At 42.4% G+C, this 133711-nt stretch overlaps 1 protein-coding gene across 1 annotated transcript; it reads right to left on the reverse strand.

The window, feature by feature from the left end:
* Positions 1-26088: 26088 nt before the first annotated feature.
* LOC124556104 (uncharacterized MFS-type transporter C09D4.1-like) lies at positions 26089-121135 on the reverse strand. The gene is made up of 7 exons (XM_047130128.1): positions 120833-121135; positions 106443-106673; positions 102803-102944; positions 86997-87199; positions 84777-84880; positions 53131-53241; positions 26089-26377 (listed from the first exon to the last, which is right to left on the reverse strand). Exons 1-7 carry the CDS (start codon positions 121133-121135, stop codon positions 26089-26091), a joined length of 1383 nt encoding a protein of 460 aa, XP_046986084.1.
* Positions 121136-133711: the final 12576 nt, after the last annotated feature.

Genomic DNA, 133711 nt, shown 5'->3' on the forward strand with positions numbered 1-133711 from the left:
TGCATTCATGGAAATGTCCCTTTTTTTCTGGAGGACTAATTAGTCGTCGTAACTGCCGTCTGCTTCACGTCTGCTGTGCAGCGAGCTACCTTAATTTAAGTATTAACTGTATTTTTCTTACTTGTTACTTCTTCCGTGTGTTTTTGCTTTTAGGAAGCTTTAATTGTCGAGTGCTAGTAATAGTGTTCCATAGATTTCGTGTTTGTTTTGAACATAGTCAGAGAGAGTCCCTTTAGTCAACTATAGTGCCAGTAGTGCTAGTGTTTGTTTTCAATACAGTCCAGAGACAGGTAGCGCTATTTTCATTGTTTTATACAAGAAGTGGCTAGCAACCACAGTTTAGTCAACAATCAGCCGCCTTCAGTGAATTAGCAGCCTAGTTAAAAGTTGATTAACTCTCTACAGTAAATTGATGTCTTATGATGGATAGGATGTGTGACTGCTGTGTATGGACGCAGGAGGAGCTGGCCACTGTTCGCGAACAGCTGAACGTGTTGATGGCTGCGGTCAGCCGTCTTCATGCTGCTGCCTCGGAGTGTAGCGGCAGTAGGGAGTCTGGTGCGTCGCATGGTACACCCCAGGTGTTACATGATTCACCCACTGTCCCTGCTGTCGAGACATCTTCGCGGGTACCGGGTGCGGTTGGGCCACCCTCTCCCCAAGGGGAGTGGCGGGTTCAGCGGCGTTCACGGCGCACGAGGCGGAGGGTCAATGTGGAGGCTGGCCGTGTGGCATCGCCCGCTCTGCCTGTGAGTGGACATGTGGCCGCTCCTTCAGCAAAGTCCGAGCTGGCACACGGGGGGAGGGGTTAATTAGTTATTGGGAGCTCCAACGTTAGGCGGGTGATGCAGCCCCTTAGGGAAATAGTGGAAAGGTCGGGGAAGAAGGCCAGTTTTCACTCTGTCTGCTTGCCGGGGGGTCTCATCCGAGATGTGGAGGAGGCCCTGCCGGCGGCGATAGAGAGCACTGGGTGCACCCGACTGCAAATTGTTGCTCATGTCGGCACCAATGACTCCTGCCGTCTGGGTTCAGAGGTCATCCTCAGTTCGTACAGGCGGTTGGCGGAATGGTGAAGGCGGAAAGCCTCGCTCGCGGGGTGGAATCAGAGTTAACTATTTGTAGTATCGTTCCCAGAACCGATCGCGGTCCTCTGGTTTGGAGCCGAGTGGAAGGCTTAAACCAGAGGCTCAGACGATTCTGCGGAGATCTGGGGTGCAAATTTCTCGACCTCCGCTATCGGATGGAGAAATGTAGGGTCCCCCTGAATAGGTCAGGCATGCACTACACACCGGAAGCGGCTACAAGGGTAGCGGAGTACGTGTGGAGTGCACATGTGGGTTTTTTAGGTTAGAGAATTCCCTCCCTAGGACCGACAAGACGCCTCCTGAGACGCGGCAAGGTAGGTTTAGGCAAAATGCAACAGGGAATAACAATATTAATGTGCTAATAGTAAACTGCAGGAGCGTCTATAGAAAGGTCCCAGAACTGCTCTCATTAATAAACGGTCACAATGCCCATATAATACTAGGGACAGAAAGTTGGCTGAAAACAGACGTAAACAGTAATGAAATCCTAAATTCAGATTGGAATGTATACCGCAGAGACAGGCTGGACAGTGAAGGGGGAGGCGTGTTTATAGCGATAAGAAGTGCAATAGTATCGAAGGAAATTGACGGAGATCCGAAATGTGAAACAATTTGGGTGAAGGTCACGGTTAAAGCAGGCTCAGACATGGTAATTGGATGTCTCTATAGGCCCCCTGGCTCAGCAGCTGTTGTGGCTGAGCATCTGAAGGATAATTTGGATAATATTTCGAGTAGATTTCCCCACCATGTTATAGTTCCGGGTGGAGATTTTAATTTGCCGGATATAGACTGGGAGACTCAGAGGTTCATAACGGGTGGCAGGGACAAAGAATCCAGTGAAATTTTTTAAAGTGCTTTATCTGAAAACTACCTTGAGCAGTTAAACAGAGATCCGACTCGTGGCGATAACATATTAGACCTTCTGGTGACAAACAGACCCGAACTATTTGAAACAGTTAACGCAGAACAGGGAATTAGCGATCATAAAGCGGTCACTGCATCGATGATTTCAGCCATAAATATAAATATTAAAAAAGGTAGGAAGATTTTTCTGTTTATCAAAAGTGACAAAAAGCAGATTACAGAGTACCTGACGGCTCAACACAAAAGTTTTGTCTCAAGTACAGATAGTGTTGAGGATCATTGGACAAAGTTCAAAACCATCGTACAACATGCGTTAGATGAGTGTGTGCCAAGCAAGATCGTAAGAGATGGAAAAGAGCCACCGTAGCAGTCCCGCGGTTCCGGACTGAGCGCCTAGAACCGCTAGACCACCGCGGCCGGCCGAGTTAGGAAACTGCTGCGGAAGCAAAGGCAACTTCACAGCAAACATAAACATAGTCAAAGCCTTTCAAACAAACAAAAATTACGCGAAGCGAAATGTAGTGTGAGGAGGGCTATGCGAGAGGCGTTCAATGAATTCGAAAGTAAAGTTCTATGTACTGACTTGGCAGAAAATCCTAAGAAATTTTGGTCTTATGTCAAAGCGGTAGGTGGATCAAAACAAAATGTCCAGACAATCTGTGACCAAAATGGTACTGGAACAGAGGATGACAGGCTAAAGGCCGAAATACTAAATGTCTTTTTCCTAAACTGTTTCACAGAGGAAGACTGCACTGTAGTTCCTTCTCTAGATTGTCGCACAGATGACAAAATGGTAGATATCGAAATAGACGACAGAGGGATAGAGACACAATTAAAATCGCTCAAAAGAGGAAAGGCCGCTGGACCTGATGGGATATCAGTTAGATTTTACACAGAGTACGCGATGGAGCTTGCCCCCCATCTTGCAGCGGTGTACCGGAGGTCTCTAGAAGAGCGTAGCGTTCCAAAGGATTGGAAAAGGTCACAGGCCACCCCGTTTTCAAGAAGAAACGTCAAACAGATGTGCAGAACTATAGACCTATATCTCTAACGTCTATCAGTTGTAGAATTTTGGAACACGTATTATGTTCGAGTATAATGACTTTTCTGGAGACTAGAAATCTACTCTGTAGGAATCAGCATGGGTTTCGAAAAAGACGGTCGTGTGAAACCCAGCTCGCGCTATTCGTCCACGAGACTCAGACAGCCATAGACACGGGTTCCCAGGTAGATGCCGTGTTTCTTGACTTCCGCAAGGCGTTCGATACAGTTCCCCAGAGTCGCTTAATGAACAAAGTAAGAACATATGGACTATCAGACCAATTTTGTGATTGGATTGAAGAGTTCCTAGGTAACAGAACGCAGCATGTCATTCTCAATGGAGAGAAGTCTTCCGAAGTAAGAGTGATTTCAGGTGTGCCGCAGGGGAGTGTCATAGGACCGTTGCTACTCACAATATACATAAATGACCTTGTGGATGACGTCGGAAGTTCACTGAGGCTTTTTGCAGATGATGCTGTGGTGTATCGAGAGGTTGTAACAACGGAAAATTGTACTGAAATGCAGGAGGATCTGCAGCGAATTGACGCATGGTGTAGGGAATGGCAATTGAATCTCAATGTAGACAAATGTAATGTGCTGCGAATACATAGAATGATAGTTCCCTTATCATTTAGCTACAAAATAGCAGGTCAACAGCTGGAAGCAGTTAATTCCATAAATTATCTAGGAGTACGCATTGGGAGTGATTTAAAATGGAATGATCATATAAAGTTGATCGTCGATAAAGCAGATGCCAGACTGAGATTCATTGGAAGAATTCTAAGGAAATGCAATCCGAAAACAAAGGAAGTAGGTTACAGTACGCTTGTTCGCCCACTGCTTGAATACTGCTCAACAGTGTGGGATCCGTACCAGATAGGGTTGATAGAAGAGATAGAGAAGATCCAACGGAGAGCAGCGCGCTTCGTTACAGGATCATTTAGTAATCGCGAAAGCGTTACGGAGATGATAGAGAAACTCCAGTGGAAGACTCTGCAGGAGAGACGCTCAGTAGCTCGGTACGGGCTTTTGTTAAAGTTTCGAGAATATACCTTCACCGAAGAGTCAAGGAGTATATTGCTCCCTCCTACATATATCTCGCGAAGAGACCAGGAGGATAAAATTAGAGAAATTAGAGCCCACACAGAAGCATACCGACAATCCTTCTTTCCACGAACAATACGAGACTGGAATAGAAGGGAGAACCGATAGAAGTACTCGGGGTACCCTCCGCCACACACCGTCAGGTGGCTTGCGGAGTGTGGATGTAGATGTAGATGTAGATGATAGTGGTGACATGTAGTGGCAAGGAGCAGTGTACCATGTGCTATTCCATCCAGTACCATTGTTTTGTCATGACTTGAGCAAGCACTTTGTGGTATGTGTAGAACATTTAGCATTAATTTTCGTGTTAGTTTAGATGTGGTGAGGTTATTTAATTACTAGAATGTTCTTTATGCATGGCATAAAGAAAACACGACGAGTACTGCCATGATAAGCAACAGAGATAGTTTTCTGAGCTAAGAAGAGTCCAAAGCAGAAACTGTGGCCCAAAATAGCATTTATACAACTGATGCCAGTTACCAGGTTAGGCTGTGGCCTGAGCATGTGGTGTGGGACAAAGAGAATTTACTAGGAACAAGACAAAGGTTTCTTCTCGTCTCTCCACCCTCTTATTTTCACACAACTATGGTCTTTACTTATAACCAATAACAATGCCCACACATCACTACAAACAAAATGCTGGCTGAAACCAGAGGTGAACGGCTAAGAAACTTTAAATTCCGATTGAAATGTGTGTTTATCACAAAGACTGTCTACACATCTGTGGCGGATGCCCTTTTCTAGCTATACATAATATGATGATATTTGGTGAAGTTGGTATAGATTCTAAATGCGAAATCATTTTTGTGAAATAAAGTGTTCAAAGTCAAATGTTCTGCCTCAAAAGTTGTAGCGGTGGAATATTTCAAGGAAAACTTGAAGAATGTCATTTGTGAATTTTCTGATCATATTAGAGTACTGCGGGAGATTTCAGTGTAATAGCTATAGATTCGAAGACTCAGCTGAATAGGGCAAGTTGTAGAGATAAGAATTCGTGGAATATCGTCATAGATTTACAAAATTTTCTTTCTGCTTCATCAAGGGGTTAACTATTCACCAGCTATCAAATAAGTACTCCTTGGCAATTGTCAAATAGTGACTGTCATGTGATTGCTGTCTCCATCCTGCCATACCTGCGGTATTACCTGAGGCGTTGCTGGTGCACAGTCGAGCATTAGTAAAGCTGCTGTTGTCATTATGTGCTCGTTGTGCCCACTCCAGCCTTCCAATGGGTGACTCCCAAGCTGTGCTTACTAACAAACCACCTGTAGCATTTTCCTTCTTAAAATGAGAGTTTCTCCCATGACACATTGCTGTCTCAGACAAACTTACTGCGCAAGTTGTAGTTTTAGGTTACATATGGATGCCCTATGAGGAAATTCTAGCAATCTGCACTGATTCTTTCCTAGCTAATCAAGTACAGCCTATCTAGCTTACCTCATCTCTCCTAAATCTGTCTTGATATCCTCATCGAATTTCTTCTCCTTAGGCCATGGCTCCTAAAATGCGATAAAAGATAATGAATTTTGGAGTGGCTTTAATGGATACTATTAGAACACTACAAGGAAGTCTTGATACATGGGTTGTCATCTTATCTATTAATTTAAACCAAAATGAGTAAATACATTGTCACAGTTAGCCCTAAATGTGAGCCAGATTCAACCCATTAACCACAGAAGCGATTGTGTAATCTTATTACAAGCCTTCGAGCACATTAATATTCGACTGTCACAATTTTATCAGTAAACTGTCGAAGTACTCTTAATAAAGTTCCCGAATTTTCGGCCTTCCAGGAGAGTTCTTGCGTTCAAATTATTCTTGGGACCGAGAGCTGACTGAAACCCGAAGTGCAAAGCTCTGAGATATCTAGCAAGTCTTGGGATGTATATTGGAAACACAGATTAGAGGCCATAAGAGGGGGAGTGTTCATTGCAGTTGACAAAAATATTGTGTCTATTGAGGTCATAGTTGACTGTGACAGTGAAATCATCTGGTCGCTTATAACAGGTGTAGGTGAAACCAAGTTAAGTTTTTACTGGCCACCCGATTCTGCTGTGACAGTTCTGGAGTCATTCAAAGAAAGTCTACAGATCATGCGATGCTGGTTGGAGGCGACTTTAACCTGTCGAGTATAGACTGGTATGTCTATGGATTCATTGCGGGGATACAGACAGACAGTCATGCGAAATACTTTGAGAGATTGCAGGGCACTCTCACTTCAGATTCGGTGTTATGCCACTTCATGTTCCTAGGGAAGATGATCTTTATTACTCTTTGACTTCATATATCATGATGAAATGGTGGGCAGTAGTTAATGTTCTTGCTTGTGTGCTCTATGGAAGGAATAACAGTAAGCTTTACCTGTGTTCAAATGGATAGGGTGCCGATTTAAACGACTGCAGTAAAAGCATGGCGACGGTGGGCCGAGGGAATCGTGTTTCCTCTGCGGACGCTGGGTGGAAACATTTCTGGACAGCTGAGTTCTGCGGTCTCATTGTGTAGACACGTTGGTTGGCGCTGGTCGGTCGGCATCCGCCTCCAGGTAGACTGACTAGTGCCGAGAAGTCGTAGCTGCAATGGCCAGTGTATTGTAGACTGGCAATAAAGCAGAGGATGGGCCCTTGTTAGGCAGGAAGCCGACAAGGCAACTGTGAGCGTTCTGCGAATTTCCGTGGGACAGGTCACTGGCGCCCAATCATACAGACTCTGTTACAAAACATATTTGTGAAAGCATGAGGTTTTTAGCGAGTTTATGGCCATTCTTTGAAAACTTCGAAATGGACGCAACAGGGGAGATAACAAGCTTTTTATCGAGGGGTGTGGTTCCATCCTGGTCATGTTGTTAGCAAAAGATATGGTGCAAACGCGTGGGAAAGAGGCTGCGAAGCTGAATCTTTTTTCCTTTTCTCTCAATTAACTTTAAAGTCTCCGATTGGTCAAATGGGTGTATGCAGAGCAAGGGCGCTCTCCCAGCTTCGAATGCCATGCTCCAGCTCGTGATTGGCTTGTGCTAAAGTGGGGAAAGTCTAAGATGTAAATGGGCTTTTGCTACTGAGCTGAGGAGGAAAGTGGACAGAAAGAGAAGATAACTCTTGTACTGGTGCTTCGCTAGTAAAGAACTTCAGGTCTCTACCTACACAGTGAGACTGGTGTCCTTTGCTAGTGTGCCACTTGGAGCCTGTGCCAGTCACCTCCTGGACCGTCAGAGGTACTGCTTCCAGCATCACGCACACAACGAGTGATGTGTGGGTGTCCTTATTTGTCTTCATTCGGCCGTCTAAACATTTGACATATTTCGTCACGCATAATCGTGGCACGGAGTCGAATTGGTATCGAACGCGAGACCGTGTACTTGCATTTTTCGGACGCTGGCCATTAATAATAGATTGCGACCGTCCATGACTTCAATCGCCGAATGCATCGTGTTGTGCTGTCTTGACCAGTAGGAAGGTAAAGTATTCGCTGCTACGGCGTATGGCTCCAATATATGTTTCTCAGCACCCTGTTCTTACGAACCATATTTTCCTTTTTTTTTTAATAGCAGAGTACAGATGCTTGATGGTGCCGTAGTTTTTGTGCCAAAACCTGGATTCACGTGTATGAAGTCAGATAAAGCGATTAGTGTTCTGGTTAGTGTCGTCTGTCGATCCACAGTTAATCACTTTGTCCTCCATAGACCCCATGTTAGTGAAAGCGTTTGTCAAATGAAAATGTTTGTGTGACGTTTCTTTAGTCATTTTTTTTTTGCCTTAAAGTCCAGATTATAAAAGAAAGTAGTAAGCTTGCAACTTTTGAACACGTTTTCTGAAAATTGTCTTGAGCAGCTTGTTCGGCAGCCCACACGCAATGGAAATATCTTGGACCTTGTGGCTAGAAATAGGCCGGACTTTATCGATAGTGTCGGTATAGAAACGAGGATTCGCGATCGCGATGTCATTATACCAACTACGGTTGTAAAGGCTACTAAATCAGTCAAAGAGGCAAGGAGAGTGTTTCTGCTAGATAGAGCATATAAGCAGACATTAACATCTCACTTAGGAAGTGAACTGGCATCACCTAGTTACAGTAAGATGGATGTAGAAGAATTATGGACAAAATTTAAGCAGATTGCAATTCATGGTCTGGAGACCTATGTGGCTAGTAAGTGGATAAATGATGGAAAAGACCCACCACGGTTTAATAACGAAATTCGGCAGATGCTGAGAAAGCAGAGGCTGTTGCACTCTCGGTTCAAAAGCGAAAATTCGTGCGCCTGTGAGATCTATGTGCGAAGCATGCAGCTACCACCGTCACACCTTAGCAAAAGATCTGGCAGCGAACCTGAGAAAATTCTGGTCTATGTAAAATGGCTAAGCGGGAGTAAGGCTTCCATTCACTCTCATGTTGACCAGTCTGGCGTGGCAGTTGAAAATAGCAGAACGAATTCCGAAGTTTTCAATTTCACTTTCAAGAAATCTTTCACACATGAGAACCGTACAAACATACCGTCATTTGACCATCGGACAGACTCACGTATGGACGACATAGTAATAAGCATACCTGGCGTAGAGAAACAACTGAAGGATTGGAATGCAAATAAATCACCAGGTGCTGATGGAATTCCAGTTCGAATTTAAAAAGTGTGCTGTACGGTATTGACCCCTTACCTAGCTTTAATTTATCGTGAATCTCCCGACCACCCAAAGACGCAAGCTGGAAAAAAACGCAGGTGACTCCAATATATACGAAAGGTAAAAGAACAGAACCGCAAAATTACAGACCAATATCCTTAACTTCTGTTTGCTCCAGAATCCTTGAACACATTCTCAGTTCGAATATAATAAACTTTCTTGTGACTGAGAAGCTTATGTTCACGAATCAGCATGGTTTTAGAAAGCATCGCTCGTGCGAAACTCAGCTTGCCCGTTTCTCATATGATATACTGAGAACGATGGATGACGGGCAACAGGCAGATTCCATATTTCTAGATTTCTGGAAAGCATTTGACACGGTGACCCACTGCAGGCTGTTAACGAAGGTGTGAGCATATTGTATAAGTTCACAGGTATGTAAGTGGCTCGAAGACTTCTTAAGTAATAGAAACCATTATGTTGTGCTCGACGGCGAGTGTTCATCAGAGGCAAGGGAATCGTCATGAGTATCCCAGGGAAGTGTGATAGGACGGCTGTTGTTCTCTATAAATGATTTGGAGGACATGGTGGGCAGCTATCTGCGGTTGTTTGCTGATAATGGCGTGGTGTACGGTAAGGTGTCGAAGTTGAGGGACTGTAGGAAGATATAAGACGACTTAGACAAAAGTCCAGTCGGTATGATGAATGGCAGCTAGCCCTAAATGTGGAAAAGCGGATGAGTAGGAAGATCAAACCTGAAATGTTTGGATACAGTATTACTAGTGTCCTGCTTGACACAATCAAGCCCATTAAATATCTGGGCATAACGTTGCAAAGCGATATGAGGAGGAACGAGCACTATTGAACTGTGCTAGGGAAGACGAATGGTCGACTTAGGTTTATTGGGAGAATTTTAGGAAAGAATGGTTCACCTGTAAAGGAGACCGCATATAGGACGCTAGTGCGACTTATTCTTGAGTACTGCTCGAGTATTTGGGATCCGTGCAGCTCGGTCCGAAGGAAGACATCGAAGCAATACAACGGTGGGCTGCTAGATTTGTTACTGATAGGTTCGAACAACACGTGTGACGGCGGTGCTTCGGAAACTCAAATGGGAATCCCTGGAGGGAAGGCGACGTTCTTTTCGAGAAACACTACTGATAAAATTTAGAGAATCGGCATTTGAAGCTGATTGCCGGACGATTCTACTGCCGCCAACGTATGTTGTGCGCAAGGACCATGAAGATAAGGTACGAGAAATTAGGGCTCATACGATGGGATACAGATAATCGTTTTTTGCTCTCCATCTCCGTGTGGAACAGGAAAGGAAATGACAAGTAGTGGTACAGGACACATTCCGCCGTGCACCGTGTGGTGGCTTGCGGAATATGTATGTACATGTAGATGTACGTGGTGTTCTGGCATCCTGAGGATGACAAAGATAACAACAGTAATATGTCTCGAATCCTGTGGTCTGAAATCGCTACTTTACTGGAAACTACAAGTTTAGAAAAACTTAAAAAATAATTGTTATTAATTCAGTATTACCTTACAATATGAGGGAGTGCTGAAGAGTATAGCTTCTGAATTTTCTTTGTGAAAACTATTAAACCTTTTTAAATAACACAAAAGTTACTAATATTCTACATCTTTATTCTCACGTCTACATATCTGCATACCGAGCGAGGTGGCTCAGTGGTTAGCACACTGGACTCCCATTCGGGAGGACGACTATTCAAACTCACGTCCGGCTATCCTGATTTAGGTTTTCCGTGATTTCCCTAAAGCGCTTCAGGCAAATGGCGAGATGGTTGCCTTGAAAGGACATGGCCGATTTCCTCCCCCACCCTTCCCTCTTCCTATGGGAGCGATGACCTCGCTGTTTGGATCCTCTCACAAAGCAACCAACCAACCTACATATTTGCAGACTTCTACCGCTAGAGGTCTCCAAATTATAGTGCGTAACATGGCAGTGTGTAACATAACCATGTCGGCACGAGAGAAATAGCGTGCTGAAATCGAGTTTCAAATTCGAAGAGTTCGTCCGTACATGGGGCACCCTTCCCTTCATCATGACAATACCAGACCACACAAGTGAGCTGCGACAATTGCAACAGTATGACGCCTTGCGTTCACTATCATCGATCATCCTCCATAAACTCCCGACTTGGCCCATGCGATGTTCATCTTTTCCAAAACTTAAAAAATACCTTCGAAGACGTCACTTTCATAGTGTTGAAGCAGTGGAAGCAGAGGTTATAGCTTCGTCAACAAAGTCAAACATTCTACAGCGACGGCACCAACAAACAGGTTTCTCGTTGAAAGAAATGTGTTCGTCGCCAGGGTGACTATGTTGAGAAAGAAGTATGTAGGAATGAAGAATAAAGACGTAGAATATTAATAACGTTGTTTTATTTAAAACTCTTCCAGAGTCTTCACAAAAAGAATTCGGAAGCATTACTTTTCAGCTCGCTTCGTATATTATGCATGTTCTATGACTGTCGAGATATATCATCCCCATGTTTATATTTATTGTAGCATATCATCTGCAGTGTAGGTAAAATCTGCATCAGAAATTTTGCGCCTACATTATATCCTGAAAATCTTGTGCGTGGCGTATTTTAATTTTGATGCTTAAAGTTACTGTGTGGATCTCTTTTGGGTTGTGGTAGGTAGGTATTAGCGGTATACTATTTATTTACTAGTGTTTCTATGTCATTACAGTGGTGATTCTGTTATAAGAGGTGATTTGCAAATGTGGCAGGCGTGTTTCTCTTCAGTTTTTTTGGTGTTCAGAGTATCTTATTCTAAAATTTATGTTTGTCTTTCATTATTATGCAGACTGACAGCCATTGAAGGTTAAATGACATTTGTTTTCCTGAATTTATGTGAAGATGTGCAGATTTTTTCTAATCTTGCTTTTCCATGTCATCACGAATCATCTCCGGCACGTAATACCACTTTTCTTTCTCCATCTCATGCAGTGGTAAAACTTGTCTCGTTATTCTAATAACTGGAGAAAGAGTGTACAGTACTACCTACGTTATTCTCGAGATGGGTATAGGTTAGAATAAATTATAACCTCCTTGATAGCGCCAAAAACTGACAAAGTAGCCGGAGCCACTGTGAGCAAACCGGCAGCCGATATTATCGGGCGACCTCTGCGACGGTGTCTGCGACTGTTGTCGATGCCACTGTGGACACAACTTTAGATGTCTAGTGGTAGCGGAACTGCGGGCATTGACATAAGGTACAGTGTTTCACAATTACAAACACTACCTTCCTGTCGTACTTCAAGCTGTTTATGACACCCACCGCTGCTTCACTGTTGTAGAAAATGTATGGCTCTGGATTCTCGCTTCATAAACTTGGCTTTCGGGAAAAAATTCTAAACGCAACAAAAAAATGACTCTGAGCACTATGGGACTTAACATCTATGGTCATCAGTCCCCAAGAACTTAGAACTACTTAAACCTAACTAACCTAAGGACAACACACAACACTCAGTCAGCACGAGGCAGAGAAAATCCCTGACCCCGCCGGGAGTCTGAACCCGGGAACCCGGACGCGGGAAGCGAGAACGCTACCCCACGACCACGAGCGGCGGACTTAAACGCAACATTTTATGTATCTAGCCCATGCTGTTTTCCATAGACCAAAAAGCCAGACATGTCATCTGTTTTTGTTGTTGATGAGGCAGTCGCTTTGCGCAAGAACTAGATGCGTGCTTTCGCTGAAAGAGCTTTGGTTTTGGGAAACAGAGTGTTTAAAGTGTATAATTACCGCCTGTCTAGAAGAAGACATTTTACTGAATGTATATTTGGAGCATTTTCCAATAAGTGCCATGCCGGCCGCGGTGGTCTCGCGGTTCTAGGCACGCAGTCCGGAACCGTGCGACTGCTACGGTCGCAGGTTCGAATCCTGCCTCGGGCATGGCTGTGTGTGATGTCCTTAGGTTAGTTAGGTTTAAGTAGTTCTAAGTTCTAGGGGACTAATGACCACAGCAGTTGAGTCCCATAGTGCTCAGAGCCATTTGAACCATTTGAATAAGTGCCATATTTTTCACTGAACCTTCATTCTCCCTGTTGCGTTTTCATATTCCCAGTGCTTTAGTATACTTTTTTGTAACTATACTAGAGAATGCGAATAGCTGTATTCTTATATTTAATCCTTAAAAATCGTACAGATCAATAACGACAATTTGTAACTTTTGTCCTAAATTAGCATGGGAAGATCTGCAGTTGTACATGTATGAACGGTAAACATCTTTCTACAATTAATAAAATACTTTCTTATAATTTTCTACCCATGTGGTGACAATGTATGAAATTTTCTGTTTTATGTTTAACATATTTAAAAGATTTTTAGTTTATTTAATTAATCAGATATGTAATTGTCCCACAGTACTGGCCTACTTGGTGTTTCTACAAAGAGCCTCACTACGTAGAATACAGTGATAATACGGGTAGCTGCTGGCAGACACTGCGTGCGAAGGACGCTAAGCAGTGACGTAACCGACTGGTGGCAAGCGACTCACTGCATTCCGTATGGAGGCTCGTATTTGAATAGATGGAAAGCGAGTAGGGGCGATTCAATTTTCAAGCTAGACACCTACAGCTGTACTCTACAAACCACCATCAAGTGCATGGCAGAGAGCAGTTCACATTATACCAGTTATCAGGGCTAGTTGCCGTTGCGTGAATGACTGTGTAAATTCCTCTGTATGAGCTGTAAGAAATAAAATCTCGCCCTCACTATCCCTACCGGAGCGATGCGTAGGTAGCTGTTGTATATTCCTAGACTCATCTTGGTACTTGAGAAAGTTTGTAAGCTGGCTTCCACAATATAGTTTGCGTCCATCTTCAATGGTCTGGCACATCAGGTTTTTCAGCTTCCCTGTGACACTCTGCCACGGGTAAAAAAAAAACTGTTTCCATTCCTGCTTCCCTTGTTTGTATAAGTTTAATATCCCTTGTCAGACTATTTGGCAACATTCTAGAATGAATCACATGAGTGTTTTGTAAGGAATCTGCTTTGTAAACTAATCGCATTTTCCTAGCATCTTACCAGAGAATCGAAGACTTCATCCCTCTTTATCATCAGAGCTTACTTGATTGTTGAATTTACAATCAGGTGTTTGTATGAGTTACTCCATCTGTGAAACACTGACTTTGTGCTCAAAAGATATTATGTCTTTTTCGTTTCGTGAGCTCACGAGTTTATATTTCCGAACAATTAAAGCAAGGGTCCCAGAAAATGTCATGAGGAATTCTGAAGATACTTCTACATTTATCTCCAGCCAAGAGAACATGCTATCTCCTCCCTACCACAAAATCCTGAATCCAGTCACAATTTTCTCTTTAAACCACATATGATCATACTTTCGATAATATGTTGCTTGGCATGGTAGAAGTTATTATGATCCAGAGGTACGCGTTCGAACTAACAGTATGTTCAAAGTTTCTGCAACAGGCGGATGTCAAAGATACTGGACGGTAGTTTTGTGGATAATTTCCACAACTTCTGCTAACGTCTTTTAGATGGGTGTGACTTGTGTTTTCTTCCAACTGCTGGGCACAGTTCTTTATTCGTGGGATCTACGGTATAATTAAAATAGGAGCAAATTCTGCACAAATTATTATAGGGTTCAGACTCTGTAGCTTTGTTCAGTTTTAGCGACATCAGCTGTTTCCCAACGCCACTCAAATTTCTCTCTCAGTCATCCTTGTAGTGGTGCGAGAATTATAATGGGGCAGTACCCCAGAGACAGTACCCCTGGATTTTACTTCGTAGAGGAACATTTAAAATGGCGTTCAACATTTCTGATTTTGGTTTGTTATCTTCAGTTTCAATTCCTGTGTCAGTCATGAATGTCTTGACACTAATTTGGTGTCACTGACAGCCTTTATATATGATCAGAATTTCTTTGGATTTTGTAAGAGGTCTTTCAATAGGATTCAGCTAGAGCAGTCATTGAAGGCTTCACGCATAATGCTTTTGACAGCCAAGCGCGTTTCATGTTACGTTTCTCTATCTACAGCCAAATGCTGTATTTTACCATATTTTTCAGCAGCCACTACGTCTTTGGAAATTTCCATACAGAAACTGTATACCATGGAGGGTCTCTCCCACAATGAACTATTCTGCTAGGTACAACAACAATAACAATGGCTCTGAGCACTATGGGACTCAACTGCTGAGGTCACTAGTCCCCTAGAACTTAGAACTAGTTAAACCTAACTAACCTAAGGACAACACAAACATCCATGCCCGAGGCAGGATTCGAACCTGCGACCGTAGCGGTCTTGCGGTTCCGGACTGCAGCGCCTTTAACCGCACGGCCACTTCGGCCGGCTGCTAGGTACACATACACTATGTGATCAAAAGTATCCGGACACCTGGCTTAAAATGACTTACAAGTTCGTGGTGCCCTCTGTCGGTAATGCTGGAATTCAATAAGGTGTCGGCCCACCCTTAGCCTTGATGACAGCTTTCACTCTCGCAAGCATACGTTCAGTCAGGTGCAGGCAGGTTTCTTGGGGAATGGCAGCTCATTTTTCACGGAATGCTGCACTCAGGAGAGATATCGGTGTCGGTCGGTGAGGCCTGGCACGAAGTCGGTCTTCCAAAACATCCCAAAGGTGTTCTATAGGATTCACGTCAGGACTCCGTGCGGGCCAGTCCATTAAAGGGATGTTATTGTCGTGTAACCACTCCACCACAAGCTGTGCATTACGAACAAGTACTCGATCGTGTTGAAAGATGCAATCGCCATCCCCGAATTGCTCTTCAACAGTGGAAAGCAAGAAGGTGCTCAAAACATCAATGTAGGCCTGCGCTGTGATAGTGCCACGTAAAACAACAAGGGGTGCAAGCCCCCTCCATGAAATGCACGACCACGCTATAACACCATCGCCTCCGAATTTTACTGTTGGCACTACACACGCTGGCAGATGACGTTCACCGGGCGTTCGCCATACCCACACCCTGCCATCGGATCGCCACACTGTTTACCTTGAGTCGTCACTCCACACAAAGTTTTTCCACTGTTCAATCGCCCAATGTTTACGCTCCTTACACCAAGCAGGGCGTCGTTTGGCATTTACCGGTGTGATATGTGGCATATCAACAGCCGCTCGACCATGAAATCCAAGTTTTCTCACCTCACTCCTAACTGTCATAATACTTGCAGTGGATCCTGATGCAGTTTGGAATTACTGTGTGATGATCTGGATAGATGTCTGCCTACTACACATTACGACTCTCTTCAACAGTCGGCTGTCTCTGCCAGTCAACAGACGCGGTCGGCCTTTACGCATTTGTGCTGTACGTGTCCCTTCACGTTTCCACTTCGCTATCACATCGGAAACAGTGGACCGAGGGATGCTTGGGAGTGTGAAAATCTCGCGTACAGACGTATGACACAAGTGACACCCAATCACCTGAGCACGTTCAAAGTCCGTGAGTTCCGCTGAACACCCCATTTTGCTCTCTCACGATGTCTAATGACTACTGAGATCACTGATATGGAGTACCTGGCAGTAGGTGGCAGCACAATTCACCTAATATGAAAAATGTATGTCTTGGGGGTGTCCGGATACTTTTGATCACATAGTGTAAAAACTTCGAAACAGTTCCTCTACATTCTCCTGCCCAGATCTGAACGTCAATGAATGTCACTGTAGGACCTCTTCATTTCCCATGTGACGGCCAAACGCGTTTTATGTAGCATCTCTGTATCCATAAAATCATTCTTTGTTTTACATTTATTGAGCAATAGCCACTGTTTCTTTAGCAGTTTCCTTACAGACACTGTATACCACAGAGGGTCACTCCCATCATGAACTAGCCGGCTGGTGTGGTTGTGCGGCTTTAGGCGCTTCAGTCTGGAACCGCGTGACCGCTACGGTCGCAGGTTCGAATCCTGCCTCGGGCATGGATGTGTGTGACGTCCTTAGGTTAGTTAGGTTTAAGTAGTTCTAAGTTCTAGGGGACTGATGACCACAGATGTTAAGTCCCATAGTGCTCAGAGCCATTTGAACCATTTTTGAACCCATCATGAACTGTTCCTCTAAATGGTCGTACCAGAGGTTCCTCAATGAGATATGATCCTACTGTCTCTTTATCTAGTTTACTCAGTATATAAATCTTTCTGCTTGTTTTAGTTGTCCTTTGTACAATAACAATCATTGTTGCTACAACCGCCCCATGGGCACTGATACCATATTCAACGTACATTTTGTCAAACAGGTAAGCACTATTTTTTGCGGTTGGATCCAGTATATTTCAATTATGAATCTGCTTCCGAATCATTTGTTCTAAGTGGTTTTCGGAGAAATCGTTCGCGTGATGTCTTCTCTTCCACTTACAAAACTGTAATAATCCCAATCGATTTTCAGTTGACTGAAGTCTCCTTTAAGGATGATAGCATGACTGGGAACATAGGTAGGCCCACTAGCGGTCTGAAATGTTCTCTAAAGTTGCCGTTTAGAACTTGGGGTGAGGGAGGTGGACGACAGAAACATACAATTATAAATTTATTCCCAACATCGATATTGAGTCTTGCCCACTCTTTTATGTAGCTCCTATTTCTATCTCCGTAGATCGGAGTTTCTTGTCTACTGCGACAAACACACCACCTTCATTTTCTCCTAGGCTATCCCTCCTATATAAAGTTACACAGAAAACGCACTGCTGTCAATTTCGGGTTTTAACCACTATTTGTACATCTTATTGTGTGAGCGCAGCTGTTTTTAGGAGCGCTTCAAACTCGATACTTGGCGTGTTATTCCGTATGCTATTGCAGTTGATTTTAATGATTTTAGTACTATCGTCTGTGGGAAATGATACTAATACTTTGGGGTCTCCTACAGCTATCATTATCTGTAATGGATAGAGTCGCCTAATATAAAAAATCCTAGCGTTCACCCCGCACACAGTCAACTACTTGAGTAGCAGCCTCTGATGTACAGTGCACATCTGACCCATTTAATGGATAATCCAAACTATCATTTGCTGCCATTTCTCTAAGGGTATAATTATTTGCCTTATGGCTGGGCTTTCAATGATCAATATACTCCTACACTTTGTTCACTCGTTTCACCCTGATATGGGTTACAGCTAGCTTCGCAACAGGTGAAATGTGTGTCACTCCTCAACGTCAGTTTCAGAAAAAAGCCAACACCTCAAATTAGTTTGTTACGGGGTGGATGTAATACCTTCAGTTCTGCCTTGTACCTGTTTTCCCTGCGTCCGCAGCTCGTGGTCGTGCAGGTAGCGTTCTCGCTTCCCACGCCCGGGTTCCCGGGTTCGATTCCCGGTGGGGTCAGGAATTTTCTCTGCCTCGTGATGACTGGGTGTTGTGTGATGCCCTTAGGTTAGTTAGGTTTAAGTAGTTCTAAGTTCTATGGGACTGATGACCATAGATGTTAAGTCCCATAGTGCTCAGAGCCATTTGAGCCATTTTTTTTGTTTCCCCTGCATACCACTGACAAGCCACACACTGTCAGATGGATGCGTGGTGATCGATTCTGTACTTCCTGTTGAGGAGGTAGTGCCTACAGGGAAGAGAAGACCAAGCTCTGTGCCTCTCGTGTGAAATAATACAAAAGTCAATGTAGAATGAATTCCTACAGCTCTCTGCATTAACATTGAGGTACGCCATTACTTTTTGACGGAAGTTATTGCGGTACCCTCCTCGTATGTTCTAACAGTCACCGCTGTTATAAAACAGTGAGCCATTAGTAACATGCACTAACAGATATATATGAAGACCTGTGTCAGCGAGACGGAAATATTGCATTTATGCCTATAAAGGCAATTCCTTAACGGGACCTAAAGTGAGCGTGTTCAGTTTCCAGATTTACAAAAGTTAGGTGAGAAATGGACACCCTCGGTGCTCAGAGAAATTTTCATCCCAATGAAACAGTCCATAGTAAGTATGAATTAATATTTTTTCTTTCTGTGGCCTAAAATTTCTACTAATGAAGCAACTGTGATAATAATATTTATTGTGTGATATTCAGAGCCACAACACAAATTGTCGCACAGTCCAGTACACATTCACGTTTAGAAATCTAATTCTGACCCTTTCGTTATGTTTGCAGGTGTATAAAATAAATTTTCCGTCACATGCTGTAGATAATTTCCATGTTTCACTTGAGCGAAACTGGAGAAGTTTACGATGCTCCCTTAGATCGTCAATGTGTAAATAAAAGTTAGTTTCTTAAAGAATGAGGTGATGTGAGCTTGTGATTTGCTTGTTCAAACTGGCTCTGAGCACTATGGGACTTAACTTCTAAGGTCATCAGTCCCCTAGAACATAGAACTACTTAAACCTAACTAACCTAAGGACATCACACACATCCGTGCCCGAGGCAGGATTCGAACCTGCGACCGTAGCGGTCACGCGGTTCCAGACTGTAGCGCCTAGAACCGCACGGCCACCCCGGCCGGAGATTTGCTTGTGTTACGACTTCCCTATCCGCCCCCCCCGCCCCCCCTCCCCCCCCCCAACTCACCCTCTTTCAACAGCTTTCATTCGTGGAAAGATTCGCAGTTGTATACTGAAAAAAAAAAAAATAGCAGCCTTGGTCCTATGCCAATGCATACATTATCGACGGATATGTGGCCTGGTATCGTGTATAAAGTGCGTGAATAACGTCAAATGTTATGTGATCACTGTGAAGGTCATGGAGATGTCATGTACTTGTATGAGACAGCGTTATAAGCCCCTGACACAGTTGGAAAGGAGGCTCGTTGTGAGTGGCAGGCTGGTAGAATCGTGAAACAGAGTTGGAAAGGAGGCTCGTTGTGAGTGGCTGGCTGGTAGAATCGTGAAATATATCCAAATTTTTGAGACATTCGGATGTGACAGTGGCCCGATATTGGACTACAGAGACAATTGGGGGCGGGAATACCCGTCGTCAGCATTGCAGTCGACAAAGCCTGGCCACCAGGGGAGGTTTGCTATGTCGTCCACCAAGCACACAGTAACCTCTTCACATCTGCGCCTGCCATCCGAGAATAAGAAACGGACTGTCTGCAACATTCTGTATCATTCCGCACCATTGGTCGGATGCTATCAGAAACCAGTCTAGGAAATTTGCAATCGCATGCGTAGGATCCCGTTAACATCACAACAGAAACGGCTGTGAGTGGAATGGTACCGTAACCAGGAAGCAAGGACTGATAATAAATGGGGCACATCTGGGTGTCTAACATTCCTTGTCAGGTAGCGTAGTTTTAACGTCAGTACTTCACGAAACACGCAAAACGTTTATCTGTGTACATGGTTGTAGCACTGAAGAAAATATCTGTCTTGTGAAACGATAATGTTGTGTTTGTTGATTCATCAAGGTTCAACTGATGAAAACCGCAACAGCTGCATCAAAATGATGGGCCACTATCATGACATTATAGTCACCTTCAGGTGGCAAACTGTTGGTCTTCCAATACATAATTTTATTACGGTCCCGTAAGGGTAAGCAGTAGAAATTCGCTATCTTCCTGCACAAAATTGGCGTCATGAAGTTCGCAACTGTTGTGAATAAAACAACCAGAAAAACAAGAGCAGAACCCAACCCGGACATAGGCAGTACGTCTTCTCAGGAACAGCGATCAGCCAACTAGTGCAAGACATTCATCTAAGCCGTGTGTCCGAGGCCATCACTCAGTGTTTACCTTTGTGTGGAATATATGTTACCTGTGTTACTTTTGAAGTTAGATGATTGCGGAAACTTCCTGATAACAAAAGATGACAACTGTAGTGGATGAAATAGTTAGTAATTGTCCTCAAAATTTAAATATATTAGTGAAAGATGTTCTTGTTGTTGATGATAATGATAACGATATTGAGAGTCGGGATCAGTGGTCGTCAAACTTTCTTGATAAAGAGCAAATACTGACATTGTAAGGAGGCACCTCGTGCCGCCTATGCACCGATTTTGTTATTAGTTGGTAGCTTAGGTAAATTAGTGTGTTACGAGCGCCCTATAGAGTAGCTATATTAAGGGCACGATAAGTCCTTCCACCTCCCCTTCCACCCCCCTCCCCCCTATAACAGATCGTTTAAAGTCGATACTATTCGGATCGCTTCGTGTCACCTGTTCTCCATTTGAGATTGCTGCGACCCTCCGCGACCAGAGAGTTGTCACACTGTAATTACCTGTTTTGTTGTCGTTGTTGTTTTTGTTGCTGCTACTGTGCTGTCTTTGGCTGAATGATTAATTGGTTAATAATAGTAATTGTACTTATATTTGAATGCAATGTGAGACCCAATCACAGATTCTTCATTTGTGTGGCCATAGAATCCTTAGTTGCTTTACAATTCTTGAAGGTATTTTTGTTCTGTCACTGCAATTTCAAAAAAGGGTGATTTTTTTTCACCAGACGCGTTTTGCATTATTGAGGTAAAGCATCATTAGTGGTCTGCAATTAAATAATTTACATTGCGATTTGCTTTTAGATCGAAAAACAGTTCGTTAAGAATATGTTGATTCATACTTACGGTGATTTTTGCTTGATTTTCTCGCTTATATAGGGAAATGCCGTCTGCTAGCACATCGTTGCTTTTCTGCGTTAGACGTTGATAATTTTGGTCTAATATTTAGTTGTTCTGTAGCACTCTGCATTTCTTATGTTTTTCACAACACACTTTTATGCACACCACTGCATAAAAGTGATCACAGAAACTAAATTGACAGAAAGAAACAGTGTTATACATCAAGTGATGGGGTTAATTTATGTTATCTAACTGTTGATGCTGTAGGCTATGTGTAGCTTACATTTAGGTTGTTTAGAATAAAATATTTGCACAAGCAGAAAAATTATTTCTGCGACAAAGAATCATTTTGCTGTTGAAGAGCGTGACAAATGATTTGTTTGTGGGTCTTCAGTTTATAAATAACCGTAGTATAATATTTACGCTGAAGCAGAGTATATATTGCTCTGTCAACATAACACTTAACAATTATATGAACTGAATGAATGATGGTTTGAAAAATAAAAATGTCATGTCTGTAATATATTAAAAATGTGATTTTCTGTAATATACAAACTGAAAGAAATAAAGTATGATTTGGATTACTGTTGTCAGTTATATACCATGCTGTCTGAATACCTTTCTTTCGAACAAAGGTATTCGTAGAACAAATTTTTTTATTTATAAAACAACAAACTTTCTTTCCCAGTTTGTATGTGTAATGGGTTAATGAGTGCTAATAGTTTCATGAAGTAATCTTTTCTTGAAAACTCGGGCCGGCCGGAGTGGCCGTGCGGTTCTGGGGGCTACAGTCTGGAACCGAGCGACCGCTACGGTCGCAGGTTCGAATCCGGCCTCGGGCATGGATGTGTGTGATGTCCTTAGGTTAGTTAGGTTTAATTAGTTCTAAGTTCTAGGCGACTGATGACCTCAGCAGTTAAGTTGCATAGTGCTCAGAGCCATTTGAACCATTTGAAAACTCGGGTAAGTGCTACGTCACCTAGTTTGGAGTTTTCGTTTTAGCACTTAAACATTGATAGCCGGAAGTACGAGACAGAGGCTATAGATACCGCTTTTATGTTGTCAACAGCCGTTTGCAGCATGAATTCCAAAGTTTTTGTAAGTACTAATTCACAATAACAGGTGGTACGTAGCGTTAACTCTTATGTAGCTGCTATCTAGACGCCGCGCGGAGTATCCTCGCTGTCTGAGGCGTCCTGTCACGGTTCGCGCGGCTCCCCCGTCGGAGGTTCGAGTCCTCCCTCGGGCATGGTTGTGTGTGTTGTCCTTAGCGAAAGTTAGTTGAAGTGTGTAAGCTTAGGGACCGATGACCTCAGCAGTTTGGTCCCGTAAGATCTTACCACAAATTTCCAAAATTGTTATCTAGACACAACTGCATAAACAACATTATAACAGTCGGAATATTATTTTTATAGTCACGATTACGTTTTAACATTCGAAATAACGTGCTGTTTCTACGGTAGTACGAATGACGTATTGTCAGTGTTTTCATTTATAGGATCATTACCGCGAGACTCAAGTATGCATTTACACCAGCGGATGGCACGTAGTGTTAATTTATATTTTACCAGTTATACCGAGACAATCATAACTGTCGGAACAACATTATAACAGTCGAAATAAAATATTATTTCAATGATAGAACTCTAGGTACGCATATTGATAAACAGATGACGCACAGCTTTGGCTAGTATTGAAATAATGCATATATCGTGTTGTTAAGAAACTGTGAAATCTCAGATACTTGTTATTTACATGATATGACAAAAGTCATAGGATACCTCCTAATAACGTGTCGGACCTCCTTTTGCCCGGCGTAGTTCAGCAACTTGAGATAGCATTGACTCAACAACCGTTGGAAATCCTGTGCAGAAATATTGAGCCACACTGTCTCTACAGCCGTCCATAATGGCGGAAGTGGTACCGGTGCAGTATTGACGTGTTCATCATATCCCATAAATGTTTGACGGAACTCAGGTCGAGCGATCTTGGTGGCCAAATCATTCGCTCGAATTGTCCAGAAAGTTCTTCAAACCAGTCGCGAGCAGCTGTGGATCGTTGACATGACATAGTTGTCTGGGAACATGAAGTCCAATGAATGGCTACGAATGGTCTCCAAGTGGCCGAACGTAACCATTTCCAGTTAATGATCGGTTCATTTGGACAAGAGGACCAAGTCCATTCCATGTAAGCACAGCCCACACCATTATGGAGCCACTATCAGAGTGGTTTCGTGGATTCTACGCCACTCTCGTACCCTACCACCAGTTCCTACCAACTGAAATTGAGACTTACCTGACCAGGCCACATTTTTCCAGTCGTCTAGGGTCCAAACGATATGGTCACGAACCCAGCAGAGGCGCTACAGGTGATATCGTGCTATTAGCAAAGGTACTCGCGTCGGTCGTCTGTTGCTATAGCCTATTGACGCCAAATTTCGCCACACTGCCCTAACGGATACGTTCATCGTACGCCTCACATTGAATTCTGCGGTTTTTTTGATGCGATGTTGTTTGTCTGTTAGCAATGACAACTCTAAACAAACGTCGCTGCACTCGGTCGTTAAGTGAAGGCCGTCGACCATTGGGTTGTCCGTGATGAGTGGTAATGTCTGAAATTTCATTGTCGGCACACTCTTGACACTATGAACATCGGAGTGATGAGTTCCATGACGTTTTTCGAAATGGAATGACCTATGTATCTAACTCATACTACACTACTGGCCATTAAAATTGCTACACCACGAAGAAGACGTGCTACAGACGAGAAATTTAACCGACAGGAAGAAGATGCTGTGATATGCAAATGATTAGCTTTTCAGAGCATTCACACAAGGTTGGCGCGGTTGGCGACACCTACAACGTGCTGACATGAGGAAAGTTTCCAACCGATTTCTCAAACACAAACAGCAGTTGACCGGCGTTGCCTGGTGAAACGTTGTTGTGATGCCTCGCGTAAAGAGGAGAAATGCGTACCATCACGTTTCCGAATTTGATGAAGATCGGATTGTAGCCTATCGCGATTGCGGTTTATCGTATCGCGACATTGCTGCTCGGGTTGGTCGAGATCCAATGACTGTTAGCAGAATATGGAATAGGTGGGTTCAGGAGGGTAATACGGAACGCCGTGCTGGATTTTTGGTTGGTTGGTTGTTGGGGGAGGAGACCAGACAGCGTGGTCATCGGTCTCATCGGAACTGGGAAGGAAGTCGGCCGTGCCCTTTCAGAGGAACCATCCCGGCATTTGCCTGGAATGATTTAGGGAAATCACGGAAAACCTAAATCAGGATGGCCGGACGCGGGATTGAACCGTCGTCCTCCCGAATGCGGGTCCAGTGTCTAACCACTGCGCCACCTCGCTCGGTGCCGTGATGGAACCCAACGGCCTCGTATCACTAGCAGTCGAGATGACAGGCATCTTATCCGCATGGCTGTAACGGATCGTGCTGCCACGTCTCGATCCCTGAATCAAAAAATGGTTTAAATGGCTCTGAGCACTATGGGACTTAACTTCTGAGGTCATCAGTGCCCTAGAACTTAGAACTACTTAAACCTAACTAACCTAAGGACATCACACACATCCATACTCGAGGCAGGATTCGAACCTGCGACCGTAGCGGTCTCGCGGATCCAGACTGTAGCCCCTACAACCGCTCGGCCACCCCGGCCGGCTGCCTGAGTCAACAGATGGGGACGTTTGCAAGACATCAACCATCTGCACAAACAGTTCGACGACGTTTGCAGCAGCATGGACTATCAGCTCGGAGACCATGGCTGCGGTTACCCTTGACGCTGCATCACAGACAGGAGCGCCTGCGATGGTGTACTCAACGACGAACCTGGCTGCACGAATGGCAAAACATCATTTTTTCGGATGAATCCAGGTTCTTTTTACAGCGTCATGATGGTCGCATCCGTGTTTGGCGACATCGCGGTGAACGCACATTGGAACCGTGTATTCGTCATCGCCATACTAGCGTATCACCCGGCGTGATGGTATGGGGTGCCATTGGTTACACGTCTCGGTCACCTATTGTTCGTATTGACGGCACTTTGAACAGTGGACGTTACGTTTCAGATGTGTTACAACCCGTGGCTCTACCCTTCATTCGATCCCTGCGAAACCCTATATTTCAGCAGGATAATGCACGACCGCATGTTGCAGGTCCTGTACGGGACTTTCTGGATACAGAAAATGTTCGACTGCTGACCTTCCAGCACATTCTCCAGATCTCCCACCAATTGAAAACGTCTGGTCAATGGTGGCCGAGCAACTGGCTCGTCATAATACGGCAGTCACTACTCTTGATGAACTGTAGTATCGTGTTGAAGCTGCATGGGCAGCTGTACCTGTACACGCCATCCAAGCTCTGTTTGACTCAATGCCCAGGAGTATCAAGGCCGTTATTACGGCCAGAGGTGGTTGTTCTGGATACTGATTTTTCAGGATCTATGGACCAAAATTGCGTGAAAATGTAATCACATGTCAGTTCTAGTATAATATATTTTTGCAATGAATATCCGTTTATCATCTGCATTTCTTCTTGGTGTAGCAATTTTAATGCCAGTAGTGTGCCATTCCGCGTCCAAAGTCTGTCAATTACCGTCGTGCGGCCATAATCACGTCAGAAACCTTTTCACGTGAATCACCTGAGAACAAAAGCCCCGCCCATGCACTGCCCTTTTGTACCTCGTGTACGTGATACTACATCCACCTATACATATGTGCTCATCACTGTCCCACGATTTTTGTCACCTCAGTGCACAGCACATAGGATATTGTTGCCAATTACTGCTCTGCATTCAGATGCACCACTGCCACGAGGGTACGAGAGGTATTTATAGCGCGAAGGAGGAGACAGTACGCTGAAGGGTGGGAGCATTTATTGAACGAGCGCGGTCGGCGGCCGGCGCTGGTAGGCGCGCGTGCGGCGCAGGTCCGGGCGGACGCAGGCGGTGAGCAGCAGCCCGGCGGCGAGCTGCGCGCAGAGGACCGCGTGCGCCCAGCCGTGGCCAGCCGCCTCCAGCAGCCAGCCGTGCAGCAGCGTGACGGGCACGCCCGCGCTCTGACCCGCCGCCGTCAGGAACGCCGCCGACACGCTCTCCGGCTCGGGGTACGTCAGCTCCGCTGCGAACTCCATCGCCACCGGGATGAACCCTCCGGACGCCAAGCTGCGCACACACTCGTCTTACATCAACGAGTTTCTATACGTACAGATTCTACACCTACATCTACATCTACACTGTTACTCTGCAATTCACACTTACTCATCGAAATAAGTGTCCAAGGAATAGAGAAGTAGCTGGAATCGCTCAACAGAGGAAAGTCCACTGCACCTGACGGGACACCAATTCGATTCTACACAGAGTACGGGAAAGAACTTGCCCCCCTTCTAACAGCCTTGTACCGCAAGTCTCTAGAGGAACGGAAGGTTCCAAATGATTGGAAAAGAGCGCAGGTAGTTCCAGTCTTCAAGAAGGGTCGTCGAGCAGATGCGCAAAACTATAGACCTATATCTCTGACAACGATATGTTGTAGAATTTTAGAACGTGTTTTTTGCTCGCGTATCATGTCGTTTCTGGAAACCCAGAATCTACAAAGTAGGAATGAACATGGATTCCGGAAACAGCGATCGTGTGAGACCCAACTCGTTTTATTTGTTCGTGAGACCCAGAAAATATTAGATACAGGCTCCCAGGTAGATGCTATTTTCCTTGACTTCCGGAAGGCGTTCGATACAGTTCCGCACTGTCGCCTGATAAACAAAGGAAGAGCCTATGGAATATCAGACCAGCTGTGTGGCTGGATTGAAGAGTTTTTAGCAAACAGAACACAGCATGTTGTTCTCAATGGAGAGACGTCTACAGACGTTAAAGTAACCTCTGGCGTGCGACAGGGGAGTGTTATGGGACCATTGCTTTTCACAATATATATATAAATGACCTAGTAGATAGTGTTGAAGTTCCATGTGGCTTTTCGCGGATGATGCTGTAGTATACAGAGAAGTTGCAGCATTAGAAAATTGTAGCGAAATGCAGGAAGATCTGCAACGTATAGGCACTTGGTGCAGGGAGTGGCAACTGACCTTTAACATTGACAAATGTAATGTATTGCGAATACATAGAAAGAAGGATCCTTTATTGTATGATTATATGATAGTGGCACAAACACTGGTAGCAGTTATTTCTGTAAAATATCTAGGAGTATGCGTGCGGAACGATTTGAAGTGGAATGATCAAATAAAATTAATTGTTGGTAAGGCGGGTACCAGGTTGAGATTCATTGGGAGAGTCCTTAGAAAATGTAGTCCATCAACAAAGGAGGTGGCTTACAAAACACTCGTTCGACCTATACTTGAGTATTGCTCATCAGTGTGGGATCCGTACCGGGTTGACGGAGGAGATAGAGAAGATCCAAAGAAGAGCGGCGCGTTTCGTCACAGGGTTATTTGGTAACCGTGATAGCGTTACGGAGATGTTTAGCAAACTCAAGTGGCAGACTCTGCAAGAGAGGCGCTCTGCATCGCGGTGTAGCTTGCTGTCCAGGTTTCGAGAGGGTGCGTTTCTGGATGAGATATCGAATATATTGCTTCTCCCTACTTATACCTCCCGAGGAGATCACGAATGTAAAATTAGAGAGATTCGAGCGCGCACGGAGGCTTTCCGGCAGTCGTTCTTCCCGCGAGCCATACGTGACTGGAACAGGAAAAGGAGGTAATGACAGTGGCACGTAAAGTGCCCTCCGCCATACACAGTTGGGTGGCTTGCGGAGTATAAATGTAGATGTAGATGTAGACGTGCCTGGCAAAGGGTTCATCGAACCATTTTCATACTACTCCTCTACGATTCCACTCTCGAATGGCTCGTGGGAAAAAGGAACACCTAAATCTTTCCGTTCGAGATCTGATTTCTCTTATTTTATTATGATGATCATTTCTCCCTACGTAGGTGGGTATCAACAAAATATTTAAGCATTCGGGAGAGGAAGTTGGTGATTGAAATTTCCTAAATAGATCTCACCGCAAAGAAAACCGCCTTTGTTACAGTGACTGCCACCCCAACTCCCGTATCGTATCAGTGACACACTCACCCCTATTGCGCCATAACACGAAACTATCTGCCCTTCTTTGCACTTTTTCGACGTCCTCCTTCAATCCTACCTGGAAAGGATTTTATACCGTGCAGCAATATTCCAGCAGAGGACGGACAAGTGTAATGTAGGCTGTCTCTTTAGTGGGTTTGTCGCATCTCATAAGCGTTCTACCAAGAAAGCGCAGTCTTTGTTTCGCCTTCCCCACAATATTACCTATGTGGTCTTTCCAATTTGAGTTGCTCGTAATTGTAGTTCCTAGGTATTTAGTCGAATTGACAGCCCTTAGATTTGTGCGATTTATCGTATACCCAAAATTTATCGGATTTCTTTTAGTACTCATGTAGATGACCTCGCACTTTTCTTTGTTTAGTGCCAATTGCCACTTTTCGCACCACACAGAAATTCTCTCTAGATCATTTTGTAATTGGAATTGATCGTCTGATGATTTTACTAGACGGTAAATTACAGCGTCATCTGCAAACAATCTAAGGGGGCTGCTCAGATTATCACCTAGATCATTTATATAAATCAGGAACACCAGAGGGCCTATGACACTACCTTGCAGAACGCCAGATATCACTTCTGTTCTACTCGACGATTTATCGTCTATCATTACCAACTGTGACCTCTGTGAGAGAAAATCACAAATCCAGTCACACAACTGAGACGATACTCCATATGCACGCAATTTGATTAGTAGTCACTTGTGAGGAACGGTATCTTCTGGAAATCTAGGAATATGGAATCGATCTGAGATCCCTTGTCGACAGCACTCATTATTTCATGGGAATAAAGAGCTATCTGTGTTGCACAAGAACGATATTTTCTGAATTCGTGTTGGTTATGTATCAGTAAGTCATTTTCTTTAAGGCGATTCATAATGCTCGAATACCGTATATTCTCCAAAATCCTACTGCAAATTGAGGTCAGTGATATGGGTCTGTAATTCAATGGGTTACTCCTATTTCCTTTCTTGAATATTGGTGTGACCTGTGCTACTTTCCAGTCTTTAGGAACAGACCTTTCGTCAAGTGCTAAGAAAGGCGCTTTTGTGTCTGCATACTCTGAGAGGAACCTGATTGGTATACCATCTGGACCGGAAGACTTGCCTTTCTTATGTGATTTGAGTTGTTTTGCAACACCTAAGATATCTACTTTTATGTCACTCATGCTAACAGCTGTTCTGGTTTCGAATTCTAGAATATTTACTTCGTCTTCTTTGGCAAAGGAATTACGGAAAACTGTATTTAGTAACTCCGCTTTAGTGGCACCATCATCGGTAACATTTCCATCGCTATCGCGCAGTGACGGTATTGACTGTTTTTTGCCACTGGTATAGTCTACTTATGACCGGAATCTCTTTGGGTTTTCTACCATATTTGAGACAATATTTCATTGTGGAAACTATTAAAAACATCTCGCATTGACGTTCGCACTAAATTTCGAGCTTCCGTAAAACTTAGCCAGTCTCAGGTATTTTGCGTTCTTCTGAATTTGGCATGCTTTATTCGTTTCTTCTGCAACAATGTTCTGACGGGTTTTGTGTACCATGGTGGATCAGTCCCGTCTCTTGTTGTCTTATGCGGTATGAATCTATCTATTGGTGTCTACATCTACATGGATACTCTGCAAATCACATTCAAGTGCCTGGCAAAGGGTTCATCGAACCACCTTCACAATTCTCTATTATTCCAATCTCGTATAGCGCGCGGAATTGATTCAGAAAGAACATAAACAATAAGTTTACTATTATCAATCACAATTTATTTATAACGATAAACCGTTTCGAAGGTTTAAACCTCCATCATCAGGTGAATTTACATATGTTAGTACGACATGTGTATGTGTTGTGTTACGATTTTGCAATAACTGTTTAGTATAGAAACAGGAACACTGTTTCAGAACATGGTTTTGGGGAAATTTTTGACTAAAATGTAAGCTTATATCGAAAGTTGAAAATAAAACAAGCAAAATAGAGTACTTCCAGCGGTAACAGACTCTTTTCTCTGCCGTAACACATCACATGTAAACTGTCAAATTTTGTTTACAAATTATTTTGCTAACAAAATATGACACTTCACATGTGGTGTGTTACGTCAGAGAAACGAGTCTGTGACCACTGGAGGTATTCTATTTTCGTCTTTAGATATAAGCTTAGAGTTTAGTCAAAAACCTCTCCAAAACCATGTTGTGAAATACTGATTCTGTTTCTTCACTAGACAGTGCTACAAGTTACCCCAAAATCGTAACAACACACTCATATATCATACTAACACAGGTAAATCCACCTAATGATGGAGGTTTAAACCTTCGGAACGCGTTGCGGATATAAATAAACAGTGACTGGTAATGGTGAAATTGTTGTTTCATTCGATGTCAGTAACAGTCACGGTAAAGCCTAACCTAAAATGTTCCCATTTAAAGAAAGAACAGATTTCAATTGTTTGTTGCAGACAAACTGTGAAAGACAGAAACACATTGCGCATGTCGCTGGATAATGGAAGGTTCAAAGTTTTATGTTCTTGCAGACACTATACCATACACTCAACGTGATCGCCGTGAGTTGCTCGAGAAACATCGAAACGGCAGTCCATTTCATTCCACACCCAAATCAACAGGTCCTGTTAATTGAATCGACAGCTTCAACAATTCGATTTCTCAGATCTTATAAAGATCATTTCTTTATGTTTTTCCTGAATATCTCTAAAGCGGCGGTTTCTATCGAAAATGTTTCCCATTACTGAATTAAAATGCATCAAACGTCCTACAGAAAAGGTCCTCTTCATTTTTCTCTAGAAGTAATAGTTCCCAGGATGCAGGTGATGGAAATATCGCAGATTATTAAAAATAGTGTTTTAATGGTATAAAATTGATGTTTAATGGTAAGTGAACCAGATTAAGAACAAATGTTAAATGTGTGTACCACATCTAAGTGTAGGATAACCGTATTAAGGGATAAATTCTGTTCTGAGTGGGTAACGGTGTGGAAAGAGAGGGGTCGAGGTTAGAGGCATGACGGCAGGGAGGTCGCCAGATAGTTTTCATGCAGTTCCCTCCTCCTTAAGTCTGCAAACTGAACAGCGACCAGGCGATTCCCCATTCTGTCTACCTCACTACATCACTAAAAGCAGCTGAGGTATTTCACACTTCCGCAGCTCGCCTTATGAATCACTAGTGACTGAATGTACAGACATGCCCAGGTCTGTGTATTTTCCACAATATGCTTCAACACGGTATGGAATACGTATATTAATTATTAATAACACTAACGTAATAAACGCATAAGAGCATAATCTACGTAAATCTCTCCACACTGTTCCACACTGCTAGAGGGGAAATTGATTCTTAGTCATGTTGTATTGCAACATTTCTTGTCTATTTTTCCCATGTAAACAAAATAACTTCACTGAACTAGTGTTTACATAGTTGAGCTATTTTCAGCTTACTAAGTGAGTATTTATTTGCCGTTGTTACATGAGCCATTGTGTTAAAAAGCTGCACAGCAGGTGCTATCAGCTGTCTGCCAGATTTAAGAACTTCTTTAATGTAATGTGTTGGCAAAATGTATTCAACAATGTTGATTTCATTGACTCCACTATCAGTGCCTGGAATACTTTCCGCAGAATGAGAGGTAGAAAATGCATCACCCCAACATCTGAGGAGGGACCATTAGGCTCTGTAACAGGAGCAGGTTGCCGTGGTGTTATGGAACTTCAGATATTTCAACATGAGTCCATCATTAGTGCAACTGCCATTCTAGATTTTAACATGATCAGTCCTATTCCATCAAACATACTAATACCCATCTTGCAAGATATTCTGTGGAAATGTGGCAAGTGACTCCACTCAGTGTAAGTGCCATCAATTCGTGAACTGATGAGATTGTTATAGTCTACTAGTAACACAGTTAATGGTGAGAGAAGTGTAGCAACTTTGTGGTCATCCATTAATTCACCAGCAAGTGACTACAACACAAGTACATGGCTTTGCAATATGCTGTCAACAACAGACAGCAGAAAGATGCCAAATTTACCAGTCCAATCGCTTTCCCACCAATACTACACAAGTCACTCACAAAATTACAGTTAAAATTAAACATTTCTCAGACAATGTTCATAGGAACGTATTTTATATAAATGTTCATTTAACAACTAAAATAATTACTTATTTAATAAACTGAAAACATCTTACTGTATAAAGATAAGCTCAGTGACGTTTTTTTGTCTACTCACATAAGAGAACTGGACAGTCTGTCTGTAAACTGAAAAGTGAACGGCACTTGTTGAAGGGGAAGTTGCCTTTCCTGAAAGGACACTATAGTTGCCGTCAGGATGACTAAGAATCAATTTTCCCTCAAGCAGTCTAGAACAGTGTGCATAGATTTACGTAGAAACTGTCCATTAGCTTCTCTTTTGTTAGTAATCTAATTCCACTTCGCAATTCATATCTGTATTCAATATAGTGTTAACACATTCGTTCAAATACACCCCACCAACGCTCCACCCCTCCCCCCCCCCCCCCCCCCTCGCCATCCGACACCTGAAGTGTCTGCACACTGCATCTCCAGTCTCCAGTGATTCATAATGCGAACTGCGGAAGGGTTGATATAACTTTGTGAAATACCCTATAGTTGTTTTTTGTGATTTAGTAACTAGAGAGAGAGGGGACTCACATGCTCGCTCTGCGGTTCACAGACCTATAAAGGAACTGCATGGCCGCAAAATCACGACCTGCCTTCCCTCGCATATCAACTCTCCACAGTCTCCGTCACCCTCTCCACCCAGTAACTTCCCAATAACACAATTTTTCTCTTAATATGCTCTTGCACTTATATGTCCTAAACACGTTTAATATATGTTCTTCACCCACTTCATTTAACAATAAACGTTAATTTTATACCATTAAAACACTATTTTTAGTAAATTGAGATTTATCCAGCCCCTGCAAAGCGGGAACTGTCAGTCCTACAGGAAAAACGAAGGGGTCATTTTTTGTAGGATATTTAAGGCAGTTTAATTTAGTTGTGGGAAATATTTTCACTAAAAGCCAAAGGTTTCGAGATATTCTAGAAAAACATAAAAAACTAAACTTGTAGCGCCATCTCCCCCTCAGCATCATGCTCACACCCCACTGTTCAGGATTTTTGGTATACTGTTCATGACACAAATGTTTTATTGAAGATGATTCTTGTAGTAGCAAGATAGATGATAGTGGAAACTAGCCGCATGGGAAGTTGCTCCCCAAACCGACATTCCGTTCTGTGCATTGTACAGGTGCATGTCTATGAAGGCATTACCTTCTGTCAGAGGTACAATATTGTTCTACGTCTACAGCTTATGTTCGCTCGCATTGCACTGCGCTTCCTGTTTCGAAGCACTTATACAGGGGTTGCAAAGAAGTATGGAAACACCAAAAGCGCAAAACGTTTCCATGACTGTTAAGGTCTAGGAAACCTGTTGGCATTGAAAACAACTTCTAGTTGTCTCGGAATGAATGTATACAGATTCTGTATGGTTTTCAAATGAATCATATACTATTCCTCCTGCAAAATAGTGGCAAGATCAGGTAATAATGATGGAGGTGGATACCTATCACGTCGCCTTTTCTCCAAAGTAGACTAAGAAGGTTCAAGATATTGGGATCTGTGACTGTCATGGTCGGAGGAGATGCGACTGTTCATCCTCCCGCTCACAAAACCAGTCCTTGACTATGCCAGCTGTGTGACCAGGAGCCCCGTCGTCTTGGAAAATAGCATCATCAATAGTGATCAAACATTTTACCTTGGAATGGACATGATCAGTCAAAATGGTCACGTGATGCTTGGTTGTAAAGTGACTGCGAAGAGTGCCGTTGGAAAACCACTGTATAGCTACTCAAATCATCACCGAATCCCCTTCACGTTTCACTTTTGGGATGTAAACTCGGCCAGAAGTTGGAAACAGTGTGAAGTAAGAGTCATTCGACCAAACTGCTTTCTTCCATTGCTCCACAGACCACGTGTTATGTCTTTATCATCATATTTTCCTGTTGCGGACATTTGTATCACTACTGAGTGATTTTGGAATTCGGTTCTCCCTTTAAATACCGTGGTTATGGAGCTCCCTTCGTATTGTTTTGGTAATCACAAGGTTCGCGAGTGCGACATTCGTCCTACAGTGACTTTTGAAATTGTCGTCCTCTTATTTTTGGTCACAATCCTCTTGAATAACCGGTCGTCACGATCATACACTTTCATCCGCGTTGTGACTTACGGTGCCTCTTGAAACCCCAAACACTTCTGCTCTCTTGTTTACGGAAGGACCCATCATGCGAACATCAAGACGTAGCCCATTTTCTAATTCACGTAGCTCCGACATAATGCACTCACAACTACGGAGAAAATTATGCTGACCACGACTGCCAGTTGGAAGGTTCTGAGACACGGCACAGGTGCTGCATTTATGTTCAAGCATGGACGTCTCGCGGTTTTCCCATATTTTTGTCTAACCATGTAGTTCCACAGAAATACAGCAGATACCCTCGTTGTGGTAAAGGAACGTAAGTCACCTAATATAAGCAAGTCTCCCAGCTAAGACTGTATACCAATTACGTATCTTTCACAGTATGGTGATGAAATCGATCGCTCTTTACCAGTCATGAACAACTGTTTGTTCGACAAAAGATCTGTACCTAAAGACTGGAACGTTGCGTCGGCCACACCGCGTTAGCACATTGTTCAAATGGCTCCAAGCACTATGGGACTTAACATCTGAGGTCATCAGTCCCCTACACTTAAAACTACTTAAACCTAACTAACCTAAGGACATCTCACACATCCATTCCCCAGACAGGATTCGAACTTGCGACCGTAGCAGCAGCGCGGTTCCGGACTCAAGCGCCTAGAACCGCTCAGACACAGTGGCCGGCTAGAACACTGTGAAATGCCTCGAAGAAAATTACCTAGTGATACATAACCAGCATGGATTCAGAAATTATCGTTCTTTTGAAATACAAATGGCTGTGTTTTCACACTATGTAATGGAAATGAGCGTTTGGCGTCATTGGCCTGGAGGCCCCTTGCGGGGCAGGTCCGACCGCCTTAGTGCAGGTCTTATTACATTCGACACCACATTGGGCGACCTGTGAGCCGGATGGGGATGAAATGATGATGAAGACAACACAACACCCAGTCCCTGAGCGGAGAAAATCTCTTACCCAGCCGGGAATCGAACCCGGGCCCGTAGGACGGCAATCCATCACGCTGACCACTCAGCTATCGGGGCGGACATACTAGGTAATAAGTGCTATCGGCAAAGGATCTCAACTTGATTCCGCATTGTGAGGGTATATACCTATAAGAATGACTGAAAACTTAAAAAGACAGACACGGCATCTTTTTGCGATGTGAGGAACAGGCGTCTGGGCTATAGTATGTTTTGACAATCACGGAGACGTGAGATCTTAGAGGCCGCGCAAGAATCGCGTAGGAATGGGAAAAACGACCGGTTAAAACCGATACCGGTATTTTAGTTCTGAATAATCGGTATTTTTCGATATTTGTTTCGTCTCTGTTATAACAGGACTTCACATTTTTTACTAAAATCCGAGTAAAAAAACCAGCATATCAATTTATCATAGCAGCAGTGTGAAAATTTTTGGTTTTAAAATAAAACCTCTATAAAAGCCACTAACATTTATTTGTAAAATTTCAATTTCTTTAAAATATTGGGTCATTCCAGAAATTGGAAAAGCCATGAACCCTATTTTAATAACAATGCCTGCAGTTAAAAACAAGCAACAGACACATAGCTTAAGAAGCGGTGCAGCATTACAGAGACAATAACGTACCTGTTGCCGTGTGGCGTGATCTGTTTAGCTTGTACGCACGTACGTGCAATGTGGAAGACTTGCCTCCCACTTGGTCTATGCGGTAGTTTCTCGCTATCGTCGTCGGCTGAGACATTAGTTGTATTGCAGAGTGATACCATTTTACGAAGTGCGGTAGCAATAGAAAAATCCACAGTCTTCCTAAGAAGTGAAGGTAAATTTGATCGATATATCTATAACTTCGTTGAAGTGCTTTAAACTTGGTGTAATAATTGATCCCTTAATTTTTTGGTTATTTCAGGGTGAAAAACTGATACCATACAAAAGTGACGCTGTAGGGAGGCAGTCATCTAGCGAGTTTTCGCTGTCGGTGTCACTAGGCTCGTCTCCTTCAGCTTCGCAATCTTTGCTGCAGATCATGAAATCTATTTCTGCTGCCCCTCAAGCTCATATCGATCGTCAGCTCCTACACCTTCACCTTCATTATAATTTTTCAATGTTTGTTTGAAATTTATGTTTATTACTGCAAGTGACAATAAGACCGAAGATCTATTATTTCGGAAACCAGTAATTTTTAGTGGTTTTAAGGGTCATGTTAAACTTCTACATCTACATCCACATCTACATGGATACTCTGCAAATCACATTTAAGTGCCTGGCAGAGGTTTCATCAAACCACCTTCACAATTCTCTATTATTACAATCTCATACAGCATGCGGAAAGAACGAACACCTATATCTTTCTGTACGAGCTCTGATTTCCCTTATTTTGTCATGGTGATCGTTTCTTTCTATGTAGGTCGGTGTCAACAAAATATTTTCGCATTCGGAGGAGAAAGTTAGTTGGAATTTTGTGAGATGATTCCGCTGCCACGAAAAAAGCCTTTAATGATGTCAGTAGCAGGGCAAGGATGGGGTCACACTACTCTCCATTGTTGCCAAATTTATTAAAGATGGTGGGCCCAATATGGCAGCGATAGATGTGGCAATGTCGCAGTGACGTAATGGCAGGAAGTTCAAATTTTGGTGGGGAAACAGGTCAATTAGGCTACCTCCACTAACCTAACCCCTCTCCTGGCCTCCCCCCTCCCCTCTCTTCCACCTCCACAAAAAATGGCAGGAAGTTCAATTTTGGTAGGAAAAAAATGTCAGTTGGGCCACATCCACTAAACTAAGAAAATTGTGGAAAAAATGTCACTTGGGCCACCTCCAATAACCTAAGTCATCCAACCACCATCTCTTCCTTGGAACTGGAGGAAAAACGACACAGCCTGTGCTGGATAGGATGGACATAATTCTTTATTTTGCATGCAGTGTTTATTTAAACAATTTTAGTTGTCACAGGCAGTAGCTCCATCCAGTATGTTTACCATTAGGCCCAGAGACTAACTGAGCTAGTACCCAGTACTGCCACAAGAGGACACTGTCCTCTCATGGCGGTCTGGGGAAAAATGGCAGGAAAAGGAATGAGTCGGTGACCAGATGATGGAGACAGGAAGAAATATACCTTATTTATTTTGGAACAATTTATTTATGGATGGATTTCACTTAGTTCATTTATTACATATATACAAAATACTCGCTCTGACATGCTTGAGGTCATACTACATAGCATACAGACCTGCAAACTACTCATGTATCAGCGAAATAATGCAGTACACTGATGAACAGGCACGAAAACAACTCGTAAATTGTCAAAATAATGCTTGTAAACCACTATACAAATACTCTTACTACTCGAAAACTGTCGAAATAATGCAGTGCACAAACACTCATTGCATGTAAAAACGCTTTTAGTGTTCTGCACTTAACCTGTTGTTCTGCTCCATGTCACCAACCCACCCACCCCATCCCCTTAACTATTGCACCACTAACACCACGTTGATACAACAAATGTATGCAAATTAATTATGCATATTAATAAAAAAGCTATCCTTCACAAGTGGGGAAGCTTCTTTATTTCCCAGCACCCTATTGGTGGGGGAAATCTATCGAATATATTTTACACAAAAGATAACTAATAAAAAACATCCCGCCACCCGACGCAGATGCTGCCAACTCCGCACACGTGCTTTGCAGGGCCAGTCAGATCCGAGTCACTGCCGTAGAGATGAACGACGAGGCATGAGCCACTGCTCTCAGTCTGCTACCGCCTGCAGCCATGTCTGTTTACAGGTCTACAGTTAGAGTTCTTCGAGTTTTACATTGATGTCTCATGTCTATGTAAATAACAGTCAAGTTCCCCTCTGGACACACTATATAAATATTTTGCAGTGCTTCCCACAGTAATACTCGGTGGATTATCCATGGTGAACCTGATGGGACTCCCAGTCCCACATGAAGGATATGTTGGACTGTGCGTTCATGTTTAACGTTGCTCCAGCGATGATGCATAGCCTTTGTACCTGCAGTCCAGCGAAGACCTAATTGCCGAGCGACTCACCATCTCAAGCACAGCTAAAAGGTTGTCAGTGTTATACTGACGTCACAGGCCTATGTAAATAAGAGCCAAGTCTCCCTCTGGATGCGCTATAGAAATCTTTTGCAGTGCTTTCAGAAACTGTTAACGAAAATAGTCCAGAATAACACCGAATGCATTCTTTCTGATGCTCCTAACGGCAGAGCCCGTTGATCACATATCGGCCTTCCATGAAAATCGTAAAGTGTCGCAGGAATAGTTATTGGTCGCTGTTGTTGTTGTTGTTGTAAGAGCTTTAGTGATGTCTCAGCTTGTCTGCATGGAAATTCTTGCCCTAATAGGAGCTGTTTAGAAAGTAGCTCAGAATAACACCGAATGCATTCTTTCTGATGGTGCTAACGAGACATCCCGTGCTAACCTTCCTGGAAATCGTGATGTCCTGCTTTCAACAAACGCATCTGAAATGGTAAACGTTCTCACCGCTATGTATAGGCTCCTATGTGCCAGCACAAAGAATGTCTTGTGAATGAATCGAGCATTCTGATTGGCTCTTGCTGAATTTACCACGCCAAATTACTGCTACTGCCAGTATGGGAGCACTGTCTCCCATTTTTTCCTGCAGACGAGACTTTCAGCAGCAAAAATATTTTTTACATATCGCCATATTGAACTGACAGTTAAACCTTGCATTAGTGGTCTACACATCGTCAAATACGGGAAAACACTTCGACAATTACACTGATTTGCCACTGAGGACAGAAGCTTGAATATTTCAGCGTGAAACCGATATCCATGTACCATACCGATGTAATTAACACACAATTCGTATCCTGCGCCATACAAAATCTCCACACCTGCATCCTGCATATAGCTATCTACCACCAGACCACTAGTACATATACCACAAAGACTGTTGTACAAAGGCTCAGTCAGTACCCCTCGGCACAAAGGCGTCACTGTTTCTGGCCCCGACTTGCTTGGTTTCTACACAAATCCCCAGACTCTGGGATTACAAGAACAAATTTATTTTCACATGGATTACCACAATATCATACCATTTTCGCGATACTTCCCGATATCAAGCTCATAGTAATATCGCTTGCATATCAGTATCGCTTACACAACGTAATTCCGAAGATATAGACTGGAAATTACTTCTCTAGAAACCCAAACCTTTAGCGATGTGCGGCGTACTGTAAACTGCTAACTAACTAGAAACGTATGCCATCTGCAAAGATCTTTACGTGAAAACTCGAAAAACTAGAGGAATCAGGTATTTCCACTTGTGGATACTGATGTCGGTAATATAACAGATTCCAAATCATCCTTATAATTTGCGAAGTCAACTTAGTTGTTTGTTACGTCTAGAGAACTAGAAAACGTGTCCTCCACCTGTCTTTCACCTGCTAGATGTGCACACCACAATCGATGTTCTCTCAACCAAATGGAGGTGATAAATGTGCAGACGCAGTCGATCGGACAATTTACATGGGAGGGAATAATGGTCCAGCGCAAACACATGTCCATATTGAATCTCCTCAGATTTCCACGGACATGATCACGAAAGCTGTCCAACACATACTGAGTATTAGTTCGCTATTCAACCGTGTAGAGGGCGACAGAGTTAGGTGAGCTACATTCCTGTACCCCAACTGAGCCTTCCATTTGGACGACTAATGCCATTAGCGGGAAACATGAGTCATTCCCACCACAGGCCACCGACGTCGCGCGCCATGCACCCATAGACAGGATCGTCCTAGGAAACCGGCTACATATGTATTCGATAACTGCATTTACAATTAAATATTACCATCGCAGTCTCAATTGGAAGACATTCGATGATGAGCGAAATACTCGAAAAATGCCCTGCTGACAGCAGCGGCTCTGGAAATAGAGATATCTGTACCATTCTTATGACTTGACATGCTTTTGCCTTTGCTACCACAGTATTGGACGTCAAATCCATGCCTTCCTTACGATTGCACACAGTCGTTTTCTTTGCATGTGTCAGAACACACACACACACACACACACACACACACACACACACACACACACACACACACATATATATATATATATTATAAGCCTGATGCTCAAGGTGAACCTACTACGCATTCCACACTACTAAGTATAATACTTCGCCAATAACTCATTGCTGGCGATACGAAACAATACTGAGCGAAAATCAGCGGTTCAAACGGTTCAAATGGCTCTGAGCACTATGGGACTTAACATCTGAGGTCATCAGTCCCCTAGAACTTAGAACTACTTAAACCTAACTAACCTATGGACATAACACACATCGATGCCCACGGCAGGATTCGAACCGTAGCAGTCGCGCGGTTCCGGACTTAAGCGTGTAGAACCGCTCGGCCACCGTGGCCGACGAAAATCAGCGATTACTGGACATGTTTCATTATTTTTTCTTGCGAGTGGTACCACAGTGTCTTGGAAAGAGAGACATAACAGTCTTACAGGGTGTCAGGTGTTAATAACAAGATTGCGACAACTATTTTACTGTCACATGCGATCTTGGTTTTATAGGTGCTTACAAGTATCGCTAACGGTATCCGTGTTAAACTCTATACAAGCCTTATAAATCGAGGAATGGCATTGCCTCTGAATGAAGTTTTTACAGAGAAATACCGCGGCACTTAATACAGACGGTAACTGCCTGCGTGTATATTATCAGATCAACAGTTCGGTTACATATCGCCAATGGATTTAAGCACGAAATAAAGTCACCGAATTTAGAAAGTGATTCGGCTAAGGCACGTGGTATGAAGCAACTCCCTCATACCGCCACTAGATATTTCTCCAATATTTTTAACGCATTCTGTTTCGGTGCCACGTCTGAGGTTCTGTGATATTTCCACTGGGTTATAGGCGATGGTTGATTAAGAAGGATCACAAACAGTAGATGGTATGCTGATTGAGGTCATAAGAAATGTATAGTAGCTTTTCAGATCTCTAGTGCTACGCTCTCCAGTAGAAATGATATCTGTAATCTGGAACACAAGTCTTTCCATTCAACCACATACCTGCGTTGGATCCTATGAAGAAGTCCTTTAATGATCACAAGCACTAGTGAATCATTCGCGGTACTCTCATATCTCGAAACGAGTCACCTTTTTCAAACCTGTCAGTTACAGTAAAATTCCAACGTGGCTTTCTAGGCAGTCACTATGCCTCTTGCAACTGCTGCCATACCTGCAGATTTGCACATGTGATCATTCCAATTTAAGTCGGAAGTGAGCAGAAGTCAGAGAGAGCTATATCTACCACCTTCTCCAACCCATGTAGAAACAGGCTACGCTGAGTTAGTTCGATAGGACCGTGTTTTGACCATTCGATGGAAATGGGAAAATGTCGTAGCTCCACCAACATTGTATGATGTGTAAGGTCAGCGCCAAAGGAAACCCGCTCCTCCAACACGGGGTACTATAAAGACAGTATGAACAGTTGCAGTGGTGTTTCTTATCGGAAAAATTAGGAAGACTCAACATCATACAGGTACTGCAGTCCGAAGCAGATCTGTGTGCCTCAGGGTCCATTCATGTCTATCATCTCAACAGTCTGTCATTGTTATACCGTCCCATCAGCCGGCCGGCGTGGCCGTGCGGTTGTAGGCGCTTCAGTCTGGAACCGCGTGAGCACTAGGTCGCAGGTTCGAATCCTGCCTCGGCGATGGATGTGTGTGGTGTCTTTAGGTTAGTTAGGTTTTAGTAGTTCTAAGTTCTAGGGGACTGATGACCACAGATGTTAAGTCCCACAGAAAATTAGACGTCGCTCAGTGTAAATAATGTTGCTGCTGCTACTACCATAATACACACACACACTGGATGATTTTAAATAAAAGACAGTTACAACATAAGGAAATTGGAATAGTTTTGTGGTGTTGAGGAGCGTTCCCAAACTGCTGTCCAAAGGTGATTAAGGCCTCTACATTTAAACTCATCTGTCACAGTGACAGGACAGCTGATGAGTCTGTGTTCCGTTTCGATTGATTCCTCATAATGAAATCACGTATGTGTTCACTGTTTCAGTGCTAGCCGCCTCCAGAAAGTGTCGCCCCTCCACCAGGATTCTTTCTCCATCTCAAACAATCGATGTCAGTCAATCATTATGTGGCAATCAACAGTGTACCAGTGGATGGAACAGATAGAAAAGACACCATCGATATATTGTAACAGTAAGCATCACAGTTGATAGTGCGAACAATTTTAGAAATTTGAAAGTAATTTCAACAGTGACCAATAATGTAACAGCATGCTTCCCAAGGCCGGTCGGGGTGGCCGTGCGGTTCTAGGCGCTACAGTCTGGAACTGCGTGACCGCTGCGGTCGCAGGTTCGAATCCTGCCTCGGGCATGGATGTGTGTGATGTCCTTAGGTTAGTTAGGTTTAAGTAGTTCTAAGTTCCAGGGGACTGATGACCTCAGATGTTAAGTCCCATAGTGCTCAGAGCCATTGCAACCATTTTTTTGTAGCACCTAGAACCGCTCGGCCACCCCGGCCGACTCGGAAAGTAAGGAACGGTCATTCGCGAAATGGAAAATACAGTGAAAATCTGATGAAGCTTTGCACAGATGCATTGGGCACCGTGTCTAGTAACCCTGTCGATCGCATCATGTCGTTCTTTTCAGTTCTGAGCTCACAGTGAGAACGTAAAGATGGCTAGAAATCAGCATCTCCCGCTAAGAATGAGGGCATGACGAAAGATTTCGCCTGAAGCTATGCAATCCACATAACGTAACTGTCATGTGGTTCGTTCTACACGACAATTGTCAGCCGCACTCTGCATGGGCAATGAAAATGCTCCTGCAGCGTTTTCGATTGGCGGTGTTTGATCACCCACAATACAGCCCATAATTAGTATCTCTGAGGAACCTCTGGCTATGATGACAATATTTTTTCACAGACAACGAGCTGCAGTCCAGAGTAGAAAATGATCGAAAAGCACTGGCGGCTTTCCTCTATAAAGACGGAAATGAAAAGTTGGTACAACGCTACGATAAATGTCTAAGTCTGAGCGGTGACTGCGTAGAGAAGGACCTGGAACTTGCAGCTAACCATTGCTAATAAAACGGTTTTGATTTTCACTGTGGTTTCCATTTCGTGAGCTATCTTTCCTTACTTTCCGAATAGCCCTCGCGCACGCAATGAGTGTTTGTGCACTGCACTACTTCGACAGTTTACAATTAGTAACCGTGCTTGCATAGCGTTTTAGAAGCAGTATTTTGACAATTTTATGAGTAGTTCGCAGTACCACAACAGCAAGGCCGTTTTGGTTAATGTTACAAGGCCAGATCAGTCAATCATCCAGACTGTTGCCCCTGCAACTACTGAAAAGGCTGCTGCCCCTCTGCAGGAACCACACGTTTGTCTGGCCTCTCAACAGATACCCTTCCGTTGTGGTTGCACCTACGGTACGGCTGAAAGCAAGGGGAAACTACAGCCGTAATTTTTCCCGAGGGCATGCAGCTTTACTGTATGGTTAAATGATGATGGCGTCCTCTTGGGTAAAATATTCCGGAGGTAAAATAGTCCCCCATTCGGATCTCCGGGCGGGGACTACTCAAGAGGATGTCGTTATCAGGAGAAAGAAAACTGGCGTTCTACGGATCGGAGCGTGGAATGTCAGATCCCTTAATCGGGCAGGTAGGTTAGAAAATTTAAAAAGGGAAATGAATAGGTTAAAGTTAGATATAGTGGGAATTAGTGAAGTTCGGTGGCAGGGGGGACAAGACTTCTGTTCAGGTGAATACAGGGTTATAAATACAAAAATCAAATAGGGATAATGCAAGAGTAGGTTTAATAATGAATAAAAAAAATAGGAGTGCGGGTAAGCTACTACAAACAGCATAGTGAACGTATTATAGTGGCCAAGATAGACACGAAGCCCATGCCTACTACAGTAGTACAAGTTTATATGCCAACTAGCTCTGCAGATGACGAAGAAATTGAAGAAATGTATGATGAGATAAAAGAAATTATTCAGGTAGTGAAGGGAGACGAAAATTTAATAGTCATGGGTGACTGGAATTCGAGAGTAGGAAAAGGGGGAGAAGGAAACATAGTAGGTGAATATGGATTGGGGCTAAGAAATGAAAGAGGAAGCCGTCTGTTAGAATTTTGCACTGAGCATAACATAATCATAGCTAACACCTGGTTCAAGAATCATAAAAGAAGGTTGTATACATGGAAGAATCCTGGAGGTACTAGAAGGTATCAGATAGATTATATAATGGTAAGACAGAGATTTAGGAACCAGGTTTTAAATTGTAGGACATTTCCAGGGGCAGATGTGGACTCTGACCACAATCTATTGGTTATGAACTGTAGATTAAAACTGAAGAAACTGCAAAAAGGTGGGAATTTAAAGAGATGGGACCTGGATAAACTGACTAAACCAGAGGTTTTACAGAGTTTCAGGGACAGCATAAGGGAACAATTGACAAGAATGGGGGAAAGAAATACAGTAGAAGAAGAATGGGTAGCTCTGAGGGATGAAGTAGTGAAGGCAGCAGAGGATCAAGTAGGTAAAAAGACGAGGGCTAGTAGAAATCCTTGGGTCACAGAAGAAATATTGAATTTAATTCATGACAGGAGAAAATATAAAAACGCAGTAAATGAAGCAGGGAAACAGGAATACAAACGTCTCAAAAATTAGATCGACAGGAAGTGCAAAATGGCTAAGCAGGGATGGCTAGAGGACAAATGTAAGGATGTAGAGGCTTATCTCACAAGGGGCAAGGTAGATACTGCCTACAGGAAAATTAAAGAGACCTTTGGAGAAAAGAGAGCCACTTGCATGAATATCAAGAGCTCAGATGGAAACCCAGTTCTTAGCAAAGAAGGGAAAGCAGAAAGGTGGAAGGAGTATATAGAGGGTCTATACAAGGGCGATGTACTTGAGGACAATATTACGGAAATGGGAGAGGGTGTAGATGAAGATTAAATGGGAGATAGGATACTGCGTGAAGAGTTTGATAGAGCACTGAAAGACCTGAGTCGAAACAAGGCCCCGGGAGTAGACAACATTCCATTAGAACTACTGACGGCCTTGGGAGAGCCAGTCCTGACAAAACTCTACCATCTGGTGAGCAAGATGTACGAGACAGGCGAAATACTCTCAGCCTTCAAGAAGAATATAATAATTCCAATCCCAAAGAAAGCAGGTGTTGACAGATGTGAAAATTACCGAACTATCAGTTCAATAAGTCACAGCTGCAAAATACTAACACGAATTATTTACAGACGAATGGAAAAACTGGTAGAAGCCGACCTCGGGGAAGATCAGTTTGGATTCCGTAGAAATGTTGGAACACGTGAGGCAATACTGACCTTACGACTTAGAAGACTTAGAAGAAAGATTAAGGAAAGGCAAACCTACGTTCCTAGCATTTGTAGACTTAGAGAAAGCTTTTGACAATGTTGATTGGAATACTCTCTTTCAAATTCTAAAGGTGGCAGGGGTAAAATACAGGGAGCGAAAGGCTATTTACAATTTGTACAGAAACCAGATGGCAGTTATAAGAGTCGAGGGACATGAAAGGGAAGCAGTGGTTGTGAAGGGAGTGAGACATGGTTGTAGCCTCTCCCGATGTTATTCAATCTGTATATTGAGCAAGCAGTAAAGGAAACAAATGAAAAATTTGGAGTAGGTATTAAAATCCAGGGAGAAGAAATAAGAACTTTGAGGTTCGTAGATGACATTGTAATTCTGTCAGAGACAGCAAAGGACTTGGAAGAGCAGTTGAACGGAATGGACAGTGTCTTGAAAGGAGGATATAAGATGAATATCAACAAAAGAAAAACGAGGATAATGGAATGTAGTCGAATTAAGTCGGGTGATGCTGAGGGAATTAGATTAGGAAATGAGACACTTAAAGTAGTAAAGGAGTTTTGCTATTTGGGGAGCAAAGTAACTGATGATGGTCGAAGTAGAGAGGATGTAAAATGTAGACTGGCAATGTCAAGAAAAGCATTTCTGAAGAAGAGAAATTTGTTAACATCGAGTATAGATTTAAGTGTCAGGAAGACGTTTCTGAAAGTATTTGTATAGAGTGTAGCCATGTATGGAAGTGAAACATGGACGATAAATAGTTTGGACAAGAAGAGAATAGAAGCTTTCGAAATGTGGTGCTACAGAAGAATGTTGAAGATTAGGTGGGTAGATCACGTAACTAATGAGGAGGTATTGAATAGGATTGGGGAGAAGAGAAGTTTGTGGCACAACTTGACTAGAAGAAGGGATCCGTTGGTAGGACATGTCCTGAGGCATCAAGGGATCACAAATTTAGCATTGGAGGGCAGCGTGAAGGGTAAAAATCGTAGAGGGAGACCAAGAAATGAATACACTAAGCAGATTCAGAAGGATGTAGGCTGCAGTCGGTACTGGGAGATGAAAAAGCTTGTACAGGATAGATTAGCATGGAGAGCTGCATCAAACCAGTCTCAGGACTGAAGACCACAACAACAACATATGAGTAGTTTGCAGGTCTGTAGGCTGTGAAATGCTTCATATCTTTCCCTACTTTCCGAATAGCCCTCGCGCACGCAATGAGTGTTTGTGCACTGCATTACTTCGACAGTTTACAATTAGTAACCATGTTTGCATAGCGTTTTAGAAGCAGTATTTTGATAATTTTATTAGTAGTTTGCAGGTCTGTAGGCTGTGAAATGCTTTATTTCGAAAGTTTGCAACTAATGAGCGTATTTGGATAGCGTTTTACAAGCATTATTTTGACAATTTACGGGTTGTTTTCGTATCTGTACAGCATTGTACTACATTATTTCGACAGTTTACAATTAATGAGTGTGTCATCAGAGCGCATTACATGCATTATTTTGACAATTTACGAGTTGTTTTTGTGTCTGCACGTCAGTGTAATGCATTATTTCGGTGATTTACGAGTAGTTTGCAGGTCTGTAGGCTATGTATCGTGACCCCAGGTACGTCAGAGGGCGTATTTTGTACCTATCTAATAAATGAACTACATAAAATCCATCCCTAAATAAAGTGTTCCAAAATAAGTAAAGTAAATTCCTTCCTCTCTCCATCAGCTGGACACAGACTGAGTCCTTTTCCTGCCGTTTTTCCCCAGACCGCCATGGGAGGACAGCGCCCTCTGGTGGCAGTTCTGTGTACTAGGTCAGTTGGACTCTGGGCCTCATGATCATCACAGGGATGGAGCTACAGCCTGTGAGAACTGAAATTGTTTAAATAGGCACTGCATGCAAAATAGTGACTTACGTCCATCTGTCCAGCACAGGCTGAGTCGTTTCCCCACCAATTCCAAGGAAGAGGTGGTGGCTGGATGACTTAGGATAGTGGAGGTAGCCCAAGTGACGTTTCTTCCCGCCCTTTTCTGAGGTTAGTGGAGGTGGCCCAATTGACCTTTTCTCCCACCAAAATTTGAACTTCCCATCATTTTCTTGGGTAGGGGTGGTGAGGGGGGAGGGGACAGGGTTAGGTTAGTGGAGATAGCCTAATTCACTTATTTTCCCGCCAAAATTTGTACTTCCCACCATGACCTTATTTCGACGTTCTCACTTCTATCGTCGCCATCTTGGATCCACCATCTTGAATAAATTTGGCAGCATTGCTCAGTGGGGCGACGCCGCCCTTATCCTGCTACTGATGTCCACCCCAAATGCTGTATCATTTCAATGACACTCTCCCCTGTTTTGTGATAATAAAAAATGTGCTGCCCTTCTTTGAACATTTTAGATGTGCTCCGTCAATCCCATCTGGTAAGGATCTGGTATTCTAAAAGAGGACGACAAGCGTATTGTAGGAAGTCTCTTCAATTGACTTGAGACGAAAAGTACCGGTGTAGCCAAAAATCGGTTGTTTCAGCCATATCCGCCATCTCTAGTAATGCAGTGTCGTCGATGGTTGGCGGGACTTACGAGTTTCAGTGACTGGTGGACACTATGCGTCTGAGAAATATCGTGTCTTCAGAACAGCGTGCAGGTGAACTCATGTTCGGCGCATGATCGGGAAAAGCCCACGCGTTTCAGCCGTTGGCGAAAAACGTGGAGGGGGAAACCGCGATGGCTGAGCTGAGTGACAAGCATAAATATTAAATCAGACCAAATTCAATAAAACTGAATCCCATTAATTATTGAGAAGCTAGTAACATAGTTATAAAGTAAAAAATAAGACGAGTGCGTGGGCGAAAACGCGCCTACGATCTGAAAAGTAATCCTTAAGTTATTTAATGTCAAAGCTTTTGTTACTGAAATGATCTTTGAAAATTAATATCTTGACAATGCCTTGTGAGACTTTCAAAAGCTGTCTACGTATGGGGTTCATCGAACACTATCAGAATATCAGAATAGGTTTCTTATAAACATTACATGTTTTAAATTACAGACTGTAATGTACATACCGTGCGCAATAACACGGATTTTTATCACAATTATTAATAAAATATTGAAAAAAGCGGCAGAATTGTGAAGTATAAATGTATTTAGTTTTATTTGCTTTTGTTAGCAAAAACACAGCGTAAAGTAGCCTCTACCATAGCAAAATCACTATTATTGAACAAAATATTTGACATACGAAAAAACTATAAAAGAGCAGTGGGAAGCTGAGAAATTTGCATGTATAACAGAATGTGTCAAAATTAATAGTTTCTAAGAATGCTCTGAAAGTGGACATGTATGGTCTTATATGATCTTGACTCACGACAGATCGAAAGCTTAAATACTCGGCAGCTAATTTATTTGCGGACAGTTGAGATCAGTCGACCTTGGGATTTAAAGGAAGCAACACGTACATATTAGCGACGTTTGGGTCGCGTCTCGATAGTGTCCGAAACTCCCTAAGTGTTTAAACGGAGATTTAGTGATATTCACGTGTGTCGGTAGCGAATACTTTGAAATATTTCGATTTGTGAACTTAGGATAGTTCAGGTTACAGGAACTAGCCTGAACTTCAAAAACTTACTGCGATTATGTGCGGGTGGTCGGAACGTGCGATTTTCGACTGTTTTGGTGATATGGACTTTAATTTAAAACATAAGATGAATGAACTTCGATTCATGACAAATGATAAATATGTTTGGTAGTCTACCAGACATTAGCGTAGCCGAAGCTTAAAAAGCCAACTATGTATTCAGAGACCCTACGAACGAAAACTTCTAGCTAACTTTCAATCTATAATTCGTTCAGTTGCAGCTGGGGGTTAGCGAGGTAAGTTCTACAGGACAGTTTCTTAGCAGAAACTATTTCTTTCCCAGCAACACGTTTGTAGTAAGGGCACCTACCCGAAAGATATTCATATGGTAGCAGTATTTCAAAATTTCTCGAAAGCTTTTGACACCGCTCCTCAGAATCGGCTTACAATAAAACTGCATGCCTATGGAGTATCGTCTGAAGTGTGCGACTGGATTCATGATTTCTTGTCAGAAAGTTCATAGTTCCTAATAATTAATGGAAAGTCGTTTATGAAACTTTTGTCAAATCGAGGGTTTCCGAGGGTAGGGTTTAGAGTCCCCTACTGTTTGCAGTCTATCCAAGCGATTTTGGAGAAAACGTGAAAAGCGCTGTTTGATTGTTTGCAGAAGATGTTGTCACTTACCGTCTAGTAAATATATATGATGACGAAAACGAATTTCAAATTGATTTATGCAAAATATCTGATCTGTGCAGAAAGTGGCAGTTGACCCTAAAAAATACGGAAGTGTAAAGTCCTCTTCATGAGCACTCAAAAGAATCGTTAAATTAAGTCACACTATAAATCACTCAAATTTAAAGGTTTTCGATTCAACTAAACACATGGCGATTGCAATTACGAGCAATATATGTTGCATTCGATCTTAGGGAGCAATCTTTCATTGATGAAGAGGGAAATCTTCTGCAGCCAAGATCGTTTGGTATTTTATTTCCAATGAGTGGAAACTGTTCTCGTTGTTTTGGTACCATGAATGTACGTTAATAAGAATTTTCCAAAGATCCGATGATGACGGCAAGATCCTGTCGAAACAGGTCATTGTGGAATAAAATAAAAATACCGAACGATCTTGGCTGCAATTACGAACAACTTAAGTTGGAACCATCAAATAGAAAATATTGTGGGGGAGACCACGTTTATTGGCATAATACTTAAACAATGAAAAAGATTTACTAAAGCGATTGCCTACACTACACTTGTCCTTCCTCTTCTGGACTGTTGCAGATTGGGATTGTTACTATATACGATTGACGAAGGACATCGAAAAACTTTAGAGAATGGCAGCTGGTTTTGTATAATCGCGAAATAGGGGAGGAGTGTCACGGGTATGACACAAGAGTTAGAGTGGCAATCATTAAATACAGGCCTTTTCCGTTGCGGCAAGATTTTTTCAAGAAAACTCAATCACCGACTTTCTCCTTCGACCAAGACAATATTTTGTTGACTTCCACCTACGTAAGGAGGAATAATCAACGTACTAGAATACGAGAAGTGAGATCTTGCAACGAAAGGTTTAGGTGTTCATTTTTTCTATATGCTACTCAAAAGCGAGACGGTCGAGAAATAGTCTGAAAGTGGTTCTATGAACCCTCTGCAAAGCACATGAGTGTGAATTGCACCGGCCGGAGTGGCCGAGCGGTTCTAGGCGCTACTGTCTGGAACCGCGCGACCGCTACGGTCACAGTTTCGAATCCTGCCTCGGACATGGATGTGTGTGATGTCCTTAGGTTAGTTAGGTTTAAGTAGTTCTAAGTTCTAGGGGACTGATGACCACAGCAGTTAAGTCCCATAGTGCTCAGAGCCATTTGAACCATTTTCGTCAGTTGCAGAATAGTCATGCAGCTGCAGATGTCGGTGCAGTCGCTTGAACAGCTTACCCGATGGTTCGATTGTCTGCAGTAGGATCATGATGGGCGATTGTGAGCCCAAAAGAAGTGCGAAAGCTAGACTACATTCCTAAGAATGTATTCTCATTGTGAAAGACGGTACTTGTAGTACTGTTTGCGAAACATTTTCAGTTGTGACAAAATAGAATGGAAATTCTGATAGTTACGTGCACTGTGACAGATGCTCTGCAGTTCTCTCATTCAGTGCCATTGCGATACAATTCGAGGCAAATATCTGCAGAGTTCGCCGAAGTGTATGTTCTAAAGCATTACGGGCTTCTGTGAAAAAAATATAAATAGAAGACGTATGGAAATGTCAGCCAAAGATTTCCGTTTGTTTCCATAAGTATCACGTGGAGAATATCGGACCCGAAATGAGTAGCTAGGACGGGTGTCATCTCCAACAATCTGCCTCATCTCACAGTACTGTCAGGCAACATGAAATGACAGGTCGATGAAATATTACTGGAAACGATGGTTAGCGTTGTTCAAGCCATAGGAGTCATTGCCAGTTCGTGTGCGGCAGATATGCACATCGATTCATTTCGAAAATGGTCATCATCCTCTATGTGTCACGAAGCCTTTTAAATGATATTTTAAAAAATTCACGATTTCTTGTTTTCCACACAGATTCGCGATCGAAGAAAATCAAATTAAACTCTTCGTATTTTTCAGTCGTTGCGTATGAGGGGATTCGCTTGATATACTCGACAAAAATACAGCTACATTCATTACGACTTCCTTTTCTTTATATTTATACTTTTACTTGTTATATTGTTATATTGCAGCTATTTTTGTAACTAGTTGAACTGAGGGAGTAGGTCTACGGAGTGAATTAATTTCTTAATGACACGAACGGATAGAATTTAACGTACAGTTGACAACGAGATTTTTGAGAAAACGGACGAGAATTCTTGTAGGTACCATTGAGGCATTCACCAGAAGTGATTTTAAGAAACCATTGGAACTGGGCTCAAGATGTCTGCACTGGAACATGAACTCTTCTCTTCCAGAATGTTTACTATGGAATGACTGAAATGGTCAAAATAGCAAATATCCCTCAGTTCGACTGCCATTGCCGATATATAATTAAGTAAAATTCATGGAGCAACACAGTAGCTGCGCTCTTTCAAAGCAGCCCTACCGGAATTTACCTGGACCAATTTAGGAAAACCAAAAAATGCTTCAAATGGCTCTGAGCACTATGGGACTTAACATCTGAGGTCATCAGTCCCCTAGAACTTAGAACTACTTAAACCTAACTAACCTAAGGACATCACACACATCCATGCCCGAGGCAGGATTCGAAACTGCGACAGCAGCGGTCGCGCGATTCCAGACTGAAGCACCTAGAACCGCTCGGCCACTCCGGCCGGCTTAGGAAAACCGCGGAAAACCTAATTCTGCTTGGCCGGATGCACAGATGGACTGTCGTCCTCCAGAAGTCACCTCACTCGGTTTTAGTACAACGATTTTTTAATTGAGAATTTGCGTTGGATCTGACACAAGTCATCTGTAGTGGAACAAATGAGGAGAGAATGATAGTGATTTGCCAAAAGACGTGGACAACTCTGCGAGTACCTCACTGAAACAAAAACTCTTAGAGTTAAATTTCAATGGTTATGAGTGCAGGGAGAATGGAGAAAGGCATGGGCCGAATGGTAAGAAATGGTAGAAGTACTTGAGGTTGTGCTCTGTTTTTAATGGTTTTGCAATGAGAAAATTGAAAACACGGATTGTTTTCAAGTTCTTACCCCATTACGGAGATGACTGCGTAGACCAAGGCGCGGTTCCCGAGGTGCACGACCACCGCGAAAGCGGCCAGCGATGCCAGGAACAGAGTGTATACCACCAGAACCGTTTCCCTGTACACAAAACACGTTCACGTCTCAAATTTAATTTATACTATTTACGACATGGATTTTTACCTATGTGAGCGGAAAGGTATGATCCAGTTATCAGAACTACGCACGGCCGCTACCGGAGGTAAAACTGTGTATTACAAGTACTAAGGACTGATGGTTTCATGGCATGACTAGAACCTGCGACACTAGATCAGTGGTGGCTTGCATGAGCACACTAATCAACAAAATTTTACAACTAAGGGATAAAAATTAAAAATAATAAACAAACAAACAAGAAGCTAGCGTAACACTCAGGACATGAGATTATAAACGAATGTGAGCCAAACGCTGAACAAATTCGCACGCCAATTTGAAGACCGTCGGGCTGTGGCAACGCTCAGTTTAGTTGTTTTTATTCCGTTCGCCGCAGTCGAGGATGTAAATGACGGGGTGACTCCCAGCTTAATATTACACACATAGTGAAGAGGGTAAAACACGAAAATACACGGCACAGAAAATACACTACATACCGATTGGTGGAGCATGTGAGACGTTTTACTCCACGGGTAATGATGGCAGACTGAGAAGGCCCAAGTCTGGAAACTGCCGCAGGGTAGTGAGACGGTTGACAGTACGATGATTGGCTACTCTTTTTTTTCATGTTGGGTGCTGTCAAACGACCAGTTTGGATGGAGAAATCTCCAACATCCTTGGCGCTGTCGTAATTGTGCCTGTCACTCTCTGGGGAAAGGGCAGCTCATTTTGAAACTCAAAGGTGATCAGGCCGTAACGCAGGCAGAATTAGATGAGCTGAGAGCTGCAGTTGGCAGCAGTAAAGTTAGGAATAGAACAGATTATTTGGCCGTGATGAAATCGGCCTGATCAGGCAACAGTTTTAGTGCTTTGGAGACTGTAGGCCAAAGTGCTATGACAACCCAAGGAGTCAAGAACACTCTGACGAAATAGGGGAAAAATTGTAAGCCAAGGTTAGTAGCAGTCAGAGGACTAAAAATGTCGTTATGATCCTTCTGCAAGGGAGCAGCCATGGGAAGGGAACGTCCAAAATCATAGGTAATTGCCTGGGCATGGAATACGAGGTACTTAGTGTTTTCAGCTAAGTGCAGGGCTCAGCAATTTCAGCTATGATTGAGGTCCTCTGAGGAAATATCTCGGTAAAGAAGATCGTATAAGGGTTATTCAGGGCGCCAGAAAAACTTTGGGTCATAAACTGAACTACGCAATTGAAGAAGACATCAGGCGCATCGCTGGGAATGCTCCTCACACCAATGCGAAGATTTTGTCACCCTCTGAGCGATATGACGAGCCCTGAATGGATGAAGCGCTCCGTCGAATGTGTAAATGCAGAGCTTCATCAGTCACTCACTAGACTACGGCAGTCGCACGTGGGTGCGATCAAAAAATCGCCCCCCATACAGACACACCAAACAGGGATTTTCTCTGCCTCATGATGTCTGGGTGTTGTGTGCTGTCCTTAGGTTAGCTAGGTTTAAGTAGTTCTAAGTCTACATCTGAAGTTTCTGGAAAGAGATTACTAGCACGACTAATTTCCAGAAGCATTCAATATAACCAGATCTGTTCAATCCTTATGATTTCCAGCTATTTTATTAGACCTTTTTTAAGCTAAATGTTTCCAAAGACAGAGCTAACGAATAACTAGATACACATTTGTAACACTAAAGGAAGAAACAAAATACTGCAGCTTGGACAGAACAATGGCTAACAATCATAATACATTTGCACTTTTCCATCAAACATAAGAAGCATGATCAATAAGAACAATGAACTTGTCGTATCACTACAGGATATTGGAAAATACGTCCGCAGCTCGTGGTGGTGGGGTAGCGTTCTCGCTTCCCGGGTTCGATTCCCGGCGGGGTCAGGGATTTTCTCTGCCTCGTGATGACTGGGTGTTGTGTGCTGTCCTTAGGTTAGCTGGGTTTAAGTAGCTCTAAGTTCTAGGGGACTGTTGACCATAGATGTTAAGTCCAATAGTGCTCAGAGCCATTTGAACCATTTTTTATTGCAAAATGTACAAGTGTTTCTATAGGTGTGCTATGCATAAAAGAACATCCTATGGAAGTTAAAGAAATATAACAGGTGCTTCTGGATGAATACAAGTTAGTATCACATTAGAGCGGGTGTAAAATAAGGATACATATAAAATGAAATAAAATCCCAGGGAACAGATCTCAGTGAATATTACACAGAACAACTATTTGAGTGCTGTACATAAGTAATAGACTGATTAACATACAAGACAATAGTTCTGAATGTATGTAGGTCCCCAACAGGAAATGTTTTAAACTTCATTAAGCAATTAGATGGAGTACGAATAAGACTTAGTATAAGTAATTGGAAAGTGACTGCACGTGGAGTGTACAATGTACATTTCACCTCTGATAATCCTGACCGAGGGTACCTAGGGTTACTGATGTCCATCTTCGATTTGACTCCCACAATAACATTCCCAACAAGAACATACGGACACAGTGCAACATGAATTGATAGTTTGAGCTAAATCCAATTATTTTTAATAAAATAGGTGTGAGAACCATAATAAATGGTTTATATGACTCTAATTACAGCAATAAAGGAAAGGAAAATTTCATATAATTGTAAGTGCTGTCTAAGTTACACTATTCAGTGAAAATTTATAGTATGAAAAAGGGATATATTTACCACGGACACACAGTAGATGAGAAATTTAAACGTTTCCTAAAAATCTTATTAAAGTTTTCCTTTGCAACGGGTCAATGATATTTACAATGAAAGCTGAAAGAAGGAACAGAGAGTTTTACATAATGCAAAGGATTAACTCTATTCAAGGCTTAAGAATACATTACAAATAATGTAAATTCTTCAACGTGTGTTCAATAAGGCAAATATAGGTACATTTCCAGAATCTGCAGCGGAGTGTGCGCTGATATGAAACTTCCTGGCAGATTAAAACTCTGTGCTCGACCGAGACTCGAACTCGGGACCTTTGCCTTGCGCGGGCAAGTGCTCTACCATCTGAGCTACCGAAGCACAACTCACGGCCGGTTTCATATCAGCGCACACTCCGCTGCAGAGTGAAAATCTCATTCTGGAAACATCTCCCAGGCTGTGGCTAAGCCATGTCTCCGCAGTATCCTTTCTGAGCTTCTGTAAAGTTTGGAAGGTAGGAGACGAGATACTGGCAGAAGTAAAGCTGTGGGGACCGGGCGTGAGTCGTCCTTCGGTAGCTCAGATGGTAGAGCACTTGCCCGCGAAAGGCAAAAGTCCCGAGTTCGAGTCTCGGTCGGGCACACAGTTTTAATCTGCCCGGAAGTTTCACAGGTACATTTCTCAAAAAATCAAAACTTCAAGGACAAGGCGAAGACAATTTGGAATATTATCAGGCACGAAACGAATAACTCGGCAACGAGAATGACCTTAAACTCCCAGATGACAGTAGCAGCGAGACACGTGGTATGACACTCAGATCATTAGCTACCGAATTCTCTGAGTTCATTCTAACTATAGCCGATAACATGAGGACGAAAAATGGTCCATCGAAACCAAATCCAATAAACTTACTTAGACAGGCAGTGCATACTCCACCAGCAGACATCGTTACAGCCGAATCGTCTACCAGATAGAACACAAAAATCATTAAGTCACTAAAAAGTAGTAAATATCTAGCTATGATGGTATCGAATCAAAATTACTAAAATTTTGCTCTGTCTTCACAGCAAGGGAAGTCAAACGGCGTTCAGAATAAAGACACTTCGACTGTCACAATTTTATTAATAAACTGTCGAAGTATTCGTAATGAAGTTCTCAAATTTACTGCGATCCAGGAAATTTCTCGCGCTGAAATTATTCTTGGTACTGGGAGCTGGCTGAAACACGACTTGGAAAGCTCTAAGATATTTAGTGGATCGTGGAGCATATATCGGTAAGGCATATTAAAGGCTATAGGAGGGGGAGTTTTCATTGCAGTTGACAAAAATATTTTCTCCATTGAGGTCGAAGTTGAGTGTGACAGTGAACTCGTCTGGTGGCATACAACAGACGTAGGTGAAACTAAGTTAATTGTTGGATGTTTTTACCGGCCACGTGAATCCTCTATGGCAGTTCTAGAGTCATTCAAAGAGTCTATGGCAGATAGCGCGTAAATACCCAGATTATGCAGTACTAGTTGGAGGCGACTTTAACCTGCCGCTTATACACTGGGATGCCCATGGATTCATTGCGGGGGGGACAGATAGATGGTCGTGCGAAATACTTTTGAACACGTTTTCTGAAAATTGTCCTCAGTAGCTAGCTCGGCAGACCACACGCAATGGAGATATCTTAGACCTTGTAGCTACAAATAGGCCGGACCTTATTGACAATGTCACTATAGGAACGGGGATTAGTGATCATGATGTCATTATAGCAACTATGATTACGAAAATTAATAGTTCAGTCAAGAAGGCCAGAAGAGTATTTCTGCTAGGTAGAGCAAATAACCAGTTATTAACATCTTACTTAGACAGTGAAATGGCGTTATTTAGTTCCAGTAAGATGAATGTAGAGGAAGTATGGGCAAAGTTCAACCAGATTGTAAATCGTGGACTGGTGACTTACGTTTCTAGTAAGTGGATAAAGGATGAAAAAGACCCACCATGGTTTAATAAGGAAATTCGGCTGATGCTGAGGAAGAGAGACTGCTGCACTCTATGTTCAAAAAGTGACACGCAAATGACGGCAAGCGAAGGTTAGTGGAGGCTCGTGCGTCTGCGAAAAGATCTATGCACGAAGCATACAAAAACTACCATTGTCGTACCTTAGCAATATATGTGGCAGAAAACCCGAAAAAATTCTGATCGTATGTAAAATCACAAAGAGAGTCTAGGGAATCTGTTCAGTCCCTTGTTGCTCAGTCTGGTGTGGCATTTGAAGATAGTAAACCGAAAGCCGAAGTGTTCAATTTCTCGTTCAAGAAATCGTTCACACGGGAGAACCGTACAAACATACCGTCATTTGACCATCGGACAGACTCCCGTACGGACGACATAGAAATAAACATAAATGGCTTAGAGAAGCAACTTAAAGAATTGACAATAAATAAATCAATAGGTCCGGATCGACTCCAGTTCGATTTTACAAAGAGTACTTTACAGCATTTGGCCCTTACCTTGCTTGCATTTATCATGAGTCTCTCGCCCAGCGCACTGTCCCAAGCGACTGGAAAAAGCGCAGGTGACTAGTGTATAAGAAAGGTAAAAGAACGGACCAGCAAAATTACAGACCAATATCCCTAACTTTTGTTTGCTGCAGAATCTTCGAACACATTCTCAGATCGAATATAATAAACTTTGTTGAGGCTAAGAAACTTATGCTAACAAATCAGCATGGTTTTAGAAAGCATCGCTCGGGAGAAACTCAGCTTGCCCTTTTCTCATATGATATACTGAGAACTACGGATGAAGGACAATAGGCAGATTCCACATTTCTAGGTTTCTGGATAGCATTTGACACGGTGCCCCATTGCAGGCTGCTAACGATGGTACGACCATATGGAATAAGTTCACAGATATGTGAGTGGCTCGAACATTTTTAAATAATAGAACACAGTATGTTGTCCCCGACGGTGAGTGTTCATCAGAGACAAGGGTTTTGTCAGGAGTGCCCAATGGAAGTGTGATAGGACCGCTGTTCTCTACATACATAAATGATTTGGCGGACCGGGTGGGCAGCAATCTGTGGTTGTTTGCTGATGATGCCGTGGTATACGGAAAGGTGGCGAAGATGAGTGACTGCAGGAAGATACAAGACGACTTAGACAAAGATTCCAATTGGTATGATGAATTGCAGCAAACCCTAAATGTGGAAGAGCGTAAGTTAATGCGGATGAGTAGGAAGAACAAACCTGTAATGTTCGGATGCAGTATTACTAGTGTCCAGCCTGAAAGAATCAAGTCGTTTAAATATCTGGACGTAACGTTGCAAAGCGATATGACGTCGAACGAGCATGTGAAAACTGTGGTACGGAAGGCAATTGGTCGACTTCGGTTTACTGGATAATTTTAGGAAAGAGTGGTTCACCTGCAAAGGAGACCGCATATAGGACGCTGCTGTGACCTATTCTCGAGTACTGCTCGAGTGTTTGGGATCCGTGCCATGTCGGATTGAAGGAAGACATCGAAGCAATTTAGAGGGCTGCTAGATTTGTTACCGGTGGGTTCGAACAAAACCTAAGTATTACGGCGGTGCTTCGGGAACTCAAGAGGGAATCCCCACAGGGAAGACGGCGTTCTTTCGGAAGAAAACTATTGAGAAAATTTAAAGAACCGGCATTTGAAGCTGACTGCCGAACGATTCTGATACTGCCAACAAATATCGCGCGTAAGGAACGAGACGGTAAGACACGAGAAATTAGGGCTTATAAGGAAGTGTACAGACAGTCATTTTTCCCTCGCGCTATTTGCAAGTGGAACAGGAGGGGAAATGAGAAGCATGGTACAAGGTACTCTGCGCCATGCATCCAAAGGTGGCTTGCGGAGTGTCTGTGAAGATGTAGATGCAGACTTGGTAGCTCCATCCTTGAGTTAATTTTGTAACCAGTCGACGAATCCAGGTATATTTCCTGGAAGACTTAAGTATGAGATAGTAATAACAGTACGCAAAACTTTGGATAAGCAACTGACCTCAAATCATCTATTGATATCCCTTCTTCCCGTATTCTCGAAAAAGACTGCCACAGAATACTGAATCGCCATTTTCAGAAGAACATCTTAACAACAGTTCAGTTTGGCTTTCGTGAAGGCTTCTCTACTGAAAGGGCAATATATGAAATTTATGATTTCACGAACTAAATTGTAGTGGAACTAAGCAAGAAATAATACCACTTTGGATTTTTTTGTGACCTGGCCAAAGCCTTTGATGATGTGGATCATTAAATTCTGTTAAGTAATCTAAAATGATATGGTATGAAAGAGCTTCCCCTTTCATGGCAGTAACCCTATCTTAACAATAGGAAATACGATGTGCCACAGGGTTCAGTGCTTCACCCACACCCGTTCTTGGACTACATAGCTGATTTACCTGGAACATTCGAGGACTCTTCAAAAACTTTAATGTTTACTGATGATGCATGTACATTGATAAAAGGCGCAATTCACATTCTTAACACACACAGCAAGAAGAACAATACACACATCAAAAAAAGTTTTGCATCACCCCAGTTCCTAGAACTCCTGAAGAAAGACGTTTACTGTGGATGTTGTATCACAGACACAGTCCCTTTCACTGTTCAGAGATGTCAGTAAACCCGCCCAAAGATGTAAACAACCATGCATGAGCAGCGTCTATTAGATGGAGGGGGTCAGACAGCCGATCAGTTCCAGTCATTCCTCCATGAAGGAGGTACATGGCTCGTGTTGTCTGTAGTTCAACCATTCCTGGACGGTCAATACCGCGGTTCGATGGCGTCCGCGTAATTACTTTGTGCCAGGAAGGGCTCTCAACAAGGGTAGTGTCCAGGTGTCTAGGAGTGAACCAAAGCAATGTTGTTCGGACATGGAGGAGATACAGTGAGACAGGAACTGTCGATAACATGCCTTGCTCAGGCCACCCTAGGGCTACTACTGCAGTGGGTGACGGCTACCTATGGATTATGGCTCGGTGGAACCCTGACAGCAACTCCACCATGTTGAATAGTGCGTTTCGTATAGCCACAGGCCGTCGCGTTACGACTCACACTGTGCGCAATAGGCTGCATGATGGGCAACTTCACTTCTGACGTCCATGTCAAGGTCCATCTTTGCTACTTCGACACCATGCAGCGTGGTACAGATGGGCACAACAACATGCCGAATGGACCACTCAGGATTCACATCACGTTCTCTTCACCGATAAGTGTCGCATATTCCTTCAACGAAACAATCGTCGGAGGCGTGTTTGGAGGCAACCCGGTCAGACTGAATGCCACAGACACACCGTCCAGCGAGTACAGCAAGATGGGCATTATGTGGGACCGACATACGCCGCTGGTGGTGGTGTAACGGCTGTACAGTACGTGAATGCCATCCTCCGACCGATAGTGCAATCATATCGGCAGCATATTGGCGAGGCAGTCGTCTTCATGGACGACAGTTCGCGCCCCCATCGTTCAGGATAACGACATCGCTCGACTAGAGTTTCCAGCATGTTCTCCACACATGAACCCTATCGAACATGCCTGGGATAGATTGAAAAGGGCTGTTTATGGACGACGTTACCCACCAACCACTCTGAGGTATCTACTCCGAATCGCCGTTGAGGAGTGGGACAATCTGGACCAACAGTACCATGATGAACTTGTGGATAGCATGCCATGACGAATACAGGCATGCATCAATGCACGAGGACGTGCTACTGGGTATTAGAGGTACCGGTGTGTACAGCAATATGGACCACCACCTCTGAAGGTCTCGCTGTACGGTAGTACAACAAGTTATGTGTGGTTTTCATGAGCAATAAAAATGATGGAAATGAGGATATGTTGATCTCTATTCCAACATTCTGTACAGGTTCCGAAACTCTCGGAACAGAGGTGATGCAAAACTTTTTTTGATGTGTGTATTACAGAAACTCGTATTACGCAATTCCAGAAAAAAGAAAATGGCTTACAGGTACCAGAAGTAGAGGTCAATGCGCATATGTACACTGGATGAGACTCCATTTTTGAAATCCTGGGCACTGACACAAACTCACATAAACTGAGGTGATACCAGCATGTGCGTAAAATAATAAAAAGTTCAATTATGCTTGCTTTGCACTCAGAAATCTGTCTCATTGTGTTGACCTGCGACAAGATTGGCTGCACACAGTTCTGTAGTATGACAGAATGTTCAGGGACATTGCAGCTAAGGTGAAAACAATAGTTATTCCACAGAAGCTTGCTATAAGAATATTCTGCAAAGCTGGTGAGCGGACATATTGCTGAGGCCTCTTCAGGAACCTGGGGCATCTTACACTTACATGCCAATTCATACACTCCCATATGTTATTTTTTGTTAAAAACAACCGTGTATTTAGGATGAACTCAATAATTCACAATCACAATACTAGGAACAGAAATAATTTTCATATAAATTAAGCATTCTTCTCTGGTATTCAGAAAGGGCTTTTGTATTCTATTGCAAAATGTTTTCATAGGATGCCAGAGGACATTAGGGAGAAAATTTAAAAACACAAATATTTAAAAACAATGTAAAAATATTTTTCATTAGCCACTCCTTCTACAATTTATCAGAACACTTGGACTCAAGAATATTATTCCACACCTAATTCTAATAGTTATATTGAAGATAGCCTAAGTTTTCCAGTATAGAGAAAGCTGAAACTGGTCTGTGTGAAGTTACATAAATGCTTTGTCTGAAGTATTAGCAGCTGAGTAGTATAGGAGGAAGAGCAGTGGCAGTTTTCAAAATATCTGTTCTGCTCTTAATATAAACATATAAAGTCATCATCAGTTTGTGCAAATTAGCGCTAGTCATAATTTGTTATTAGAATACTTTACAATAGTAGCCAGCAGATGCTGCTTCTGTCTGTTAAGGTATAACTTGACTCATTCCACATCCATGAAGACTCTCCTTCATGATAGTATTTACGGGACACGCTATGTGAGGGAATAAGAGAATGAATGAACGAATTTGGTTAAAGAAAAAAAAAAGAGAGAGACCGATTATGGAGCACGCATGTATCCATCATCTGCAGCATACACCAAGGCTTTCATAAATTAGGGAAAAATAGCCAAAAGTCATGAAAATGCGAAACCAATCCCGCCAACCTTGAGTTTGTTATTACCTTCCTAGTGCTGCAGAAGTTCCCCACAAGAAGACCAGAGTGTTGCAGTCCACTAGCATCATTTGAACATAGCAGACAACTTCATGTCTGGTGCTGTTCCGCAAATAATTTACTGGCCATGGGTGATGAAAATTCAGACACCTTCGACAGAAAACGGAAGAAGCTGTGAAAACGTATCAGTTCGTCCAGCCTAGGAGAAGTTACGTCAGGGGCTATCTGCTGACATGGCAACTGCTGCCCCCGAGGCACTGAGCAGGTACCACATAGCTCGACACAGCAGGAGGACCAAAAATGTGATATCGTCATCGCAGCAGAAAAGTAGAGCCAATGTGGCTTAGGTGATTTGATTGCTTCACAACCGATCCATGGTCCTGTTATGACTTATGTCATAGAAGCCAATGCCTTAGCAAAACAAGGATAGGTGAAGCCTATATAAATACTTCTCATTTCTAGTCAGAGGTATTGCAGTGTGACAGCCACCAGCTCCGAGGGGGGACCTACGACGGTCTGGAAGTCTTCAAGTGTACATGGATCAAACAGTCTCCACCTCCGGACTCTCCCACTGCTAGCTGCAGTCCTGCTGCTCGAGCTGGGTACAATGCAGTAGTAGACTTTACACCCTGCAATCAGTGGATCTACTTCAGCCACTGCCGGCCTGCTATCCTGGAGGCCTACCATTCGAGCGTGGAGCCATGCAGCTATCCAGCCGCCATAGACCATGCAGAAAAACTTCTTCCTGCCTGCCTCTCCTCGTCTAGGCCCACAGCTACTGCCGTGAGCCATAGCATCCACACAGGGTCCATGGCGTTACTCTGTGCACCTCTGTGTGCCTTGTCCTTTGCTGCCAGCAGTCTCTAGTCTGCACAGCGAGCCACCTCTGTGAGGCCACATCATCACGACTATTGTAGCTGATCAACAAAAAATGAATGGGTTAACAGTGATGTTCAGTACGATAGACGTCTACCAGGCATCCGCTTACCGCTCCACTGTACTTCGCCTCGCTACAAGTCACAGCCGCGACCTCTAACCTGGTAATAAATCGACAGTTGATACCATGAAAGTAAACCTCTGTGAGAGCCATCCTGATAGAATGGGATCAGTGCGATATTCACCAGACCAGTTGCGATGGAGAGTAATTAGCATATTTGAGGTAGACCGATCAAACAAAAATGGCCAGATGGTTAAATGCTTGTCGTTCCGTTTTCTTATACAATTTCAATTTATCGTCACGAATTTTGACCCGTTATCTAGACACTCTAAACAGGTCGTACATACTCAATATTCATAGTGACATGCAATGATTTATATTTTATGTACAGTAATAAATAACGTTGACAACAACCATTGTAATATTAATGTAAGAAAAAAGCAGAAAATTGAAAATAAGAATTGATTTAAAAAAATAAAAGGAATTAACTCAAGTTCCAAGTGAACAACTTCCAACTTATATTACTATACATGTTACTGGCAGCCCCAGAATAACTCGACGTTTGCCGACTAAATACAACAATACCTACTTCTAAACCTACTGCTGCTACACTATTCTAAATTGCCCACACTGGTATGTGCGTATCATATATGGGTTGTGTCAACAATCTATAAATACAAATTCGCCGTCCAGAGGTTGCAACCATGGAAAGCACTGGACTACATAGTGCGCCAATGAGTGGTACTTGCTACTATGCATTCGAGAGCTTATCAGGACACTATAACAACTACGATCTGCCCTTTCTGCAGGAATGAGAAAGGTAACATGATTGAGTACTATGCTCAGATGATTCGTTAAGAGAGTACAGAGGACAGTGAAGGAGAAATAATGTCCATAAAGGGAAAATTATATTATAAATGTAGGTGATAATAATATCATCCAACAAAGCAATCTACGCGAATGATTCTCCTGAAAGAATGGAAGAGCAAACTTGTCTTTGTCTTTTGATGACAACATTATGCCATCTGAAACTTCTGAGTACTCATCACGTACCAACATTAAACGTTATTTGCTAGTATTGTTTTCTTACTTTTATCAAACTTCACGTATAACCCCTGAAAAAGTTTACAGTCTAAATGCTTTTAAACTAGTTTCTCGTAAAAGTTACATGGCTTCAGCGATATATGAATTCTCTCTCTCCGAGAGATAAGTGATGCCTTGACATGGAAATAAACGTTGTATGTCAAAGTGATGACTGCACATATGTCACGACAATTGCACAATAAGTGTACATGATTAACAGACGAATTGTATATATGCAGATGTCTTGAATAAGCAGTACTGGAGCTTCAGCTTTAAGGTAAAAGAAGATTACGTCGTCCTAAATCTGTAGGTTCTTTTGAAAACCAGTCCTAGACTAGGTATAAATCTCTTGGAGATGCCGTCGTCTTCCTTCGACTACTGTACTGACTTACCCAGCCAGTTGTAGGGAGGCTACAGCTAAACGCGGACTTTAAACAAGGGGCAATATTTCACATACAGGGTGTTTCACGACTCATGTTACACACCTCTAGAGATTGTAGAGGGGTCTAGTAGATCAAGTTTTACATAGGAACCCATGTACGGAAACTGTTCGTTTCTATGTTACCAGGAAATCAAGAACTACTTAATGGCACGCTAGATGTTTCTTACGCAGTTCGCCTGTCGTGGTAGGCTACCCACATTCAATTGGATGATACAGTGACACGATGTCACGTGATTTGTTCGTTTCCATCTGCCTTGTTTTCGTGCTTCCTGGTGATGCGTCTGTTGACATTACGGTGACTAGTACTGTAGTAAAAGGATGCCTGAGTACACTTTCGCAGAGCACACCAACATTTTGTTAATTTATGATGAAGCTCGCCGTAATGAAAGGAAACCTCAGTTTCTGTAGTATGAGTACTTTCCAAATCCTGTGATTCCGTCTCATCCCACGTTTACTAGCGTAGGACAACGGCTGCGGAAGGCGGGAAATTCATAAGTGGTAGAGCAAACTGTGGTGCTCCAAGAAGGCGGCGATTGGACGAGGAACTGCTTCATCAAACTGAAGATAACCCATCGACCAGTACTCGAGCCGTTGCACATTACTTGCATGTGTCTCACGCGCCTCTCTGGTGTGCTTGGCAAGGACAGCAACTCCACTTATATCACCCTCAGAAGGTGCACGCTATGCTCCAGGCGGATTTTGTACCACATGTCAATTTCTGTTCTTGGTTTTGGTTTTCACACCGTTTTACGGGTGTACCTCAGATGCCAAAGCAAAGTTTGTACGTCGACGAAGGGCATTTCAACAGGGAAGGTGTTTTAAATCCCCGAAATAGCCACATTTGGGACCAAGGAAACTCCAAAGCCACATGTACACGAAGATTTCAGCACACCTTCGGCACAATCTACGATGGTCGTGTGATTGGGTTCAAAATGGTTCAAATGGCTCTGAGCACTATGGGACTCAACTGCTGAGGTCATTAGTCCCCTAGAACTTAGAACTAGTTAAACCTAACTAACCTAAGGACGTCACAAACATCCATGCCCGAGGCAGGATTCGAACCTGCGACCGTAGCGGTCTTGCGGTTCCAGACTGCAGCGCCTTTAACCGCACGGCCACTTCGGCCGGCGTGTGATTGGGCCCTCCGTCCATCCGACCCCCCTAATAGGTGCCAAGTACTTGATATTCCTGCAACAAGTGACGGTGGAGTTTTTGGAAGATGTGCCACTGGACACTCGGCACGCATTGTGGTTCCAGCATGATGGAGCGGCAATCCATTCTGCAGTTCAAGTCCGAAAAAATTTGAACGTAGTCTCTGGGGACAGGTGGATCACTCGAAGTGGACCACATGCTTGGCCACCAAGATCCCCAGATTTAATCCCTTTGGACTTTTTCTTGTGAGGCCACATGAAGAGTCCTGTTTACGAGATCCCTGTCCAGTGGAGGAAAATCTCGTTGCACAGATCACTGCTGTGGCAGAAGTGATTAACCATGCACCGCACACGTTGGCAGAGTTTATGGGAACTCGTGATGACTGGGTGTTGTGTGATGTCCTTAGGTTGGTTGGGTTTAAGTAGTTCTAAGTTCTAGGGAACTGATTACCATAGATGTTAAGTCCCATGGTGCTCAGAGCCATTTGAACCATTTATGGGAACTTACTGCGCTGATATACTGTGAGCACCGAACGTGGAGGTCGTCATATCGAAAACAGTAAATAGGAGTAAAATTTGTACATCTTGTTTTCCCTGTAAAATGAAAACAAACCGTTCCCGCACATGGGTTCCTAAGTAAAACTTGATCTACTAAGTCCCTCTACAACCTCTAGAAGTGTGTAACATGAATTGTGAAACACTCTGCATACAAATCATTACCAAAGGTGAAACACAGGAAAAATTCAACGAACTGAGGAACCGTTGAACCCAAGACCTTCGAGTTTGTAGCCTGACACAGATGCAACAAGCCAGGTAGAATCGCTGATCATGGTAGAACCCAACGAACCGACGAACGGTTGAACCCGTTTTAAATAAACAAAACTAAAAGGACATAAGGTAGCTTAGATATCATTTGCTCTTCACCAAATAACATTACTTTTCTACGGCTCTTGCAACAAATATCGCTCAAAGTCTCATCAACTAACGTAATGGATCATTGTGCACAGGGAATCAGCAGATATCATACAACTTTACCGAAATACACACAAGTGCGCTCACAGTGGAGCGGGGTTTCAGGACCGGTGAAGAAAGCAAGCTGATACGGATTAGAGAAATCGTAATTTACGAGCCATCCTCTCTGCTCTTTGTGGTCAGCGTTATTCTGCTATCGCCGAGTATGTATTTGAGCAGATTTCGCATGACGTGCTACGGATAAAGAGTAGGTGAACCATCCTCTAATTCATCTAAATGGATAGGGGAAACAACCTAAAACTACATCCAATATTTCCAGTTTTCTAGACCAGTGGTCGTTCGTACTACGCTTGGATACGTACCGATGTTAACTCATCTTGCTTCACGAGCTAGTGCTCTAAGCGTTAGTGTGAGAAAACAAAGAAAAACTGCATGGCGACTCCCCGCACCGTCCAGCACAGTTAAACGTACCTGCCTGCACGTGCACACAGAGAACGCTGGATAATCCACCAGTCAAGGAGCAGCAGTATCACCAGTATACCGTTGACTTTGTAGTCTTTCTCAAATGATTTTTAAAAAGCCAATTAGCTAGTTAAGAGAAAATTCAGCCATCTTACGAACGTTTTAGCTTAAGTTGAAATTTATTCTAATAATTTGGACTTGCAGATATTTTAAGTTTCCTTTATTAAAAATAAACTGTACTAGATTAAAGGATTATTTAGAAACAGTATAAGTAACAGAAAGTTGGTAGCAACCGGAAGCGGATAATAATTAAATCCTAAGTTCAGGTTGGAATATTTATCGTAGAGCTAGGTTATTCGCCAATGGTGGGTGTAAATTTATTGCAGTAAAAAACTCGACAACATCTAGCGAGGTCATCACGGGTTCCGAGTGCGAATTAATTTAGGTGAAGTTGAGCGTCGAACGTTGGTCAAAAATGGCAACCGGATGCTTTTATTGACTGCCTGGGTAGATTTAGTGGTAGAGTACTTCAGAGAGATCTTGCAGAAGATCGTTAACATTTTGCTAATCATGCCGTTGTAATAGGAAGTGACTTCAACTTGGCAGATATAGATTGGAGGAGTCATACTATCAAAACTGGTGCCAGAGACAGGAATTCGTCTGGCGCTCCTCTGAATGTCTTGTCCGAAAATTACTTCGAGCGGATAATTAGAGAACCAACTCGTGAAAGTCACGTCTTAGAGCTCCTGGCAACAAATGGACCTGAACTTACCGATTTAATCAATGGAGAGGAAGACGGCAGTGATCATAAAGCTGTGGTAGCAAATATGACTATTGGTTTTATAAGGAATATTTAGAAAGGTGGGAAAATATTTTTGCTTAGCAAGAGCGGCAGGATACAAATTTCAGAATATCTGAGTGGTCAGCATCAAATATTTAGTGCTGATGACTAAGTTGTGGAGTAAATATGAAAAAAAACAGAAGTATCGTTCAATATGTCTTAGACAAGAATGTTTAGAGAAAGTCTTAAGGGATTGGAAAGATCCATCAAAAGTTCTACGTAAACAAAGACACCTTCGTCACAGATTCAAAAGAAATCAAAACCCAGCTGACAAACAAAAGCTGAGAGAGGCGAATATGAGCGTAAGGAGAGCAATGAGAGGAGCGTTCAATGACTTTTAAAGTATAATTTAGGTAACCGATCTGAGCAAAAACCCTAAGAGGTTATACGAGGGTCGGTCAAAAAGTAATGCCTCCCATTTTTTTTCTACTTAAAGAAATTAAGTTAAGTGAAAAATTTGAATTTGGCGCCATTCCTCAAACCTTCTTCTGCAATCCACTGCAGTAGTAACTTTCTGTGTCAACAGGTGGCAGCACAGCAGAAGTTTGTAAGATGGCCGACATCGATGTTCGTTTGAGACAGCGTTGTGTGATTGAATTCTTGAATGCAGAAGGTGAAACGCCCATACGCATTCATGAAAGACTGAAGAAGGTGTATGGTGTTGTGACAGTGGATGTCAGCACTGTTAGACGATGGGTTCGTCGTTGTAAGGAAGCTGAAGGGCAAACACCGTTGACTGACGAAAAGCGGAGCGGCAGGCCGGTGAGTGCAGTGACTCCACACAACATTCAGCAAGTTGATGACATCATTCGTGGTGACCGTCGGGTGACTGCAGATGAAGTGTGTCGCATTATTTCTCTTAGTAAAGGCAGTGTGATCACGATTATTAAACAATTGGGGTACTCAAAAGTTTGTGCACGGTGGGTTCCAAGAATGTTAACCGATCAGAATAAAGAGGCAAGGAAAACAATAGCCTCCCAACACTTGCAGCGCTTCCGTTTGGAGGGAGATGAGTTTCTGAAAAAAATTGTGACCGGGGACGAAACATGAGTGCATTTTTTTGAACCCGAATCAAAGAGGCAGTCAATGGGGTGGCGTCACACAAGCTCGCCGAGGAAGAAAAAATTCAAAACTGTGCGATCGGCAGGGAAAGTTATGGCAACAGTTTTCTGGGATACAGAGGGTGTGATTCTGGTTGATTTTTTGGAGCAGGGATGCACAATAAATTCTGTTCAATACGTCACAACCCTCAACAAACTTAAAGCACGTCTTCAGCGAGTTCGCCCAACAAAATCAATGGCAGATGTTCTTCTTTTGCATGACAATGCAAGACCACACACCAGTCATCACACCTCTGACGAGACTGTCAAAATTGGATGGGAAGTTTTGCCTCATCCCCCATACAGCCCTGACCTGGCACCATCAGACTTCCATCTGTTCGGGCCACTAAAAGAAGCTCATCGTGGGATTCATTTTGAAGATGAGGAGGCCGTCAAAACATCCGTGCGTCAATGGCTTAGGAAGCAGAGCTGTGATTTTTACCGTGCTGGGATACATGCCCTTGTTCAAAGATGGACCAAAACTGTAGAGATGGGCAGAGATTACATTGAAAAATGACAAAATGATCCTCAATGTTGTGGTTTTCAACCTATGTAATTGCATTTAAATTTCCTGACAATTAAACGTAGAAAAAAATATAGGAGGCATTACTTTTTGACTGACCCTCGTAGTTTTACATCAAATCAGTGAGCGGTTCGAAACATTCAAACAGTGACCATGCTGGCACCGAAACGGAACATAACAGACAAAAGGCCGAAATACTGAATACGGCCTTGCGAAATTGTTTCACCACGGAAAAACGGTCCCTCCTTTCAACCAACGCACGTACGTCGAAATGGCAGCTACTGAGATAACCGATGGGGAACAGAAAAGTAACTACAATCGTTTAGTAGTGGACCGGGTGAGATACCTACAAGATTCTACAAAAATTATGCGATAGAACTTGCTCCTCGTGTAGCAGCAGTTTATCGTAGATTGCTGCAGCAGGGAAGGGTACCTAGCGAATGGAAAAATGCGCGGATAATTCTAGTTTTCGAGAAGGGTCGGGCCATGTCACTGACGTCAATATGTCGTAGAGTTATGGAACAAGTTTTATGCTCAAGTATTACTGCTTTTTGGAGAAAAAAATCTCCTCTGTAAAAATCAACATGGATTTTGCAAACAGAGATTTTGCGAAACTCAGCTCGCTCTGTTTCTCTATGAGATCCATAGCGCTATAGACAACGGCGCCCATGTCGATGTCGTGTTCTTTGACTTGTGGAAGGCACTGGACACCGTCTGGCACCGCGGTTTAGTGAAAAAAAATACGAGCTTACCGAGTATCGGACCAGATTTGCGACTGGTTTCAGGTCTTCCTTGCACATAGATCTCAGTACGTTACTCTTAACGGAACAAAATCGACAGATGTAATTTCCGGATTACCCAAGGAAGTGTCATGGGACCGTTACTGTATATGTATATAAATGGTCTAGTAGAAAGCGCAGGAAGCTCTTGAAAAATGTTCGAAGATATATATCTATAAGAAAGTATCAACGCCAGAAGACAGTATCGATATGCAGAATGATCCATAGAGGATGATTAATGGTGCAGGTTCTGGCAGTTGACACTGAACGTTAATAAATGTGACATACTGCGCTTACGTACGAAAAAAAATCCACTACTGTACAACTACACTGTTGATGACGAATTGCTACAAACAAGATCTACCGTAGAGTACCTACTATCCAGAGCGACCTTAAGTGAATAACCACTTGAAACAAACAGTAGAAAGGCAGACGCCAGACTTAGATTCATAGGAAGAATCTTAAGAAAATTTAACTCATTCATGTAGGAAGTGACGTACAAGGTGCTTGTTCGAACGATTCTTAGGTATTGTTCATCAATCTGGAATTCTTATCAGACAGGACTGATAGTGGAGATACAGAATATCCAATGAAGAATGGCGCATTTCTTCGCGCGTTCGTTTAGTCAGTGCGAGAGTGTTACAGAGATGCTCAATAGACCTCAGCGGCAGACGTTACAAGGCAGAGGCCGTGCATCACGGAGAGGTTTACTCTTGAAATTTCGACTTTCCGGGAAGAATCGGACAACAGTTACTTCCTACCACATACATCTCACGAAATGACCACGACGAGAAAATTTGAGAAATTAGAGCTAATACAGAGGCTTACCCACAATCATTCTTCCCACTCGCCATTCGCGAATAGAACGGGGAAGGAGGGATCGGTTAACGGTACCAGAAGTACCTCCGGCCACACACCGTTAGGTGGCTAGCAGAGTATGGTGTACACGTAGATGAGCTTGCAACAGAAGTGCTGATCCTTAATCCCCAGGCTTGTTACCCTTTTTTTCGTCAGAGAAGCGTCGGTGACGAGTAATTCCTACGCTTCTCTTTTCAGGATTTTAATTGTACTTTTTTAGCCAATCGCAGCGCCTTAATAACATGCTAATGCAATTGCAGTTGTATCGAAATCCTGACACGTATAGGGTGACAATTATTGAACTACATGAAAAAAGATGCAAATTAATTACAAACTACGGCGTGCACACACTTTATTCAACATTTAAAAGTCATTACTGATATTCTGATTTAGGTCATGACATGTTCGATATGCCTGCCATCATTGGTGATGATGTAGCGTAGACGAATAGCGAAATTTTGCATGATACTCTGAAGTGTCGGAATATCGATGCTGTCAGTGACCTCCTGAATGGATATTTTCAGCTCAGCAATGATTTTGGGGTTATTTTGTACACCTTTTCTTTAATATATCCCTGAAAAAGGATCCGGATGTGTTCAGGTCCGGAGAATATGGTGGCCAATCGAAGCCCATGCCAGCGGCCTCTGGGCATCCCAGAGCCAGAACGCGGTCCCCAAAGTGCCCCTCTGAGGCATTAAACACTCTCCTGCTTGCATGAACCACATCTTGTCCGAATCAGGATCACTTTGGATAATGCGAATGAAATCATGTTCCAAAACTTTCACGTACCGTTCGGTAGTCACGGTGCCATCGAGGAATATCGCACCGATTATTCCGAGACTGGACATTTCACACCACACAGTCACCTGTTGAGGATGAAGAGAATTCCCGATCACTAAATGCGGATTCTCAGCTCCCTAAATGTGAAAATATTGCTTATTGATGAACTCATCCAAATGAAAGTGAGCTTCGTCGCTAAACCAAACCATGCAGGCGCATACTAATTCCCATCATGCTCCGCTGCCAGCCATACAGTTCGAACGTCTTAACGCAAACCCTTCAGAAGTTATGACGATTTTATATCATATAGTTCAGTAACTGCCACCCTGTACAAGCAACTGACAACCCTACAGGTCAGTAGCTTATGGAAAAGCTCATTGTCAGGGTGAAATAAAAGCAAACGTGAAATTTCTTCACTTATATTCGCGAAAAAACTCATACATTCTCTTTTCACGAGCTACCAGCTGTTAGTGAAAGAATACATTATTCCATTGAAAAAAATTTAATAACTCTAAAATCGAGATAGATAAGGGAGTTTCGCATATTAGCCAAATGGAAAAACGTTCCCTTCTTTGAATGCTTTTATTTGCGAAAAACTTGTTTCGATATCTGGAGCCGTGTATGTAATATGATGGACGCTGCGAATAGCTCACTCTCTCTGTATTGTAGCGCACAAGGGTGAAAGTGGGCGCACTGTATACCACCCATTTCCTCTAGATTGGAAATATAAGGCTCCTCCCAAATATTTTCTTTTTAATGAAATTCAGGGTGTAGCCTCCCTATCGTACACACCAGTATATAAGTTAACGTGTACAAGAAGGACTACCCACCTGGCTGACACTGTGTGCTTCAGCATTAGATGGCATATGGATAATCTTCGGCAACCGACTTACTCTGGCATACAGCATGCTTTCAATCTGCTTCCTTTGTGTGTGTACCGTACGCTATATATACGTATTAACATACGGATACCACACAGAAAAAGGAAATTCTGAGAGCTACGCAACACTATTTGGTTTATAAAAAGTAACACACGACAGCAGGATTATCACGAGATTTACTAAAACGATGCAAACACACACACACTTACATTCAGGTGACAAAAGTCATGGGATACCTCCCAACAGTGTGTCGGACCGCCTTTTGCCCGGTACAGTGGCGCAACAAGATGTGCCATGGGGCATGGACTCAACAAGTAATTGCAATCCCCTTCAGGAATATAGAGTCATGCTGCCTCTACAGTCATCCATAATTGCGAAAGTGTTGCCGGTATAGGATTTCTTGCACGAACTGACCTCTCGATTATCTCCCATAAATGTTCGATGGGATTCGTGTCTGATGAACTGTGTGGCCAAATCATTCTCTCCAACTGTCCAGAATGTTCTTCAAACCAATCAGGATATTGTGGTCCGGTGGCATGACGCATTGTCGTCCGTAAAACTCCCGTCGTTCTTAGGAAATATGAAGTCGATAAATGGCTGCAAATGATTTTCAGGTAGTCGAACATAGCCATTTGCAGCCGATGATGTTTTCAGTTAGACCAGAGGACCTAGTTCATTCCATGTAACCACACCCCATAATATTCTGGAGCCACCACTAGCTTGTACAGTGCCTTGTTGACAATTTTGGTCCATGACTTTGTGGGATCCGCGTCACACTCGAACCGTACCATCAGCTTTTACCAACTGAAATCGGGACTCATCTCACCAGGCCACTGTTTTCCAGTCATATAGGGGGTCCAACCGATATGGTCACGAGCACAGGGGAGGCACTGCAGGTGATGTCGTGCTGTTACCAAAGGAAGTCGCCTCGGTCACCTGCTGCCGTAGCCCATTAACGCGAAATTCTGCCATACGTTCCCAACGGGTACGTTGTTCGTACGTCCCACACTAACTTTAGCGGTTATTTCGCTCCGTGTTGCTTGTCTATTAGCACTGACAACTCTACGCAAAAGCCATTGCTCTCAGTTGTTAAGTAAAATCTGTCGGCCACTGTGTTGGCCGTGGTGAGAGGTAATGCCTGAAATTTGCTATTCTCGGCGCTCTCTTGACACTGTGGATCTTGGGATACTGAATTTGTAGGGAAGCAGCCTACTCACGCCATAATAAATTCACATCAGTCTTTCAATTGTGTGCCAGCCAGTCCGCTGTAACTAGCTCTGACGTCATAAATGTTGCGCAATACTTTAAAAATCAAGTAAATAACCTAAAATGTTTCTAGCATGTCAGGAGTAATACTAAATTAATATGTGTTGAATATCAGTTCGATAACTTCAACCATTTTCAAAATTTGGACAGTTTTCTGTAAAAATCATTGGCACAACGGAAAAGAGCTAGAGACTTAAAAATTTATATTTAGATTCATTTTTCATAATTATTTAATGGAAACAGTCTTCTGGATCTCACGAATTAAGATTTTAGTTGAAATTCATAATTTTCTGGTTTTTGCTCTTAAAAATTAAGGAAGCAAGATAGATTAAGTAGGCTAATAAATAAGGTTAGGATGTTTATATTTAAGTAGAATGGCGATCCGCTATAACCATAAAGATGTGAGAAGTTTCATTTGAATAACTATGAAACTATAGCGATAGCATATCTCCAAAGGGCAAGTTCAGAACTCGTCTACTGCGTGCAGTGTAATTAAATTAATTCTCTCGCCCAAAATATTTTACTTAGCCACGTCAGACATTTATTATGATTACTTACCTGTGTGCTGAATGCACATTTAAATTGAGAGTTTCATCGGCCATCAGCAAAAGAAGCTGTGATTTATTCAATAACTTAATGTGGTGCATTACTAGCCCAGCGGCTAGTCGGGAGAGCTGATTTGATCAGGCGTTCCCTTAGCCGTCCGCACCGCGGCTTTATATATAAGAACGTGGCGCAAGGAAGCAAAGCCCCAGTTCTCTCCAGACGCTGAATAATAACACACCATCTGTGTCGGAAGTCGCGTCGCGTCGGTATCATTGCTATAAACAGCCTCGGATGCCGTATTAAGTTACTCGGGGTATGCATAACCATGAAATCATTTTCGAGTGGTGTTAATTCTGGGATGACTTTAATTGTCTATCTTCAGTTTGCGTATGTCGTATTTTCACGTGCCGCTGCGGGACAGACATTCTACTATTATTTAGCGTGGCGTTTGATGAACATTATCATCAAATTATGGCGAGCATTCACTTAAACATTTAATTTGGACAGTTATAGTTGCATCAGCGCATTAGACTCTGAACTGCTCTGTTAGTCAGATTGCGTGGATTCTTTTTTTTTCATCTGTGACTTTCAGAATACAGAGAACTATTTTTAGAAAATCGTTTTTGATTATGAATCCTAGACAATCTCCTAATTTCTCGGAGCTATAAGCTACAGCTATAAGTGTGTTTCTCAGATGAAGTGGGCACTAGGAATTCTAATAACAGGCTTCACGTTTTGTTAATCACTTTCTGGTTGCCAATATTGTAGTTAGAGAGCCAGTGTTGAGAACGGCAAAACAACAGAATAAATAATAGGAACATTTTAAACAACATTATTCCACCTGCCGCCCCACATATGGATAATCGGCCGGGAAGTGTTTCTACATTCAAACATTTATACAACAGTAAATTTTCTAACCGCCGCCCCACATATGGTGCATCAGCCGGAAAAAAAAAGAGTAAAAGTGAAAGTGATTTTTAAATTTTCGGATTCGCGAATGAAATGCGACGCACAACTGAGGTATAGAACAGTGATTGTGTTACGTGTGCATGTGGACGACGCAATTGGATTAACAACGCATCTGGATTGACCGAGCTGGCACTGAGTCTTGCGGCGCTGCCGGCATCGCGAGAAGCCAGTTTCGCCTCACCGCAGTCGTCCTCCGGAGCAGCCGGAGCCGCGCCTGCAGTTGCGGGCCACGCAAACACACAACAGCTGTCGGAGTGCCGTCTGCAATTCAACGCGCCGCGTCGCATCAGTAATCGTGGTACGCCGCGCCGGCAACGCCATACGTCGTGCAGAAGGAACTAAGTTAAGTGAAAAGCTGTTAAAAGTTTTACTAACCTGCACTAAAAGACTGTCGGAAATGGAACTGCCAGAAGAAACCGAGGTTAAACTTAAATTAGAACCTATGTCTGTTGAAGGAAATGTAAATCCAGACAACGGTTCAAGTGTAAATATGCATAAAAATAGTAATGTTAAAGTGAAATATGAACTATTGTCTCCTGACAGTAGTGTGAGAAGGGGCAATGATTCAGTAATAGAGACCCCTGTAGTAAAGCAGAAATCAGAAATTGTTAATTTATTGGATGATAGTTTCTCTGATGAATTAAAAATGAAACAGCCATCAGAGGTGGTAGAGTTTAAACAGGAGAAGTTAGATATGACTGATCAATCAGATGTTTCATTTCGTTTTGATGATTCTGGTGTTGGAGCTAGTTTTTCGTCACCTGTGTGTGATAAAAAGCCAACTAGTGAGCCACCCAAAGATACTGGGGCTATTGATTTAAATGTTATATTACAAGCAATAGCTGCCAGTAATGCAAAATTGTCAGCCAGTAATGCTAAAATGACAGCTGAATTAAAGTCTGAAATAACTGAGGTCAAAAGCAGTCATGCAAAAATGTCAGCCAGTAATGCTAGAATGAATGCTGAATTAAAGTATGAGATTGTGGCTAGCCAAACTAATTTTAATAAACGATTGGAGGAAATGGACAATACCTTCAAGGCTGGTTGCAATAAGTTGAAAGAGGATCTGGACAGTTTGAATTATAAAATTGATTACAACCATGAGGATATTAAGAAAAAGGTTCCTCAACAATTTTCTCAAATGTATAGAACAGTAAAATCCGAAGTTGCTGAGGTTCACAGAGAGTTCCAAATGGAAGATGCGAAGCTGGAGCACAAGTTAACAGAAAAGATCGAGGTGGAATCTGAACTGTGCTCAGATAGGTTTAAAGATGTTGATATAAAGGTAAACATATGTCAAGCAGAAGTAGATGCAATCAAAACTGATACTACTCATATTATGCAAAGAGTAGATAATGTTGAAATGAGAGTAGAAAATATTAGTACTAACATTGCTAACATTGAGAGTAAAGTAGCTTCAGTAACTTCTGGTAATGGTAGTATATAAGTTGTAGCTGCAAACGCCGCTTTTATCGGGTGTCGGCAGTTCTTGCGGTTCGATCCAGGTAAAAATATCCACCCGCTAGATTTCTGGAACGATTTTGAAGATGTGATTCCACCAACTTGGTCTGAACGAGAGAAAATCTCATTTATTAGAAGCCATTTAGCAGGTGACGCCATGTGTTGGTCAGCTGATGTTATGTTGAAGTGTAAAACATTAGCGGAATTCAAAACAGCTTTCATTAATGACTATTGGTCTAATAATAAGCAAAATGAAGTGTTGAGAGAATTTTGGTGTGGAAAACGCTTCAATGCAGGGAAGGAATCTATTAAAGAGTTTGCTAGGTCATGGATCTCACGTTTGTCACATTTGGCGGAAAAGCTGAAACCTGAAATGATAATACTAGGTCTGGAAGCCAGACTGCCATGGTATTGGCAAACTAGAATTATATCTGCCCCTAGAGACAATCTTGATCGATTCATTGAATATTTGGAACGTGTAGAACGTGTTGCTGCCAATGAGGAGCAAGAACGTAATAACAGAAATGCTAATAACACTAGTAGTAATTTTAAGAACGAGCAGAATGGCAATGTAAACATCAGAAAAGTAGGTGTTCGCCATCCTAAGAGAGGTAGGAATTGGAGAAATAATTATCAGAACCAACAATGGCATCCAAATGATAATAATTTTGTTCCAAACAAAATTATGCAGGTAAACAACAGTACGGAAAGCAATGCTGTGCCAGTTAACTATAATGGAAATAAAGGAAACAGTAGTAGGCCGAGGCAGGAAAACTAGTTCCCGTCTATGAGGACACTGGCGCTCACCAGGCGGTTACTTTTCCTAAGCCAGTAGTTACGGTAATTGGTAAGACAGATCAGAATACTCAAACTAAACATGTGGATGAAGGGTCAGTAGCATCTAAGAATACAGCAGAAATATTAGATCACTCACAGTATTTGATAGATACCGTGTCAGAGACGCTTTCTAAGAGGGAAGAGAAAGAGAAGGCGCAGCAGTGTAATGGTAGAGAAGAGCTACAAAATACTGAATTGTCAGGTGAAGAAGCAGAAGAAATTCATGCTTATATTTACGATGAGGATGATGTGCTCTTATCTAAAGTGCCTGTGCAGGATGTTGATACTGTACTAATAGATTTAGGACAGGAGGTAAGTGAGGATGTAGAGGGTGGCCTGTTGGGGGTCGATGAACCCAGTAGCTGTGACCAGTTGTCACTTGAGAAGGAACCAGACGATAATGGTGAAAGTGGTTTAGCTGTAACTAGTGTTATGCCCGGTCTGGAGGCGCAGAATCGCTCAGACTACAGTAATTTGGGCCATGTTCAGCAAACTAAATGTAATGAAGTCGTGCGGTGTTTCGATTTGAAATTAATAGATCGACTGGAAAAGGCAGCTGAAAATGTAATTCAGGGAACCCCTACACACTTTGACCTAAATGTAATGAAGACAGATGTCGATCACTTTAGTTGGAGGCAAATCCAAAAGGAACTATTGGATGAATTTGAGGAACCACCTGTACAACCTAGAATAAGCCACCCTATAATAATAGTGAATATGTTGGGTATCAAGGTACGTTGTCTCTTAGACAGTGGAAGTGAGGTGAGTGCGATATCTCAGTCCTTCTTTGATGCATTACCTGGTAAAGACATGCTTACAGTAATGAGGGTATCAGGACTAAGAATAATTGGTGCTACTGGCAAGGTGTCAAAAACGGTAAAGCAAGAAGCTTTGCTGCCCTTTAACATTAATGGTAATTTAATTGATCATCCATGTTTAATTGTAAACAATCTCAGTATTGAGGTTTTAATTGGCATAGATTTCTTGTCGAAATATCAGAGTGTTGTTGACTTTGAAAGAACCCAGTTAAAAATGGTCTTGCCGATAACCGGAGTAATTACAGTACCTTTTAGTGATAAACATGTAGTAACTAATGATGAAACTTGGGAGCTGCCTATACGAGTTCTGATAAATAGGGGATATTGGGACGAAGGTGTTAATTTTAGTAAAAGTAAGCTAAACACAGAAGAAGAAGAAGCAATTATTTTGGACAAAATAGAAGCTAAATTGCAGGAAATCGATAAAATTTCAGCTAATCAGAAGGAAGAACTGAGACAGGTTCGAAAAAGGCATCATAAGGTATTTTCAGATCGACGTGGCGTGGTCAAAGGTTATGAATGAATGCTGTAGGGAGGAGGTTGTTCTGTAACCTCTACACAGTGTGGCAGCTGTGCAGTCCCAGCTGTGTGAGATCTTCTTTCCATTTCAGGTCTCACTCTCTTCATCTTTCCTATCCACATAAAATTTCGACCTCTTCTTTCCAACACATTAAAATCTTCCGTTATGGTTATCAAGCCAATAATAAACTAATGAATGCTGTAGGGAGGAGGTTGTTCTGTAACCTCTACACAGTGTGGCAGCTGTGCAGTCCCAGCTGTGTGAGATCTTCTTTCCTTTTCAGGTCTCACTCACTCTTCATCTTTCCTATCCACAAAAATTTTGACCCCTTCTTTCCAATATGAAAATTTTCTGAAACCAATGAATGCTGTAGGGAGGAGGTTGTTCTGTAACCTCTACACAGTGTGGCAGCTGTGCAGTCCCAGCTGTGTGAGATCTTCTTTCCTTTTCAGGTCTCACTCATTCTTCATTTGTCCTATCCACAAAAATTTCGACCCCTGCTTTCCAATACAAAAATTTTCCGTCATGGCTATCAAGCCATGAGTTCTGTAATCATTCTATCCACCGATTAGTGAAGAAAGTACCTAATGTGACAAACCTAACTGTGACATAAACAACAGAGAAGTATGATGTAATTAAGATACAAATGTATTTGAGTAACAAGTATGTATAGAAACCTGGTAATACTATAAGTAGAAAGTTGTTGTTTTATTGGAAATGGTCCCACAATGATATTTTAAAAAGATATACAAATTCGTGTACAAGCAGGATCTGAAGCTGCAGTGAAACCTAGTGTATGCAATAGAGCTAACTAATTAATAGTAAAAGAGATTGCTTAGTGTTATGAAAAATATGCAGATAAGTTGTAAGTTAAAAGAGATTGCTTAGTGTTATGAAAAATATGCAGATAAGTTGTAAGAATAAACTCACCATGTGTAGCAAGGAATGGCAGTATAATAGAATTGAGTAGTGTTTGTGGTTGAGACGTGAAGGACACGTCCCTGAAGTATTTATAAGGTTGGAGCTGGCCGTTATTTGCTGTAGTGTGTGACAGGACACACCTACATGTATTGAGGTTATGAGTTGAAGGCGTGAATGCGACCGTAGGTACCCTTATGTTAGATGAGACAGAGCAGCTCATGGTGTCCTATAGGTTTAAGGAATTTAGCATTACGCTCGTCCATAATTACTTAATGCACTTTAGTGGTAGGTCGAGAGAGACTACCTGTGGTTTCAGCGTCCGATCGAGTGGAAATGGATTGCCACGTGAGCAAACTAATCAGCTGCAATACACTATAGATATGAAATAAATGTGCTGTCCTATGCTTTAAATGGTGTTTTGAACACTCAGAACTGTACTATTACCAAAAGTTACTCACATGTACAAAAAAGCTGAGAAAACAACTACTAATCAAATATACTCATACTATCTCTAAGAATAAGGTAATCGAAGATGAGTCAGCTAAGTAAATAAAATACAAATGTATCAGTAATGTACTGAGGATTGGTTCAGTGTTCCGGCCCAGAAATAATAAATTCAGATTAAAGAGGATTTATGATTGTATGCCTTGAGCATAAATTTTTCTCTAGTACGTGACTAACGGCGTTTTGAGCCATTTGTTTATCGATTTTATGACAGTTAAGTAACCGCTAGAGTAAAATTGAAAAAGTTCTGTTAACTTTGTTCCAGTAACATATTGAAGGATAAAATGTATATATCCCCATTTCATTGTGACCCACCCTTAGATATTAAGTGAACAGAGTCTGAGGCACTCTTTTTGTTTGTTCTACAGGACAAACCAGATAATGGCAGCCTGGTAGCTGCGTGAAAACGTGGAGTGACTTGGACACAACTCACAGTGACCCCTCCCCTTTCCCCATGTAATTTAGAATGAACATGAAGGACGCACACCGTAGCAACTCTCCCTACTCTACCCTTGTGAAAGGAATTGTAGAACGCCTGCCAAAGCGGCTACAACCACGCGTGTAAAAATTATTTGTGAAATTTTCTTTCAGGTTTAGAAAAGACTGCTAAGATATAATCATCTGTTTATATATCTTGAATAACTGTTATTTTCTTTGAATTTGTGTATGTAAAAATGTATTTAATGGATTTAAGATTTTCATAATTTTACATATTTTAAGTGTTTGTCTAAGACAATATGTATGCCAAAGTGTTTCATTGATTTTGCTTAAATTTTGAGGGATAATATTGCTTAAGAGGCAGTGAACATGCCCGCAATTTAATTAATTAAAATAGGTAATCAGTTTTCTTTTAATATTTCTTTATGTTTACAATTCAATTTTAATTTTCATAAGGAGTTAAGCTGTACTCTTGCTTCCCTTTTTGTAATTAAATTTTTTTTCGCTCATTAACATTCAAAAACAAAAAATTTAAGTAGAGGGTGATGTAGGGAAGCAGCCTACTCACGCCATAATAAATTCACATCAGTCTTTCCATTGTGTGCCAGCCATTCCACTGTAACTAGCTCTGATGTCATAAATGTTGCACAATACTTTAAAAATCAAGTAAATAACCTAAATGTTTCTGGCATGTCAGGAGTAATACTAAATTAATATGTGTTGAATATCAGTTCGATAACTTTAATCATTTTCGAAATTTGGACGGTTTTCTGTAAAAATCATTGGCGCAACGGAAAAGAGCTAGAGACTTAAAAATTTATATTTAGATTCCTTTTTCATAATTATTTAACAGAAACAGTCTTCTGGATCTCACGAATTAAGATTTTAGTTGAAATTCATAATTTTCTGGTTTTTGCTCTTAAAAATTAAGGAAGCAAGATAGATTAAGTAGGCTAATAAATATTGGTAGGATGTTTATATTTAAGTAGAATGGAGATCCGCTATAACCATAAAGATGTGAGAAGTTTCATTTGAATAACTATGAAACTATAGCGATAGCATATCTCCAAAGGGCAAGTTCAGAACTCGTCTACTGCGTGCAGTGTAATTAAATTAATTCTCTCGCCCAAAATATTTTACTTAGCCACGTCAGACATTTATTATGATTACTTACCTGTGTGCTGAATGCACATTTAAATTGAGAGTTTCATCGGCCATCAGCAAAAGAAGCTGTGATTTATTCAATAACTTAATGTGGTGCATTACTAGCCCAGCGGCTAGTCGGGAGAGCCGATTTGATCAGGCGTTCCCGTAGCCGTCCGCACCGCGGCTTTATATATAAGAACATGGCGCAAGGAAGCAAGGCCCCAGTTCTCTCCAGACGCTGAATAATAACACACCATCTGCGTCGGAAGTCGCGTCGCGTCGGTATCATTGCTATAAACAGCCTCGGATGCCGTATTAAGTTACTCGGGATATGCATAACCATGAAATCATTTTCGAGTGGTGTTAATTCTGGGATGACTTTAATTGTCTATCTTCAGTTTGCGTATGTCGTATTTTCACGTGCCGCTGCGGGACAGACATTCTACTATTATTTAGCGTGGGGTTTGATGAACATTATCATCAAATTATGGCGAGCATTCACTTAAACATTTAATTTGGACAGTTATAGTTGCATCAGTGCATTAGACTCTGAACTGCTCTGTTAGTCAGATTGTGTGGATTCTTTTTTTTTTTCATCTGTGTCTTTCAGAATACAGAGAACTATTTTTAGAAAATCGTTTTTGATTATGAATCCTAGACAATCTCCTAATTTCTCAGAGCTATAAGCTACAGCTATAAGTGTGGTTCAAATGGCTCTGAGCACTATGGGACTTAACATCTATGGTCATCAGTCCCCTAGAATTTAGAACTACTTAAACCTAACTAACCTAAGGACAGCACACAACACCCAGCCATCACGAGGCAGAGAAAATCCCTGACCCCGCCGGGAATCGAACCCGGGAACCCGGGCGTGGGAAGCGAGAACGCTACCGCACGACCACGAGATGCGGGCCTATAAGTGTGTTTCTCAGATGAAGTGGGCACTAGGAATTCTAATTACAGGCTTCACGTTTTGTTAATCACTTTCTGGTTGCCAATATTGTAGTTAGAGAGCCAGTTTTGAGAACGGCATAACAACAGAATAAATAATAGGAACATTTTAAACAACATTATTCCACCTGCCGCCCCACATATGGATAATCGACCGGGAAGTGTTTCTACATTCAAACATTTATACAACAGTAAATTTTCTAACGGCCGCCCCACAAATTCCCAAACGATTTCCGAAATGGAGTATCCCATGCTCTAGCTCCAACTACCATTCCGTGTTCAGTCTGTTAATTCCTGTCGTGCGGTCATAATGAAGTCGGAAACCTTTTCATATGTATCACCCGAGTGCAAATGACAGCTCCGCCGATGCACTACCCTTTTATACCTTGTGTACGCGATACTACCGCACCTGTATACGTGCATATCGTTATCCGATGACCTTTGTCACCTCACTGTAATCGAAACACGTTCTGTACATGCACACAAGGACACAAAAGTACTGAAAATGGGGTTAAGAAACGCTTCTGAATTATGTAATGGCTGTTGCTGATGTGAGCCACCTGAATCTGCGGGTTCTGTCCAAGATGAATCCACAGATGACGGCTCCCACTGTTCCTCCGATGATGAGCACAAGCCCCACGGTGCCAGCGAACTCTTCACCATTCTGAAACGAAATGGGATGAACAACATAAAAAGGATATGTGCTGAGTGCGAGAATTTCTATTGAACTGAAAATTCACACAAACGCCAACCTCTGTTACTCACTCATTTCACATTGTGGAAGATTATATTAGTGCCGAGAGCTGCGAGGAATTTTGGTGTAGAAGTTACAAGGTAGTAGGACTTGAAATCTGAAAGATTCCCGGAGAAGAGAAACCAGTAATGCAGGGACATTGTCCATGAGGCGGAAGAAGTTTTAAACAGCCATTGTTGAAGCAACGGGTCTATCTTTTATTCCATGCCCATCTTTGAGCTTTATTTACCGTAGTTTCCTAATACGTCATTATTAACTCCCTCACTTGGAATAACTTTGTAGTTGACCAGAAGAAATTAATCAAACAGAAAATGAATGCACAGCGCTGGAGACGATAGGGAGAAGATTCAATACTTATTTGTGAATTTCAAAAAGCTATGCATGAAATTCGAAGTGACAAATGCCCAGACAATGATGAAATAATAGCGAACGTCTCAAGGAGTAAGCGTACCACTCACCGTAGCTAAGGGCAGTGTACCTTATTTTCCATCGTTAGTCTCTTGAACTGCAGCACGGCTTGTGCGGCCGATAGGCCGATAGGAGTCTGTCGAGTCTTGGGCCGGAGTATGGACTCCAAGCGTGTAGTCGGGGTAAAGATATTAAAATGGATGTACATCAGTTAGCAACAGGAGAGAGACGAAATGATATAGCGAGTGATTTACGCAGACTGTATCTTACGTAAATTATTTCATACAACTGGAAGAATTTATTGCTGGTAATTGACTTCCGTGTGTGAAAGTTTTAAACGTGATTTCAACAGTATGGATGAAAGAGCTAGGAACCATAGCGAATGGTATTTGATAATTATCTCCAAAAGCGTTATGTAACTTGAACTGTTACTATCCAGTACTTTCCCAGACAGTAAGAGTATACATACCCATAATAATGACGTTAACCGTTGTCGAATTCGTTAGGACACACGGTCATTGTTAGAAGCGAATACGACGAAAGGATGTGAGCTCTGCTACTAATTTAACAGTCTGATGGCCGAAAATTAATTAACTTGAGATAAAAATTGACCAGTAAGTCAAAGGGTGGTACAAGAACTATACAAGCTCTCGAGTTAAATTTATGAAACTAGGGAAGTTCCAATAGATTTTCAGAAGAATGTGGTGATTATGCTTCCAAAGACAGAAAAAGTGGACAGATGTGAAAATTACCTCACAATCAACTTAGGGTCACATTGTTAAAGCGAAGGAGTTTTCTTTAATTCCCTGACTATCTCTTGCCCTTATGTACGATATTTTTCTAATATGGCAGTATTACACCCCAACATTGAATAAATACTCACAACAGTAATTTATCATAGAAATGAACAAAAAACTGAGAGCAGCGTAGGAGAGGGCCATTTTGGTTTTAGGAGACCTAATATTAACACCAAATTTAATACTGCAGTTACGAAACAAAAAGGGTTCTAACTGAAGATAATAAACATCTGGAACCCCTGATATACGTTACCCCCACGCATACCACCTTCTATTCTGGCACTGACATGGACTTGTTGTTCCTTTGATTATGTAAATAACGAAGCCTAGTCCCCATTTTATTTAGAATTTTTGACCACTATTCCAGTGAAATCTCATTTTCATCTTAGCAATACACAGGATATTGTTTGTTATGCACGGCTTATAGGAAGGTTTTTGTATTCGAGAAGGAAGCGATTCCATAATTTATTTCGCAAAGCAGTTTTCTACCTTTAGCAGTGCCCGACATAAACAGATTTTAAAGTGTTTCATTCTAAGGAACGCCTAATGGAAGTGGTCTGAGTGCCATGGTTGGATGTTCTAGAAAGATGCTGTAGATGGGAAGTGCGGGTCAATGACCTATAGTGTGATAGGGTGCATCGTATGATAATATCGAATTACGTACTTGTAAGACTTCCCTTTTAATCAGTATAGAGTTACTAGATATGTTGGGAAAGGTAGAGACGTGGTTGTGATAAGGTTAGAAGGCCAGAGGTTTTAGGAAGATTTTATTGAACTCTTTCCCCTATTCCCAGTAAGAAAAATGCAGGAAAGTTACTGACCTCGTAATAAGTCAGAATGACAGGGTTAAGGAGCGTGGCGAAGGCGTTGAGCACAGCGTAGCTTAAGCTGAAGGCCGAAAGCAGGACGAGGAAGTTGCACATGTGTAGCAGGCGACGCACGACGGACAGCATCCTGTCCGGCGCCGCGTTGGCTCGATCAAGCGCCGCGCTGCTCGGCGGAGTTGGTGGCCTGCTCCTGAAAACTGAAAATCAGTGAAACACTACATGCTCTCTGTTCGTTATATCTAATATCGCTCTCCTTCTAGTCTTTATAGGGTCGACACGTAACTTTTTTACATGGATCTATTCTTTAATGGCTCACATTAAATGGCGAATTTTCTTCACTTATATCTGTAAGTATTTATTCGCCCCGAGTCTACTGATACGAGGTCGTCCTCAGTAATGCCGACGTTCCTTTCCTTCACTTTTCCCTTCCTTCCCTCTGCTTTACAGTTTCGACAGCTTTTACGCAACGATATGATAAATAGCATAATGGTAAAGGTTTATCTCGTAATATGCTCAGAGGAAGAAAGGTAAGTCAGAGGATAAGAGTCCATTGACATCGAGCCAACCATAAACCGAAGAATAGTTCAACGACCGTGACGTTTCTAAATGTGACAAGTCTGCAATCTTCTGAGCAGATTTAAGGAAAGCGCAGCACTCCGCGGGAAATAGAATCAAATCCCTATCTGGCCATCCTAAATTCCACTATTTCTCCTTCAGATGAATGTTGAGATTATTCCTACAGAAAGTTAGACCATCTGATTTCTCTGTTCTTGTGCAGCTTGACTAGATTCTCCCACTGACGACGCTGAAGAGATTGTACATCTACATCAATATCCATATTCTAAAAACCACTGTGCAGTGCATGGTAGAGGATACGTCCCATTTTACCAGTTATCAGGGCTTCTTTTCGTTCCATTCACCATTGGAACATGGGAAGAATGGCTGTATAATGTCTTTTTACGCGCTCTAGTTACTCTAATATTGTCCTCGTCATCCCTATGGGAGCGATATGTAGGGGATTTGTAGTATATTTCTAGAGCCTTCATTTAAAGCCAGTTCTTGAAACCTTGTAAGAAGGCTTTCTCAAGATAGTTTACGACTACCTCCAAGAGTCTGCCAGTTCTGTTCCTTCAACATCTCTGTGACACTCTCTCGCGGATCAAACAAACCTGTGACCAATCGTGGTTACCTTCTTTATTTACGTTAAATCTCTCCTGTCAGTCCTATTTTGTGCGGGTCCTACACACTAGAGCAGTATTCTAGGACAGATTGTGCGAGTGTTTCGTAAGCAATCTGCTTTGTAAACGCATTGTATTTCCCTAGTATTCTACCAGTTAACCGAAGTCTGCTACCTGCTTTATCCGGAGTTGAATCTGTGTGATCGTTCCATATCATGTCCCTACAGAGTTAACGGACTGCAGCTGTGACTCACTGAAATTATAGTAATAGAATATTAGGTTTCTTCGTTTTGTGAAGTGCACAATTCTACATTTCTGAACATTTAAAGCATGTTGCCAATCTTTCCACCACTTCGAAATGTTTTCAAGATCTGACAGAATATTTGTGCTACTTCTTTCGTACTGTACTTCATTATAGATAACAGTACCATCTGCAAAAAGTCAGAGGTTACTATTAATATTGTCTGCAAGTTCATAAATATACAACATGAACAGCAAGGGACTTAACACACTTCCCTGGGGCACACCCGCGAAGTTATTTCTACATCTTTCGATGACTCCACATCCATGACAACTTCTTGCGTCTTTCCTACCAAAAATTCCTCAATCTGCTCATATATTTCCCTTGATACCCCATACGATCGGGTTTTTTTTGTGGTAAGGTCTTATGGGACCAAACCACTGAGGTCATCGGTCCCTAAACTTACGCACTATTTAATCTACCTTAAAGTAAATTACGCTAAGGACGACACACACACCCATGCCCGAGGGAGGACTCGAACCTCTGACGGGGGCAGCCACGCGGACCGTGACAAGACACCCAAGACCACGCGGCTACCCCTCGCGCCGATCGTTCTTTTGATTGTAGTCATGGTGGGTTTCCAGCCGGAACATATTGTCATCTGGACACAATATTTCGGTGGCCCATCTAGACGCCATCTTCAGGTGAATAGGCCCTCTCACTAACTCGCCGGAATTGACATCAAACATGCCGCGGCGGCTCCTTCATACACCGACCGTGGGTCCACCGCGCGTGCGCGAACATAACTGTGATCTAACACAAGGCACAACAGCGGTACCTTGGACACCACTGAGTTGGTAAAAAGAGCTTACGCCATTTCAGATGCAGATAGTTTAACACAAGAACTAGATCATCTATAAGCTGTGTTCAAGCAGAAAGGCTATACTGACAATCAGATCCGCCGTGCTCTACAGATTGGACCTTCGAAGGAACTAACAGAAGATACGAGCAAATCGGTGGCATTCCTACCTTTTGCGGGGAGCATATCTTCAAAAGTACGAAGAATTTTAAAGAAATTTGATATTAAAAGTGTATTCCGTCCGCCAACTTAGACCAGAGCTCTACTGGGCTCAGTGAAGGATGATTTGTGTTTGAGAAAGAGCGGGGTCTACAAGATTCCCTGCCATTGCGGAAAAGCCTATATTGGACAAACGATTCGTACGGTTCAGGATCGTTGCGTGGAACATCATCGCCACACGCATTTATTTCAGTCAGAAAAAACTGCAGTGGCGGCACATTGTCTTACTGAAGGACATAAAATGTTGTACGATGAGACACAAGTGGTTGCCCCTGTGTCACGGCATTGGGGCGGTGTAGTGAAAGAAGCCATTGAAATCCGGCTTTATGACAATATTATAAACAGAGATAAGGTGTATCCTTTAAGTAAGAGTTGGAACCCTGCTCTGCTTGACATTAAAAAACAACGGTCCTTGTTTCGGTCATCAAAAGCTGTCAATCGCCTTTGATATCGATGTATCGTTCCGGGAGCTTTCACCACTGGCGTGCTGTTGTGCCTTGCGCTAGAGGGCAGTAATGTTCACTCACGCGCGGTGTATAAGGGAGCCGCCACGGAGTGTTTGATTTCAGTTCCGGCGAGTTAGTACGGCGGCCTACTCAACTGAAGATGTTGGCCAGGTGGACCGTCGAAATATTGTGTCCAGATGACGATATGTTCCGGCTGGAGACCCGAAATGAATACAACCAGTTATTACGCAGGAAAGTTTACGGAACCACGATTGTTCTTTTGTTAATAAGCGCAGGTGTGCTACCGAGTCAACTGCTTTTCGGAAATTAAGAAACACTGCATCTATCTGACTTCCTTGATCCATCTAAGAAAAGTGAGATTTGGGTTAAATGATCGATGTTTGCGAAATACATGCCAATTGGCATGGAGGATGTCATTATCTTAGAGATATCTTATTCTATTTGAGCTCAGAATATGTTCTAAGTTTCTGCAACAAATGGATGACGAGGGTATTGGACAGTAGCTTTGTGGATAACTTCTGACACCCTTCTTGTAGTTGGGTGTGACCTGTGTTTTCTTCCAACTACTAGGTACTGTTTTATAATCGTGAGATTTGCGATAGATTATGGTTAACAGAGGGGCTAACTCAGCCGCAAATTCAGTACAGAAGCTGACACGGAGTCTATCTGGCCCTGGGGCTTTGTTGAAATTCAACAATTTCAGCTGATTATCAACGCCACTGACACTAATATCTATTTCGCTCATCTTGTCAGTGGTAGGAGACTGAAATTGGGGCAATATTCTTGGGTTTTCGTTTGTTAATGAATATTTGTCAGTGGGGTTATGGTTTTTTGCTTTCGTCTTGCTGCTTTCAATTTAGTTCCTATCCGTCCTTGAATGAGTGGAGTTTTATAGCACTACCAGCCTTTACGTACTACCAGAATTTCTTTGAGTTTTGTGTCAGATCTTCCGACAATATTGAGCTGCAGCAGTCGTTGAAGGCTTCACGCATTGTTCTCTCTACAGCCACGCGCTTTTCATCTATAGCACTACACCTGGTTTTATTCCCATTTATTCCAACGCAAAAATGTGCCGATTTCTTGCTATATCATAATCTCCTGCTATATCCAGTCACTCGTCGATCAGTCTGGTGTGCGTAGTCGAAGACAGCAGAAGAAAAGTTGACGTTTTAAAATTCGAGTTTAAGAAATCATTCACCCAGGAGGATCGTACAGACATACCACCCTTTGACCGTTGCACCAACTACTGCATGGACAAGATAGTAATAGGCATCCCTGGCGTAGAGTAGCAACCGAAAGAGTTGAAAATATATAAGTCAACAGGACCGGGCGGAGTCCTAATTCGGTTTTACAGTGAGTTCTCTACGGCACTGGCCCCTTACGTAGCTTGCATTTATCGCGAATCTATCTCTCACCCTTCGCAAAGTTCCATGTGGCTGGAAAAAAGAGCAGGCACTCCTTTATATAAGAAGGGTAAAAGAATGAACCCTCACAATTGTAGACCAATATCATTAACATCGGTTTGCTGCTGAATTCCTGATAATATTCTAAGTTCTAATATAGTAATTTTCCTGGAGACAGAAAAGCTTCTGTCTGCAAATCAGCACGGATTTAGAGAGCATCGCTCGTGCGAAATTCAGTTTGCTCTGTGAACCATGGATGAAGGGCAACATATGGATTCCATTTTGCTAGCGAAGGTACGAGCATGCGGAGTGGGTTCCCAAACATGTGAGTGGCTCGAAGACTTCTTAAGTAACAGAACCCAGTATGTTATCCACGACGGCTAGTGTTCATCAGAAACAAGGGTATCGTCAGGACTGCCCCAGGAAGTGTAATGGAACCGCTGTTATTTTCTATACACATACACAGAAGAGCCAATGAAACTGGTACACCTGCCTAATATGGTGTAAGGCACGCGAGCACGAAGAAGTGCCGCAACACGAGGTGGCACGGACTCGACTAATGTGTGAAATTATGCTGGATGGAACCGGCACCACGAATCCAGCAGGGCTGTCCGTAAATCCGTAAGAGTACGAGTGGGTGGAGATCTCTTCTGAACAGCACGTTGCAAGGCATCCCAGATATACTCAATAATGTTCATGTCTGCGGAGATGTGTGGCCAGCGGAAGTGTTTAAGCTCAGAAGAGTTTTCCTAGAGCCACTCTGTCAATTCTGGACCTGTAGGGTGTGGCACTGTCCTGCTGGAATTGCCCACGTCCGTCGGAATGCACAATGGACATGAATGGATGCAGGTGATCAAATAGGATGCTTCCGTACCTGTCATCTGGTAGAGTTGTATCTAGACGCATCAGGGAGCACACATCGCTACAATTACACACGCCCCACGTCGTTAAAAAGCTTCCAGCGGCTTGAAGAGTCTCCTGCTGACATGCAGGGCCCATGGTTTCTTGAGGTTGTCTTCATACCCGTACACGTCCATCCTTTCGATACAATTTGAAACGAGACTCGTCCGACCAGGCAACATGTTTCCAGTCATCAACAGTCCAATGTCGGTGTTGACGCACGCAGGCGAGACGTAAAGCTTTGTGTTATGCAATCATCAAGGGTACTCGAGTGGGCCTTCGGCTCCGAGAGGCCATTTCGATGATATTTCTCTGAATGGTTCGCACGTTGACACTTGTTCATAGCCCGTCATTGAAATCTGCAACAATTTGCGGAAGAGTTACAGTTCTGTCACGTTGAACGATTCTCTCTAATCGTCGTTGGTCCCGTTCTTGCAGGATCTTTTTCCGCCCACAGAGATGTCAGAGATTTGATGTTTTAGCGGATTCCTGATATCCACGGTACACTCGTGAATTGGTCGTTCGGGAAAAGCCCCACTTCATCACTACCTTGGAGACGCTGTGTCCCATCTCTCGTCCGCCGACTATAACAACATGTTCAAACTCACTTAATTCTTGATGACCTGCCATTGTCGCACCAGTAACTGGTCCAACAACTGCGCCAGACACTTGTTGTCTTATACAGGGTGTTACAAAAAGGTACGGTCAAACTTTCAGGAAACATTCCTCACACACAAATAAAGAAAAGATGTTATGTGGACATGTGTCCGGAAACGCTTAATTTCCATGTTAGAGCTCATTTTAGTTTCGTCAGTATGTACTGTACTTCCTCGATTCACCGGCAGTTGGCCCAATTGAATGAAGGTAATGTTGACTTCGGTGCTTGTGTTGACATGCGACTCATTGCTCTACAGTACTAGCATCAAGCACATCAGTACGTAGCATCAACAGGTTAGTGTTCATCACGAACGTGGTTTTGCAGTCAGTGCAATGTTTACAAATGCGGAGTTGACAGATGCCCATTTGATGTATGGATTAGCACGGGGCAATAGCCGTGGCGCGGTACGTTTGTATCGAGACAGATTTCCAGAACGAAGGTGTCCCGACAGGAAGACGTTCGAAGCAATTGATCGGCGTCTTAGGGAGCACGGAACATTCCAGCCTATGAGTCGCGACTGGGGAAGACCTAGAACGACGAGGACACCTGCAATGGACGAGGCAATTCTTCGTGCAGTTGACGATAATCCTAACGTCAGCGTCAGAAAAGTTGCTGTACAAGGTAACGTTGACCACGTCACTGTATGGAGAGTGCTACGGGAGAACCAGTTGTTTCCGTACCATGTACAGCGTGTGCAGGCACTATCAGCAGCTGATTGACCTCCATGGGTACACTTCTGCGAATTGTTCATCCAACAATGTGTCAATCCTCATTTCAGTGCAAACGTTCTCTTGACGGATGAGGCTTGCCGGCCGCGGTGGTCTCGCGGTTCTAGGCGCGCAGTCCGGAACCGTGCGACTGCTACGGTCGCAGGTTCGAATCCTGCCTCGGGCATGGATGTGTGTGATGTCCTTAGGTTAGTTAGGTTTAAGTAGTTCTAAGTTCTAGGGGACTTATGTCCACAGCCGTTGAGTCCCATAGTGCTCAGAGCCATTTGAACCATTTTTTTTGAACGGATGAGGCTTCATTCCAACGTGATCAAATTGTAAATTTTCACAATCAACATGTGTGGGCTGACGAGAATCCGCACGCAATTGTGCAATCACGTCATCAACACAGATTTTCTGTGAACGTTTGGGCAGCCATTGTTGGTGATTTCTTGATTGGGCCCCATGTTCTTCCACCTACGCTCAATGGAGCACGTTATCATGATTTCATACGGGATACTCTACCTGTGCTGCTAGAACATGTGCCTTTACAAGTACGACACAACATGTGGTTCATGCACGATGGAGCTCCTGCACATTTCAGTCGAAGTGTTCGTACGCTTCTCAACAACAGATTCGGTGACCGATGGATTGGTAGAGGCGGACCAGTTCCATGGCCTCCACGCTCTCCTGACCTCAACCGTCTTGACTTTCATTTACGGGGGCATTTGAAAGCTCTTGTCTACGCAACCCCGGTACCAAATGTAGAGACTCTTCGTGCTCGTATTGTGGGCGGCTGTGATACAATACGCCATTCTCCAGGGCTGCATCAGCGCATCAGGGATTCCATGCGACGGAGGGTGGATGCATGTATCCTCGCTAATGGAGGACATTTTGAACATTTCCTGTAACAAAGTGTTTGAAGTCACGCTGGTACGTTCTGTTGCTGTGTGTTTCCATTCCATGATTAATGTGGTTTGAAGAGAAGTAATAAAATGAGCTCTAACGTGGAAAGTAAGCGTTTTCGGACACATGTCCACATAACATATTTTCTTTCTTTGTGTGTGAGGAATGTTTCCTGAAAGTTTGGCTGTACCTTTTTGTAACACCCTGTATAGGTATTGCCGAGGCAGTGCCGTATTCTGCCTTTTCGCATATCTCTCATTTGAATATGCAAGCCTATACCAGTTTCTTTGGCGCTTCAGTGTAGATATCAAGTGGCTGGGGTGGGCAGCTATCTGCGGTTGTTTGCTGATGATGCTGTGGTGTACGAGAATGTGTCGAAGTTGAGTAACTGTAGAAGGATGCAGGATAACTCCCAGAATTTCTATTTAGTCTGATGAATATCTGCTTGCCCTCAATGTAGAGAACGCTAATGAGCAGGAAAAATAATCCTGTAATATTTGAACACAGCATTTTTGGTGTGCTGCTTGACACGTCACATCGATCAAATATCTAGGCGTACCGTTGCAGAGCGATGCGAAAAGGAACGGGCACTTAAGTATCGTAGTAGGTAAGGTGAACGGTCGAGCTCGATTTATTTCAAGAAAGCTTAGCTCATCTATAAAAAAGAGCACATTTTGAAGATCAATGGGTCCCATTCTTGAGTACAACTCGAGCGTTTGGGACCCCCACCAGTATGGATTAAAGTAAGACATCGAAACAGTTCAGAGGCGTGGTGCCAGATTTGTTACCGGTAAATTCGATCAACAAAATATAACTTCAATCGTAAAATATGTTAATTTTTTCAGCTTCACGATCTCATCATACTTATTTCCTTTATTCATAACTTGAACACCGTTTTAGTCCTTTGTCGAACCAGTGTGATATTACACGTAATTCATTCAACTAGCTGGTGAGAATAGGAGCGTATGAGATGATAAACTCAGATCACCGGCAATCTCTCTCGTGTCATATTGTTTCTGTTGGATCATTCATGTGACACTATCACTAACAACACAAATTGTGGTGTCACCGCCAGACGCCACACTTGCTAGGTGGTAGCCTTTAAATCGGCCGCGGTCCGTTAGTATACGTCGGACCCGCGTGTCGCCACTATCAGTGATTGCAGACCGAGCGCCGCCACACGGCAGGTCTAGTCCAGAGAGACTTCCTAGCACTCGCCTCAGTTGTACAGCCGACTTTGCTAGCGATGGGTCACTGTCTACCTACGCTCTCACTTGCAGAGATTACAGTTTAGCATAGCCTTCAGCTACGTCATTTGCTACGATCTAGTAAGGCGCCATATTCAGTTACTATGAATGTATTCTGAACAGATAATATTACCTCACATCAGTATAATTCTTCCCTCCTCACGCCAGCCTGCGTAAGCTAAAACGCGTGCATTTCGGCCTCCACTAGTAACACGGTGTTAGCTCTTTTGCCAACACAACAACAATAATGCCCAGTAATAGAAGTCATGGCAGCTATTCCGAAATATGAAGGAAGGCTATAATTTATAGGTTTCCGCTACTTCAAGGTAATTACAGACGGAGCACAAGCTCTGAAAGGACAAGTTTGAGGAAATTAGTAGAGGCTGGCTCTTTTTAAGGAAACCAGCCAACTTGAGCCTTGGGAACTACGAGAACCCTCAATCAGAGCGCCCCTGCGGTATTTCCACTTCACTCCTCCCAGGTGTGTGTCCAGAGTTTCATTACACCATTGGCTGAGCTCATTCTGTATTATTTGAAGACTAATGTAAATGGGTAGTAATAACTGAAGTACTCCTTACATTTTATAAATATGTATGTAATCTACATGAACATGAATGTATTTTTTAACATATCCTCCTAAACTGTTGGACCGATTTCAGCCAAACTTGGTACATATTTCACTTGTTATCTGGAAAGAAACACTCTGGTGGTAAGAACCACCTCCCTTCCGAAATGATGGGAATGGGGCTGAAAAGAATCGTAGCTCACGGCACGTAACTACCCGAAGTACATTCATGTGTTTGAGAATGAGAGCACTTAGCGAACTGCAGCAAACTTAACACAGTTTCAAATCTTTATGTAACTTTTCCCTGCTGACACTCGACGCAAAATGACGAAAGAAGAAAGTTTATAGCCGGCCGCGGTGGCCGTGCGGTTCTAGGCGCTGCAGTCCGGAACCGCGGGTCTGCTACGGCAAAGGTTCGAATCCTGCCTTGGGCATGGATGTGTGTGATGTCCTTAGGTTAGTTAGGTTTAAGTAGTTCTACGTTCTAGGGGACTGATGACCTAAGATGTTAAGTCCCATAGTGCTCAGAGCCATTTGAACAAGAAAGTTCATAGCTTACTGCATTTTCGCTTTTCATGCAGTAACGCTGTCGCAACGGACTGTTTTTTTTAATTTATTACTTCTTTACTACTAACTTTATTCCTAACATATTTTGCAGACAGTATCCACATATACTACTAAATGTAACTGCAAAATTATACCATTTTACGACCCATAGTTCGGGAGATATGACGTCATAAACATTGAAATACATGAAGAACTGGATTTTCTTAAAACGGAGAGCGAATTATCGATACTAAACTCATCCAGTGTTTGATAATGAGAACACTTAGCTACTTGCAACTATCTTTGAACATAATTTCGAACCTTTCTTAAGCTTTTTCCCTTTTATATGTTTAACGTCAAATATTTGCCACATTAACTCATTTATAATCAGAAGTTAGAAGCTGTGTTACACAGGGAAGTTAGGCGCTTTAAACAGTCGGGTTTACTGGTTACTTGCTGCCTGGAAAGAAATACTGTGGGCTTAAGAACCACCTATTTCCCATAGGGGTCGCAATGAAATGGGGGTAACATTGAAGCATAACTCAGGAACACATGGAGCATTTTCAACCATATTTGTTAGGTACATGACTTAGTATTCGTATAAAAATACTGTAGGGTTATGCTTCCCCACTACCGATTGGTTGGGGGTTTGTATCAGAAGAGGCGATTAAAAATGTTCGGAAATGACCGGTTTCTATTTGTTTCCTGTATTTAGTTGACTTGAATAATTTTAAATGTATTAATTACTGTTTGTTTCTTATTTGTGCTGTTCAGTGTGTCAACTAGGACTCGAGAATGAGCACTGCAGCGAGCTAACAATTTTGTCAGCGTGTTTCTGGATTTAAGGTCAAGTCACATAGCTGAATAACTCAACAAACTGACCTTCCTCTTTGGAGTCGAATGATGTAAAACAGAAGAGAATCAGAGTATACTGTATACGTGCAATCTGTGTCACGTAGAGATATGTTCTGCATCACCTCCTAGACCCATTGATCGATTTCTACTAAACTTAGTACACATGTTACTTACAATCTTGAAGTAAATACTGTGGGATAAAAAACACAGACCTCCGATTGGGATGGTGGGGGATAACGAGATGATAGACAGAGACGGGGTGTAGGAGAAGGTAGGCAGAGAGAGGGGGAAGAGGCCCGGAAGAGATAGGGGGGGAGGAGAAAACGGACAGGGAGGGGCTGGAGTAGGCCATAGGCGAGAGAGTTGGAAAAGGAGATGGACAAGGAAAGGGAGGGGATGATGGGCACAGCGAAGAGCATGAGGAGGTGGACAGACAGAGGCAGGTGGAGGAAGAGAGGGGCAGAGAGAGAGGGGAACAGGAGATAGACGAGACAGGGAGGAGGAGGAGATGGAGAGAGAGGAACTGGAAGGAGGTGGGCCAATAGAAGTTTGGAATAGATAAATACGTGGCCAAAGCCAAGCTAGTAATTTCAATAAATAAGAAGTCTCGAAGTACAAATGGCACCTCTTTTCGGTTTTATTTATTTAGAAATGTTTATTTGTTTAGAAATGAAGCTAAATGCTCACTGGTTACACCACAGGATGTGCATTCAACACTTGTTTTTCCCACCAATAATATTGACTGTTTCGTGGTTTTCTAAAATCATTTCACTCACTTGCCAAAATGATTTCTTCGAAACACGACAAGCTCGTGTCAGCCTCTATGAGGTGAGCTACACTGTGCGGTCACATTAATGTGACCGCCTGTCATAAGCCTGAATACCACCTTTTGCAGCGCCAACCGCTGAGAGACGTGTAGGAAGAGTATCAGTGAGATTCTGGAAGGTACCGACAGTGATGTGGAGCCATGCCGGCTCAGTGCTGTGGCCAGCTGTTCTCGTTCGAGGATCCATGGCGCGAACTGCCCGATCGAAGTGGTCCCACAAATTCTCGATTGGGTTTAAATCCAGGGAGTCTGATGGCCAGGGAGGTACGGTACACTCATCCTGGGTTCTTCGAACCACGTACGTACACTGTAAGCTGTGTGACACGTTGCATTGTCCTGCTGATAGATGCCATCGTGCCAAAGAAAAACAAACCGCATTTAGGGGCGGAAATGAACCCCAAAGATAATCGAATACTTTTGTTGATCCATTGTGGCTTTCAAAATGACGAAATCACCGAGGGAATGCCACGAAAACAATCCTCAAACCGTAACGCCCCTCTTTCTGCTTGGAATCCTCCAGTGATTGTTGCTGGGTGTCTGCTTTCATCTGTCCAAGGAGCATAAAACGTGATTCATCTGAAAAGGCCACCTGTTGCCACTCAGTGGATGTCCGGTTGCCGTATTAGCACGCAAATTCCAGCCTCTGTCGCCGATGAACAGCAGTCCGCATGGGAGCATTGGCCAGGAGGCTGCTGCGGAGGCCCATACACAGAAACGTTCGCTGAATGGCCGTTAGGAGACGCTGTTGGTAGCCCTTGGTTCATCCGGGCAGGCAGTTCCTCAACGGTTCATGTCCATTCGGCCGTAAACATCTCCGCTACCGTCGTTCACCCTTGTTATTTATGGCCCGTGGTACACCATAGTTAACCTCGGCACCGGTTCTGGATAACGCCATTTCGTTATACATGCTATACAGTGAGTTGACAGAAGTCATGGGTAGCGCTATGCACATAATACAGATGTTGGTAACATAGCGTACACAAGCTACAGTATAAAATGCCAGTGTATTTGCGCAGCTGTCATTTGTACTCAGATGATTCATTTGGAGAGGTGCCCGACGTGATTATGACCGCCCGACGAGAATTAACAAACTTTGAACTCGGAATGGTAGTTGAAGACAGACGCATAGGACATTCTATTTCGGAAATCGTTAGAGAATTCAAGCGTGCCGAGAATACGAAATTTCAGGAATTACCTCTCACCACGCACAATGCAGTGGCCGACGGCCTTCACTTAGCAACCAAGAGCAGCGGTGTTTGCGTAGAGTTTTCATTGCTATCAGACAAGCAACACTGCGTGAAATAACAGCAGAAATCAATGTGGGACGTACGGCAATTGTATCTGTTAGGATAGTACGGCGAAATTGGGCGTTTATGGGCTAGTAGCAGACGATCGACGCGAGTACCTTTGCTATAGCACGACATCACCTGTAGCGCCTCCCCTGGACTCGTCACCATACCGGTTGGACGACTGGTAGGTAAACCGTGGCCTGGTCAGATGAGTCCCGATTTCAGTTGGTAAGAGCTGATGGTACAGTTCGAGTGTGACGCAAACGTGACGAAGCTAAGGGCCCACGTTGTCAGTAAGACACTGTGCAAGGTGACCGTGGCTCCATAGAGGGATAAGTTGTGTTTATATGGATTGGACTGTGTCCTCTGGTCCAACTGAACCTATAATTGGCTGGAAATGGTTAAGTTCGGCCACTTGGAGACCATTTGCAGCCATTCATGGACCACATGTTCCCAAACGACGATGCACCCTGTCACTGCGCCACAACTGTTCACGACCGGTTTGAAGAACTTTCTGGACAATTCGAGCGAATGATTTGCCCACCCAGATTGCCAGACATAAGGCCTGTTGAAAATTTATACAACATAATTGAGAGGTCAGTACACTTTAACCACGGCGGCACACGAACAGTTTACAGACTTAGCCGTTTTGGAAATGCTTCCACCCTTGGCCCGAAAGCCAATAATCATACCCTATTGGACAAGAGATAAATCGTTCCCTCTCCACATTATAACAACTGCGCTGTTTTCCATGTCCCATGAACAGCCTCTACCGGCTGTCACCAGTCGTCTGTGAGTGGTTATTGCACGTTGACGTCAAACACAGGCGGGGGTCACATTAATGTGACAGGACCGTGTAGTAATCCGTTTTTAGTGGCCTAGAAACTTATGACATGTCATCCTTTAAACTTATTTACTTTTGCATCCAAGAAACCAACACGTGTGCAGGGTGTCCGTGAAATCATATTCGACAGGTTGTAGAGGGTAATTACGAAATAAAGTTATAAGCAGAAATATTTGTGTCAAAACGGTCTGTTTTCTTGTTACAAGAAAAACTAAATATATTCACGAATTTGAGAGCGACCGAAGCAGAAGTGGAGGAAAAATGCAACGCTGTAGAAGCATGCATACCAATGGGAAAGAAGCAACTGTATAAATACCAAGAGCTCAGATGGTAAGCCATTGCTAAGAAAAAAGGGACACACAAAGGAAACGAACTTGTAGACAATACTATGCAAAGGGAAAATAGATGGAGATGATACTGTGAGCACTGAAAGACCTAAGTCGATACAAGGCACTTGGTGTAGATAACATTCTCTCATTAATTAGAGCCTTGGCTGTACGGACTATGATAAAACTGTTTCATCTTTATGAGAGAAGTAAACAACCTCCAGGCGTCAAATTGAGTATAACATTCCCCATTACAAAGAAGGCTCATGCTAACAAGTGTGAATATAGCCGAACAATTAGTTTAATAAGTAATGATTTCAAAATACTGACACCAATTAGCTACAGAAAAAATCAAAAACTGGTAGAAACCGACCTCGGAGAAGATCAGTATGCGTCCCGGAGAAATGTAGGAACATGCGAGGTAATACTGACGCTATGACTTATCTTAGAGGACTGGAGAAAGGCAAACCCACGTTTATATCATTTTTACATAAAGGAAAAGCTTTTGACAAAGTTGGCTGGAATACACACGTCAAAATTCTGTAGGTAGCAGAGATCACATACAGCAAACGAAGGGTTATCTACAAATTGTACCGAAACCAGACTGCAGTTACAGGAGTGGAAGAACATGAAAGACAAGCAGCACTAGAGAAGGGAGTGAGATAGGTTTATAGTCTATTATCTGATGTTTCTTCACTTGTACGTTGAGTGAGCGTTAAAGTAAATCATGGGGATATCTGGAAAGGGAATTAAGGTTCAGAGACAAGAAATAAAAACTTTGAGGATTTCTTATGATATTGTTATCTTCCAAGATCAGTGCAACGGAATGGATGGTATCGGGAAAAAGGTTATAAGATAAATATCAACTAAAGTAAAACAAATGTAATAGAACCAAGTGAAGTAAGGCAGGCGATGCTGAGAAAATTAGATTAGGAAATGAAACATGAGTTTCACAATTTGGGCAGCAAAATAACTGACCATGATCCAAGTACAGAGTATAGAAAATGCAGATTACTAATAACAAGAAATGTGTTTCTAGACTAGAAAAATGTGTTTACATTGAATATAAAGTTAATTGTTAGGAATCATTTCCGGAAGGTTACTGCTGGAGTGTAGCGCTGTGCGGCAGTGAAAGTAGACGCTGAACAGTTCAGACAAGAAGAGAATAGAAGTTTTTGAAATGTGAGGCTATAGAAGCATGACGAAGATTACATGTATGCGTCTGATAACTAATGAAGAGATATTATTCGAATGGGAGGCATAACCTTAATAAAAGAAAGGGATCGGTTGACAGGACACATTCTGAGGTATCAAGGAATCGTCAATTTGGTAATGGAGAAATGTGTGTGTGTGGGGGGGAGGGGGATGAGTGGAGAGAGCGGGCGAAAGGAGGGGAGTGGCGGGACGGGTGTTAAATATTGTAGGAGAGCAAGGCTTGACTGCGGTAGGCAGATGCAGACTGATCTAGGTTGCGCGAGTTATTCAGAGATGAAAAGAATTGTACAGCACAGGCTACTGCAGCTGCTTAAAACAAGTATTCGGACCGAAGACCAAAACAACATCAATATGGAGGAGTTTCATCTCTGAACAATGTGTTTTCACGCCAATTACCAAGAACTAAAACATCAAGTAAGAAATTCCCGGAGGAAGGGCGACTGAGTTACACAGGCAAAACAAAGAGTAAATGTGCCACTAGATGAAAATGATAAAGTAATACAATAAAGAATATATGTTCGAGTGTTTACAACATGAAGTTCCACTCACAGAACAAAATGAGTAGCAGGATAGCGGTTGCTGCTGCGGCCACGCCGTAGGCAGACACGCGGAGATCGTGCCCTATGTCCTCAATGTTCTCGTGGTCCCGCACCAGCAGAGGATTCACCAGCAAGCTTGTAGCCACCCCTATCTGAAACATGAGGTATATTTCCAGTTTCCCGAGCTTTGGCAGGTTGCATTCATTATATGAGATAGCGTCTAAAAGTACCTATGGACTAGGTGTTACTCTAGCCACTCAGGCTGTGTGTGAACAATGTAGGTGGTAGTAAAGATGACTATAGCAGCACGGCAAGAGATACATGGTTGATGCTGTCCACTTCACTGTTCATCGAAGGCAACCTCTATACTCTACATCGACGTCTTCTCCAACAACGGTGCAGCTGCAGCCTATGCTAAAATTTGTGGTAACGCACAGTGTGACACTCACAAATAACGATCTTAAATAATCACTTAGCTGTTCGCTTACTACTAAAACAATAATCAACATCAATGTTAACAGGATACAATCTCTGTTTACAGTAGCCTACTGTTAATAATGTTTTACAAGAAACTCCCCGACCACTATATACCTCACAGTAAGTTATCTATTATGGCAAAATATACCGCTTGTAACCTCTCATGTTCATCAACAATAATTGTAAAAAAGTTACTAATCTTCAAGCAAAATCGCCGTTGGCGTGAATGTAGGCAATTTATACCTTCAGAACACTCATAAATATCTTCTATGATTGAGCAATGTAGGTAGTGTTCGGGTATTTTTATTTTTTTAAAATATGATAGTAGAAGTGTGAAACAAAATAAATAGGTTATGAGTATGACAACTGAGTTACTCCCGGCGTATAAAACGTTGGAACAACTTACGGGAATGCAGAAGCGTGATTTCTTCGACAACAGCTAATATTTCGACAGATGAAGACAGTGTCATTTTCAAGAAACAAATGCACCGAGAGATCTCTGTGCAAGGAAATTTAAACCCTTAACAGGTGAGGTAATACCTACCAAAAACCATTATACGGCATGTGCCGAAAGACAGAAAACACACACAAACGCGCACACACACACACACACACACACACACACACACACACACACACACACACACACAGAGAGAGAGAGAGAGAGAGAGAGAGAGAGAGAGAGAGAGAGAGAGAGAGAAGGAGTGGACGATAATACGGAAACACATTCCGATGCCTAGTATGGTACATGAAAACATCGTTGGCGCTCAAAACAGATTCCAGTCGTCTGCAAATGGTTAATAACACGTCCTATACGGTTTTCAAGGGAATCTTATACCGTTCTTAAGGCAAATTAATGGCAAGTTCAGCTAACGAAGATAGAGGTGGGTAGCGATCACGCATCCTTCACTCCATAGCAGATGACATGGGTTTAATAATATTGAGAGCTGTGTGAACAGGAGCCCTATCATCTTGGAACATAGCATCACCAATGGGGAACAAATATTGTACAGTGGGATGGGCCTTATCAGCCAATACGGTCACATAATCCTAAGCGGTAATGCGACGTTACAGAATAACCGTGGGGCCCATGTAATACAACGATATGTCTGCAGAAATCACCCAGCCTCCGCCATGTTTCACTCTTGGGACGTAAACTGGACCAGAAGTTGGAAATAGTATGAAACAAGACTCATCTTACCAAATGACGCTCTTACACTGCCCCGTAGTCGAGGTTTTATGGCTCCCCCACCACATTTGTCGGTCACGGGCATTTCCAGCACTAGCGTGCAGTTTTGGAATTCCAGGTCGCCTCCAATTCCCCGCTTCTTGATCTCCTTTCGTGTTGTTTTGGTGCTAACAAGGTTCGCGAGTGCGACATTCAGTTCTGTAGTGACTTTTGCCACTGTCGTCCTCTTATTTTTCGCGTCCGCAGTTCGTGGTCTAATGGCTAGCGTTGCTAACTCTGGATTACGGGGTCCCGGGTTCGATACCCGGCCGGGTTGGGCATTTTCTCTGCCCGGGGACTGGGTGTCTGTGTTGTCCTCATCATTTCATCATCAATATCATCATTTGTGACTGAGGCTAGATTGGGCTATGTACAAAAGTTGGACTGTGTAAAAATATTGGGACTTTGTACGGGCGCTGATGACCGCCCAGTTGAGGGCCGCGCCCCCCCCCCCCTCCCCCCTCCCCTATCAGCATACGGTATAACTTTTTTTTGTTCTTTTTTTTTTTTTTTTGAGGTGCCTCTTCGAACACCAGACATTTCGGCTAGCTTGGTTACGGAAGCACCCACCAAACGAGCACCAACAGTTTGCTCACGTGTGAACACACTTAGCTCGGACATAATGCACTCATACTACACAGAATACTGTTCTGATCACTACTGGCACGAGTATTGTGGACACTGCACAGGAGCCGTTTGTCGTCAAATGCAACAGCGTGACCTGCAGGTTTTCCTAGCATCTGCATTTGTGTTCAAACATGAATTTCTCGCAGTGTTCCCGGTTTTTGGCCAACCCCTTGCACATACACACACCCAGAACAACAGACCCTAATACAGAACCAAGTATGAACTGCATCAGAAGTTGTCGATAGTAAATATTAATTACCAGAAGGTGAGCAAGCAGCATTACCTTTCCCCTCTGTTGTGTAGCCAGATAGAGAGCAGGTCAATCAACATGGGGATAGAGTTAATTCTACTTGCTCACCCGTTGTGTGGTGGCATTAGTTGTTAACGGTTTGCGTGTTGTCTTTCTACATATGCCGTATTACGGTTCTCGGTCGGCGCAGTCCCGTGTACTGACGGTTAAATTTCTTCACACAGCGCTCTCTCTTTGCATGTGTCTTGGAAAATTATGGCGTGTCCTTATGTTGAAATGGCGGCAGTTATCGAAGACGTAACCCGGTCGCATTCCCGCAAGTTCTTTTTACAAATTATTAGTAATTATGTAATTAATATTTCTTGTAATTGTACGTTTTTGGCCGGCCGGAGTGGCCGTGCGGTTCTAGGCGCTACAGTCTGGAGCCGACCGACCGCTCCGGTCGCAGGTTCGCATCCTGCCTCGGGCATGGATGTGCGTGATGTCTTTAGGTTAGTTAGGTTTAATTAGTTCTAAGTTCTAGGCGACTGATGACCTCAGAAGTTAAGTCGCATAGTGCTCAGAGTCATTTGAACCATTTTTTGTACGTTTTTGACATCTTTTAGATCACTATATGATGTGTGCACGTACCGACCAAAGCTCTTTTAAAAAGAGAAGTAACTAATTAGAAACCCAATGAGTTAGGTGGCCTGTACAAAAAAAGTAGGTCAAGAAAAATTAGAATACAAGCACATTCCGGATGAATGTAATATGTTAAATCTACGGTAAGTATCGCGCATTTCAAATAACGGGTCCGTACAGCGACTTGTATTTACGATGTCACCCCAGTTCCTAAGATCTCGGATTAGAAATGAAGGTAGGGAGGAGGATTAGGTTTGAATGTCGAGTCTATGTCGAGATCATTAGGGACGGAACACATTCTCACCTTTTCAAAATTACTAACGCGAAATTCGCCTTAAGCTGTGTAGGAAAGATAAGGAAAATCTGAATCCGTCTTAATCGGCGTCCTCTAGAATGCGAGTCCGGTGTCTTAGAACTGCGCCATTTCTGCTGTAAGGAGAGGTTTACCTGGTAGCCGAAGAAGCCGAGCGAACAGGCAGTGGAGACCTCCTTGGGGCCGAACCAGATGAAGGCGAGCGCGGGTGGCACGGGCAGCATGAAAGCCTGGGCGATGGCTCCCAGCGTCTGGCCGGCGAACAGCAGCCAGAAACGCGCCACCGCCCCTGCCGCCTCCACAGCCTTGAGCCACGTGCCCGCCGCGTTTAGTGCAGATCCCACCGCCAGGCACAACCACAGACCCTGGAATCCATATGCAGCTTCCAAAAGCACAACCCCTAGTATGAGAGACTAACGTAGAGCTCCGTTTTTCAAGCTACAGTAACAATAGAGTTCCTACTCCTCGCTCTATAGGCCCAAAAGGATGTCTACCGTCCGCCCGTCATCCTCCACCATGCAGCGTCTTGTAGATGCGGTATGGAGGGACCTGTGGTCAGTACACCGCTCTCCCTGTCGTTTTTCCGACATTCCAGACCTTGGAGCCGCTGCATCTCAATCATGTTGTTCCTCAACTGGCATCATGAGGTTGAGCGAATCCTGTACGAATCCACCCGCCAAGCGAAAAGCCTTGGCAGTCTGGGAATCGAACGCTTGCCCTCACCTTGGCAGTCACCTACGCTGGCCACTCAGCTATGGAGGCGGACTTCCGTTGCCCGGAAAAAAAGGAGAGAGAGAGAAAGAGAGAGAGAGAGAGAGAGAGAGAGAGAAGCACCCACGGCCAGCCGTCAATGTAAGTAACTTCGAACATGTACACGCCATCGTCGGGTAGTTAAATTATTAGAGTTGAAATTATCCTTACAGATATTGCATTACAGTTGTTCATTGTTACTGTTGTTTCCATGTCCAATGGGGGAATATAAGGCGCATGGATAACGTCAAATATTGACTGATCACTGTGGATAAGATGGAAATGCCGTGTACTCGTATGAGACAGCGGACTGCGTTATCAGATACTTGCAGTGTTTGAAAGGGGCCTCGTTGTTGGTCCCCACTTGGCTGGCTGGTCGAATCGTGCAATATCCAGACTTCTGGGGCATCCGAAGGTAACAGCGGTCCGATGTTGGACTGCTTGGGAATTTGAGGGCAGGCATTCTCTTGTCAAGGTTCCAGTCGACCACGTCTGACTAGGTGTCCCTAGAAACCCTAGAACAAGTGATGGACTCCTTGCTACATTCTGTCTTCCCGCTCTATTGATCGGAGACTAGCAGTAGCCGGCCTAGGGAACTGCCGTCCGACGAGTAGGCTGCCATTAACACCACAACACACACGGTTGCAATTCGAATGACGCCACGACAGGGAAGTATGGACTGTTGATGAATGGCATTACACTGTGTTGATAGACGAATCGTGATCATGTACTATCCCAAATAGCCACCGGTGGCAGGTATGGTGGCGACCTGGTCCTGTTTTTCCAATGTTTTGAAGAGGCACAGCGGTTTTACTTCTGTCATCATGGTGTGGGGAGCCACCAGCTAGCAGTAACTGAGGGATTCCGAGCGGTCTAAGGCACTACAGTCATGGACTGTGTGGCTGGTCCCGGTGGAGGTTCGAGTCCTCCCTCGGGCATGGGTGTGTGTGTTTGTCCTTAGAATAATTTAGGTTAAGTAGTGTGTAAGCTTAGGGACTGATGACCTTAGCAGTTAAGTCCCGTAAGATTTCACACACATTTGAGCATTTTTGAATTGAGGGACTAAGACACCACAACGGTACGTCAAGGACATCCTGTGTGCTTATGTGTCATCTCTCATGTGACAGTATTGAGATACGGCTTTTCAACAGGACGATGTTCGTCCACATAAGAAATGTGTGGCTGTGGACGGTCTGCATGATGTTGAGGTACTCTAGTGGCCAGCAAGATTCCCAGATCTGTGCCCGATACAACATGTGATGGACAAACGCGGACATCAACACCGTCCCAGTGCCACTTAAAATATTTATGGGTCAGCTTGCCTCAGGAGAGGATACAACGGCTTTATGACAACCTTCCCAACCGAATCAGTGCATGAGACCAAGTCAGAGAACCTACAATGTCATACTGGTAAGTGGGCTCATAATGCCAAGTTCTTGGAAAACCTGACTCGATTTTTCAATCACTGTAATAAAATCACAAACCTTCTCTAACCCGTGAAGTTTCATTTCATTTCCTCCTCTTCTTCTTGGCGTATAACGTTTTTTTTTCTTTATTTTTTTCAGGCAGTGTACATTCAACCCTCGTTAAGAGATTCCTTCATTTGATGTGACGTTTTCACAGTAAGCTTGATCGCCCCTTTGTGCTCACCGGAGAAACCAACATCTGGTGGCTCAAGCCAAGCAGCTCACGAGCAACGTACACGTTTGGGAGAATGGTGCACGCGTGCCTCTTGTGAGCCGCTCGGCTCGCAAATGCATACGCACCTTAGGAAGGAGGTCAGGTGACGAGAGCAGTGAGTGGTGAAGAAATATATTGTGACGTGAATAAAAAGTGCAATGGGGCGAACGTGCGAGTTCAGTCAAGAGTGTTGCTACAGTAGGCCGCCGTCAGGTGACAGCAGTCTGTTTGGGAAGTTGTATACTAGCTACAGCACTCATAAATGCAACAGAAACAAGTACCTGGCAAAGTGAACTGTAGCCCTGAATAGCAACGTCGAGTTTATGCCCTAAAAACAGGGAGAGGAGATTGTTACAGTGTACAGACCAGCAGTCTTACACCTCACACTCCACATGTCTGTAGACCTATACTCTGCATAGCACGACACTGAAGCACTGATCAATACTTCTCGGATACTATCATTGTGACAAAGTTTGTTCAGAGTTTAATGAATATGAAACTATATTTCGTTTGAAGAAGCCACTGAATGCTTTAACTCTAACGCTTCATTATTCGTATAAATTTAACGCAATATTTTTTAAAACTATATCGCCTCGTTAATATGTGATGATTCTTTTTTTAGCATCTCTTCGAAGTAATTTTGAAAACAGAATGACAAAAGCTGTAAAGTTTACGGACAGCTAGTATTCCTTTGTATTGTTCATGATATTGTAGAATTCGCTGTCTAATAACACATTTATCCATAACGTAAATGGGATACTTATTGTGTGCTCTTTGTTCCTTGTTCTTTGCCGTAGATACTTGAGTCCTACTCCACTTATTACCGTGTCCTTTCTGCCATAACATCGATTTATTCAGCTTTACCATAAGTACCTTTCTCGTCAGTATTGTCACTCCTTCCTCCTTATCTTCTTTAACCCATTTAAGATATTAGCAGAAAGCTGTCGCGAAGGCTCTTTCGCCATCACTTTACGTGCTTACACTACAAGTATAACGAAGCATACCACTGAACCAGAATGTGACTGTATCTAGTCAGGCGACCAAGTTAGTTCCTGTTACGGCCGGGTCTTCGGTTCGCATTGAAATGTAATAAAAATAAAATGGGATGTACACTATCCGTCCAAAATGTTTCGATACTGATTTTATTCATGGCGTACAAGTGACGTCAGTGCAGCAGCTATAGTGGCAGCTTGGACTAACAGCAGTAAACAGCAGATGTACATTCGACCAGTCAGTTGTAATTAGGCAGTGTTATTTACTGGAAGTGTGGTGGTCGTGTGTCAACGTAGTTGCTAACAAATTGCAGTGGAGCAAAAATGAAGTGTTCACAACGTTCTCTAGACTGTCTTCAAGAAGAGAAAAGTGTGTGCGAAGTTTGTCCCACACACCCTGACTCCCAAACAAAATCATCGACGCGTGGACTCATGCCGTGACTAGCCTGAACTGCAAATAGCGGGCAGTTCTTTTCTGGCAAAATTCATCACGGGTACAAGACGTAAGAACCTACTGCTAAATAACGAAGTGCAGAAATTCACATGAAGGATCAAAAACTTGGACAACATGAATGACATTCAAGCCAGTGCGACTCACCAATTGAAAAACGTTCTGTGCGTTGTAATCAAAGTTGTGGGAGACTGTAGAACACTTCAGGCATTAATACCTTCTTAATTTTTCTCTTTTTTTTTAAAAAAAAAATCCAGCCTCGAAACTTTCTGAACTGATGGGGTATTATTAAATAATTGGAATTTTATTATTACTTCCAGGAGGATTTAGACACAACGAAATATTACGTTGTGGGATTAATGATGGCTCCTCAACAATTCGGTATAGCTGTGTCACGTAATCGAGCTCCATGTGCCTACGTAGTAGTGCATGCAGCACGGTCGCACCGCTATCAGTGTGCATCGTACAAGAACAGCGAGCTGTTATCCGCTCCTTTGTAGCCATAAGGATGCGAAAATGACTGATTTAATGCGCGTGGAACTGAAGAACAGCAGAACAAGCTCGATATAGGAAGTATCGCTGGATTTGATCGCAAGTGGAGTATTTTGAGGTAAGGAACCAATGGTAGGAAACGAATATTTCAGGTGGTCCGAGGTTTCCAGTGAGCTATACGCGTGAGGTACATGTTTGTAGAGCGCTTATGTTTCATAACACGTCTGTTGTCCAAGTCGTTGCAGGTTCAAATGGCTCTGAGCACTATGGGACTTAACATCTGAGGTCATCAGTCCCCTAGAACTTAGAACTACTTAAACCTAACTAGCCTAAGGACATCACACACATCCATGCCGGAGGCAGGATTCGAAACTGCGACCGTGGCGGTCGCGCGGTTCTAGACTGAAGCGCCTAGAACCGCTCGGCCAGAACGGCCGGCTAGTCGTTATAGGAATTGCAGACATACATTCATTGTATGGTTCAGTGTGATGTAGACTCTAGAAATTCAGACGAATTTACAGGAAAAGTGACATTACCCTTCCTGTCGGTCTCCGCTTTCGCGTAATTAATAGTCCTATCCTCAACAATTATTTCGACCGGTTGTGCTGGTGTGGCTAATTGAAATAAACAGATCATAAACGGATGCCATATTAATGTACTCCAGAATTGTTCAGCAAGAGTAACCGCTCACGGTAACCAAAATTGTACTTACAGACGTGCCCTGGACCAAGGGCATTCCTTCGATACTATTTTCAAGGTTGGACAGTAATATTGTAACCGTGGATCGATTCCAGAGCGCCGGCCGAAGTGGCCGTGCGGTTAAAGGCGCTGCAGTCTGGAACCGCAAGACCGCTAAGGTCGCAGGTTCGAATTCTGCCTCGGGCATGGATGTTTGTGATGTCCTTAGGTTAGTTAGGTTTAACTAGTTCTAAGTTCTAGGGGACTAATGACCTCAGCAGTTGAGTCCCATAGTGTTCAGAGCCATTTGAACCATTTGATTCCAGAGCTGCTAGCTCAGTGGCACCCAGCCTTTCTGAGATCATTACTTCTGAGTTCACTCAAGTATTAGCTATCAACCCCCACTCCCTGACCATCATCAACGGTAGGGCCTAACTAAACTTTAGAATGAAAATGAATTTTATTTGAAACCTTTTACTTTTGACGTGGCGAAAGATAAATTACATTTGGTGTCCACACGTCTTAATTAAGCCATGAACTAATGAGGCAATGAGACAACTGGTGCTGGTAATGCTTATTTCTAAGAATAGTTTTTTCATTAAGTGATGAAGCAATTCTGAGCGCATCGTGAGTGCTACCTGCAACGCCTCAGAAAAGAAAGATAACTATCCTCACTATGGTAAGCACTTGTTACAAAACATGTTTCCTCTGCATCACTCCTCTCCCTAGCGACAGTTGTTACACCCAAAGCTTGCGTCCCTATTTAAAATCGATCAAGTTGTCCGCCTCTGTAGCGTAGCGGTAGCGTTACCGCTTACCACGCAGGGGGCCCGGGTTAGATTCCTGGCAGTGGACTGGGTGTTGTGTGTCCATCATCGTTATCATCATCACTGACTCGCAAGTCGGCGATGTGGCGTCAACTAAAGAGGACTTGCAATACGGCAGCCGAACTCCCCCACATGGGGCCTCCCGGCCAACAATGCCATACGATCATCTGTCTCTCATCCCGTCTCATCTCATCAATCAAGTTGAAATTGGTGCTCTACATTTAGTTTTCAAATCACTTGATTCCTAGACTCCTTACTGCAGAACGGGTGGAAATTGGAAGACTTCAAATTTCCAATGCTTTGTGTATGACAGCTGCCAGCAATGATAATAATAGTGATAATAATATTACTGTGTAGACCCTACAGAAATATAGTAGCCATTAGATAGTTACGATTGCGTTGTGCTGTTCGGTTATTTTTACCACGTCTTTTTTTTTTTTAAGTCGCATTCTTGTCTGTCTGTTCGGTAGAGGTGGGTGTGGAAGACTTTGGTAAAGCCTGACATCTAGGGTGCTCCACAAGACCAGTAGTTGTATAGGTGGTATCGAAATGCGTTTCAGTGGGTATACTTGCATACAGGCACAGCTGAGCAGAGAGCTGAGGGAGGAGGAGATGAACAGTGTGAGAGGGAAGGCTGAGATGGTCAGAGAGAGGGTTGAGGAGCAGATATTAAGAGACAGGGGTAAGGATTGATAGGTAGTGGAGGAGAAGGAGACAAATGGGAAGAGAGGGGAGGAGAAGATGGACAGAGAGAGGGGGAGGAGAAGATGAACAGAGAGAGAGGGGGGAGTGGGAGATGATCAGAGAGAGGAGGGAAGAGGTAATAGACAAAGAAAGGGAGAGGAGGTGATGGACAAAGAGAGTGGGGCAGGATATTGAGCTGAGTATTGAAATAAAAATGTTATAAAATTTTTAATTAATTTTGCTTCCTTCTTTATTTTATTTTTGGGAAAATAACAATGAAGTAGATTGATATATCATCAGCATGTAGATACACCATTATTCTATTTCAGAAATTATCAAGTGAAAAGACACTGACACAAACCTCAGACTTAACATTTGTCTTTCTTATCTCATCAACACGTCTAAAATCCATTGGAAACTCACACACACGGTTCAAAGGCAGAAAGTAATTATTTAAATAAAAATAAATTTTCTATATACCACGTTTTTAAAATGGGCTGAAACGTATAAAAATCTATCCTGGTCCCATACAGATTCCTAACCCCATACAGATAGTCCTGAAAATTTACGGTTCTGTGTTTTTAATAGCTATGAAAATACTTGTAAGATTTAAAAAGGGGAACGTTGGTCGCATGTAATACATAACTGATACATGGATAGTTCATCTCTGTAATATTACACTACTTACTAGCTGATGCATGAATAGTTCGCCTCCTTACAGTTATCTATTACACGTGTCTCACGTTGTTCATTTTAAGCCTTACACGTCTTTAAGTCTCAGAAGTTCACACTCAGAAATTTTCGAAACTACATGTATGGGATTAGGAATATGTATGGGGGTAGGGGAAATTAATATGTATTTTTAGTCCAGTTTAAAAACTGGGCACATTAAAAATTTATTTTTATTTAAATAATTATTTGTTGTGAAATGAATAATGAAATAAGGTTTGATCCACTGCAAGAACCACTTACAACTCGGACAAGGCTGTTTCATGAAATATTTAAATAAGTGTGATGCACATGTCTCAGTTTTACTGTCATAAATGCATCGCACAGAGCAAGTGTGTGCCAGGTGGACTGTGTGAAGAAGGTGCTCATATATTCGTTTCATAAGCTGTAATTTCCACCTCACTGTCTCACACGCTATTGCTAATACTTTTTTTAAAAATGTAGTTATTCGTGACTAACATAATCAGTCAATATTACAATCTTACAAAATAAGGATAATAGTAATGACAATTTAAAAATAATTTAGTTTCGTACCGAAACGTAATGGCACCCTTTTGTTTTTACCGGTCAGAAAACTTAATTTTAACTCTTAGGAGGTAACTAACCCCAGGTTAATTCACTGTGCCAGGCGCATGTGGAGAGCAACGCACAATCTACTGTTGGGCTGGTCATGGCTAAGGAACTGTGAAGAATTTTGATTAACAGGAACTGTGTACATTGTTAAAGAATTTTACATGGAGAATATATTATGAGAAGAAAACACAAAATTCCCTTCACACATGGGATGGTATTTGATAAGCTATCAATCTTGCTAGCTCAGTCCGATAATGAGCTAGAGTAATAATTCATCGGCACAACTGTAATCAGAAGCTGACTGCAATACCCATCGAATCATGACTGAGAAATGGCGTTTGAACACTGAATACTGAAACAATAATTGTTGAAGTGTGCTAAATTCCATTCTATTCGATGCGTTTGAGAGACGTCAGACGAAAAATCACGGCAGGGCTTTGCTGCGCACGGAGAATTTACACGCATGGTACAACGTGGATTACGGAAGCGAGCAGACTCTGCTGTAGTTTGGGGGTGATGTGGATGTTCTCAGAAATTCAACAAGCGTTTGTCATCTTCTAAAAACTTCTAAACGGTAATTACTAGATGTTAGAAGTTACGACGAATTTGATCACTTTTCAAGCAGAGGCTCATCTTTCACGGAAAATGCAGTTGCGACGCATCAGCTCCCAAACAGTGGTCGTCTGGAAATGGCCTCTTCTTTGGCACCGAAAACCATTGGCCTTTTTTTCGGCGGTTGGCTTGGTTCCACCCAAGTTATAAGCCCTCGCTTCTCCTCAACTCTAACAGGAACGACAGATGAAAACTGTCTCTGTTGGCGTCTTCTAACTCAGATTTATGCACGTGACCTGCGAATGATATCATCCTTGTCTTCTTGGCGTGTTCATACGTGAAATCTGAGGCCATTTAGATGAGAATTTAATCGAAATGTTTACGTTTCAAACACATGTGTAGTCATTAGGAAATAATTTTATACTGAAGTCAGTAGTGGATCGTAAGCCCATGTTCGCAAATATATCCCAAATGGATTGTCTGCGGACACATAAGTACCCGAACGTTTTAGCTACTGTCATAGTATGATTCCACCCGTATCGCTTTTCGAAATTAATTATAACGCACCCTGCTTTAGTTCAACTCTGTTCATGCTCAGTTTTAATCAGGAGGTAAACTCACAAAAATTCAGTTTGTATTGTTTAATAATACACTTCTCACCTTACCTGAGAAATGATTAAATTCTAGCAAAGTGTTCTGTTACTATAATCAAGCGAAACAGTATTGTGGTTCTGCTGCTACACGTAAAAGTGTACTTTGCATATTGTGAAGTACAAAGCCGAAGTCATATTTTATTTGAACAATGTAAAAGAAAGTTCTTCTGTTTGTATTCTTGTGGATACACCACAACAACAGGCATAGCGAACGATGTAGGAAGTGCAGCGATCTCGAACTGTCAAAGTAAGTTTCATAATGCTAACTTTACTGTGGGCTAATACAAACAGTCCAGTAATATCTTTTCTGTCATACTCTACATAGTTATAACACCGCTTACGATCACTGTCACTGGCGGTGAAGCACGTAAATAAACTTCCGAACTCCAGTTTGCCTCGTCGGAGCAAGCGAATGATTGAGCGGCGGGGGGAGGAGAGGGGGAGGGATGGGGCGACATGCTACAGCTTGCAGACTTTTATTGGTTTTGTGGTAGCTGTAAGAGCAATTCCAGTTGTTGTTGCTGGAATTCTCACTCCTGTTCTGCTGTTGCTGCTGCTGCTGCAACTACTGCCGCAATTGCTGCTGCCATATTTTTAGGAATTCAGGATGCATGCCTCACACTAAATGGTTTCACAGTGAGCAAGTCCTCGTCGCCACTTTTCTGCCTTGCTCTGCATAGGTAAACACGGTTTAGGATCACTTGAACTGGCGGTGACGCAGAGACCTGTGGAACAAACAGGTGATTCCTGTGGTAGACGTCAGTAGAGTTCACGAAGTGAATGGGCAGCCAGAGGAAATGTCCAGAATGTGGCGGAAGTCGACGTAAGGGAGTGAAAACAGTTCAGGGAGCGATGCGAATCAAAAAAATATAAACACAGGGCAGATGAATCACTCTACTGTCAATGGTGCATATCGACCACTTCAGAGAATAGCGAGAACTGCCGGACAAATGCGGGGCTGCGGTATTTACAGGAACTCTCGCGTCAGTAGATAGGCACACACGAGGGCCCAACTAAAAATACGTGTCGCGCAACGAACCTGTGACGTCACACTAGTCGCCTTGTCCGCCATAATTCTTGAACTCTCGGCTCCGTGCAGGCCCACAGGAACTCAATACGTCAATCAAAAGGTAGCCACTAAAGGTCTTAACTTAGTCGTGTGCTATCGAGAGCTTGTATACGTTTAAATGCGCAGTTAAGAATTATTAAACTCGTCTAAAATAATTGCTCGCTCCCTTCTAGAGATGACTGCTGGCACTTGTAAGACTTGCAGTGTCACGTGCTGTCGTTTCTTTCTCGTGGGTCTCGCTCACACGCCATGCCCGCGACGGGGGGGGGGGGGGGGGGCGGGGGCGTCCTCTGCTGTGATATGAACCTTGGGTATCTTACTTCTGTGTCGGTAGTTGGGCTAAGCAAGAAATCCGAATCACTGTTAGATACAAAAGTATCAGATGCAAAATCTAAATACACTCACTAGGTTCTTACCAACAGACAGCTATGTTGCAGACTACAGTACTAAGTTTCATGAATGGCAGGGATCTAATGTGAACAGATATTTAACTAGAGTGGCTCCGCCCATTTCGCATCACCGTTTCCAGCCTGGCACATGGAATGGGTACTGTCCATGCCAGTCGATACTTGCCTGGTATGGTCGAACCTGTCCAGTATAGGTTTCTGTGTCCTCAGAGTGCACAAGCCTCACCACCACATCAAGGTCACATACCAACAGGATGTTTTTTGTTTTATTTACTTTAATTTTTTTCTAATTCTCCAGTTTTTATTGTTTCTGTTTTACATTTTTAATTTTTTTTGTGTTTAATTTCTTATTGTTTTTTAATTTTTTCGTTTTATAGTTACACACGTTTTATTCATATACGCACGAGACTGTATACACAAACGTATGGAAAACAACCGTAAATACTTAATACAGTGCACAAAAAAAGGTGCAATACAGAATGAAATATTAAATACTGTGCAGAGTTGATGATAATAATGTATGTAAATAGTTTATATCACGTAGATAAACTTACGATTCGACCGTATTGCGTAGATAAAATTACTTAAAAGCTTACTATATTAAGAGGTGAATATTATTTGTTGCGCTAAACAAACTATTGAAAAGCATACAGCTTGTAATTATTTCTTATCTTAAAATTCTTGATAATGTTTGTTTAAAGTGTCAAATTATAAAAATTGAAACTTAAGAAACCATCACCATAAAAAATTAACGTGAATTATTTTGGTGCGAAATGTTGCAACAACCAAGCCGAATTAAGTATGAGTATGATTGGCTGAAATAAGCAGAACAACTATGAAACAATCTATTCACTACAAGATACGATCAACTATTCAATCCTGTATGAAAACCGACGAACTTAAGCTTGTTTTGTCCAAAAATAAATTTTCAACGAGATAGCATACTATTTTTAGAAGAAAATGCAGTAAAACATTTTCTGTTGGTTAGAAATAAGGCGACCTTTTGTCTGATAATTACTTTGATAGTAATTTTCTGGTTAGTTTAATTTTCTGTGTCATCATCTATAAAGCTTTAAATGCTCGATCGAACAGTGTATCGTTTTGTATGGGGCTGAACATAATTTTGGTTTGGTACACGCATTGTTTCGCAAGTCCAAAGATTTTTCGATATTTTAAGCGACTGCTGAATGAAATTTTTAACGTATTAGCAACGAAACAATAATCGAATACAATAACCATTTTTTAAAATTATATCCAAACGCAGCGCTTAAATTGTAACGCTTTTCTACGAAACACTGTTTCATGTTCAAAGGCGTGGTATTTCGCATGTAAAAGCCGAACGATGAAAACTTTTTGCCACCGTTCCTTACAGTTATTGTAAGAACATATTTTTATTATTATTTGTATCACTTTAAAACATCTCAGCGCGTACGATTCGAGTCAAATCACATTTTACATGCATTTTATGTCTAAATTTGGAAAGCTGTATCGTAGGAACGGATAAAGCCTTCAGAAAACAAGATTACGACCGTTAATTACATGTGTCTTTCTGCCTTCTTACAAAATTTGTTTCGATTCGCAGAAGTCTGAAACACAGAAGCGTCGTGAGTAAGAAAAACTCACAAAACATGTTTTTTGCACTTAAAATCCAAATGAAGCTACATTTTTGAAAGAGAGTTTTCAACTTTATCTCAAGAATTCATTTTTTTTTAAATTTATTTGATGCACGTTAAACCGTTTCCGCGCACTCAGTTCACGTGAGAATAATGTTACATGGTACATTTAGCTCGACTTCAAATCATCATATCTCGACAACGGATAAATATTATTTACTGGATAAAAATTTTTCTTTTGATTTTATCTACCTTCTTGCAAAGTTTGAACCGATTAATACAGGTTTAAGGTATAGAAATGACGCACTTCAGAAACCTTCTAACGAAGCAAGATTTTTTTTCAAATGGTTAAAACTTATCTTAGGCTAAAGTCAGATACACAGGTGGACGAAATTTGATCTATCAGTCTCGTTCCAGTCCACAGTTATTTGAAGGCGACTGTTTTTGCACATAAAATCCGAACGAGGGAGACTGTTTTTGCACCTAAAATCCGAACAGTGCAAATACAAATGGTGCCATTAACTGAGCATTTATTTCAACCCAATTAAACTCTTTTGTAAAAGGAATTAATCGATTCGCACAATTTGCCTGACGCCAACTCCGGTTTGTCGTTCAAACCTTGGTTAATATACTGTAACATAGATCCAGTAAGACAGATATTCGAAAGACTGTATAAATGGCAGCTGGTCCGGGCTAAACCAAAAACTTTTCACCCCATGTTCCTAGTTCAAATAGGAACCATGCACCAAGACAGCCTGCCCCCCCCCCCCCCCCCCCCCCAAAAAAAAAGGAACTGCGATTCTACGCAGGGCCTATGCATACATATTACTGTCAACGTTTCTGTGCTGTAAAGATTGTACAACATTTATTCCAAATGTGAACTGCAATGTTGATGATAATGATATTTATTTGGGAGAGATGACATCAAACCATGGTTCGAAAAGAAGCTTAGCGTTGAAAGTCTCGTCAATAGTAAGTCCTTATAGACTGGGCGGTAACTCCGGTGGAGAAGGACTGGACAGGAAAAGGCCATCCTTGTATTTACCTGAAATGATTTATGTAAACTTTAAAAATCTAAATCCGTATTACCGAAAAATATTTGAACTTTGCTTGTCCCGAACGCGCTCGTCTTAGTCATTTCGAAGTCACTTGTATCGGTGAAGATTTTTCATAATTTCTGTAACTCAGTTCGTATGTGGCTGGATCTGTTGTCAGTGTCAGGAGTAACTCCACCTAATATCCTGTTACAGCGTAAAGTTAAGCTCCGACACGTCAGTCGGAAACGAGAGAGCAGAGAGGGCTGTGGAGAAGTCGTGGCTGTGAAGTCAACTGCACGCTGACCGACCCCTCTCCAGGACGGCAGCGGCGTCTGTGTGAAGAGGACATAAGCGCCGCGCCGACTGGTCGCGCCGGTTCTGCAGTAACATCAAGACTAGGCACTTCAAGATCAGCGACTAAGGAATTGTATATACAGAGGAACAGTGTCTATTTTGTCTGTCGCCCTTTGATTGCTGCGCATCTGTTTAACACAAAGTTAAGTATTGTCATCTACTTTTCGTAATAAAACTCATTAATACGATTTGCTTGAATTGTTGTCTAGCGATCCGAGAAGCCGGTTTCCTAGGCACCCCATATTCGAAGAGCAGGCAATGGTTATAACGTGGGGACAGAGTGTGGGAGGAGGAGATGGACCACTAGAAGACTGGAATATATACATACCTGGGCATACCCAGCTACCTTATAACAGATTTGAACTAAGGTTACTCGTCTTGTAAAGTATGTCATTAACGTGTGCTAGTGAGGTATCTTCCGTCCCATGTAGCAGGTTCTAATACCGGTGGCAGAAGAATTTTCACCATCAGTGTAGAGATGGTAAGGGGACAAGAGTTGGTGACATCCTGATTGTCAACAACAGACTGTATGTCATTGCCCCGAGTTAGCTGCCATACCTCTCTGCAGAATCTCATCTAATGACGGAATATGACACGTCTGATGCCGATCATTCCGGCAGATTAAACTCTGTGTCCTCTATGTTACCATCCGAGAGTGGTCCATATGTTGATACCGGGTTATTCTTTCTCCTTTCAGTCTCTCAGCAAGATAAACACGGCACTACACGCTACAGGAACTCAGTGTAATCACTGACACTATACTCATATTTCTGACACGTCGGACACGCAAGGTGTTGAAATAGCATCGAGTTAGGTGACTTGTGCTAGAAAATGTGCCACACAGAAAGTAATTATGTACACTAAAGGAAAAATTACCTCGTTTTATTAGCATGCCCAGTTGAAATTTTTCAACCAACATTAACAAAATTAAGTCACAGCTTTTCAGTATGGCGTACTGACTAAATATAACTCCGACTACGTACCTTTTTACTGATGAAAAGAGACGCAGGGAAGATGAAAGGCACGGACGCCAGCATGTATATGACAGACGTCCAGTCGACAGCGAAATTGTCCACATTGTAATATTTTCGAACAACGTTTCCGACTATTGTGTACTGCATCCATTGCCAGTTGTTGGACATGGAGAACAGAACGTACATCAGAAGCATTAACCATCGTCGGCGGTAGACCTTAACTCTCGTCTGCTGTTCACCGTCAACCGGTTGCAGCTGTTCAGCTGCCTTGCCATGGACATGAATCCCTGTATAGTCACCTTTCAGTGCCATCGTCCCCGCTCTCTCACGCAGAAGCCCTGTGTGGTTATGAGATAATGAATCCTTCTGCAAAGCCACAACCGCTTTTAATTACATTGTCCCAGCTGCCCCACCTTCTCAACCGAAAGAGGTAGCACGTGATGTGTGCCCAGGAATCTCCGTACAATTCCTCCCAAAGTAGGTGGCGGTCTTGAAAAGTAAACAGCCCAAGTGTCATTCATTCATATATACGACTGAAAGACAATGGTTCGGTGTTGGCATAGATTAATAAGTCACTGGGAGAGCACATGCTGGATTTTACTTCAGCAGGCAGTAGTAAACTAAGACTTAGTGAAATACTTTACTGATTTTCGTGAAGTTCTTTACAACTGAGCTACACAGCAAACCCATAAGAAGTTCCGCTTCTGTTTCTCAGCTCGAGCACACAAATACAAGGTCACCATACGCAGTCATTAAACCTTATCACGGAAACCAGAATCTGTTCGCTATTTAGATAGTCAGATGGCATACTGAATGTGCCACAATTCGTGCCCAGTGCGTTAGTGACGATCACATATCTAATTTAGTAAAGTTTAGCCAGTTTTCCACTCTTACTCAAATTGCTGCTCTAATTTCCTTTACATACAATAAAGGTTAGTACTGAAGGTGGCATGACACAGGGATATGACGCAGTTCTAGAGACTTTGGGCTTGTATTCGGGAAATTTAGGGTTGAGATCCCGTGTGGACATCCTGGTTTAGGTTTTGCGTGGTTTCCTCAAATCCCTTCAGACGACTGCTGGAAAAGTACCTTCGTTAAGACGTCTTTGTGTTCCCTTTGTGTTAATGCTTCGTCTCTAAAGACTCCGCAATCGACGAAATGCTTCGCTCTCAACTTCTTGCCGAGTATTTTTTATCCTAAAACCTTCCAGGACAAGGCTTGCTCTATTTTTAGACTTATTTATGGCGTCAAACAATTTTGATGCATTCAGATGGCTTACCGTTTGAGCATCTGAAGCAAAACCGTCCTAGGTCTCTGATTCTTTATTGCACCACAATTTCGAGTAATATGTTTTCAAAATTGTATCTGTAATGTCATTTATAGGGACTTCTATTTAGTTAAATACATCATAATTTTGAACTTGAAATCTTGTCGCAGATGTACTCGTACATCGTAAACTGCACCTCTAATAAATCTGTCCCATTATCCTCTACGCGCACTTATAAGGACTGTTTTCCCTCTTCTTGTTTCTTTCGAACTAGACTGTCTCTCTTGTGCTTGTTATTTTAAACAGAACCAAAGAAGATTATTTGTTTTGTTGCAGCGTTAATGTAGTGTGGTCTTTCCAGGTCCTGAATCCAATCAGCTCTATCAGCCGTTTTGTTCTTCTCTTTACAGGTGAACCTGTTTAGAGTTATTCGACTCTGATTCAGTCACTAGCTCCAGTCGTTTCACATTGTGATAATCTCTAATACTTCGTCAATATTTATCTAGCAGCATTAAATGCTCCTCCTTTCACAGACGCAGTCCTTTATTGCTTTGCTATTAAATCCTGTTTCATAATAAGGAATCAGTAATCCTATCTTATTTGCATCCGACTTTGATTTAAAGATGTTTCACGTTCTATTAATATGTCGATGTTTAGTTCGATTTAATGCAATCATTTAGTGTATCTTGACCCTCGAGTTGCACATTACTTTATTAATGTATTCATAAACAAAACAAATCAGTCATTTTGAGTTTAGTGTAAGCACAGAATTCCGTTAGTCAATATCCAATTAATTTTAAGTTACTCAGACAGACCTGTTAAAGTGTAACGTCGAGTTGCTTGTTGAACTGGAATGTAGAGGATAATACACAGCATGACAAAAAAAGTACAGTGCCCAGAAGGAGTGGAAGAAACGAAATGAAACTTCACAGGTTGAGAGGGTGTGCGACGTTATTTTGGTGATTACAAAATCGAGTCAAAATTATAAAGAACTTGTCAGTATCAGAGCACTTATCCTTATGAGGTTTCACGCCCTCTGGCACGCATGCACGCGCTGATTCACGTCATAGGCCGTTGTATCCCCTCCTAAGTCAAGTTGGCCCACATATGTTGTAGCCGGTCATTGACATCCTCGATACTGCCACTGGGACGGGGTTAATGTCCGAGCTGGTTCCACAAATGATCTATTGGGGACAGATACGGAGATCTTGCTGGCTACGGGAGTAACTCAAAATCACGCAGACAGTTGATAGAGACACATCCCATGTATGGACCATTTCTCATGTTTGTAACAGTACCCATTTCTGAATTTTACTCTACTTTATTGTATATTGATGTATCGTGTAACATTGGTATTGTGCATTCATTCCTGCTACTGGAAATTTAGTTCTAACATTTATCCTAGCTTGATCAGTGGTTACTTCTAGAATAACTTATACGATAAAATAAAGCTGTATTCCTACTCGTTATTGGTACGATACGCTGCAACCCTTCGGCAAAGTCTCTTTGTGCTTGTTGTAATGCTACGAGAATCTGCTGTGGACTTACTAATGTTGCCGCGTGGGATTAGCCGAGCGGTCTGTGGCGCTGCAGCCATGGACTGTGCGGCTGGTCCCGGCGGAGGTTCGAGTCCTCCCTGCGGCATGGGTGTATGTGTGTTTGTCCTTGATAATTTAGGTTAAGTAGTGTGTAAGCTTAGGGACTGATGACCTTAGCAGTTAAGTCCCATAAGATTTCACACACTTTTTTTTTAATTAATTTTGAACTCAACTGTCCATGAGTGGCATGGTGTATTGCCTCATGTAATGTCTCTACCTCTAATCTTGCGTCGCCTTATGTGTTCGCTAGAGTGCGTAGTGATGTGGCTACTAGCATTTTATCATCTCAACTACTCAAATGAGTGTGAATCTTCTCTAAATTACTATTCAGAACATTTCTGTTTCGACGTGCATACTTCTCTAATTTCGCTGTTAAATTTCTTACTGTTCTAACCACATTGAATATTCCTTGCTCCATTCCCTATTTGTGTCGTGTGCCATTTTACTTTTGTTCTCAAATGGTTCAAATGGCTCTGAGCACTATGGGACTTAACATCTATGGTCATCAGTCCCCTAGAACTTAGAACTACTTAAACCTAACTAACCTAAGGACGGCACACAACACTCAGTCATCACGAGGCAGAGAAAACCCCTGACCCCGCCGGGAATCGAACTCGGGAACCCGGGCGTGGGAAGCGAGGACACTACCGCAGGACCACGAGCTGCGGACTTTTGTTCTCATATCCTCTCTAATTCTTGTACACTCTGAATCTTACTGCGGATACTCTCTATATCTTCATTATCTTCTGTCCCAAATACCATTTTTAAATGCCCGCATCTCGTGGTCGTGCGGTAGCGTTCTCGCTTCTCACGCCCGGGTTCCCGGGTTCGATTCCCGGCGGGGTCAGGGATTTTCTCTGCCTCGTGATGGCTGGGTGTTGTGTGATGTCCTTAGGTTAGTTAGGTTTAAGTAGTTCTAAGTTCTAGGGGACTGATGACCATAGATGTTAAGTCCCATAGTGCTCAGAGCCATTTGAACCATTTTTTTGAACCATCTTTAACAGCTTTCCTCCTGCATCTAACCAAGCTCGCTTCCTTCGTACTGATGCTCACGGTAAAATTTCGTTTAGCTGTTGCAATTGAGTCCTCAGTTTTTCATACGAGAGTTACAACTCCTGGTTCTTACTTTTCATATCCTCCAACAGTCCTTCTCTATCCACCTCTCTCTGTAGTGCAACAAACCTGTCTTGTAGTCTTCTTACTTCGTTGCTCACGCCCCAAACACCAAATTCAAACTCAATTATCCAATTGTGGCTTGTTCGTAGGGCATCTACTTTTCTAACGAACAGGATACCATTCTGCAGGGGTTCATTCTGCATTATATCTCCTTTGTGTCGTTAGGCCTATAGCAGTGATACGCACAGAAGAATTTTTCTGGCCAGTATCTCGGCACGTAACCTGAGAGAAAGGTAAACATCATCACTCCCCTCCCTCCTTTAAAGAACTAACTAAAGACAAAACAGTATAATAGAAGAAAAAATCATACTAACGTAATAACAACTATCATGATACTTGGATTACACTGGAGAATCCTAATTTACTTACCCCTAGATGTAAATGAATAAGGTATATCCTTCTTAGGTAGTTGCTTCTTTCGTCCTTCTGACCTTTCAGGTCCGCAGCTCGTGGTGTAGTGGCTAGCGTCGCTGCCGCTGGATCACGGGGTCCTGGCTTCGATTCCCAGCCGGGTTGGGGATATTCTCTGCCCGGTACTGGGTGTCTGTATTGTCCTCATCATTTCATCATCATCGTCCGCGATGGTAGCTAGATTGGACTGTGCAAAAATAAATGGACTATGTAAAAATTGGAGTTTGTATGGGCGCTGATGGCCGCATAGTTGAACGCCCCAAAACCAAACATCATCCTCATCATCATGATCTGATCTTCCGGGATTGTTTGAAGAGATTTGCGACAAGGCGTCAACTACACCCTTAAATGGTTTGACTTGATTGACATGCACTATCGAAGTTCTTGTTGGGAACTGCAATTTTACGTTGACCGGCAAAGTCATTTCAACAACTTGGTACGGTCCTTGATACTTAGTCAAAAATTTCTTAGTTTCGCCTATTAGAGTATAAGGATTAGTTAACAATACCCATTGTCCTATTCTGTACTGTGGTAGTTTACTTGCTCTTTGCCCAGTACACTCTTGTTTTCCTAACACTTTTGTATTGTCGTATTTCACCATTTTCCTAATTTCTTTTAACTTTTTTGCAAATTCTTTCACTGGGTCACATTGTAGACCCAGTTTATGTAGGAGCACATGGAAAGGAGATGGTATTTTCCTACCACATACAACTTCGTATGGCGAGAGACCCGTTCCAGAATAAACTTTTGCATTGTTAGGTTAAAGTAGTCATCCCAGTTTAAATGCTGTGAGTCAGCGCAGTGGCTCGACATTTTAGATAACGTACTGTGAACTCGTTCAGTTCACCCTCTTGAGGATGAAATGGACTGGTACATAACTTCTTATTTTGTAATAACTGACATAGTTGTTTCAGCAGTTCAAATACAAAATGTTTTCCATGGACTGTAATAATAGTTTCAGGTATACCATACTTCAGTAGCCAATTGTTCACCACTGCCTGTGCTACTGTACTAGTCTTCTGATCAGGAATAGCTAACATAACTAAATAACGTGAAAATGACCCAAAATTGTAAAAACAAATTTGTTCCCAGCAGGTGTTTTGTTAAAAGGTCCCAGAATGTCTAACCCTAAAAAAGAAAATGGTCTATCTTCTTCAGGCAGTCGTTGTAACTCAATCTTTTGATGACTTAAATCCAATAGTTGCACACATGGAACACACTTTTTTTACATATTGCGCTACATCATTGTGATGTGTCTTCTACCAGAATCTTTCAGCTATTCGTCGATCTGTTGTACGTTTACCTCCGTCACCTGATAATACGTGGTCATGAGCCTGACAGAACACTTCCTGTCTCAGCACTGCAGGAATGACAACGCGTGGTCTGCACTTTGTAGTTCTTGTATTTCAAACTGTGGCTGTATGCAAAACAATGCACACTCTCTGTCAGCTAGTTGTGACTTTATCCTGTCAATCCGATCAAAATCTATTACGTGTACAGCTGCAACCTTTCTGCTTAGCGCGTCAGCATTTTTATTTGAAGTTTCCAATTCATGAATCACTTCATAATCGAATTCATTTACAAATTATCCTGTTGGACGAACATCCACAACTGGGCATTATACTAGAGGTTGAAAATACCCCTTCAGTTGTAAATTTCTTTTATTATCACGACGGTTTCGGGCTCTCATAAGCCCATCATCATGTGTCGCAACTGTGCTGTGGCCCCCGAGCGCCATGGTGGACGTGTACTAGGAGCGGTTTGCTGCCTATGAGCGCAGAATAGGGAGTTCTGCGCTCATAGGAAGCAAACCGCTCCTATTACACGTCCACCGTGGCGCTCGGTGGCCACAGAACTGTTGAGACACCTGATGATTGGCTTATGAGAGCCCGAAACCGGTCTTGATAACAAAAGAAATTTACAACTGAAGCGGTATTTTCAACCTCTAGTCTAATTCATTTAATTTCAGTGCCCATCTCGCCAATCGGCTTGATGGATCCATTAACCCTACTTACCATCTGAGAGAAGCATGGTCCGCGACAACTTTGAATTTCCGACCATACAAATAACAACGAAAGTATGAAATTCTGTAAATGACAGCTAGCATTTCCTTCTCTGTTGTGGAATAATTTGTTTCTGCTTTATTTAACTGCGTGGAAGCATACGCCACTGGACATTCATTTACACCTGTATTTTGACTTAATACACAACCCAACGCGATATTAGATGCGTCATGTGCCAATATGAAACCACGTTCAAAATCAGGAAACACTAACACAAGATCTGACATAAAAATTTTCTTAAGTATCTCGAAAGCCTCTTTACATTGTGGTGACCATTGGAAACCAACTCCTTTCTTAGGCAACCTGGTTAATGGTCGTAAGATTTGAGCAAAACCCTTTGCAAATTTAAAGTAGTAATTACACAAACCAAGATAAGATTGCAATTGCTTAGTAGTCTCTGGCGCTGGAAAATCACGTATGGCTGATGCAAGCCTAGGATCTGTTTTGACTCCATCTCTTGTAATAATATGACATAGATGTTGTGGTTGGCAGGAGAGCCAACAACGTGTTACTAGAGGAAGCCGAAAGGCACGCGTTTTAGCTCACGCAGGTTGGCGTGAGGTCTGGAACAGGACAAGGAAATTAGAATTTAGAAAAAACGGACGTAGCTGGTGGAATACTTAACTTTAATCCATTACTGGTGAACGTCGCTCTTGACGGTACATGATTCAGTATCAATAGTAACTGGTAATGGCGCCTTGCTAGGTCGTAGCAAATGACGTAGCTGAAGGCTATGCTAACTATCGTCTCGGCAAATAAGAGCGTATTTTGTCAGTGAACCATCGCTAGCAAAGTCGGTTGTACAACTGGGGCGAGTGCTAGGAAGTCTCTCTAGACCTGCCGTGTGGCGGCGCTCGGCCTGCAATCACTGATAGTGGCGACACGCGGGTCCGACGTATACTAACGGACCGCGGCCGATTTAAAGGCTACCACCTAGCAAGTGTGGTATCTGGCGGTGATACCACAATAGATACGTTACTTAGGCTTGTGCGAAATGGCATTTCTCTACACTTAAGGTAAGACGTTCTGCTCTTAACCTACTAAACACTTCATTTAAACTTTTAATGTGTTCTTCCATTGTTTTTGAATGTAATATTACATCATCCAGGTAGACCAAACGAATTTTGAGTTTTGAACCACGAAGGACATCATCCAGTAACCTTTGAAAAGTAGCAGAAGCATTCTGCAAACCAAACGTCATTCTCCGATATTGGTAATGTCCAGAAATGGCTGTGAACGGAGTCTTATGCCTATCATCTGGTGGTAGCCGCTTCTAAGGTCTATCGTTGAAAAATACTTACAATTTCCAAGGTTGTCTAACGTATCATTAATGTTAGGAATTCGATATGCATCCGTTGTAGATCATGCATTTAAAAATGGACAGTCGCAAAAAAATCTATACTTTTCTGTATCGTCAACTGATTTTTGGAGACCACGACTATATTGCTGGACCAAGCACTATCGCTACGTTCTATGATACCTTCACGCAGCTGCTGGTCAATGAACTCTTCTGCTATTGGTTGTAGATGCTTTGTAATCCTGTACAGCTTTTTATACACTGGCGATTTATCCCCTATTGGAATACGATGCTGTGTGATAAGTGTTGTTGGTAGTGGCCCATTCGAATCAAATAAATCTATATACTGCAACAATAAAGCTTCCATGCCTTCCCACTCTCCATCCTTCATGTGACTAACCTTGCTCCGTAGTATATCTGCATTAACGGATTGTTTGACGCCATGATCACCATGTGATGCGCGGGATTAGCCGAGCGGTCTGTGGCGCTGCAGTCATGGACTGTGCGGCTGGTCCCGGCGGAGGCTCGAGTCCTCCCTCGGGCATGGGTGTCTGTGTTTGTCCTTAGGATAATTTAGGTTAAGTAGTGTGTAAGCTTACAAGGGAACCTCCCCATCGCACCCCACCTCAGATTTAGTTGTACGTTGGCACAGGGATAGGCCTTGAAAAACTGAACACAGATCAATCGAGATAACAGGAAGAAGTTGTGTGGAACTATGAAAAAAATAAGCAAAATATACGAACTGAGTAGTCCATGCGCAATGTAGGCAACATCAAGGAAAATGTGAGCTTATGAGCGCCGTGGTCCCGTGGTTAGCGTGAGCAGTTACGGAATGAGAGGTCCTTGGTTCAAGTCTTCCCTCAAGTAAAAAGTTTAATTTTTTATTTACAGACAATTATCAAAGTTCAGGCACTCACACATATTCAACTTCGCTCTCCAAAATTCCAGGACATGTTCAGATTAGCTTGGACATATGCAGGATTTGACGGTCTACACACGAAAACATTTGAAAACGTAAAAAAACATATGTTTTGACAGAGCACAGGGAAAACTGTGCGACTGTGAAACTCTTGCATTCATTTGTTGCAGTTTATGTGACAAACTCTTATGTTTTCATCACTTTTTTGGGAGTGATTATCACATTCACAAGAACACCTAAATTGGGCAAGGTAGAAGAATTTTTTTACCCATCCGCCAGGTGTGCACGTTAGGTGGGTCGACAACATATTCCTGTCATGTGACGCACATACCGTCAGCAGTGTCGTATAGAATATATCAGACGTGTTTTCCTCTGTTGACCTATGACCTTGCAATCAATTATTTTCGGTTCCTATTGGAGGGGCACGTACTTTCGTCTACTAATCGCACGGTTTTGCGGTGCGGTCGTAAAGCACAGACACTAAACTTATTACAGTGAACAGAGACGTCAATGAATAAACGGACACATCGTACAATTTTGGTAAACATTTTTGGAAAGCAGTGATCAATTAATTGTTATATTTTGATTAAAGTTCAGTCTTGATCACGTCATGTATGTTTTAATTATACAGGTAACCGGTTTCGGTTCTTTTTACAAAACCATCATCAGACCTGTGGATAAATTTTAAGAAATACTAGATACCAATCTTTAAATAAGATGAAAGTGTCTAATGATGTCAAAATTTAACAAGATAAAATAAAATTAATTATACCCATGGCTCCTTAGGATGGTAGGCGGAGCTCTCCTCGCTGCTATGCAGTCAACTGATGGTTAAGAGTGCTGAGAGTGAGCTTAAATTTGCAGAGGCTCCGCCTACTTTCTGTCACACTACTTCACAACTGCCAATCAGCGTTCAGAATATGACGCCATCGTCAAAGTATAAAAGTAGGAAATACACTAATAACATAAAATTGATTCATTTAAATGTCTGGTTAACAGGTAGTTAGTATGTCTACAGCTTACTTATATTTTGGATAAAAACAGTGAACTACGATTTGTAACAGTTGTGCCCTCTATGGGCAACCTTAATACTATAACAGTGCCAGTTACATCAAAGATGTGAAAGTCCTTGGCGTTGTGGTATATATCGATTATACCGAGTCGCCTACAACACAATTGCATCTTTGTTGGATGCTGCAGAATCGTCTTATTTTAACTGTAGTTTTTATAGCAATATTCTTTATAGCAGTAGGGTAGCAGCCAAGAGTACGGTCCACATTATGTATATCTGAATAACTGATGAAACTAAATAGTTTTTGTAATAGTTTTTGTAATAATGTCAATCTAATAGTTTTTGTAATAATGTCAATTTGATTGGCAGTTGTGAAGTAGTGTGACAGGAAGTAGGCGGAGCCTCTGCATATTTAAGCTCACTCTCAGCACTCTTAACCATCAGTTGACTGCGTAGCAGCGAGGAGAGCTCCGCCTACCATCCTAAGGAGCCATGGGTATAATTAATTTTATTTTATCTTGTTAAATTTTGACATTGTTAGACACTTTCATCTTATTTAAAGATTGGTATCTAGTATTTCTTAAAATTTATCCACAGGTCTGATGATGGTTTTGTAAAAAGAACCGAAACCGGTTACCTGTATCATTAAAACATACATGACGTGATCAAGACTGAACTTTAATCAAAATATAACAATTAATTGATCACTGCTTTCCAAAAATGTTTACCAAAATTGTACAAAATTTGTCTAGTCAGGCAATTGGAAATTACAAAAGGTTTAGAAATATTAGAACCAAAATTATGAAACTTGGTATGAAAATTAAATTTAATAAAACTTGCCTCATGGAACATATCATACCAAAATATGCTAGAATCGATATCCAATCCAAATCTAGTAATGTAACGTATGTACAACAAAAGAGTAGTATTTTATGGATTAAATCTGAAATTAGAGAAGCTTTTAAAATAAAAGATCTTTTAAATGTCGAAATGTATAGCCTGCATTTAATGCTAAGTAATGAACTCTCACCTTTGATTTTTTTCTATTTTACTAAGCAGCATTGATGAGAAAATAGACTTTTTATGTAAAGCGATTACCCAAAGACATAAGAGAAAAATTGATTTACTCGTAGCTAAACAACAAAATAAGCTTTTAGAAAAGGTCAACAACATACATCAATTTTATCCAAGGACAATGAATCTTACAGATATTCAGTTCACAAAGTCCGAAATGTCGCTACTTGACAAAGGCTTAAAATATAACTTAACTCCCCCACTAAATAATACGAATGTTAAACACATAATTGCTGATGTTATAACAACAAGCAAAGTATCGAAAATAAATAAACCCGAAGTATGCAAGATAGCCCTGAAAACGAAGGATTTAATTTTAAAAGAGAAAAATAAACTGCATAGAAAAACTGAAGATAAAACACTTAAAAATATCAATAATAAACTACTAGCAGAGAAAGCAACTGTGGTAAAGGCCGATAAAGGAAATACCTTTGTTATTATTAAAGAAGACGATTATATATTTAAAACACTCTCATTTTTTAATGAAAATGGGATCGTTGAAGTAACTAAAGACCCCACTCCAAAGTTCCAGTTAAAGATCAAGAAATTAGTCGATGAAAACAATCACCTCTTGCCCCATGAAGAAAAGAATATGATGAAAAATATGAATCCCCACATACCTAAATTAAGATCACAGATTAAACTGCATAAAAAAGAGAAATCTATACGACCTATTGTCAACTACAAAAGTAGTCCTTCATATAAACTAAATATGAAACTTAATAAAATTTTGAAAGCATTCTATACATATGACGGCAATTTCAGTATCAAAAACAGTTATGAACTAGCACAACAAATCCATAATATAGACATTCCAACTAATGCAAGTTTCGCCTCATTAGATATTAAAAATTTATATACAAATATACCCATTAATGAGACGATTAATATAATTAGGGATAACTTAATACAATACAAAAATATAACTAAAGACGAAATAATCGAATTTATAGAACTGCTTGAATGCACTTTAGATTACAATTATTTCTCTTTTAATACTAAAATCTATTGTCAGAAAGATGGTTTAGCAATGGGAAATTCTTTAGCTGGGACAGTTGCAGACATTTTCGTGAACCACATTGAGACGCAATTCCTGAAAAATAACCCTGATATCGCAAATAAAATCATATATTACAAGTGATATGTAGACGATACATTATTGCTTTATAATGGTTCAAAAGATGAAATTGAGAAACTTGCTATAAAATTAAACTCTATGCATCCAAAGTTACAATTTACAGTTGAGCATGAAAATCGAAAATCTATTAACTACTTAGATCTCACTATAACTAATAACAATGGGAAACAATTATTCACCATATACAGGAAACCTACAACCACTGATGTTATTATTAATGCCACATCATGTCATCCTGACAAGTATAAAGAAGCATTTTTTAAGTCTATGATACACCGAATACTAAAATTACCACTAGAAGCTAATGAGATCAAAAAGGAAATGGCCATCTTAAAACAAATTGCAAAAACCAACTCTTTCGACACACGACAGGTAGATATCATTTTTAATAAAGTACAACAATCACAAAGTACTCCACTAATAGGTAATCCAAAATATATGAAGATGACATATATGGGAAACATATCAGATAGAATTACTAATTTATTCAAAAATTCTGGAATAACAATAGCATTTACAACTGACAATACTTTACAACAAAAATTAAGACATACCGTAAGTAAAGATAATGGAAAATATACCAGATCAGGAGTGTACAAGATCCAATGTAGAGACTGTGAGAAAATATATATCGGCCAAACAGGTCGAAATTTTGCAGTAAGGTACAAAGAACATACATCGGGTACCTCACGAACAAAGTCCATATTTGGTCATCATATAGCATTCAATAATCATGCTGAGGGGACAGTACAACAGAATTTACAAGTTCTTCATTATGCAAATAAAGGCTTACTTATGAATATCCTAGAAGAAATCGAGATATATGCTCATTTGAAAACCAAATCATCAATGCTGCTCAATGAACAATTAGATTTTCGGGAAAAATATTATTACGACCTTTTTGACAAAATTTTATAATAAAAGCATCTACTC

This window comes from Schistocerca americana, chromosome X (genome assembly GCF_021461395.2).
Source record: "Schistocerca americana isolate TAMUIC-IGC-003095 chromosome X, iqSchAmer2.1, whole genome shotgun sequence".
Classification (NCBI taxonomy): domain Eukaryota; kingdom Metazoa; phylum Arthropoda; class Insecta; order Orthoptera; family Acrididae; genus Schistocerca; species Schistocerca americana.

Coding starts and splice junctions, on each gene's coding strand:
- LOC124556104 (XM_047130128.1), bottom strand. CDS start 121,135: ATGGCACTGAAAGGTGACTATACAGGGATTCATGTCCATGGCAAGGCA. Junction 106,674..120,832: donor CTCTTTTCATCAGTAAAAAG/GTACGTAGTCGG, acceptor TATGGATTCCAG/GGTCTGTGGTTGTGCCTGGC. Junction 84,881..86,996: donor TCATTCTGACTTATTACGAG/GTCAGTAACTTT, acceptor ATTTCGTTTCAG/AATGGTGAAGAGTTCGCTGG.